The sequence below is a fragment of the Pocillopora damicornis genome, chromosome 12 (genome assembly GCF_964200805.1).
Source record: "Pocillopora damicornis chromosome 12, jaPocDami1.2, whole genome shotgun sequence".
Lineage (NCBI taxonomy): Eukaryota > Metazoa > Cnidaria > Anthozoa > Scleractinia > Pocilloporidae > Pocillopora > Pocillopora damicornis.
The window spans coordinates 6,599,199-6,721,094 of record NC_142681.1 but is presented as its reverse complement, the minus strand read 5'-3'; the positions used below and the strand labels follow the sequence as shown (position 1 = coordinate 6,721,094).

The 121,896-nt window shown below is 38.0% G+C and overlaps 13 protein-coding genes and 2 pseudogenes across 16 annotated transcripts in view; 7 read left to right on the top strand and 8 right to left on the bottom strand.

Annotated features, from left to right (window-relative positions):
- Window positions 1-318: 318 nt before the first annotated feature.
- Window positions 319-9,074, bottom strand: LOC113681272 (uncharacterized). The gene is made up of 10 exons (XM_089190731.1): window positions 8,849-9,074; window positions 6,248-6,309; window positions 5,677-5,757; window positions 5,064-5,186; window positions 4,310-4,355; window positions 3,977-4,105; window positions 3,163-3,544; window positions 2,797-3,014; window positions 2,200-2,310; window positions 319-847 (listed from the first exon to the last, which is right to left on the bottom strand). The coding sequence occupies exons 1-10, from the start codon at window positions 8,927-8,929 to the stop codon at window positions 677-679; spliced, it is 1,404 nt and encodes a 467-aa protein (XP_089046857.1). The 5' UTR covers window positions 8,930-9,074; the 3' UTR covers window positions 319-676.
- Window positions 9,075-11,263: 2,189 nt separating this feature from the next.
- LOC149036254 (E3 ubiquitin-protein ligase TRIM45-like) lies at window positions 11,264-14,009 on the bottom strand. Its single transcript, XM_089190715.1, has one exon. It carries the CDS (start codon window positions 13,794-13,796, stop codon window positions 11,607-11,609), a length of 2,190 nt encoding a protein of 729 aa, XP_089046841.1. The 5' UTR covers window positions 13,797-14,009; the 3' UTR covers window positions 11,264-11,606.
- Window positions 14,010-17,213: 3,204 nt separating this feature from the next.
- LOC113681270 (gametogenetin-binding protein 2-like) lies at window positions 17,214-26,939 on the bottom strand. The gene is made up of 17 exons (XM_089190705.1): window positions 26,661-26,939; window positions 26,479-26,553; window positions 25,922-26,031; window positions 24,538-24,614; window positions 24,200-24,266; window positions 23,478-23,528; window positions 23,227-23,274; window positions 22,540-22,588; window positions 21,925-21,986; window positions 21,595-21,675; window positions 20,954-21,076; window positions 20,348-20,393; window positions 20,014-20,142; window positions 19,193-19,593; window positions 18,609-18,813; window positions 18,186-18,296; window positions 17,214-17,735 (listed from the first exon to the last, which is right to left on the bottom strand). The coding sequence occupies exons 1-17, from the start codon at window positions 26,748-26,750 to the stop codon at window positions 17,565-17,567; spliced, it is 1,896 nt and encodes a 631-aa protein (XP_089046831.1). The 5' UTR covers window positions 26,751-26,939; the 3' UTR covers window positions 17,214-17,564.
- Window positions 26,940-27,042: 103 nt separating this feature from the next.
- Window positions 27,043-28,975, top strand: LOC113681266 (synaptosomal-associated protein 29). Its single transcript, XM_027198347.2, has one exon. The coding sequence runs from the start codon at window positions 27,488-27,490 to the stop codon at window positions 28,241-28,243; it is 756 nt and encodes a 251-aa protein (XP_027054148.2). The 5' UTR covers window positions 27,043-27,487; the 3' UTR covers window positions 28,244-28,975.
- Window positions 28,976-30,266: 1,291 nt separating this feature from the next.
- On the bottom strand, window positions 30,267-39,643 carry LOC113681263 (SH2B adapter protein 2). The gene is made up of 8 exons (XM_089190706.1): window positions 38,661-39,643; window positions 36,722-36,823; window positions 36,208-36,320; window positions 35,315-35,469; window positions 34,257-34,391; window positions 33,863-34,006; window positions 33,134-33,336; window positions 30,267-32,757 (listed from the first exon to the last, which is right to left on the bottom strand). The coding sequence occupies exons 1-8, from the start codon at window positions 39,294-39,296 to the stop codon at window positions 32,389-32,391; spliced, it is 1,857 nt and encodes a 618-aa protein (XP_089046832.1). The 5' UTR covers window positions 39,297-39,643; the 3' UTR covers window positions 30,267-32,388.
- Window positions 39,644-39,774: 131 nt separating this feature from the next.
- LOC113681273 (RPA-interacting protein A) lies at window positions 39,775-45,519 on the bottom strand. Of its 2 annotated transcripts, none has more exons than XM_027198353.2 (7): window positions 45,374-45,519; window positions 44,291-44,479; window positions 43,629-43,828; window positions 43,047-43,110; window positions 42,304-42,365; window positions 41,613-41,697; window positions 39,775-39,982 (listed from the first exon to the last, which is right to left on the bottom strand). In XM_027198353.2, exons 1-7 carry the CDS (start codon window positions 45,476-45,478, stop codon window positions 39,953-39,955), a joined length of 735 nt encoding a protein of 244 aa, XP_027054154.2. In that variant the 5' UTR covers window positions 45,479-45,519; the 3' UTR covers window positions 39,775-39,952. The 2 variants fall into 2 exon arrangements, with proteins under 2 accessions (XP_027054154.2, XP_089046836.1); XM_089190710.1 differs by lacking the exon at window positions 39,775-39,982 and adding an exon at window positions 41,040-41,514.
- A 16-nt stretch (window positions 45,520-45,535) lies between these two features.
- Window positions 45,536-58,637, top strand: LOC113681264 (protein CASP). Its single transcript, XM_089190704.1, has 28 exons — window positions 45,536-45,682; window positions 45,839-45,949; window positions 46,575-46,622; window positions 47,087-47,165; window positions 47,367-47,425; window positions 47,683-47,761; window positions 47,854-47,921; window positions 48,081-48,213; window positions 48,362-48,428; window positions 49,740-49,788; window positions 50,486-50,557; window positions 50,896-50,925; window positions 51,457-51,522; window positions 51,703-51,777; window positions 51,999-52,052; window positions 52,271-52,323; window positions 52,595-52,652; window positions 52,995-53,043; window positions 53,210-53,260; window positions 53,621-53,757; window positions 54,334-54,403; window positions 54,802-54,896; window positions 55,348-55,464; window positions 55,900-55,992; window positions 56,335-56,391; window positions 56,826-56,906; window positions 57,188-57,252; window positions 57,613-58,637. The coding sequence occupies exons 1-28, from the start codon at window positions 45,617-45,619 to the stop codon at window positions 57,647-57,649; spliced, it is 2,019 nt and encodes a 672-aa protein (XP_089046830.1). The 5' UTR covers window positions 45,536-45,616; the 3' UTR covers window positions 57,650-58,637.
- A 3,521-nt stretch (window positions 58,638-62,158) lies between these two features.
- On the top strand, window positions 62,159-64,037 carry LOC149036253 (BTB/POZ domain-containing protein 6-like). The gene has a single exon (XM_089190707.1). The coding sequence runs from the start codon at window positions 62,217-62,219 to the stop codon at window positions 63,543-63,545; it is 1,329 nt and encodes a 442-aa protein (XP_089046833.1). The 5' UTR covers window positions 62,159-62,216; the 3' UTR covers window positions 63,546-64,037.
- Window positions 64,038-67,149: 3,112 nt separating this feature from the next.
- Window positions 67,150-69,282, top strand: LOC149036252 (BTB/POZ domain-containing protein 6 pseudogene; annotated as a pseudogene). The gene has a single exon (XR_016182026.1). The product of XR_016182026.1 is annotated as a BTB/POZ domain-containing protein 6 pseudogene (transcript).
- A 1,076-nt stretch (window positions 69,283-70,358) lies between these two features.
- LOC149036251 (BTB/POZ domain-containing protein 6-B-like) lies at window positions 70,359-72,146 on the top strand. The gene has a single exon (XM_089190708.1). It carries the CDS (start codon window positions 70,391-70,393, stop codon window positions 71,651-71,653), a length of 1,263 nt encoding a protein of 420 aa, XP_089046834.1. The 5' UTR covers window positions 70,359-70,390; the 3' UTR covers window positions 71,654-72,146.
- A 6,529-nt stretch (window positions 72,147-78,675) lies between these two features.
- LOC149036250 (BTB/POZ domain-containing protein 6-B pseudogene) lies at window positions 78,676-80,860 on the top strand (annotated as a pseudogene). The gene has a single exon (XR_016181455.1). The product of XR_016181455.1 is annotated as a BTB/POZ domain-containing protein 6-B pseudogene (transcript).
- A 3,096-nt stretch (window positions 80,861-83,956) lies between these two features.
- LOC113671911 (uncharacterized) lies at window positions 83,957-89,943 on the bottom strand. The gene is made up of 7 exons (XM_027188173.2): window positions 89,514-89,943; window positions 86,548-86,670; window positions 86,060-86,167; window positions 85,140-85,256; window positions 84,693-84,734; window positions 84,479-84,601; window positions 83,957-84,225 (listed from the first exon to the last, which is right to left on the bottom strand). The coding sequence occupies exons 1-7, from the start codon at window positions 89,599-89,601 to the stop codon at window positions 84,179-84,181; spliced, it is 648 nt and encodes a 215-aa protein (XP_027043974.2). The 5' UTR covers window positions 89,602-89,943; the 3' UTR covers window positions 83,957-84,178.
- A 1,943-nt stretch (window positions 89,944-91,886) lies between these two features.
- Window positions 91,887-103,693, bottom strand: LOC113671915 (uncharacterized). The gene is made up of 10 exons (XM_089190700.1): window positions 103,618-103,693; window positions 100,101-100,336; window positions 98,096-98,338; window positions 97,541-97,654; window positions 97,101-97,184; window positions 96,181-96,303; window positions 95,495-95,596; window positions 94,973-95,086; window positions 93,425-93,559; window positions 91,887-92,995 (listed from the first exon to the last, which is right to left on the bottom strand). Exons 2-10 carry the CDS (start codon window positions 100,159-100,161, stop codon window positions 92,958-92,960), a joined length of 1,014 nt encoding a protein of 337 aa, XP_089046826.1. The 5' UTR covers window positions 100,162-100,336; window positions 103,618-103,693; the 3' UTR covers window positions 91,887-92,957.
- A 2,208-nt stretch (window positions 103,694-105,901) lies between these two features.
- LOC113671902 (uncharacterized) overlaps window positions 105,902-121,896 on the top strand; it is a 17,144-nt gene continuing 1,149 nt past the window's right edge. Inside the window, exons 1-14 of the mRNA XM_089190702.1 lie at window positions 105,902-106,111; window positions 106,752-106,869; window positions 107,471-107,625; window positions 113,390-113,508; window positions 114,285-114,376; window positions 114,661-114,771; window positions 115,050-115,142; window positions 115,934-116,047; window positions 116,407-116,808; window positions 119,257-119,385; window positions 120,070-120,189; window positions 120,699-120,815; window positions 121,415-121,522; window positions 121,846-121,896. The exon at window positions 121,846-121,896 is cut by the window's right edge and continues 177 nt beyond it. Of these exons, the coding sequence (XP_089046828.1) occupies window positions 105,902-106,111; window positions 106,752-106,869; window positions 107,471-107,625; window positions 113,390-113,508; window positions 114,285-114,376; window positions 114,661-114,771; window positions 115,050-115,142; window positions 115,934-116,047; window positions 116,407-116,808; window positions 119,257-119,385; window positions 120,070-120,189; window positions 120,699-120,815; window positions 121,415-121,522; window positions 121,846-121,896 (1,939 nt within the window). The remainder of the gene's footprint in view (window positions 106,112-106,751; window positions 106,870-107,470; window positions 107,626-113,389; window positions 113,509-114,284; window positions 114,377-114,660; window positions 114,772-115,049; window positions 115,143-115,933; window positions 116,048-116,406; window positions 116,809-119,256; window positions 119,386-120,069; window positions 120,190-120,698; window positions 120,816-121,414; window positions 121,523-121,845) is intronic.
- LOC113671907 (rhodopsin) lies at window positions 107,772-111,437 on the bottom strand. Its single transcript, XM_027188170.2, has 3 exons — window positions 111,125-111,437; window positions 109,022-109,641; window positions 107,772-108,514 (listed from the first exon to the last, which is right to left on the bottom strand). The coding sequence occupies exons 1-3, from the start codon at window positions 111,374-111,376 to the stop codon at window positions 108,250-108,252; spliced, it is 1,137 nt and encodes a 378-aa protein (XP_027043971.2). The 5' UTR covers window positions 111,377-111,437; the 3' UTR covers window positions 107,772-108,249.

Genomic DNA, 121,896 nt, shown 5'->3' with positions numbered 1-121,896 from the left:
CAAACATCTCGGCAGACACTTTCGCCTTACCATGAGTTCGAGCAAGGGGCATTTTTAAGTATAGCAATAAGTTTCAAAGAACAGGTAAGAGCAAGCAAAAGAGGAGTCCCCATGAAAAGTTAGTCTTTGAAATTCATTTTCGTTTACCCTCAAACACAAATTACTATTTGGTATTTCTACAATGACACTCGGAAGTCCATAACGGGGGAAATTCCCAAGACAAGTGAATAAACTTTGGTTCTGGTGAAAACGACTAAAAACAAAGACTTTATAAGTCGAGTAAAGATTCCAGCCTGGATGTTTAATATCTGACGGCAACTGATTCAAGAGATTTATTTCCGTTTTCACATAAACTCATCTTGATTTACAGTGTAATCAGGGAGTAAAATTAAAATAAAAATTTAAAACAAAGGAGAACCTTATTAACATTGCTACATCGCTGCACACCTTGCGGACTCCACTTGCATACAATAAACAACATCACACACACACACACACACACACACAATCTTTCCACCGTAACTACAGAAACCCGTGACTACTTTCTACCAACATGGATGGGGCAGGGAAGTTGTCTCTCTAGTACAGTCACTTTCCTACCCATCCCCACTATCTGCTGCCCATTTCCTATCGCCCATTTCCCCATCTCCTGTTGTGAGTGCATTTTTAACAAGGCCTAATGAACAATAGCGACGTTAAGACCCTCCTTGAGCGTCAAATTGTTAAATTGTTGGCGAAGTTTCTCTCGAAGCTTCCGTCGCTGCTGTGACACTGACGATTGGTTCGCTTTGAACCGTAGAATTTCCTGCTCGGATATACAGAGATCTTCCTCCGACGAAAAACACTCCTACGATGTAAAATGAAGAAAGACGACAAAGGTTAATTGATAGTATACCAATCGAGAGAAAGGCATCCTGTTGGTCACGATCCCAATATACATTTGTGTGACCTAACCGATAATTTATTAATTTATGATCGCGTGACCAGTCGCAACTGGCTCAGTGGTGCACAACGTGACGAAGAATACAAAATACTAACACGATAATAAAGACAAACGAAGATAAGTTAAAGATAAACTAGGAGGAAGCAAAGATAGCTAAGGATGGAGAAGATTTAAGCTGACTGTACATAAAAATTAAGAAAGACTATATAAACTTAAGCTCACTTTTTCAAGAAGCACAAATCGTGACGCAACAGGAAGTTTGAGGTCAGGGGATATTCTACCCTTGAGGTTATCGGATCCCAGGGAAAACCTAAATCGCCATAGAACGACGGAAGTATAGTTAAAAATAACTCACCATTGACTCTGTTCCTCCGACGACAAAGGTTAATCGATAGTATACCAATCTAGAGAAAAGCGTCCTGTTGTTCACGATCCCAATATACATTTGTGTGACGTAACCTCTCGCATTAATTGATGATCGCGTGACCAGTCGCAACTGGCTCAGTGGTGCACAACGTGACGGAGAATACAAAATACTAACACGATAATAAAGACAAACGAAGATAAGTTCAAGACAAACTAGGAGGAAGTAAAGATGGCTAAGAATGGAGAAGACTTAAGCAGATTATACATATATTGCGCAGTCATTCGTTCTGTTGTAGAACACGCGTCGCCTGTATTTTCAGATCTGCCCGCAGTTCTATGCTGCGCTCCAGAAAGAATGCAAAAGCGTGCATTGTCAATTATTTTGCCTGGAGTATCGTACCAGGAAGCGCTGTGTCAGTCCGGCCTTGCGCCGTTGGAAGTTCGTAGGGCTGAGTCGTGCGTCAATTTCGTGAAAAGCGTTAAATCTGGCAACCCACTGCTTCCCATATGTGAGGGGTTGTTGGTTAATAATGAATGAAAATACAATCTAAGGCACCAGCTTCAACACAAGGTTATTGTTAATACTAAAAGGTTTAAAGATTTTGTAACGTTTCGTTATGCACACAGTATTGTTAATTAGGGTGTTGCGCTGTACCTGTAATCCAGCCTCGTGGCTGCAATTGGTATTAATAAACAAACTACAACTACAACAGATTGTACATAAAAATTAAGAAAGACTATCTAAACTAAAGCTTTCTTTTTCAAGAGGCACAAATCGTGACGCAACAGGAAGTTTGAGATCAGGGGATATTCTACCCTTGAGGCTATCGGATCCCAGAGAAAACCTAAATCGCCAGAGAGCGACGGAAGTATAGTTAAAAATAACTCACCATTGACTCTGTTCCTCCATCCTTCCAACCCATTAGCTTCAGGAGCCGTTTTTCTTCGTCATCAATATTTTCTACAAGCTTTTCTTGCTTTTCATGTCTCAGCAAATTTTGCTAAAGAGATAGATAAAAACAATATTGAAGACTAGAATGAATGAATGAATGAATAAATGAATGAGTGAATACTTTCATTGACTTAACGGCGAGGAAGGACAAAGTAACGATTTGCAAAATTACATTTGGCATCTTTCCTTTAGTCACGCAAGCTTCACACGGCAAAAAAGCGTGACCGCCTTGGTTAGAGTGACAAGATTGCATGACGATTGAAACTACCGCACAATAACCCTTTAACTCCCAACATCTCATTAGTAATTCTCCTAACTGTCTGCCATACAGTTCTTGTGATGTTAGTTTGGAGAATTTGATATTGGATCAGCTTATAATCCCCTAAATGATATTTTTCTTTATTCTCATCACTTGTCTGATGGAGATTGTATTGATATTGTTAGGAGAAATTCTCTCTTGGTCGCTCATGGGAGTGAAAAGAGATAACTAATCAAGCATCGTCAAGGGGTGTGGATAGGAGGCTTATATGTTTACCTTCTTCTCCTTGTTTTTGCCCTTCTTCTTTCTTCCCTTTCCATTATTGCTCTGTGGAGATCCAACACTAATTGGGCTCCCACTCAAACAATCTGTACATATATCCTCTTCCTCTCCTCCTAGCGTCGAAGAATCTTCGCCATGATTACACATGTCTCCACTCTGGTGTACCATCCTGGACCATTTATTGTACTCTGCTACGTACCTACAACAGATCACTTTAAGTCAATAAATGAAAGGAAAATAGCTGGGATTACAGCACAAATGCTTGTCAACCCTTAAACCAATACTGCGTCTAGACTCTAATTTATCAGCATCATCCATGAATCAAGCATTAAGGTCATGAGAACAAAGAAAATGAGAAGCTCCCGTATTTTTTGCTCTTGCTTCGCTCAGAGTTGCTCAAGTCTTCACAACTGCACGGTGAACCGCCACTGTCTCCGTCATCTTCATCATCTTCACAGCTATCGCCATGTCCATTCATTTCCCTTGTCTCTTCCACGATCTCATTCACACATACCTCTTCCTCTTCCAATTCCTCCTCGTTTTTCGCAGTTTCCTCTGTTTGCAGTTCATTGTTCGCTGTCGAGATAGTTAAGTGAGTACCACATTTACATTTCTCTTTGCGTCTCGCTTTCTTTTTCAATCGCTTCTGCTCTCTTCTGAGTTTCTTGGCTCTCTCCGCCTCAGAAATCTCTTCGACGACTTGTTCCAGGCGTGATATGCCTTGCTTTTCTTCAACCGCTACCTGACAAAGTCGAAACGACACCCATGTAAAAAGAAACGCAAAACATCGCCAACCAACATTACTTGTTGCTGGACCTATGGTCAAGTTTCCTAAAGATAATCAACAGGTAAAATAACCTGGTTTTTCTTCGTTTGATCGTGTAGTTTGTTCCCTCGTTCTTTATTTCACTCCGTAACTACTGTGGATCGTTTGTTCCTTCGTTTGTTCATTTCTGTTTTTTGTTTGTTTGTTTTCTTTTTTGCATACCTTCGTGTGATTTTGGTTTGATTGGGTTAACAGTTAGAGCTTCCGTTGATCGTTCCGTGAAGCTAAGGAATTCGGTTTTTGTTTATTCAATCAATCGTTCTATTCAAACTCTGGTCAATCCAACCATTCCCAAGCAAATAATGAATAGAAAGTCAACAAATAAAATGAAAGCGCCTCTTATCTTGCCTCAAAACTTTTCCTTAGAGCTTCCACCCCCAGATAAAACAGCATCTGCCACGTTTGCTCCTCAGCCCTCAGTTTCTGCCACAGTCGATGAAGTCTTTCCCACAGGTGAATACCGAGACACGTTAACACCTTCAAGATGGACCGAAAAAAAAATGCTTTAAATTAGTACGGAAAGAAGCCTCACCGATACTTCCCACCAGCTGACCTTGTTGTGGAAAAGTAGTTTTAGGGAATATAACGATATTGGTAAGTGGAAAGAACATCCTCCAACATAAAGCAACCGATTGAAACCACAGAGAAGTTCTAACAAACTTAAAGCGAACATTTTCCTACCTCTTCCTGGGCAATGTCCAGTGTCTTAGCATACCTTTCTCTCCTCCTATCACAACACATACAAGACAAGCTTATGAATCGAAGCCAGTACTCTGTTTACAAAGTGTTTTGAATCTACTTTAGCGGTACGCCACACTCTTAACCCTTTAACCTCTGAGGGTGACTAGGATCCAATTTCTCACTAAGATATCACTTCTAAACCAAACATTAAGCTCAAGAAAAATCGAGGAAATGCTCATTAACTTGAAAAGCCCTTGAGTTTTAAATTAAATCTCCTTGTCAGAGCCGTAGGAAATATCTGAAGAACAGTATGGAGAATATACATGCTGATGTAAAGGGTTAAGAAAAAATTTAGGAACGAATCTAAAAGAAGTAGTGCTTTAAGCAAGGTTCTCTCTATAGAGAGGGGTTGGCCGAGCTTCTCCACTGATGCCTTACAGGCATTTTTTAAGCACCCCTAGCTTTTAATCATGATAAATTACCACTTCTTCCCCAGCACACGGGGGGAAGGGATAGCACCCTTACACTCTTCCACCCAACAGAAATATCACACTACAGGAAACAACCTATAGCGACAGAGCTCCTTAAAGCTCCCGTGGATGAAAAGCTTTCCATCTCTACTAATCACCCTCATTTCTTGTATAAAACCAAGTTAAATGAAAAGCAAAAAGTAGGCGACCAGAACCACATGAAAAATAATGATGCTTTTGAAAAGCCCTATCATGAGCTACAACAGGATACAAGTATTGCATACCCTCCAGCCAGCTCTGGTTCTGCCTGTCCAATTAAATGTGCAATGTAGTCTGTATCACACAGTACATGGACATGACGGTCTTGAGGACAGCTTTTAAGACCATCATACAAAGTAGCACAGTAACTAGATAAGTCAGGAAAGAAAAATTGCTTGTTAATCTATGAGATGTTTCAAAAAAGCACAGAACATATCAATTTGCTTATGAGGTTTTCAATAGCCTGCAGGTGTAGTTTTGGCAACTGAGTACTCTGTATTTTCTTGGTGAAAATTAAGCTGCTGTCTTTGACTTTTACAGCAGTGGAAAGGCTGGGGAGAGAAAACAAATTGTACCAAGGGGGTGAGCAACAGTCAAAAGAAAGGAGAGGCCTCCGTTCTGTCCCCTCTAGTGCTATACCAAACATGGACAGAGGAATAACTGATTGCAAACTTGTAATGTTGACCCCTATTAAGACACCTGCACCACAGGCTGGTTTGTCAAGAAAGGAAACCTGAGAATCCTGGAGAAAATCCCCTAGCAAGGCCAAAAAACCATCCAAACTTCTAACACAACAGGTCTAAGGAAATTAAGCACTCTCACAGGTATATTGTTGCCTTTACATAACTTCATACCTACCCCTTTTCACTCGGCCCATCCAAATCTCCTACCAGAATACTGTATGCCCTCAAAACTCTCGATTTACATTCAGTACAAAATCTACAACAACAACAACAACAACAACAACAACAACAACAACAAATAAGTTACACTGAGCTAAGTAATCATGATGAACTTCAAGTGAACAGCTTTCATCGGAACACTGCACATGTGTCTCCTGGTTGAGAGTGGAACAGCATTACCATACTAAACACATAAAATATGTCAGTTATAGGAGTTACATGGTAAAAAAAACATGCACATGTACATGTACTCCCTAGTGTGACCAAAAAGAAATTTCTCCTTACAATATTAACACAAATTCAAATAAAAGGGTGATGAGAAAGAAAGGAGGACATAAACTTGGGTATATTGTTTTAATTGACAAAAAATTATCAAAGCCAAACTTGTTATAAATGTTTGAAGTACAGAGCAGAGAATTGATCTTTTCATCTTGGGAGTGAAAGGGTTCAGGGCACTTAGACATTAAGAAACTCAGTAGAAAAAATCAACAGATGTTACAGAGATCATCTAATATATGTACATTTACCTATGTTTTCTGAGGTAATTTTCCAATGTGTCAAGCAGAGCATTGGAGTCAATCAGCACCACCTGTTTGAGGGAAAAGAATTTGTAAGTACATTGTGACAATTAAATGCCTTTTTATCATCTTTTAATCAGTGGGAAAATTGCAAATGATATCATATCAGTTTTATAGTCAAGCATTCCTGTGCATTTAAGGTGAGAGTGTCTCTCAAAACAAGAGAGAAGTGTCATTAGTAACTGATCTCTATTACTATTTTAAAAAAAGTCAAACCTCGGCTTCTAGTAGCTGATTTGGCCACGCTTTTTAAGATTAATTGTAGGATGATTTGGTTGTATCCCACTTCGTTGCAAGTCCTATGGGTCAATGGAGGACATTGTGATCCAAAGTCACAGTGAAATTAAGTTACAACATTTCAATAGAGCTAAGTGTCATGGTGTTACAGAACAGGCCCCAGTTGCAGAGAGGGCATACACTGTATGAGGCTATTCTACAAAATTAATAAATCCCTATCTAGCAGATCAGTGATAGCAAAACATACTGAGCTATCCACCCAATTGAAGTGTGGAATTAAAAAGAAAAATTCCAGTTACTTATTAGAGAGGAGACGTAAAAGAATAGATTGTCAAAACTTAAAACATAGGTAAATTTTTACTCTGACAAGGATGCCAAGCGTCTATGACTTTGCACAAAGGTTCATTGAACAGCATAACCACAACAACTTAATCAATCATGTAACTCTGCCCACAGGAGCCTAAACAAAACAAAAAACACACTCTGTAAGATTTAGATCACTGTCATTTCAGTGTTGGATTTGATAAATAACAACTGAGCATCACTGCAAATTCCACAGTCCTTCATTCACCATCAATCAATAGGAGAACTCAGCTGGTGATTGTTTAGGGCACTTGATGAAAATAAGAATGACAGATCCACTTAACCCTTTAAACCCTAAGACTGACCAGCTTCTTATTTCTCCCTACAATATCAGCCCTTAATCACACATTAAGGTCATGAGAATAAAGTGAATGATCACCATGAAAAGAACCCTTAGATCAGCAAACAAATTCTCCTTGTTAGTGCCTTAGGAAATGTATAAAGAACAGTGTGGAGAATACGCATACTGATGCTAAGGTGTAAAGGGTTAAAAAGGAAAAGAGCATGGGTTTCTTCTGTTATTCTGTCTCAAAGTTCATGCCGTCTCACAACTTAGCACTTGAAAGTACACATTCAAACTTTAACTAAACAAGCTATTAATCACTTTTTGAAGTTAAGGGGCATGATGCATTATGAAATTTTAGTGCTGCACTGTAAGAATTTTCAATTAGATGTTTCTAGCAAGTGTGAAGCACTACTTCAGCCTTCCAAACTGTCCATTACAGTGGCTGGTAAGAATAAAACAGAGTCACAGAACCTACAACACTCATTAAACTCAGTAGTAAGTTCCTACCTCAGTCATCCCAACTTTATTTATCAAGAGTGGCACGAAACAGTTACAATAATGATACACTTGTGGCCCTCCTATAACATTTGAGTACATTTGAGTGAAATGTTGTTTCATTTCTAAACATGATTATACTAAGAATGTATAGCTGCAGCATCTTTAATTTGTAGTTTTACGTCATTACAAACTTGATCTCAAAGAAAAATATTGAAATATGTTCCGTGATTGATCAAACTAAGATTGTAATAAAGATGAACTTAAAAACTACACTTACGTTAATGGAGATTCTCTGAAATTTGCAATGTTGTAGATTTTGTTGAAGTTTTGATAACCAGTGAGAAGATTCTTGCGGACCATATAAAACACTAGGCGATAGCAGTTACATGTATGAAAGATTTGATGAATTAGATTCAAATATGTTTGGGCAAGGTGATGTTATGTCTACTCAAATATGTGAATGCAATGGGTCAAATAGTCAGAAACAACTACTGGTATGCGACCGTCACTATAAGCACTGCAGTAGAGATAACTGTATTAAATTCCCCTTCCTTATCTCCTTTTGATCCAAATTTTGTCACAAATTTTCCACTCAGCTCAAATACCAGAACTCTGTGGTTTGAAGTCTCACAAACCATCAGGTGTCCTGCCTTGTTAACTGACAAACGACGAGGGTTATTGAACTCCCCATTCCCCTCCCCTTTATTTCCAAATTTGTGTAGAAAATTACCATTTCCAGCAAACACTTTGATGCAATGTTCGTTTGCATCTGACACTATCACATATTTGTCATATTGCACGTAGTGAGAGTGGAACGGGTGGAAAAGAACCCTCATCCCCGAATTTACATAATTTAAGTAATGACCATCAGGAGAAAAGATCTTAATTGATTTGTTATACTTCTCAGCAACAATAATATTGCCTATTGTATCTACAGATAAACCATGAGGATAATCCAGCTGGTGATCAAGATTTCCTTTACCACCAAACTGGCTCAGGTACTCACCCTGCTCGCTGAACAATTAAACAAGGCTGTTAAGAGTATCTAACCACCATAAGGTTATTATTCTTATCAAATGCTACTCCTCTGGGACAAGTGAGTTTTCCCTGTTTATCACCGTCTCTATCAAAAGATGTTAAGTATTAGTTCCATCACTACTGAATACCTGAACCCTGTGGTTACCAGTATCAGTCACTGCAATTTCATCGCGTTCATTCACTGCCACTCCCCAGGGTTTATTTAACATTCAAGCAGACGAACCTCGCTGGCCAAAAGATAACAAAGGAGAGAACTGTCTGGGTTTAACTGGAGCCGGAGAGGGACTCCCTCGAGCTTGTTCTTCGCTCACTTTGACTACTGCCTCTTATCTTTCGCTATCTTTGGGGAAATAGCTGATCTTGTAGGTGCCATCTTTATTATCCTGAACTCTCACTTCCGTCGCACAGTCATGGCCCTTGCCGATTTTTAATTTTCACTGTTATTCGGTCACGCTTATCGTGGCATTGTCCTTCAGCATTTCTTTATGTGAAAACAAAGTTCGCTTGAGTTCCAACAATCGCTTCAGTGCGTCCTTTTCCTTCAGCAGTTAATTGATCCGCTTTGTTTTGGCCGAGAAACGTATTCACGTGCACGGCTGTTCTTGTTGTCGCATGTTGTCCTTCGGTGTCATGACGTCATGGCGTTTACCAGCTAGTCATTTTCTCAGTATTCCTAAAGGTCATTTTGTTTTTTGTCTCAGCTTATGGATGATCATATCTCCTTCTTGAGAACAGTCTGTCGACTTCATGACAAAGGACTTTCAAGTAAGACAGTCTGACAAAAGCTTATTCAAAAATGAGCTTTCCGTTCAATTCAAAATGATATCGACCAGGGTTTTGAAGAAATTTATCCCAAATGGGTCCTCTCGGTAAGGAAAAGAATACTTTATCAAGTCCGAGAAAACTCAGTTCGACAAAAAATTATTTCAACTTCAAACAACCCATTATGTGGACATCTCATCGTGAACAAGACTGCCCTTGTGAGAAAAAACCTAGAGAGCGCCCTCCATATCAAGCAAGCAAACAAACAACTGGTGTCTAAAGCTGATCGAACCGCGTTCCCTGAAATTCACCCAGAACTTCCGCAATTACGAGACATTTCCGATTTATGTGGAAATTGCAGATGAGATTGAAGCAAATACGTTATTTGATCGGTCGCTACCTTCCACGAGGTGCTTTTTAGACATCTCACCGGAAAGGGCACCCTTAAAGCCGGTGTCACAGCGGATTTGGACCCCTCTTCGCAGATTTGGATCCCCCTACCAAACCTTTTCTTTTAAGCATCGATTTTATCATATTTGATGACTAATTCTATTTGCAAGCTTTTTGTCGATGTTCTTTTCAATTACAACACAACATTCCTCAATAAAGGTAAAGAAAAACAGCCATTTCGCTCCAATCCTGCCGCATTTATTAGAGCGACTCGTACAGTATACGCAATAATTAGATGCGAACAAACTTCTGCATTCGAACAATTGAAATTGTAACAATAAATCTTTGCTTCTTCTGATGCGAATCAACATTGATACGAAACGTCATAATAACAGTGGAGACTGTTGCGTCCAGTCACAAAAATAACTCAGTCCGATTTTCTAATTAAATAACATTAAACAGTTTCTGAACAAGAAGGAAGTAACAACTCCTAGAAGTCGTTCGTAAAGCCTATTATCAGAAAAAATGTTTCTATTCTGAACTATTGGAACTCTCAGCTTATTTTCAGATGCAAATCAACATGTCTACGTCTTAACAAAGTGGAGACTATTTCATCGAACTCAATCCTATTTTCTAATTTTAACGATTATTAACTGTCGAGGGATCTGAAATAACAAACTTGCAGTGTACCATGTCATCTCAACACTTGGGCAATGAACAATAACAAAATAAATTAGTGTCATAAGTTTGTCTCTTACTGAATCTAGCGGTGTTCGACTATCGCGGAAAAGGTTCAAAAACGACCTTTCTCCGAACATTGAACAAAATGCTTGCACATTTTCCCTTGGTCAAAAGAAAAATCCGATGGGTCATTTCTAGCTGCCAGTTCGTATGCATCGGCGATACGCATATTTTGAATTAAAAACATACTTTAGTACGCACTGAAACGTAAAGTATTATCCATTTCTACGAGAACGTTAAGAATGATGTTTTCAGTCAGTTCTGTTGGGGGGTTCCAAATCTGCGGAGGGGGGTTCATATCCGCTGACGGATTTGGACCGGGGGTCCAAATCCTCTAGAACACCGGAACGGTGGAATGATGGAATGGTGGAATGGCGGAGAACTTCGCAAAATCCTAAACACCGAACGGCGGAAAATTACCCTAAGTCCTTAAGGACGAAACGGCGGAAAAATTACCCGAAATCCTAAAAGACAGAACAGCGGAAACTACCCCAAATCCTAAAAAATTTTTAAGGTTTTTCTCATTTTAGCTTTCTTTCATAATAAATGAGGTGTAATTGTGGCCTTCCCAGATATATTGGACTGAAATCAGTCGGAAAGTTTAAAAACACTCCTTTTTGTTTTTGCCAAGTGATAACTATACAGCAAAGTTTGCAAATGCAATCACAAATACTTTAATGGCACATTTCTACCGTTTGATTATTTACAATTTTTGAGTTTGGAGCCTTTTTGTGAGTTAAACCAGTGGAGCAGATGATCTGTTTTATGACAATAGTAGTAAATTCTGTAATTACTTAATTAACAATATCATATAAAATAGGTGTAACAAGATATTTATCTTGGATGTAGTATTAATTGAAACTATAGTGTTGTAGTTTCATTGACCATTCAGAAGATTCTTACAGAGAATGTAAATCACGTGTTGAAAGCAGTTTCATGTTTAAAAGTTTGAAAAAATGAGCTGAAATCTGGTAAAGCATAGTGATGTGATGTCTATTCAAATATCTGAATGCGATGGTTGTAAAAGTCAGACACAACTATTCGACCATCACTGAGCACTGCAGTAGAGATAGGGACATCAAATTTTCCTTTTTTCTCTCCTTCTGATCCAAATTTTGTTACAAATTTTCCACTTAGCTCAAATACTTGTACTCTGTGATTAAATGCATCACAAACCATCAGGTGTCCTGCCTTGTTAACTGATAAACAATAAGGTGTATTGAACTCCCCGTCCCTCTTCCCCTTCTTTCCAAATTTGTATAAAAAATTACCATTTCTATCAAACACTTTGATACAATGTTCATCGCAGTCTGACACTATCAGATATTTGTCATATTGTATGCAGTGAAAGGGAAGGATAAAAGAACCCTTACCCCCGAATTTACTTAAATAATGGCCGTCAGGAGAAAAGATCTTAATTGATTTGTTACCTCTATCAGCAACAAGAATATTGCCTGTATTATCTACAGATACACCGAGAGGATTAGACAGCTGGTGATCACGATTTCCCTTACCACCAAACTGGCTCAGGTACTCACCCTGCTCACTGAACAATTGAACACGGTTGTTATCTCTGTCCACGACTATAATGTTATTAGTCTCATGTATTGTTATTCCGCGTGGGCGACTAAATTCTCCCTGTTTATTACCTTGTCTACCAAACGACCGTAAGTAAGTTCCATCACTACTGAATACCTGAACCCTGTGGTTACCATGTTCAGTCACTACAATTTCATCGCGTTCATTCACTGCCACTCCCCAGGGTTTGAGTAACATTTCAGCAGACGAACCTCTTTGTCCAAAAGATAGCACGGGTCTGAATTGTCTGGGTTTCACGCGAACCGGAAATGGACTGCCTGCAACGTGTTCTTCGTTTAGTTTAACTTCTGCCTTACATCTTCCAGTTTCTTTGGAAAAATAACCGACTTTATAGCTACCATCTTTAATATCTTGGACTCGTACTTCCGTCGCACAGTCATGGCCTTGCTGATTTTTAATTTCCACTGTTACTCGGTTACGCTCGTCGTGGCATTGTCGTCCTTCAGCATTTCTTGTCGTCAAGATAAATTTCGCTTGAATTCCAACGATCGCCTCAGTGAGTCCTTCTCCTTCAGCAGTTGCTTTATCCGCTCTGGTCTTGCTGAGAAACCCTCTAAAGGAGCCGATTCCCTCGTGGATTGCTTTTGTCTTCAAAGCTTCGTTTTCCTGGAAAATAAGTTCACTTAAATATTCAAGGTTGCAGTCGACTTCTTCTCTCTCATCATCAACTCCTTTCAAGAGTGTTTCAGATTTTCCTACAGCTGTTTCGACCATTTTTACTTTGTTTTCAATCTCGATCCTTTGTATTCGCAAGCGTTCCAGGTACGGTTGTGCCTCATGATCCGCTTCAGAAAAGATTTCCTGTTTCTTGGCTTCGATGACAGCAATCATGCTTTCGGCAAACTGTTGCGCGCTTCTTTTTACTTTTGCGACTTGGGTTTGGATTTTATCACAGCTTTCGTCAAGTTTAGATATTTTGTTTCTCATTCTTTGCACTTTTGCTTTTCTGGATTCAGTCTCAGACAGGATTTGCAATTTCTTTTCATTTGCCGCTTCTTCCAGTAGTATCTTAACATGTCCATCGTGAGTGGTTGCAACACAAGAATTGCAAATGGCTTGTTCACATTTCTTACAGAAGAATTCCAATTCTTTCTTTTCGTGGCCCGGTCGTGGGCAAAATGCTGGTCGTTTTAAGACATCCTCGATGTCTTGATCTTCAAAATCGTTCAGTGTAAGAACTCGGTGTTCTTTATTTGCTCGTATAATGTTGTGGCCAGTGATACACTCGTCACACCAGAACGCGCAGCACTGAAAACAGTAGAAACTTTCTACTCTTCGTTTGTCGCAGTTTCCGCATTTGACTCCAGTAGAACTGCAGTCCCTTATGGCCAACACATCTAGTAAGCTGTTGATGCGAAAGTTTGTGGGCAGATCTTTAAGATTTCCTCCGGGGACTTGACTCTCCCTTCGACACTCAGGACATGTTATGACATCATGGCGGCCGCTGGTTCTTTGGATTCCTGCTAAACAGTGGAGGCAAAAGCTGTGCAAACATGGAAGCTGTTTTGGTTCAGTAAATGTGACCATACACACAGAGCAGGATACTTCTTCATGAAGATTGGCGAGCAACGTTTTGATATCCATGATTAAAGGCTCGATAAGGCTTTCGCTTCATGTATCAAACAGGCGTAAAACAAATCACAAGGTAGTCATACGATAGAAATGCTATTAATATTGACCAATTACACGAGAGTTGTCTTTGGCATATTCGATATGCAAGATTTCTGAGAATCGTGTAAATTTACCTTGACCTCACACATTCAAAGGCTTATTATGCAGTTGAAGACAGACATGTTTTTAATCAGATGATAGACAGTTTTCGGAAGAGTGGCTGACCTTGAGAATGGCCTCGACCAATCGCTGACTTTTACAGAGCGTGTTTGAGAAGAGCGTGATTCTAAAGAAAATTGCCATTTCTTAACGGGTCAGATCTGTATTTCTAAAAAGTGCGCGTAGAATGCATTTATTTGAACCGGCCATGAAAATTACCCGTACTTGTTTATAGGGAGAGAAATTTGTGTTAGACTATATTTTTCTTTCATTTCCGTTAAGTTTAAATATAAGACAAAATGAGAAGGACTTATTTACCTTGATCTATTAAAATATAGATTCCAATGAAATATATCAATAATAATAAATGTCCTGTTTTGAAGGTAGCATTTTAAGTTTGAACGGAGGAAACTGAAAATCTCTTGAATACGCCAGAGAAAAGTACTCTAACTTCTGAAGGACTTTGGTCGTGTCACAATAAAATTTCCCTGATACCTCCCCTTAGGATACCTCCCCTTAGGCTGTGTATATTCTAATTTTCAATAGTCCTTGCTTTATACACCGTTAGCGATGGCTAAGAGCGTGTATAGTCTCTTGCGATGAATGATTCCCTTCTGTTCTCCCTGAAAACCATGTGATCCCCTCCCACAAAAAATTAAATAAATAAGTAAAATCATTCGACCCCTTAAGCGATAAATGATAACTGGTCATGGCTCCTGAGATCTAATTTATCTTCTACTTAATTTTCCACAACTCGCTGGACAAAACAATTTAGAATTAGTATGAGACCAATATAATCTAGGCAGGTCAAATGTTCGATGGCGTTTATAATCTCTTTCACTTTCTGACGATCCCGATGATTTTGGCAGGAGTGTTCAAGGTTTCTTGGTTAGCACTGGAACCTTGTTTGAAAAAATTCCGTAAAGTTGGAACAAAGGCCTGGAAATGCTGTACCATTAATGGAAATACTAAGAGTACGTGCGTGCTCTATACTTATTAAAATACTTCTCCTAAGGGCAATACAATTAAATTGGAAAATGACACGAAATGCCTCCGAAAAAAGAAAGATATCTTTGCCTCCTGTTGTCAATTAAATATTTTGCTGCCTCACGGCCTTTCTGCTGTACCGGACAAAACTAAGAAAGTCTGAACAAAATCAAAAGAGAAATTTGGTCATGACAATTTTTTTTCGTCTGTTGCATCCGCAGCAAAAATTTCAAAGCTGTCAAATTCCGGTAGCGCCTGCTTCTTCTGCTCAGAAGACCAGCCAGTATAGTTTGCCAAAGGATTCCAACTCCAATTTATTCATCAAGTGACGACATACCAACAGGTATTTTCTTAGCATACCCTGACGTGTACTGATCATTATACGGACCTTACACATCCTTATATTTACCTTATACAATTCTGTATACTGACTGTATACGCCTCAAGGAAGGGTCCTTATACAGAGTATTTTATGCAGAGCTAGTAAAATGTTGATGACAGAGATTTGACTAGATAAACAACTTTTCCGCCAGTGCGGAAAGGCCCTTACAATTATTCCCTGAAAGACCCCAGATCTATAAGGTTGCAGTCGATCCGGTTGATTCAAACTTATCAGTTTACAAGGTGACTCAAGGTAAACAGGTTAATCTTCGAACTTCTACAAGGCAAAATTGGTGTGTGCTTAATTCACGACTCTTTTCCTTAATGATTTTAAGTTAGAGCGGTAAATTCAACTCAAAATCTAACTAAAACGGTAAAACTTTTCCAGCTTCTACAGATCTCGTTAACCTAAGCTGGTCGCAAACTTTCCCCTCAATCATCTCGATAATAAGTTAATTTCACGAGATGGAGCCGGAGAAGCACGCCCACCGTTACGTTAGTTATAGATCTCGGTAGTGTCGACTGGTAACTTTCCATCTTCACTATAAAAAATAGACGGAACTTCCTTGTTTTGACTTATCTTAAACTGAACTGAAAAACGCCAGCCTCATGTAACAAACAAAACCGAAAATCGAGTACGCCACTACACAGTGGACCACCCCAAGCCAAAGTCTGATCCTAATCTTTCGTCACTCCTATTGGTTGTCTGGAGACACGGTATCCACTTGTGGTCACGCACACCTCAAACCTACCTTCCGGGCCCGTTTGGCCTACGTGTAGCCTTACCCTTCCCCCCAGATGAAACGGAAGGGAGGGAGGGAGAGGGGAAACCTCGCATTCGTTTCACGCTGGCGGGGAGGGTACTGCCTCACGTAGACAAGGTCCCGCTTCTCTCCACTCCCGTTTGTTTACCGTCCCGAAAAGGATTGTTTTCTTTTGTTTGGTGCGTTTACGCTCAGGATTAAGGTACGAGGGTTTTAAATTGGATTACGAACTCACATTTTCGACAAATTTTAGAACTGAGTCATTATAGAGAAAGGAAAGGCTCTCCATTTTATAAGGTGCATTTAAAGTCAGGTTACTGAGTAAACGTAGAAAAAACGCACTAGGAACGAAGTTAAAGGGGAACAATACCTTTCAAACGTAACTTTTCCGTTGAAATTGCCCATTCCTTCGGGTGAAGTCGACACCTTCCCGAGGAAGCTCTCCGTGACCAACCCACACACGTCAGATGAGGAGGTTAGAGACAGTTGATTGCTTCATAACTCATTTTGATTTGGTGATTGGTTATTAAACTCTTGGCCTCGATAAGAACTTTACTTGTTACTAAAGGTATGGGTATAAAGTAAAACCGAGCCAAGATCTACCACTTTAGGGCATCAGGCCCTATCCGTTTAACACACAGAAGCAGATTGACGAAGGGCAGATAAGCAAAAATTCAAATTGTCGTGTTAAAATCTCTAACATTCCTCACTTTTAATTGAAATTGTTCATTACACTGGCATAAAATCCTTAATTAAAGAGATGTTCACCAGGTTCTGGAAGAAATATTCCATCAAACATCTCGGCTGACACTTTCGCCCTACCATGAGTTAGAGCAAGGGGCAAAGTATAGCAATAAGTTTCAAAGGACAGGTAAGAACAAGCAAAAGAGGAGTTCCCATTAAAAGGTACAGTCTTTGAAATTCATTTTTCGTTTTGCCGCAAACGCAAATTACTATTTGGTATTTCTACAATGACACTCGGAAGTCCATAGCGGGGGAAATTCCCAAGACAAGTGAATAAACTTTAGTTCTGGTGAAAACGACTGAAAACAAAGACTTTATAAGTCGAGTAAAGATTCAGCCTGGATATCTGACAGTATCTGATTCAAGAGATTTATTTCCGTTTTCACATAAACTCATCCTGATTTACAGTGTAATCAGGGAGTAAAATTAAAATAAAGAATTAAAACAAAGGAGAACCTTATTAACATTGCTACATCGCTGCACACCTTGCGGACTTCACTTGCATACAATAAACAACATCACACACACACATACACAATCTTTCCACCGTAACTACAGAAACCCGTGACTACTTTCTACCAACATGGATCGGGCAGGGAAGTTGTCTCTCTAGTACAGTCACTTTCCTACCCATCCCCACTATCCGCTGCCCATTTCCTATCGCCCATCTCCCCATCTCCTGTTGTGAGTGCATTTTTAACAACGCCTAGTGAACAATAGCGACGTTAAGACCCTCCTTAAGCGTCAAATTGTTAAATTGTTGGCGAAGTTTTTCTCGAAGCTTCCGTCGCTGCTGTGACACTGACGATTGGTTCGCTTTGAACCGTAGAATTTCCTGCTCGGATATACAGAGATCTTCCTCCGACGAAAAACACTCCTATGATGTAAAATGAACAAAGACGACAAAGTTTAATCGATAGTATACCAATCTAGAGAAAAGCGTCCTGTTGTTCACGATCCTGATATACATTTGTGTGACGTAACCTCTCGCATTAATTTATGATCGCGTGACCAGTCGCAACTGGCTCAGTGGTGCACAACGTGACGGAGAATACAAAATAATAACACGATAATAAAGACAAACGAAGATAAGTTAAAGACAAACTAGGAGGAAGTAAAGATAGCTAAGGATGGAGAAGATTTAAGCTGACTGTACATAAAAATTAAAAAAGACTATCTAAACTTTAAGCTTTCTTTTTCAAGAAGCACAAATCGTGACGCAACAGGAAGTTTGAGATCAGGGGATATTCTACCCTTGAGGGTATCGGATCCCAGGGAAAACCTAAATCGCCGTAGAGTGACGGAAGTATAGTTAAAAATAACTCACCATTGACTCTGTTCCTCCATCCTTCCAACCCATTAGCTTCAGGAGCCGTTTTTCTTCGTCATCAATAATTTCTACAAGCTTTTCTTGCTTATCATGTCTCGGCGAATTTTGCTAAAGAGATAGAGAGTGACAAGATTGCATGACGATTGAAACTACCGCACAATAACCCTTTAACTCCCAACATCTCATTAGTAATTCTCCTAACTGTCTGCCATACAGTTCTTGCGATGTTAGTTTAGAGAATTTGATATTAGATCAACTTATAATCCCCTAAATGATACTTTTCTTTATTCTCATCACTTGTCTGATTGAGATTCTATTGATATTGTTAGGAGAAATTCTCTCTTGGTCGCTCATGGGAGTGAAAAGAGATAACTAATCAAGCATCGTGAAGGGGTGTGGATAGGAGGCTTATATGTTTACCTTCTTCTCCTTGTTTTTGCCCTTCTTCTTTCTTCCCTTTCCATTATTGCTCTGTGGAGATCCACCACTAATTGGGCTCCCACTCAAACAATCTGTACATATATCCTCTTCCTCTCCTCCTAGCGTCGAAGAATCTTCGCCATGATTACACATGTCTCCACTCTGGTGTACCATCCTGGACCATTTATTGTACTCTGCTACGTACCTACAACAGATCACTTCAAGTCAATAAATGAAAGGAAAATAGCCTTACATAGCCATACATACTTATTTTAAGGCGCAAAAGATCAACCAGGAAAGGCAACTAGCAATTTTAGCGTCGGTTTAACTCTGAAGTACTTTATCAACTTTCTCCGTAACAAGCTACACAAAAGTGTTTTCGATGCTAACAATCTGGCCCCGGTTGTTTCAAGGTTGGATAACACTTTCCACTAAATAAATATCTGTCCATTGGATAGCCCTGCACCTTTACTTCACACTTATCCGCTAGATAGCAATTTATCCTTTATATAGCGATTTATCCTTTAGATAGCGTTTGCCACCCTTTGAGCAACTGGGTCTGGTAACCTGGAAAAGATACGTACCCGCAGTCACCATTCCTAAAACCCGATTTTTTGCTCTTGCTTCGCTCAGAGTTGCTCAAGTCTTCACAACTGCACGGTGAACCGCCACTGTCTCCGTCGTCTTCATCATCTTCACAGCTATCGCCATGACCATTCATATCCCTTGTCTCTTCCACGATCTCATTCGTACATACCTCTTCCTCTTCCAATTCCTCCTCGTTTTTCGCAGTTTCCTCTTTTTGCAGTTCATTGTTCGCTGTCGAGATAGTTAAGTGAGTACCACATTTACATTTCTCTTTGCGTCTCGCTTTCTTTTTCAATCGCTTCTGCTCTCTTCTGAGTTCCTTGGCTCTCTCCGCCTCAGAAATCTCTTCGACGACTTGTTCCAGGCGTGATATGCCTTGCTTTTCTTCAACCGCTACCTGACAAAGTCGAAACGACACCCATGTAAAAAGAAACGCAAAACATCGCCAACCAACATTACTTGTTGCTGGAACTATGGTCAAGTTCTGTAAAGATAATCAACAGGTAAAATAACCTGGTTTTTCTTCGTTTGATCATGTAGTTTGTTCCCTCGTTCTTTATTTCACTCCGTAACTATTGTGGATCGTTTGTTCATTTCTGTTTTTTGCTTGTTTGTTTTCTTTTTTGCATACCTTCATGTGATTTTGGTTTGATTGGATTAACAGTTAGAGCTTCCGTTGATCGTTCCGTAAAGCTACGGAATTCGGTTCTTGTTTATTCAATCAATCGTTCTATTCAAACTCTGGTCAATCCAACTATTCCTCAGCAAATAATGAATAGAAAGTCAACAAATAAAATGAAAGCGCCTCTTATCTTGCCTCAAAACTTTTCCTTAGAGCTTCCACCCCCAGATAAAACAGCATCTGCCACGTTTGCTCCTCAGCCCTCAGTTTCTGCCACAGTCGATGAAGTCTTTCCCACAGGTGAATACCGAGACACGTTAACACCTTCAAGATGGACCGAAAATAAGATGGTTTAAATTAGTACGGAAAGAAACCTCACCGATACTAACCACCAGTTAACCTTGTTGCGGAAAAAGTAGTTTTAGGGAATATAACGATATTGGTAAGTGGAAAGAATATCCTCCAACATAAAGCAACCGATTGACACCTCATAGAAGTTCTAACAAACTTAAAGCCAAAATTTTCCTACCTCTTCCTGGGCAATGTCCAGTGTCTTAGCATGCCTTTCTCTCCTCCTATCACAACACATAAAAGAGAAGCTTATGAATCGAAGCCAGTACTCTGTTAGCGAAATGTTTGGAATCTACTTTAGCGGTACGCCACACTCTTAACCCTTTAACAGTATGGAGAATATACATGCTGATGTTAAGATGTAAAGGGTTAAGAAAAAATTCAGGAACGAATCTAAAAAAAAGAAGTGCTTAAAGCAAGGTTCTCTCTAGAGAGAGGGGTTGGCGGAGCTTCTCCACTGATGCTTTACAGGCATTTTTAAGCATCCCTAGCTTTTGATCATGATAAACTACCACTTCTTCCCCTGTACACAGGGGGAAGGGATAGCACTCTTACACTCTTCCACCCAACAGCAGTATCACACTAAAGGAAACAATCTATAGCAACAGAGCTCCTTAAAGCTCCCATGAGTGAAAAGCTTTTCGTTTCTACTAATCACCCTAATTTCTTGTATAAAACCAAGTTAAATGAAAAGCAAAAAGTAGGCGGCCAGAACCACATGAAAAATAATGATGCTTTTGAAAAGCCCTATCATGAGCTACAACAGGATACAAGTATTGCATACCCTCCAGCCAGCTCTGGTTCTGCCCGTCCAATTAAATGTGCAATGTAGTCTGTATCACACAGTACATGGACATGCCGGTCTTGAGGACAGCTTTTAAGACCATCATACAAAGTAGCACAGTAACTAGATGAGTCAGAAAGAAACATTGCTTGTTAATCTATGAGATGTTTTAAAAAAGCACAGAACATATCAATCTACTTATCAGGTTTTCAATAGCCTGCAGAGCAGGTGTAGTTTTGGCAAGCGAGTACTCTGTATTTTTTAGGTGAAAATTAAGCTGCTGTCTTTGATTTTTACAGCAGTGGAAAGGCTGGGGAGAGAAAACAAATTGTACCAAGGGGGTGAGCAACAGTCAAAAGAAAGGAGAGGCCCCCCTTCTTTCCACTCTAGTGCTATACCAAACATGGACAGAGGAATAACTGATTGCAAACTTGTAATGTTGACCCCTATTAAGACAACTGCATCACAGGCTAGTTTTTCATGAAAGGAAACTTGAGAATCCTATAGAAAATCCTCTAGCAAGGCCAAAAAATCATCCAAACTTCTGGCACAACAGGTCTAAAATCAAACTGAGCTCACAGCTAAGGGAATTAAGCACCCTCACCAGGTATATTGTTGTCTTTACATAACTTCATACCTACCCCTTTTCACTTGGTCCATCTAAATCTCCTGCCAGAATACTGTATGCCCTCAAAACTTTTGATTTACATTCAGTACAAAATCTACAACAACAACAACAACAAATAAGTTACACTGAGCTAAGTAATCATGATGAACTTCAAGTGAGCAGCTTTTGTCTGAACAGTGCACATGTGTCTCCTGGTTGAAAGCAGAAAAAAATGTATGAAGTACAGGTCAGAGCATTGATCTTTTTATCTTGAGAGTGAAAGGGTTCAGGGCAGTGGATAAAGTAACTCATGATCTGTAGAAAAAATCTACAAATGTCAGAAAGATCATCTAAGTACACTTACCTATGTTTTCTGAGGTAATTTTCCAATGTGTCAAGCAGAGCATCGGAGTCAATCAGCACCACCTGTTTGAGGGAAAAGAATTTGTTAGTACACTGTGACAATTAAATGCCTTTTTTCATCTTTTGGTCATTGGGTAAATTGTAAATGATATCATATCAGTTTTACAGTCAAGCATTCCTGCACATTAGATGAGGGTGTCTCTCAAAAAATGGGTGAAGTGTCATTAGTAACTCATGTCTTTTACTATTTCAAACAATGTCAAACCTTGGCTTCTGGTAGTTGATTTTGCCGCGCTTTTCAAGATTAATTGTAGGATGTTTTGGTTGCATCCCACTATGTTGCAAGTCCAATGGGTCAACAGAGGATATTGTGATCCAAAGTCACAGTGAAATTAAGTTACAACAGTTCAATATAGCTGCAAGTCATGGTCTTACAGAACAAGCACCAGTTGCATAGAGGGCATATGAGGCTATCAAACAGATGAGTGATAGTGAAACATACTGAGCTATCCACCAGACAGAGATCTATTCAGTGGATAAAATATCCAACCTTCAAAACACTGGGGCAAGTTTCTTCACCATTATGTGCTATAAATGTACAAGCAATGCCAAGTACCTCATCCCTACATTCCTGTGACAGTAAATCCCACACATCTATCCAGCTTCTGAAGAGATAAAGATATGAATGAATTAACAACAAAATACATTTGATAATCTCTCTAAACAATGATTATAATGCATCGGAATTTTTCAGAAACAGTCTTTATAGATATGGCAGAAAAGTTACCATGTTTCCATATTCGTAAAATTTTTTTCCAATTCTACTCTTGCTTATCACTCCTACTGGAATTGTCTTAATAAAAAACATAGATTTTATTTGTCATGCAGAGTTTTTAGGCTCAAACTTTGGAAGCTTTCTTGATGAATTAGAAGGCTGTTCTGCAATCTTTCATTTGAAGTCAAAGGAATATTTCAGTAGGAAAAAGTATTCCTGATTATTTCTGCCACATGTTACCTCTTCTTTTCTTTGATAACCCTGTTCCACGCCCCTATATTTCCCATTCAAAGACACATGCACATTTTTAAAGTTATCATGTTGGGCATGATCATCATCATAACCTGTGAAATGTTGCTCAAACTAGCAGCCAACTGTTTTTTATCACTTCTAATTAAGGGCTATAAACTCTGTATTCCAAGGCAAAACATTTACCTTTAAACTAATGTAAGAAAAAGTCTCTGAGATACACTGCTCCTGTATCTGGTGTATGTAGTCAATTATTTTAAAACATTTGCTGATATTTACCCTGATGGCCTTGATTTGTGTGTTTCCAATGAATGTAAAGGACACCTCCTACAAGACATGATATGCAGAGGCAAATTACAAAGTGTGCAGCCAATATATACATGTACCTTGACATTCAATTGATCAAATCAATAAATCAATCCATTGTTAAACAGTTAAGGCAACATAACCAGTCAAACATCTGATTCTGACTAATAAAAAATATCCATGGAACATTATTGTCTGTTATGAAAGAAGGAGATATACAAAACCTGTTTCTCCTGCTCTTAGGAATAGATTCAACCATCTCACTTAACCTGGATCTGTAGAGAAATAATAATTATATTATCATATGAGCTGTATTGCCCTAGGAGCACCTAGCACACAATGATATGAACAAGGGCACACAGAGCCAAACCACCCTGTAGCCTGGGAGTTAAAAGAGGAAAGAAAGCATAAAGAAAGAACAATGGTAGCAAAATAAAATGCTTTTTGGCTGAGTTAGATCAGGCCAGACAGAAAAATTTCTGGCTAGAGGTCATGATGCACAGACCGAACCCAGTGAGCACTCCTAACCATCTAAAAAGTTAAAAGAGTATAATGGTAAAGTCAAAATAGAACAACACAATCTAAATGAACTACTTCACTACTGGAAATTATGATCATTCCTCATGAAATTTGAAACAACTTACAACCGTAGTCCAATTTAAGTTGCTTTAATAGCTACATAACTGATGGTGAGGGCTTATTAATTAATAATTTAAAATTTAAATAAAGCACTAGTTTTTATAACCACAACAAGACTCTGTCTAAGGAATGCTTGTGCAAAGTGCCAGTAAATATAGAATTTACTTTGACACTGTGTGTGCACCAAAAATTTTAGATTTTTTTAATAAACATAATGTTCACAGTGCAACCATTTGGGCACAAACATCCCTCATACTGGAAGTCTGATACACTGGCCATCACATACCATAATCACAGATGCACTTACCCATGTCTATGAAATAGTGCATACACAAGTTTTGGGTCTTTCAGGAATGAACTATCCATTGTCAAGACTGCAATGTTAATTAAGAGAACAAAGCATGACGCTAACGAAAGACCAACGAAGAGAAATCTAAGTCAATGAAAAGAACACAGCTTCAATGCTACAAGGATTAGAGACCTTCAATTCATGAAGTTACAGAATGAGAAGTAAGTTAAAAATATTCAAGTTGTTCTAGGTGTAGCTGAGTGGAGTATTTGAATTTTCATCAATTGTACATCTGCAAATTACTTAATTTATCAGTCTGTTACCCTTACATAAAAAAAAAAAAGTAAAATGCATACCTCCACTGTTTGTGATAATCAGAGGTTCCAATGCAGGCTGTCCCGATTCCACTAACTGATTGTACAATCGCTCAATACTGTGTAAAGGTTATTGGTTGAAAAATTAGGCGAATATTGCATCATATTTCATTTGATGCCTAACAAGAGTCAATAAGCCTCAAAGAAAAGCAATTACTCAAAAAAATAATTGGTTCAACACAACACTACGATATTTAGAGAAACTGATGTCAGCACTGATTATTGTATAAGAATGTAGTTGTTTGAGAATCTAGTTCTCCAGGGCTTTCCCTATGGCTGGCCTGATGCAAGATTTGCAGAGAAATTAGCGCTAGGAAGCAATATCATCAACATCTATCACATTTCCTTCAGTAACCTCTGATTGGGTGGCAAGGTATGAAATTCTACAAGCTTACAGAGTACACAAGCCATCAAAAGATGACAACAAAATCAAATGCCAAGCTAGAATACCCGAGCAGCTTAAAGTGTATATACAATGACTGCAGAGCTCATAGCTAGTTTGATTGAGAAATCTTGGACAACAAGCTGTTACATAATCCATCAATACTTTGGCCACATTTATAGAGGTTGACTATTGATTCTTGCTGCAGAATTCTATTTGTTTGTGCCTTGACTTTGACCTTTGATACAATGTCACTTAAAATTCCTTTAACCTCACTGATTGCGTGTGAAAATAACAAAATACAAATGGATAAATTAATCAAAATGAGCTCATGATCATCTCAGGAACCTAAGGCAACAATTATTAACCTGAAATCCTTCAAGCCAGAGGACAAATCTGAATGATGAATGATAAATGAAAAATTCCTGAATCTAAATAGAAAACAGCAGAATATACCCATGATGCCTTTTGGTGACTGAAAATCAAAAAGCTTTCAATTGAGTGTGATTTCAAAATTTGTGTTTGTTCATTCTGGTTCAAATGATAGTGCTGGGCAACATTAAAAGCCAAAAATATTTGTTATGTAACACATTTTCCGGTGATGAACAGTCATATAGTTAAGAGATAAGAAAAACACTCCAGCTGACGTGAAAAAAGCCGGCTACAAAACTGAATGAAATTGGCATACCCTCTCAGGCATCATTTGAGAGTTTGACAACTTACATTGATGTATAAAAACACAATATCAGTAAGAGAACTGCCACTGCTCTTCCAATATTACTATCACACATTTATACTAAATAGAATGTCACCTTTTTCACACATCACCACATTGGGATACAACAACTTCAAGTCAAAACGAAGCTATTAAAAACTTCATTGATTAGAAAATCAATTATGAATGTTACTGAGATTTCGTTTGCGATAGTGAATAATAATTTAACAGTGATGAGGAAATAATATGAAAATAGAAACATTCGATACCTTCTCCGACAACCAACACAAGGCACCGAGTGGGACAGGAAGGATAAAACATCTTTCTGTCTTACCATCGTCGCAACCGCAAGATCATCGGCGCTAAGACATTGAAAACGCTGCAAAGAGGGAGAAACTCAATCAGGACAACTGAATTTGCTGACAAAGTAACATCAGCCACCACGATCACATGCAGTGTTTATATCAAGAACGAAGACAACTGGAGTTCTTACCACCAAGAATCACGGTGGTTGATACGAAATTTGTTTCACACTAGCCAATCACTAAATACAATTTCATAAACTGACCAATTTGTCGAAGTCGGTGCGCGGTTAAATGCTAATGCTTGATTTGTATCTCTAGAAATAATCTCGATTCAGTCTGGTTTATATAATTTTCACCTTAACTGCCAACTGATTTACTAGTGTTAATCCGAGACGTTGATAATAAAAGTAGCATCTCAACCGATTAGAACCATTTCAGCTCAAGAAAAGACTTCTCGGGAGACTTCAGAACTGTCTAAAAATACACAAGCGGGGGAAGAAAGACAGAAAAATTAAACTCACCTTTTGAAACGACTGTACTTCGTATTCGTTGACTTCTCGAGTAGAAATCACAGTTTCAGGAATTTCCATCACCATCTAGGACAACAAGGAAGACAACAACACGGCGGATGACACAAAACGCTCACAGATTTGTATTCTCCACCGAAGGTGATAAAACACAATGGACACAAATTCTTAATTACCGTTAAGGCATCCTCAATATTCAGAGGGATTTGTCGACGCTCGAATGCGAAGTCGGTTTCGTCTCTACACACCGCTACAAGTTTCGCCATAATATTTGAGAATGTGCAGCTTCAAAACGCGCCAAAATGGCTTCTTAGAAACGTTTTAAGGGATGAAAAACACTCTTAAAGTGATAAATTTTCCAGGGGAACTCGTAGACTTCCGTTTTTGAGGAAAAATTTGAAAGTAAATACTCCTCTACTCCTTACTATTCCTAACTCTGTAATCCGCGTATACCAACGATCCTAGCGCGCCTCGTGACATTACCCATAGTTCTTCACGATTCTTCATGTCAGGATGTCCCCGCCAGGGGTAGGGTCAAAATTGATATAATAGGGAAGAAGTAAAAGAAGGAGTGTCACCAGCGTTACGTTATGTTTTCAATCTTAAACTTAAAGCACTCTTGCTATTGCTTATAATGTAGTCTAAGATACACTCAATCATTTTAGTATTGTAATTGTCCGTCTTATTCTTTTAGCATTTGGAGTGACAGAAATCTACCTCCCTTAAACTAACTACTTGAGCACGAAAAAAGAGAAACAGGTAAGCAGTAATATTCCCTCTATGAGTCAGGCACGCGGGCAGATATGAAAAGCGGGGAAGCGGATAATTACCTGGAAAAGTGGTGAGTGCCTTTCCATGGAAAAGCTATAAATCACGATGCTTAAAAGTTTCAGGATGTTCTTACTGAATGACTGATCATTGAGAGCTCAATTATTTTGAGTGCGAGCTGCCCCTTATTTGCTAGCGTCACGGATCCGTCATGTGCTTAAAATAGAACTACGAAATGACGTCATCGTTTCAAACGGCACACAACATGGCCGCTAACGGTAGGAGAAGTGAGTTTGATTTTAATCGCAAGACAAACCCGTTTGACGACGGTTCCGACGATGAGTTTGAAAAGGTCGATGGAGATGAATTACGAAGTCAGATGCAGATGGCAAGAGAAAGGACAATGGAGAGTACTAAACGTTCTTTAGCCCTGATTGAAGACACACACGACATAGCTGTAAAAACAGGAGAAGAACTCCAATGTCAAGGGGAACAACTGAATCGAGTAGAACGCAACTTAGACAAGATACAGGGCGACATGAAAATTGCAAACAGACACATTAAATCGGTGAACAGCATTTGGGGAGCCATAGGGAATTATTTCAAGAAAGCACCTCAACCGAAAGAAAACACTCAACTGCCTTCGAGTAATACCAGAAGTGGCTTGTCAGGCTTAGAAGAGGACTCTTCTCTATATCATCCTAGTAGAGACCACGGAAGGGATAGCAAAGATTACGGAGCATGGACAGGAGAAAGTGGTCAATTTCAAAGAAGTAGCTTCTCATCGCGTGACCCGTACGAAAGGGAAATCGACGCAAATCTGGACCTTATGTCACGAGGCTTAGGCCGCTTGAAGGAAGATGCATTGATACTTGGTGGCGAGATCGAACGGCAAAATGAACAGCTGGACAGAATTGTAATAAAAACAGATTTAGCTCACAAAACGGTTGAGGAATCAGACAAAAAAGTTAGACGGATCTTAAGGAAGTAACTGACTTATATCAAATATTCCATTTAATCAATTTACTGAAGACCATTCCTAGCATTGATCTGTGATCGGTCACCGAAATTTCAGTGAAGGGGGATGGTTTAGATGATTAATTATTCTTACCAGGATTCAAAATATAATCACAAAATGAGCCTGAGTTGAAAAAACTTTTATTAAACTCTAAATAAGTTCCAATTATTTTTGAGATCACTACAAGTTTCTATGAACCTCACAAACTCAATAATTAAATTTTTTGGTTTTCATAGCTGAGGTCCGTAGTCTGAAGATAAATAATGTTCCTTTGTAGGAATATATATATATATATATATATATATATATATATATATATATATATATATATATATATATTTGTTGAAGGTTTGAGTAGTGTAGCATTAAATGCAAACAATTGCATTCAAGTTTCCCAGCCAGTCATGGGTAACACAAATACAGCTTGTTTCTAGTTCCATTTTATACTGGATAAAACACAGATGAAGTATTTTGTATATTCACTCTTTTATTTTGCTTTTGGGGATAAGGAGTATGACCTATCTAGGAGTTGAATGAAATATTTTCAAACTGTACTTGAAACTTGGACAAGTAACCTGGGATGAACTAGTAGGAAGCACCAATAATTCCAGGTCACTTAGTGACAAGCATTCAATTTCTTGTGAAGTATCACCTCTGAATCAAACAGTAAGTTCACGAGAATAAAGAAAATAATCAGAAACTAAACATCCTTTTGATCATATGCATAATCTCAGTATCACAGAAGGAAGAAAAAGGAGAAAATTCATACTGTTACATGGTTTGTAAGGGTCAAAATTGAATTAATACCAAGCAGAAAGTGGCTGAGCATATGGGAACTCTTAACCCTTTAACTCCCATGAATGATCAAGACAGAATTTCTCCTTGCAATGTCAATACAATATCAAGCAGACGAGTGATGAGAACAAAGAAATATATCAAGAAGAGGATTTTTAGTTGACCCACTACCAAATTCTCAGAACTAACATCATAAGAATTGTATAGCAGACAGTACGGAAAATTACCGATGAGATCTTGGGAGTGAAAGGGTTAAAAATAGCTTTTATCTTCTAAGTCCCCTACACCTTCAACTTCTAGGAGTGGCTAGCATCTTATTTTTCCCAACAATAACATCCTTGAATCAAACATTTTGGTCACAAGAATAGAGAAAATGATTATCAACCAAAGAAGCTCTTGATTGTGAACCTTCAGGGACTTCAGGAAAAGTGTTTAGAACGGCATGGGGAACATGTAAACTGATGTTAGGATGTTGTTGCCACCAAAATTATTGGGTGTTTCTTTCTTTTGACATTACTCTTTTTTTTTTCTTGCCTTCTTTCATTTTCATATTGTTATAAGTTCTTTCATTTTCATATTGTTACCTTTTTTAGAATAAGTTTTCTTTGTTTGTGTTATGCATATAAGTTCTTTACCTTAGATTTTATTAATTCAGCTTTAATCCTTTAACTTGCACTGTGCCATTGTTTTCTTCATGTTTTACATCATCTTTAACCAGCCAGGATCTCGTACAATGTTTGTAAGGGTCTTTTTGTTGTCTTTTATCTTCTTTCTCATTTGTCAGTTTTTTTTAAACTTATAATTGTAGTAACTTGTTATTTGTTAATCCCATTTTGGCAACTGCTTCAAATGTTTATTCCGCTCCAGTTGTTATCTTCACTTCAACACTTCAGTTTATTTCATTTGTTGAAGAATATCAACCCTTTAACTTCAAGGATCTCATTAGTAATTCTCTTTACTGTCTGCCATACAGTTCTTGTGATGTCAGTTTGGAGAATTTGGGATTGGATCAACTTATAATCCCCTAATTGATATTTTTCTTTAATCTCATCACCTGTCTGCTTGATATTATACTGATATTGTGAGGAGAAATTCTGTCTTAGTCACTCATGGGAGTTGAAGGGTTAAAGAGTGTGCATGGACAAGTGATTTTGGTCCCAATAGGGTGTAAAGGGTTAACACAAGAATGCATTCCCATAGCTTCATTAAAAAGACACTTTAATTCATTGCTAAAAGTTCAGCTGTATCAAAAGTTCAAAATAATACTTATCAATATGCTTTCAGTAATGTAATCAGTACTCAGGCATGAGATTTAGAGACACTTTACAGCACTCTTTTGGGTATGCCAACCTGAGCACCAGTTTTGTAAGCTAAAAAATTTGCTAAATTTGACATTTGAATCCTGTGGGGATGATGGAATGTAGCAGAATCTTTACAAGTGTGTCATACAGCCCATGATAAAATTTCCCTATAATCACCTCTAAAAATTAAAAAAAAAACCTGAATCACTGTTCTTCATAATGGGAACTTCAGGTTCACTTTCACCCAAAAACTCCTCGTGTTTCCACTTCTCAAATTTTATCATTAACAGGATGTTATTGCAATCTACTCATGAAAATATTTGGAACATAATTCCCTGTGTTTTCACCTGAAATTTTTAGGAACACTAAGTAGAGACCTGTTGAACTACATCAGCATAATCCAACCATTACTTTCAATAAAGATGCAAAGAATTATTGACTAATAACATAACAATTATTGTTCCAACATACTGTTAAAAATCATTTATCCTTTCATGTGAAATGTTTCTTTCTTACAAAATTCTTATATATTTGCAACAACAACATAGCTGGAACATATCAGGTAATGAAATATGATAAATTAAATATCAAAAAGGAAGAATTAAAAGTAAGAGACAAAAATACAATAATTTCTGGTGCAAGAGTTGAGTGTTTGGGCAATAGGCCATTTTTCAGTTGTGTAGTTAGTTGCCAAGCCTTTGATTGGGAGTGAGGCTGAAGGTGACCTTGTTGTGATAGAGACCAGTATTTAGTTAGCATGCTAACAAAGTAATTTGCATTTGAAAAGCAACAAGGTTTGTCTCATAACAAGGTCAACCTTAGCCTCACTCCTGTGGAAAGGCTTGGCAACCAAGCACACAACTGTAAAATGGACTAATTCTAATAGAATCTTAAAATAGTTCCCATACAAATTAAAGTAACTAGGTATAAAATAATATAAAATAAAAACTTCATTATTTAGACCTCATAGTGGCAATTGTATACTTAGGTAATCAAATGTTTTCATGTTCATGTTGAATTGTACAATGGTCCATTTTACAGTTGCGTGCTTGGTTGCCAAGCCTTTGAACAGGAGTGAGGCTAAGGGTGACCTTGTTACAATACACTAAAACCTTGCTGCCTTTCAAATGTCAATTACTTTGCTATCATGTTCGCTACATACTGGTTTCTATCACAACAAGGTCACCTTCAGCCTCACTCCAAATCAAAGGCTTGGCAGCTAAATACAAAACTGTAAATTGTTTTTTTCAAGTGATAATATTTGATTAATTGCTAATAATTTACACTCACTTTCGTCTTTCAGCATGCAATTTAAGCTTTATGCATTGTTTGGGGCATACTCTCAGCCAATGGGCATGCTGAAAGTTTGGCATGTATATTAAAAATCACAAACTTAAGAAAGGGAAAGCAAATCTAATTGCACTATGAGGCTTTCTGTCTTACGTATTCAAATTACAAAGCATAAATAAATACAAAAATATTATCAGATTGTTGGGCCAAGTGCTACTGATCACACTTCACTGAAGATTTATGTTACCATAGCCAAACAAAGGGAACTAATGCATGACAATTTATTAGGCTGGAAAGGATTCAAGAAAAAACCTCATATTTTTTGTTTACAGTACAAAAGACAATAACTGTTCTAGGCATGACTGCTTGGTAATTATCAGGATCTGGCGAATGAAGATAGCATTTGAAATGAGCAAAAGAGCATTCAGACCATTTACTTGGGGAACAATCTGTTCCGGTTTACCTCTGTTCCAGGCATTCTACATGTACGTACTCTGACATTGCTTCATTTTGTGGCATTGTTGTTATCATTACTCCCTTTGCCAAACAAAAGCCTGGAACAGGCTAAGTTACTTCTCCATTTTATGACCTGTAGAGGCTTTCAGAATGGTAATTACTTCTGTCTAGATCACAGTGAGACTTAAATCAGTCTCACTTTAAATACTGTAAACATTAATTTTATATAAAAATTTAACAGAAGAGAATACAACTTTTGAAATTTAGCCTTCAAATTCAAACAAAGGCATACTGATTTTCAACTGCCCTTGAATGCGGCTGGCCATTAGCCGTATTTGATGCAATTCGAACAGAGCCACCTTGGATGGTTGCTGCTCTAGTTATCCTGTTTACATGAAGGCTGTGAGAACGGCGCAGACCACCTTCACCTCCATGGCCTACATGGGTGCGCTGCAAGGAGCTTCCAGGTTGGGGTGAACCAGAACTTGTGTAAACCACAAAATTTGTGAGCATTACGTCAGAAGGTCCACCACTCTCTAATGGAATTGGATTAGCTCGAAAGTGCTCCAGCATTTCAAAAATGCTCTGAAACCAGAGATGCTGGACACGACATTGGCCCTCCACGTTCAAGGCAAGTCTGAGATGCTGAAATTTGGATAATTTCAAATTGAGCATTGACTAAATAAGCCCTTAATTACATAAAAATCAAATTTAAATTGATAACTATAAGTAAGAACACAGCTGAAAGGCTAGAGGCAAAGACAATAGTCGCTTCAATTTTTCAGCAAATTTTGGAAGTGCTCCAATATTTCTGAATTTTTCACTTAATATGAGACAGCTTTCTCTAGACAGGGTTCATACAATTTACACTTCTATGACTTTCAGGTTTCCCATGACCTGTAAAACAATGAAAGCAAAAGGCATCCACCTTCCAAGCCACAATTTTAACAAGTCTTTCTATGCATTGGAAGCTTAAAACCTTTCATTTCCCAAAGAAACAACCAAAACAATGGATATTTACCTTTGCTCTCCCTTGGTAATTAAATGTTAACACATATTCCCCTCTCCTTGTCTCACTTTGCCTTATTAGGAATATCCCATGCCACTGCTGGCCTCCCTGTGACACCAGATGAGAGGCCTCTATTCTTGGCAGGGTTCCATGGAACCATGGGTAATTTGCAAGAGGGTGATTTTCCATAGAAGCTGTAACCCACACTGTGTTTTCTGAAAGAAAAAAAAAATAATAAAGATAAAATATCTTCACCATTTCAAGAAAAAGTCTTGATGAAGGGGCCACTGAGTTTCAGAGCTTCAGCTCAAAGAATTTAAAGTAATTTAAATTTTTCAAGGGAGTAACCCACATTAAGTCATGAAATGGATCAAGCCAATTTAAATCTTTCTTTCTAATCATACTTAGTTATGCTTCCTTTAGTTATCAAGAACAACTACCATTTTGTGTAAAATCACAATTCAACTCTCTGATTTTGAACAGAAGACATTAGAACTGTTGTGGCATTCCTTAGAAAATAAAAAATTCTGTGTCTTATCTTTCAGTGTATCTACCACTTTCTTAATCATTCCATAATTATAAACAGAATTGTCTAACCTTGTCACCATAATGAGAAAGTCATTTAAATTATACGAAGTCCATGTAATCTCCCAGACTTCTAAAGTTTAAACAACCTCTGAAAACAATACTATTGCACTACTGAATGATTGATATACAAAATAATATGATAAAGAATTCTACCTTCATTAGTTGATTGTGGTGCTCCTTGAGCAGAAATCTGCCGCAACAGATCAGGCTGATTAGGGGGAAGGGAGGGTGTCGCCTCACTGCTGGTTGGAGATCTTGGAGGAAGCTCCGGAGGAGGACGGCCATGGGGTAGATCATCTGTAATGTTAACATTAAGTACAACAATTTTTTTTTGTAATGCTCACAGAAGAGCAAACACATTCACAATTATATACATCTTTCCCATAATCACTATTATCGCACATTGCCATATCCAAAAACAAAAGATCCAAATTAAAATTTTGAGCCACATTTGGAACTGAATCACAATCAAAAACAACCATATAATAATGAAATATCTTAAAAAAATAATGCTAAGTCTGACAACAACACTCTTCTATCAACAGACCTTGGTATGTGGGGGTCTGAGGACCATGAGGTGAAGAAAATGATCCTGTGGATCTGTTCTGTATTTGAAGTGATGAGGGAGTGTAAACATTCCGTCTTTTTGCTAAATTGGACATGGCCTCTGTGGATTTTTTATCTGGACAATGAAAAAAGCCAGAGTTTACAGTTATTAAACTGAATATATATTCACAGTTGTGTGCTATGTTCCCAACATGCCTTTACGCAGGGGAAAGGTAGTTTGCCTGGGGTTGATAACTAGCCTTTTCTCTGTTTCACTTCAAAATTAGCCTTAGCATTGCTTTCTCAAAAAAATAAAGGTCACAGCAGCCCCATGGTCAGTGATCATCTAACTCTTGACCACTTCCAGTTACTAGTAAATGTTTGGTCATCCTAAGGAAAAACTTCTCTAGGATCATAAAAGAAACCTGAAATATCTACACATAGGTGACTTCATTCTTATACATATATACCAACTCCCCCGGATTATCCAAGAGTCTCCCAGATACAGAGCCAATCTTCTGCTCTCCCATACAGGTGACCAAAATTCCCAGATAAAAGGAAGTTTGGATCAGTTGCCCACAAAAAACTAAGATTTAAGCTTCATATGTTCCAAAATTCCAAAAATCATCTGGCTTCTTATGCTTGTAATAAGGTTTCTGGCTTCATTTTCTTGTGTGATACATGTTGTTCGTTGCAAACAAAAATAAGAGAGTTTCTTCTTTGTTACTCCTATAAGCAAGAGTCTGATTGGATGGATATTCAGCCAATTGAAGGTAAGGGGAGGGGGGTGGTAAGGGGGGTCACATTGGCAAATTCGATCACAATGGCAATAACATTGTTCAAGTAGAAAACATGCAAAATAGAAATATTTCCCAGAAATGGTTGACTTTGGTAAAGAGCAAGGATTTCATAAGGGAATGGGGGAGTGTCTTGCAAGAGCAAAATGTTTATTTCCTTCAGTTCAGCTAGTATTCCAGTCTTGTTTTGTTCTTATTCTGCAAAAATGCTTTGAACTCAATATCCAATTTTTAATGCAAAAATGGAATAAATATCACTTGCCTGCAGGGTAACTGTCCAGTCTGACTCTTAGTGCTTGACCATCTCCAAGTTTAGCTCCTACTACTGAGTTTGATACAGCCACTGCATTTGCTGGGGTACTTGGGGGAAGGGCTGCCTCTGCACCTCTCTCATCAGAACCAGATAGCGATGGACCACTGCAGACAGCAAGAAATAACAGCATGACAAATGAGCATAGAGGGACAAACCACAGCCCTACTATTATAATTCAAGCGTTTTCATACATAAAGTTTTGATTAGTACTTCTGTGATGCCCACAGTGTTAAAAGTGGTTTCCATAAATCATTGTATGAATGGGTACAACTGTATTAACCCTTTAACTCCCAAGATCTGATTGTTAATTCTCTATTCTACCTGCCACACATTTCCTTTTTTAATTGTTTACGAGAATTTGGTGTTTAATCAAGATAGTATCTTGTACCTGATAAGTTTGAGTAATCTCACTACCTGTTTGCTGGATAATGTATGGATATTAGAGGGAGAAGTTACATCTTCATCACTTCTAGGAATTAAATGGTTAAAAACAGGGAGATCTATCTGTCAGCTGGCTGCTGTTGGAAACTGACCCCTAGCTGAAGATGTAGACCAAACGCCATTCAGAATGATTTTATGTGTTCCTGTTACAAACAGTTAAGTAACGAACTGAAGACAAAAGAAGTGTGACGTCACTTGCACTGACAAAGGGCTAACTCCTAAGACATCAGCTTAGGAACTCTTCACGCTGGCTATCAAACAGAAAAAGTGTGATGTCAGCCCATTAAAAGCTAAAGCCCAACATTGCCTAAGAAAAGTTAAAGGAAACCTTTCTCACAGAGTAATACTGCACTCTCCAAATTAATAACAACAGCAGAAAAACAATTTATTCAGCCCTTCACCTTTGACTGGTTGACCCCTGATCTTCTTCCATGCATTTTCTTATCTCAGCCAGCCACTCATCCATTTCCTCCTTGTGATTAGCTGCTAGCATGTATTCTCTCTTGTTTACAGCCTGTAGAACAAAAATTAACAGATCTACTGTAAACAAAACTAATACATCAAGGTGTCTAAGAGAAAGTTAAATGTAGATGTCCTAGGAGTTAAACTTGGTGCTATTGGATTTGTGAAGGTCTGCTAGCAAGGTTACACCTCATGGAACATTACATTTTTAACATAGAGAGATGCTTATTAGGTCTTATTACCAAAAAATGCAAGACAAAGAAAAATTCTGAGTCCCTTTTAGGAATCTGAGCAAAGAATTTGTCATCTGTCATAGACAAGATTTTCTGACCTTTGCTTAATTAAGCATATTTATTCATAAGGAAAGCTTCAAATATAGCTGATCCTTATTGTGAAGATGTGTATCCCATAATGCGTCAGTAAAGATAGTATATGTAATAATTCATTGCAAACCTTGATGACAAACACATTCTCTCCTCCTGGCAGCTCCAACTCTGTTGCAGGCCTTGCTTCATGAATGAGGAAGCAGAATATTCCTGTCTTTGGTTTGGGTGACTATAGAATGAAAAAAAAACACCTCTACAACAAAAGTCCAGTTGAATTTGCTTAATTGGTTAATCAAACAGGTTCAATTGTAGGGAAGCACTACATAAAGTCCTAGGTGATTTCTGATAGACTGTTAGATTCCCATACAAAATTATTCCTCTTTCCTCTTGAGAAAAAGAGGGTGAGGTAGATGTTGTAACACTGGATGATGTATATGAACCCATTTATTGGGGCTGGCCAAATAAACATGGTTAAACTTATACCTTGCAGGAGTGGTCAAAATGGAAATTATTTCTAGCCTGGTTATCAAGATCTTGGTTGCAAAACCAAGATTTCCATAACCAAGAAATAAAACAACCCTACTTCTCCTCTATGAATTGAATAACACTATTATTATAAGAAGATTGATAAGTGCAAAGTGAAGTCTTGAAACACTGAACCAGCCCTGAGTTTACATAGTCCATGAAAACAGGGCGGAAATGGTATACGGTATTAATGGCTAGCTTCTTGAATAAACAAGATAAATTATGTTTGATTGGCCTTTGGGTGACATATTCCTTCTTATCTTAAATAAAAATGCTTGTGTCTGACTTTTGCTATGCAATAAATCTTTAAAAGAGAAACATGAAAATTTGCAGTGTTGCCTTAAGAATTATCGGGCCAGCTCCCAGTTTGTTTGAAAGCTCAGTTGGTCAAATGGCAAGCTCTATTTTCTCCTCAGCTTTACCTAATGATCATTCTTCAATAACAAATCGTATATCCACCAGTCTTGCTCACTCAAGGTTGCAGTATATGCCTTTTCTTAGCAACATTTTCATGGACTTCAGCTTCATTTTGCTCTTAAATTTGTTAAACCCAAAAACTGAAAAAAAGCTCAGCCAATATTGAACCACCAAGACCTTAATCCCACTCAATAGGAGAAGAGACAAAACTGTATCATTTCTTTTCGCTGATTAGTTTTTCTTTTTTGAGGAAAGGGAGGAAAGAAGAATGACCAGACTCTTTCATGTCACAGTTCCCTATGACTTGACCACTGATATGGTCTGTTTGTCCTCCCTTGCAGATCCATGAATATGAGTTTGCAGCTAACTCTAATGTGTCTTGTTCTTGATGGCATTCAATTTTTTTCATTTTCTCTTTGCTCAATGCATTAGATGAATCTTGTGTGCAACCCACACTTAAAACATTAAGAAAATGAAAGGAAAACAAATTGACCTACAGGTAAATACACGATATATCTACCCAACAAGCTCATTCCAAATACACACTTATTGACTACAAATACCTATGAAAAAACCGACACTTCAATGTTTAAATATCAAACATATCGTTTAAAAACCCTCTTATTTCCCAAAGAAACAAATAAATTGAATTTCACTAACATGAAAAAAAACATAATTCCTTCCTTAATTCAATTTTAATCCGATCTGATCCAAAAATAACAAATATATCGCGTAGATCAAGGAAGTGATAATCAGACTTAAACCGTATATAGCAGAATGGAAAAAAAGGAAGAACATCATAATGGGCCGCTACATCTATGTGCTTTAAGCTAAACAGGTGATCACGGTCAACTTTCGATCGGTGAAAAATTTTGACTTAACATTCATCCTGGCGATAAGCTGTAAACAAGAAGAAAAGTTTCACACCGAGTCCATTCATGTTTTGATTAAGTATTAACACCCTTAAAAACCTCAAGAGACAATACAAATACATAGGCAACATTGTGAGTTAATGGAGCGATAAGGGAAAATGACCAACCAGGTGGTCGGTTGACTAGAAAGCAAAGAGATCAAAACATAAAACCTGTTCCTCAAATTAGAAATTTCGATCTCCGTTGAATTACCTTTGGAGGTGTATAAAACTCCAACATAAACCCTCCAGGTGCTTTGAACAGAACCACTCGACATTTCTGCCAAAAGAAGTCCTCTGTATTCATTCCACTTTCCAAGTTCATTAAATAGTTCATGACTCCTTCGCGTTTGACAGAAGTTGTCAGTTTCGTCTCCAGAAATTGAGCTCTTTGATCTTCCAGATCTCTCCTCGTTTCCGCCTGTTTGGCAGGAGGTAACTCTTCGTTCGCATTGCGTTTGAAAAATCCTTTCACGTCCTTTAATTTCTCAAGGAATTTGAAGCTGGATTCACTTGTTTTCTTCTCTGGAGCTTTAAATGTGCCCGTGAGATGAACGCTTGAACCCCAATCGTCTGGACCGAACACATCGGTCGGCGAGTCGGGGGCCTCGAGGTCCAGAAATCCGTCTTGTTTATGCACCTCTACGTCAAATGCTTGAAGGAAATGCTCGACAAAACGCTTAGAAAATGTACCAGATGCTCCCGATACATCAAAAACTGGGTTGTCTCTTACAAATTGAAGGAATTCATTGGCGAAATTGATCGCCGCTACTTCGCCCCGGTCTTTACAAAACTCTTCCCATCGCCCCGTTGGAAATTTTGTGCTGACCTCGCCATTGTAACAAGCCATGAAAGCAACGTGATGTTACCTAGCCATTCTACGATGACAGTTCGGAATGGAAGGACAACATTTCTGACACAGGCCCCATAAGATGACCATTTGCCGCAATTTCTAATGGCTCTTTACTCAAGTTCTGAATTTGCGGAAGACTTCAAAACAAGATGCGCGTTATCCTGTAGAGAGCTGCGCCGTTCTGTTGTCGCTCTAATCCTTCAGGAAATTATCGGACAGTTTCGGTCGCTATTTTCTTATCAGGTATAAGTTGGATTTTCTTTTCTTTCTTAACTGAAAATAAAGTTATCAGCACTCTTATAGATCTAATGATCGAAAGAAAAGTAAATGGTATTCCGGAAGTCACAACTACGTGTGCGTGCCTATGCAGTTTCCGGTTCTCATGAGGCCCAACATTTGATTGGTTATCAGCCAAAAAACTGAAACACCGGATACTTAAAATTTACTATAAATCATTATGAAACCACAATAACTCTTCAAGTAGAGCCAAAAACTTTATTTACACTCGACTAATAAGGATCTATTACAAATTCTGTACACGACTAAATGATAATTTTAGTACATATCTCGTTCACTGCGATAAAATTTCGCAATTGCTGAACTCTTTAACTTCCTCTTTCCTTGAGGAAAATTCTTCTTCTACATTTTTTGCGTCAAAGAACGATGAACAAGAAATCACACGCCTGAAACAGAGATAGAAAGGATTGAGGTGGTTAGAGAAAAAATTCTACCTTAAGTAATAAGAAAATGCGTTTTCCTATATAAATACCAAATTTAAAAACATCAAGAGAAAACGGATTAGTATGTTCTTTTAAGCCTTGTGACTAAGAACCACCGGTTTGCCTTGGTATGAGACACTGGCTATTTTAAGTAGTTTGCAGTTTCCCTTTGGTGGTCAAGAGGGGTGGGGGGGGGTGGGGTGGAGAGGCCTTTCCGATATTGATGTCATAGTGTCCTGTGTACAACGCTGACTGAGAATGGATTATTACTTTAATTACTTTAGACAATCATAAGCTACTATTGTGGTTCGAAAACGTGAAAGAATACGGAGACGAGCAAAAACGGGATGTCTTTAAGTATTTTTTACGTGACTTTTTGTTCAAACGCACACGATTTCTGAATGTCTGCTGAGCGGCAAGTTGACTGCAACCACGCAGAGGGCGGTGACACCGCGGATTTGAGATCCACCTTGAACTTTTTTGAGGTAAACTTACATAGCTTTTGAAACCTTCCTACGTTTTTCTTAACCCCTTAACCCCTAAGAGTGACTAGCATCTAATTTCTCCTTACGAGATCACCCCTGAATAAGACATTAAGGTCACGAGAATAAGGAAAATGATAAACAAAGAAAGAAGCTCTTGATTGATAGACAAATTCTCCTTTTCAGAACCTGAAGAAATGTACTGAAAAAGTGTGGAGAATATGCTTACTGATGTTAGGGTGTAAAGCCAAGGAATAGCCAATTTCACGTCGCAGATGGAGAATAAGGCGTGTGTTTTCAAGTAAAAAGAAGTCGCCGATGGAAAAAGAAGTCGTGAATGAAAATAAAAAGAACTCCCGGGTAGAAATAATAGGCAAGGATGCAAAGCAGAGGGTGCGAATGGAAAAAAAGGATCTCCCGGAATAAACAAGGAAGTCGCGGGAGGAAACAAAATCAGTAGCGGGAACAAGAGAAAGGCACGGAAATCGATGTTCCTTCCCAGCCACCGTGTGCAGATGAAAAACAATTACGACAATCAGTTCCAGTCTGTCAAAAGAGGCATCGTTTATTTTATGGAGTTTTTTTATTGCTGTATTTTTTAGCTCCTCCTCTCGCGCGAGTTTCGTCCGTCACACTTGCCTCCTACTTGCCTATTCTTATGTAAAAAAAGCAAGAAAACCCCTTCACGTAGACTAGTCCGTTAGACGCAGGCTAGGAAATGCATAGATAAGCACAATGGAGAATATGCCTACAGATGTTAAGGTTTTATGGGTTAATGACTGCCAAACGAAGGTAACGGTTATAATCATATGTTGTGAATAATCAGTTTAGATCCTGCGGTAAGATTGGGTCGGTCTGTTATGGTCCGGAATGTGGTCTTTTTAATACGGTGAAAAATGAAATTCCAATTCTACAGCCGTTCTCTTCAGAACAACATCACACAAAGGTTTACACAACGCCATCGTCTTTTACAACAAGGCTCGCACTATTAACCGTATTAGCATCGATTTGTCACTACATAAATTAAGAAAAAAAAGACAAACTGTGCAAAACCTGTGAAAGAAATTAAATGCTATGCTCTTTGGTTATAGAAAGTTCATCTTTCTTCTCACCTTACACAGAGCAACAAGATTGCTCACTGCTACCTCTTGTAAAACTGATACGCAAAATTCTGGTTCCATTGTGCAACCTTGTTCTCTGCCAAAAAAACAGAAAATCATAGAGAACAGGATATTAGTGAAAAATAAAATAGGCCAGGAAAAAAGTGACAAACACACTTAATTCTTACACATAACCAAAGGCATGCTCATGGGAACGCCTTAAAGTCTGTGCTAAGACCGTTCCAAAATAGTTTTGACTTTCTTTTCACTCTTTCTTCATTTTTTTTTCTTTTCATGATAATTAACTAAAACTGAATTTATCTCAATTTGTCTTCTCCAAAACCAGCAATAGTAAAGTATTATCTGCAAGGGCCATTTCCAAATTACCTTTGTCCTCCTTTTTAAAACTAGGCTTGGCACTCAACCACTCATATGAAAATGAATTTCATTTGCACGTGAATGAAAACTTATAATCATATAAAAGGATGAGCACCAGGACTCACTCTGAAAAAGAAACCAAATGTAATTCGGAAATGGCCTATTGGTGCATCCAGTTAGAGCTTATTCCAATTTCTGTAGCATGAAGCAATCAGGAGCTACGCTACTCCCCCTTGGGAGAAATGCTGGCCCACTGCAACATTTAGTTGGTAAAGTAAGGTAGCAAATTGTTTCCTACGGAAAAACTCACAAGTTGAAAACTTACCCATGGATTGTTAATGCCCCATCAATCTGGTTTCTGAGATAGGTCAGGTTTAGTGCGTCATGCTAAAGGATCACAAAGAAAAATTCCTTATGTATGATAAGCAAAATTATGTTTGGTTCTTACTGATGATATATGGAGATCAGATGCATAGATGATGTTACCATTATAAACATTTTGCTTTTCTATTATATAAACAAATAGAGTTCACCACACAGTGGATCTATACAATTATAGATCACTGAAGATGCCAGAATATGGTAAAAAAATCAGCAACGCACCTTGTGTGCCACCACTTTGTGCTAACAACAGTTTGATGTCATTTAAGTTTATCACTGAACAGAAACATGGCAGCATGAAATCTATTTTTCTTTAATATCTCACCAGGCAATTAGTTCAACAATCAAGAGCTTCTTTCATTGGTGATTATTTCCTTTGTTCTCATGACCTAGCTTAATTTGAGATTCAGGGGTGGTATCGCATTACAACTTCATGTCAATGTGTGTCATTCAGAAATGGGTGTTACTGCTGGATTTTGTGCCCAGAAGGCTCAATTTATTCCACTATTCCTTAGGGTATTCACTTCGGAAGCCATGTAGAACTGCCAAAAGCGTAATAACTAAGTTTGGATTCATTCAATCTGTAAAAGGTGAGATCTTTTGGAGGAAGGGAGAAATCAGATGCTAGTCATTCATAGGAGTGAAAGGGTTAAACTAAACAAGCTTCAAAAATCACAGTAATCCCACCTCAGTATCAATTCTGATTCCACAAGCACAGAAGACGACCTGTTTGTTCTGATGTAATGGATTTCTGTTACCAAGATAGAAAAGAAAGATAATCTAACAAAAATCATAGAAAATGAGGGCTCTCATTAACAAAGCTCCCATCATGGAAAATTGGTTCAAGAAGTACTGGGAAAGGACAGAGAAATAAAGGCACAGCAATATGGCTATTCTAAAACAAAATAAAAGAGCTTGGGTGGGTAATGGAATGGGGGTAGAGGATGGGGGGACAAAACAAGATGGAGAATACTCACTTACAAGCTTTTAACCTTTAGTTTAACCCCCATGGAGGACAACAATACTTTTGCAAGGCATCTTGTTGGTTTTAGTCCTTAAATCACACTCCATTTCCTGAATTCAAGCTTTACACCCTAACATCAGTGCTGGAGTGCTGACAAAGAGAATTTGTTCAACAATCAAGAGCTTCTTTAGTTGGTGATTATTTCCTTTATTCTTGTGATATTAATGTTTGATTCAGGATTGATATTGTCAGGAGAAATTAGATGCTAGTCACCCAACAATTAAGTATGGTAAGGGTTCACCAACCTTTTGCAGACTGGGCAAATGACAGAATCCTCTGTTCCAAGACTTTCAATAGCTGCACATAGAGAAGATTCCTCAAACTTCAGATTTTCCTCATACTGGGCAAGAATGTTTCTTTCTTCATCCATCAGTTCCTTTTGAATTTCATCCAGTAAAGACAGAACCTCATCAAGGGAAGTATCCTCTGAACAATCTAACTCAAGCTTAAAGAGAGAGAGAATGAATGATTCAAGATTTAAATAAAATTGAAAAAATGATACAAGTTAATTGATATATCTCCAGCATGTTTAAACTAATTTCTATATTGACTGAAAAGGTCTCATAAGTATTAAAAGCACATCATTTATGTATAAAACTTGTGGACTGTTCAATGCTCTAAGCCAGTATACTCCTGGGTGGAGAGAAACACTGTGAAAGTGTTTTGCCAAAGAACACAATGCAAAGCCAGGTCTTGAATGCAAACCTCTCAACACAAAATGCTCCATTGGAACAACACACCTGATTGGGCCAACATGCCTGATTAGGCCAACATGCACCATTGGGCCAAAATCTACCATTGGGCCAACATGCACCATTGGGCCAACATGTTACATTGGGCCAACTGCACTATTGGGCCATCATGTTCCACTGAGCCATTACATCTCCCTAGCACTAGTTCTACTAACCCCTTTAAATGGTGTGCATGACCTTCTGGTTGGACGCCATGGTGAAAGTTCTTGATTTTCTTCACTAAGCCTACGCCATTCTTCATCCATCACTTCATTAACAAAAGAGGAGTCATTTGTCTCACAACTGGCTTGCCTAAATCTCTCCACAAATTTCTGCCTTCCATTTTTGAGCCTGTCCAAGCACCTCTAAAGAGATTTTAAAAACAAGTAGAGATGCCAGTTCAACCAAAAGTGAAACACAAAGATCTAAAGGCTTGAACTAACAAGAGATTTTTAGTGCATTCATAATGCTGGCAAGAATCCAGATGTAACACAGACACAGGAAATATAGAGTTGTTAGTAGAATTCTTGTCATTTAATCCTGTTACTCCCATGAGTGACTAAGACAGAATTTTTCCTTACAATATCAACACAAAATCAAGAAGACAAGTGATGAGAACCAAGAAAATTAACAATTAGGGGATTATTAGTTGATCCAATACCAAATTCTCAGAAGTTACATCAGAGGAATTGTATAGCAGACAGTAAGGAGAATTACAGATGAGATCTTGGGAGTTAAAGGGTTAAATATCTATCAAAAGAAGAGGGTGACAAAAGTTGGACACTTCAGGTATATTTTCATAAGGACTGACTAAAAATTCAGCCTCACTCATTCACTTTTCAGAAGGCACCAATAAAAGTTTGCTTTTCTGCCATCTTAGGGGGAAGATTGGAATTAAAATAATTGAATCTCTCGGCTTTTTAAAGCCCTCAACGCACTCCTATTCCCCCCCCCCACCCCACCCCACCCGCTTCTTTATCGAGCTTCTGTGTTTTGCTAAATGGTCCTCTCCAAAACAGTGTGAACTCATAAAACTATGGCGACACTAATGTAACTTAAGTAACGTTGCTGAAGATTATAAAAAAAGTACTAAGTTTTCGTGCGCTACGATCACAAGAGCGAAAACCGATAAAAACTAACTCTAAAAACTAAGAGACATTTATTAAAGTCACGCACCGGGATATGAAATCGAAAAGAAGTGAAAACTGGCTTGAAAATATCACAAACATCGTCATTGGAAGACGTAAATATCATCGTACCTTTCTATACTGTTCTTTCCAGGGCGGTGTGCTGCACTTGTATCGCGAACGGTGTCGAGACATTGGATCTGGGCTTTTCGGAAAATAATCTGCTGTTGCCGCCATATTTCTTCTTCCCGCGAATGATCACCACGAATGAGAGATTCTTCCTGATTGGTTCAACTTATAAACCAATTGCAGGTCCGGTTTTATTTTTAGACGTTTTCCGCATTACGCATGACGCCAAGTTGGCGATAAACAAACATGGCGGCTTCTTCGTTCCAGTCTATGAGAAATTTTTGGAAAGAATTTTCTCTTCCAGATCTTCAGGTGAGAATGAAAGAGAATAACTATTTAAAACAATTTCTTTTTAATTGTATAAATGTCTCTCTGTTGTTGTAATCTACGCGTAAGCTATTTGTAATTCGTTACTTGTAAATAAACTTTTGAAGGTTCAATTACATGGGAATTTCCTTACGTTGTTAGAAATCCTTAGACACAACTGCAGCAGAGCTAGCAGATCGCCAAGATGAATCAGACACATCGAGAAAAAAGCTCGTTGAGCTCAGTCGTGATTTTAAAAAGAATACTCCGGAGGTAATGATTGCATGAACACATCGTTAAATGTTTGCTTTTTAATTGAAATTAAACTGCATGTACATGTCGAGTGATAATATACCTGTTTACTTTTTATTGAGCTGGTAATAGATTTTTTCGAAATCAAACAATGCATGTGTTCTCATGCGTGAAACGAGGAGATTTTGTTCGTGGTGATGTACTTTGATTTACACGCCTTATAAAATTATGATTCCAACTTTTTTACAAGGAAACCTGACAATGACCTTACCAAAAATTTATTTGACACGATGGTAAATTAAGTGATCACGAGAAATGGGGAAATAGAAAAAAAGATTTCTGTACAGCCTCATAGTTCATTTTGCATATGGTTCTTGGATAAAGAAAACAACACCAAGAAGCAAGTTGAGATTGGTTTTGAGACTAGGGCTTTATTCTAGAATACTCTAGGGTTAAGCGGGAATCTTTCCCGAATAAAATGCTAAATGTGCAACTGGAACAAGAACTCTGATTACGGTTAAGAATATAGTGCTCAGTGAAATATGAAAAAAATCATATCTTTCTTACTACCATTCATGAGATCACTGATGAGATATGGAACTATCTGTTTCAATAGATTATTGATCTGTGATTTTTATCTTTTCAGGATACCAGGAAAAAGATGGCACCACTCTTGAAGAGCTTTCAAGCTGAGGTTGTTATTTTTTACTCTGAATTTCTTTGGCTCAAATTCTTCAATAGAAGAATATTTTGATATTAGATGTAATTATTTAAAAGAAGTGAGGAAAGGTGTTGGAGAAATAAAATAATTTTGTAATGAAAAGGTTATGTTACACCCCACTTGTTGCACTGGAAATTTTGACAAAAACCTTGTTCTTGAAACAAGAAAGTTTAATTTAATTCATTTAAAGCAGGCAATACAATAGTTATCAGTTTTGGCAATGGACTGATAATGTGAAGGGGGCTGGCTTGTTATTGGTGAAGATGTAACTATTTCACAATTCAAAACTATAGATTTTTATGAGTAATAGTATTAACTCTTGACAGAAATTTGACGTCAATGGTATTGCAATGTTTAAGTCATTTGGCACACTGTCCAGATTTACTTAATAAACAATTATTAACAATTTATTTTGTACCACATAACTGTTCTTTCAGATTGATGCTCTTTCAAAAAGGAGCAAAGCATCAGAAACTGCTTTTCTCTCAATCTACAAGAAACTTGTGGATGTCCCAGGTTGGAACTATTTGTGGAAATATTTATAAGTTTGAAGTAACTGGATACTTAATTCCTGTAACCATTTTAAGTATGGATAAGAATTTTCTGCAACCATTGAAGTAAATTGATTAGAACTTTCTGTGTGCGTGTGTATGTTACAAATATCTAATAGTGTGGTTGTATTTGATGTCAGTAAAATTAAATAATTTTTCTTCGCAGATCCTTTACCAATACTTGAACAGGCTGTTATTCAGCAACAAAAAGTATCCAAACTTCAGGTAAAACTAGTTCTGATATTGGCTACCGTTAGTCACAGGTAGCTAACAAAGGAACGGATTCAAAATGTCTTGAACCATCTAATCTGGGAATTTTTTTTTTTAAGAGTTAATTAAGTCAACTTGTTTTTTGTTTTAGTGCTTTTCATAAAGAAATGGCCACTACTTAGCTTGCCTCTGAGTAACCAGAATTTTCACAATTTGATTCATGTGACTGTGTAAAACAGTTATTGATGTATACTAACTAATCTCATTTTCAGGATTATGAAATTGAAAATAAACAACTCAGGGAAACCCTAGAAGAATACAACTCAGAATTTGCAGAAGTGAAAAATCAAGGTATTTCTACTTTGCACATGTAGTCATGTCACCTTTCTGAGTGAGAACTATTTTTTTGCACATTTTGTTTGATTTTCTTGTTTGCTTTTTAGAGGTGACTATAAACAGACTGAAGGAAAAACTGAGAGAGTATGAGGACAAGATGGAAGAAAGAGTTCAGGTTTAAAAAATTAAATGATTTTCATTTGTTTTAGGACTATTGTGTCTCTATTTGACATTTTTGTTAGTTCTGTCAGTTTTGTCAGTCAATTCATACTTAACATTAACAATCACTGAGCTCCAATGTTAAATTATAATACAAATTGTTTTTGGTGTGCAGGCAAGGGCTAAGGAGAAGGAAAAAGACATGCAGAAGATGTTTTCTGACAAAGAAAGGACCTTGCAAGAAACTCAGGTTTCTGTTGCAAAGAAACTTGGTGAAGCTGAGCATAAAGCTGCAACTCTCCAGGCTGGTAAGTAATCTCTCGGTGTTGGTTCAGAAAAATGTCTCTTCTCTTGGTCTTCTACAATGTAAACCAGATGGCAAAACCCTACAAAGATAAATAGATAAAGATAAATCACACCAGTTGAAATGGTGATCTGTTAATGACTTTCTTGTAGCATTGGATAGTACTCAGTCAGAACTGTTTGATGTGAAAGCCAAGTTTGACGAAGTTGCTGCTGCAAGGTACTCTATTTTAGACCTGACATAAATTTTGGCTTTCAGTCTTTCTCAAAAAGTGACTGAAAATGTGGTTGGAAATTTTCTTTGTAAAGTACATAGGAATTGTTGATAAATGGCTTACAATTTTTGTTAAAGTGAAGAACAATTCATTGAAGTGGAGTGAATAGTGGTGGATATTTCTGAGCCGCAAAGTGGCGAGGTACATTTAGATATCAACCACTTTCATTGACACTGAGGGGAATACTTGTTTTTGTATGTACCACACAGAAACTGAAAATATATTTTTGTCAGTATACCTGAAAATGGTCAGAAATTGATTGGACGACATATGATTTTGTCTCTTCAGCTGCTCAGAGGTGAATGGTACCATAAAAACTCTTGTATAAGCTACACCTTTTTGTTTAATTTTTGGGCCAAACATGGGCTTGTACATGAGACCATAATTTGTCTCTAGTGTCCAGACTTCCTGCATGGTTACTGAGCAAATGTTTTGCATTGTCCTCCTGTGCTTTATTTTTGTTCAAATTCCATCATTTTCATTTGAGTTGTGGGCTTTAGCAATGAAGACAACTGTTGTCAGTCACTGGGAATAGAGAAATCAATTAAAGAAAAGCTTTTAAAAGGTATTTTCAAAGTTGATTAACTTCAGCAAATACACAACATTAGATTTTGTCAAGTTTATTGTGAACATCTGTGAACAAATGACCAACTTTTTTCATAAGGCTTAGAGTGCTTTTTTGGAGTTTTTTTTTTTTTTCCAAAAACATGCTTGAAAGTATGGGGTGCAGCTTATACACAAGTTTAAATATGGTACTTGCTAATCACTTTCAAACCAGCCAATCTGTGTATGTAAAAAACATCATTCACCTGTGTGGTATATAGGTATGAGTATTAAGATCCTGAACTATAGTTTTGCTCATAAAAGAGACACCCAAAATGTTACCGCATTTTTGTCTCAATTTGGTTTTTATCTTGGTATGTTTGTGAAGCTTGAGCTCTCATTGTTTTGGTCGGTCAATCAGTCAGTAAGAGTGAGTCATTCAGTTCTAAGATAATCACTGAGTTGATACAACTGTAAATTGGCCACAGTCAAGAGTTTCTATCCCGATGTTTTGACAAAATGTCAGCTTAGAAACTTTTTTCTGTGGCCAATTTACAATATCAACTCTGTTGATAAAACCAAATTATCTTGTGGCACTCCCTCACTGATGCAGCAGTTTCTTAAGAATCAGGTAGACAGTCAGTCAGATTATCAGTCACTCAGTCCGTCCAGTGAAAAAGATTTCATTAACACAGGTCTCTTTCCCCAACAAGGTCTTCAGAAATTGAAATACTAGAAGCTGATGTAGAAAGAGCAAACCAGGTACCACTTTATCCTTAATTAGACATGTACCTATTTAAGGTCTTGATGTTTTGAATTGAAAATAAAGGTTTACCACACAAATGATTACAAATTGTATTTTATCATATTGACTTTAGCATACATTTTTTCATCTCTGGACAATGAAATATTGTGTGTGTCTTATGAAATGGTATGAAGAGAGCTTGATTGATAATGTGTGCTGAACTGTACTCCTGGGTTAAGTTGCTTAAAGGCTGACAAGCATTTATCCTGTGTTGCTTAAAAAATTATAACATCTGTTACATTTTCTTATCCTTCCAAATCCTGAGTATAGTGGTACAGTCAGGTAATTGTGCTGCCAACAAATTTACTTTTATTTAAATAGCTAATACAAACCTTCCCCTTTTAAACAATTTTTTTCTTCTCCGTTTTCATTTTTTTTTTTTTTTGATGAAAGAAAAGTGTTACCCAGTAATTTAACCCTTTACACCCTAACATCAGTATCCATATTCTCCGTTCTCTTCACCATATGTTTCTTTTGGTACTGACAACGAGAATTCATTTGAAGATCAATGCTTCTTTGGTTGGCAATCATTTCCTTTATTCTCTTAATGAATGGTTTAGCAATATTACTGTAAGGAGAAATTAGATATTGGTCACTCCTCGGGTTTAAAGGATCAAAGAGTACTTTTACTCGTTTTTCTTACTTTTTTTCTAGAGAGCATTGAGTGCTGAGAGGCAAGTTGAATCTCTGCGAGAAGAGCTTATAGCAGCACAGAATGCCCTACAGGTTTGTTGGGATGTGTGACCATCTCTTATTGTAATTCCTTTTAACAGAGATTATCTAGACACAACTGTATGATTCATCCTTGGTTAAAAGGGTTTGGATAGATGGATAGATAGATGGTTTATTTAAATCACATTGCAGCCTGAAGGCTGAATTAAGTAACTTTTACAACTTTTAAAAGGACAATAATAATCTATGATAAATCTATGTTAAATATAATGGTAAAAATTTTTAAATTTGTAAAACTTGTTCATCCTCAAACTAAAATTTAAGAAATAATCTATGTATTATGAGAAGACAATTTCTAAATTACTTTTACCCTGATGATATTTGTATTTTAGAATTCAGGCAATGAACAAAGGCCAAACATGGTGAGTTATTATGTTTCTTCACTTTGATTTCTATTTTTTTTTCTGAAAAAAAAAAAAAGTATTATGTTACTGGTACATCTTTTCCTGCAAATGTGAAGTTTCAATGTAACTTGTGAATTAACAAGAAGCTACATTAAATAGAGATTATTCCAAGGAAAGTACACACGAAATGATGTATGCACATGAATGATTTATTCATGAGTTGCCATGCATAAAAAAATGAATGAGTGAGTTTATTGATGCATCTCAATGAGTGAATTAAAAATGCTATTGTTCAAGTACTTTCCTTGGTATGTTTTTATTCCATACATACTTAGATTTACTGACTGACACATTTCAAAGATTGGAAGCCATTTGTTGCCCTCCATTATGAAGTTAACTATTGTTCTTATCTCTTATTGGACAAACAATGTATTTTCAAAGTCATTTGTTCAGTATACAGTTATGTAATAAAACTGTATTTGCAACATATATGCCGGTTGTCAGCAAACCTTCTTTTCATTTCACTTCTGTTTACTTCAAAAACTGCAGTCTGAGACCATTGATGCAATTTCACGTTCAAGCTTGGAACATGAGTTAGCAGCCAAGGAGAGACAGGTACTCAATTATTTAGTAATCATCTGTAAAATTTAATATGGAACAACGGGAATGGAAAATAGCAATATATACAGACTGAGGCAAAAAAAGCCATGAAACTTCATTCCTAAAACTTAAAGCAAAATTCAGTGGATGTAAATGTAAATATGCACCTTCTAAATTGTATTATCTCCTCTGCAGATATCTCAGTTAGTGAGTGATGTACAACAATCGCAAGTGATACAGAACAGATTAAAAGAATCAACTGCAAATGAGGTAAGTTTTACCAACATCTATAGGCCTTTTCCTACTAGCCTGCAGTAATGCAAAGAGTTAAAGTGGTTTTATTGATATACCACCACTGCTTGCATTGTATTCTAATGAAAATAATTTTAGAAAGGACTGGTTCTGGTAAGTACAAGCAGTTGTATTGTGTATTGTTCTTGTTGTTTGTATCATGGCTTCATCTTTTTGTGCAATTCTTTTTTTCTCTACAGATTGCCAGACTAGAAGACCAACTTGCTAGCAAGACGAAAGCCCTCCAACAATTGGTATGAATAACGATGATTACTCTGAATGTTCTCTGACTCCTAACAGAAAAAGGGGGAAATACACTGTACTAGAAAAACTTCATCTATTAGATTTGAGTGCAAGGTACACGTTGTTTTAAGATGAATAAACAAGTGTTAAAAAAGCCACTGATTATAATTGATACTGAATGGGATTAACATGGCATTGTTCTGCTAACTTGATATTACATTGTTTCCAGGAGGAAAAACTTGATGAACAGGGTAACTATGAAGAGATCAAGAGAGAACTGAAGTAAGTTGTGAGATGTAAGATTTGCGACATGTCAATGCCTCCAATTTTTCCTCCTAGTGTTGGAGTTACCCCCAAGCTTCTCAGGCTGGAGCAGAAGATTTTACCCACCACTTTCTAAAGATGTTACATAAAGATGATTTTTCCTTTCCAGTGGAATCCCTTGAAAACAATGCTGTATAGCAATGACAGTTTATCAGTACAAAAATATTTACTGTAACTTTGTTTTGACTTTTGTGTGTGCTGATGCATTTTAATTGTTTTGTTTATTCAGCATTTTGAAATCAATTGAGTTCTCAACAAGCGAGGAGAGCAGAGATGCGGAAAAGATGGTTTGTTTGCAATCTCTTGTGTTTGTACAACCAAATATCTTCATGTTAGAACTAATTTTGCATGGATCTTGCAACATGACTTATCTGTCTCACTTTTTTTTGTTGTGATTCTGTTAAAAGTAGACTTATCCGCTCAAACACTTTCAACATGCTGCTTTGATTTCTTTACCTAGTTGCTGCGCTGTAAAATGTTGTCATAACAAGAATTCAGTTCCTTGCTATATGTGGCATTGAAAAGGTTCACATACTATTGGAGCCAAACTCTTAAAATAGGTATTAATTGTCTTGTGGATGCTATTTCTGCAAGTACTCACCACACAATTATTAATTTGTTTGTTTCAGGACTCCACTCCGAAATCTCTAGAGATGCTTCTTCTTGATAAGAATAAAAGTATGTAACTGCTTGTACAATTGAAAAAAATGTTTTTGCTCTGTCATTATACTTTTACATTTCTCTTAAAGATGAACTTTTATCCGTTAGCAGTTGATAGGCACTCACGATTAATTGAGTTGAAGTTCACACTTTGTATTAATCCTACCTTCATTGTCGTTGTCAGGACTTCAGTCTGAAAACACAAGTTTAAAGGTTGAAAACGTTGATTTGACAGGTATGTTTTAACATTACATGCATTTAATAACTGAAGCATCGCCTTTCCTGACTCAGTTCCCTTTTCTCATCTCTCTTATCAACGGTTGGTCAAAGGCTATCTGCAATACGTTAATCCAAGAGAAAGGGAAAATCAAGATTTATTTAATTATCAGATGTTTGAAAAAAGTGATTTGTACTGCTGTTTTTTTTGGGGGGGGGGGTGATGTGGGTGGTCTTTACCTCGTTCCACTCGTTGTCTGTACTGGGAGGAATAAAGCGAACGCAGATCTACTCATGGACAAGCAGTTACATACTGCTCTCAGCTTTGTAGAGTTAGGTTCAGGGCCTAATTTCTATTTTTGCATGTTTTCCCTCTCAGGTCGTTATTCTGAACTTCATGTACAATACAACGAAGCGGTGAACACAGTGAAGGAACAGAAGGAGCTCATTACTCAGCTAGAAACGGATCTCCTGAGTGTGAACGCTCTTCCATCAGCATTCCGTGGACAGGGAGAGGTAAGAGCAAACATTAAATGTGAGAAAAAAAACTTTAACTGGCTTAGCTTAAAGAACTATCAAGAAGCAAGTGTGATAGAGACGTGATGAAACTGGAAGAGATTATCATAGCAGCTGGCGTGATGGATGACTTTTTATTTCTTATTTTGGAGTGAAAACCTAGTCATATGGCAAGGTTTTGCCTTTATGCGGATTCTGTGGCGTAGGTACAAACTGTATGGTAACATTTATCTTATCAGAAGCTTGCAGAACAGGTGTATCTTTTGATGAGCGAATGCTCAGTAGTTTCTCGGTTTCATCTTGATTTTTCCAACACTGGAAGGCTAGGTAGAGGAAGAAATCAGTACCAAGGGGGTAGGCAAAAAGAAAGGGGAGGGGAGGGGTGGAGCAATAGAAATTACTTCTCGCATTTCCTGCCCCCTCCCCCCACCGTCCACTCTAACACTAAATCAAATATGGTCAGTAGAATAAACTATCGCGAGCTTGTAACGTTAAAATAAGAAGCCTGCACTGTAGGTTCTCACCCCTCATTTGTACCATACTTATATTTCGTAATTGTCGTTATGTAATTTACAGGGTGAGGCAGGGCCTCCTACTGAGACAGAACTTGTATCTAATGCAGTTCAGCAGGCTGTAGCACCGGCAGGTATCATGTTTTGCTTCACTTTGAGAATAAAGTTTTATTATGCAAACGTAGTTCTAAACGGCAATTAAGAAAGCAGGTTCGCGAAAGCTCGTGATCAGTATAGTTTTGTTCAGTTATTTTTGCACCTGAAAATGGTGAACATGAAGTGTGTTTCTTTAGGTACTTTAGAAGGATTTATAAATCTGAAAACCAGTGTTCTTATTGTTGCTTTGGTTGTTGTCAGTGTTGCTGTTGTTGAAGTATAATGAAGGCATCTCGAACCTGCTTATTAAATTATTATCAAATTAAATTATAAGTCTACATTCTAGTCTATAAGTCTACATTCAAGTACAAAGGATTGATCTAAATTTCATAGTTCGTTTATTTTTATTTTTTTTGTTTATTTGTTTCCATCGTAGGTGTAACCAGTGAGAATGTAGCAACGGAATCCCTTCTTCCTATCGTGGCCAGCCAGAGAGAAAGATTTAAAATCCGTAATATGGAATTAGAAGCGGTGAGCTATTGAGGAATTGTAAACGTCTTTGCTGTTGTTGTTGTTGTTGTTGTTGTCAATGATCATATGGCTTTTGTTAATCTTTTAGCCCCCTAAGAGTGATTAGCATCTAATTTCTCCTCACAATATTACCCACAAATCACACATTAAGGTCACGAGAATAAAGTAGATGACCAGCAGTTGAAGAAGCTCTTGATTGTTGAACAAATTCTCCTTGTCAGCACCGTAGGAAATGTATAGAATAGGGTATGGAGAATATACATACTGATGTGAGGGTGTAAAGGGTTAAGCTATCACCATCTCTTCGTTCACGATTGGCGCGACAGAGGCGTTGCTGTTTATATTTTGATAGCTAACTCCCATCTTTAATATTTTTTTGCACGAAACCTAAACCAAATCCTTGAATTAGCTGTACAAAATTATTAACAAAAGTTTCCGTCTGGTCTTTCAGCAACTACGCCATAACCAGCAACAGATCAGTGTGTTGCAAAATGAAGTGGACACCTTGAGGTCAGATAACGTGAAGTTGTACGAGAAAATCAAGTTCCTTCAAAGCTACCCAACGACGGTAACCTTGTTACTTCGATTGATACTAAACTCAAACCAAGCATTTGTCTTGTGAGCCCCATCCAAATGTGCCCTTCGAGAGCCGGTAATACTTGAGAACACTCGACACTTCTCGTTTCATTTCAAACAAGGTATGACTTGCTCCCTAATTTCTCTTTGGGTCTATAGCAAACCGGTACGCTGTTCTTGGATTTTGCTTTCCTTATGCGTGGTTTTTAAAGCATGCAGAGAACAAGAAGATTTATTTGTTGCGAGCTTTCCAAAATCTTGCTCGCAAACAAATCACTGGTTGCTTAAAGAATCTTGTCACACAAATGTGGAGTGCCCTTCTCTTTCCAGTGGGGGGCACTTTGCACCAGTTAAGTAATAAGTGCTCGGCTTGAGTACAACCCTGTTTTCAGGTGTATGATCGTTTCTTGGTTGTGCTTTTCGTTAGAGCTCAGGGGGCCGAGAAGAAGAAGCAACAGTCAGCAGATACTCGTCACAATATGAACAAAGATTGGATCCATTTTCAGCCTTTAATCAACGGGTAAGTTGCACGGCAACTGGTTGTAATAGCAGCTTTGGTTAAACGCTGTATAGCACCTTTTCTGCCACCCAGTGCTTCTTAAATGGAAACGATGTTTCTGGTGTGGAGTTGCGTGACAGAGGCCACATATCGTGTTGGCTTAGGTCATGCTATATGTAATACTTTATCATGAAACGATACTTCAACCAGAGGCCTGGTTTAAACTGATGTTGCGTATTCTGTGGATCAGTAGTTTTGTGTGAAATTATTGTTAGTTTCTTATACTTTAAACTTCTAAGCATTCCCTAAATTTGGTGTTTTATTTAAAAAACTGATTAAGAGGGCCTGTTTAATTCCATTTAGGAGAAACAACAGCGATACCTGGGGCTTAGTCCGCATGAAAAAGTTACTCTTAACCTGGTAAGTGGAAAATTATTTTCAAATTCAGCCATTTGTCTCATGTTCTCGGTCGGCACCTTTTTTCTCTGTCAATGCCTACCTTCCCCTAGGTGTCTAACTGGAGTCTAGCGTGTTGTCAACAAGAGGGTGTCTATGAAATTATTATTGTACGGTACTTTATGCAAGACACCCATGAAGTCTGATTGACGCTGAGAAGCTCCTTTGATTCTTCATTTAATGGGAAACACAGTTCCCTTGCTCCTTCCGATAAGGAGGGAATTATCAAAGCCTTCTTTAAGAACCCTTTAATCCAGCGCTGCGATCTCTCCCATGGCCATCTCCCTCGCTGTTTTTTGTTTTCTGTTTTTTAGGTTTCTCCTTCCCCACAGTTGTGTTTTCATCTCCTAGCAAAGTGCACTTAGCTTTCTAAAATACTTTTGCTGTTCATTTTCCAGGGTCGGTTTATCATGTCAAACAAATTTGCCAGAACCTTCGTATTTTTCTACACATTGCTTGTACACTTAATGATATTTCTGGTAAGTAGTGCAGCCCACAGTGAGTAAACTTTTTCAAGAGCTTTTGGTCTGTTTTTGTTTCTGTGGAAAAAATCTTTCGTCAAGTTCCTCTGTAAATCCCTCCATTCTTAATCATATTAATTCCGAACAAGTTCAATCTTACCCTTTTGGTTTCCTCCACCTTGACCTGCTATGCAGAGGTAGTTTTGATGATCGAGTGCTCAGAAATTCTTTCGTAAAAATTGTTCATAAAGCTATTAATTTAGTTGAGATACAAACTTTAATTTGTTTCTCTTAATCAGGTTCTTTACAAGCTTGCGTACACAGAATCTTGTAAGCGTGACATTGCGTCTGAGTGCGCCAAAAGGTAAGTAACATCAGTTTGCAGAACCTACAGGACAGGTTCGAGTTTAGTCAGAACAAATGTGCGTATTCGGGCGAGCTGAGGTAAGCGCGAGAGAATCACGAGTCAAACGCGAGATAATCGCGAAAAAATGCGAGGCAAACGCAAGAAGAACGCTAAGGACAAGTTATGCTCAGCGCTGCCTTAGCTCGCTGAACTTCCGAAGGAAATAAAAAGTTGTTAGAAATCACGAAAAAATTCTTAAAGATGCACTCTTGAACATCATTTACAAGAAGTCATTTACAAAACTACTACTTGAAGTCATTTACAAAACTACGCTTTACCTAAAACTTGACCTCTTTTACTTTTTCCTCTGTTGTACAGGTTCGCTGAACACATGCACGAAGTCCACGGACAATGAATTAGGAAGAGAACTCAGCCAGTAAACAGGGCTGCACGCGTTGGTACGGACTGAACAACTTCGGTGAGGAAAAACAAAGAAATAAAAAAACAAACATAGGGTTTTTAAAAGACTTGCTCTTGTAAATTGGACGATATTTCTATCGGTGATGGGGGATCGCTGTCCTGCTACACAACGAGGAAACTTCAGCGGCGTTCGTCGTAACGTATACGCATGAAGAATTGCCGGCTCTAGGATTAGTTTTGTGAAGTAGATTATTAACATTTTTGTCACTGCCCTCTTGTAAAAAGGCTAATCTAAGAGGGGAATCTTTCTCTTTGTTCGGAATGGATTAGAAGAAAGCGAGTATAGGTTCAAATGAAGAAAGTTTAAAAGAATTTAATTAAAAAACATAGGTAGAAATATTTTATCAATCCTCTTGTCTTCCATCAATATCATTGGCTCAGATAGAAACAAAAGTGGGGTATCTCATATCAAACGAGGAGAGGAGATGCCATTAACTGAGGCTCTCTGATATCTTCATGTTAAACTCCCTGATGCGATACTGGTTAAGATTGTCATTTTAAATAATGCCCTCGATTGGCTCAAACTAGAAACTTCAAATGATGAACAAAACTCTAGCTTGTTATTAAGTCAGCAAATAACGGGATGAGTAAAGTAATTACAAGAAATTTATGTACCATAAGAAATCCAGCTGTAATGACAGGAGCTCCTTAATGCAGAGGGTGGGGTGGATAGGAAATCGATTTTAGCGCATCCAATGGCATGATTTAGATATTTTCTTCAAGGAGCAGTTGAAAACTGTCAGCGAAAGAGGCAGTGACTTCTAATTCTTTTATCCTTAATTTCACCACCAAAATCCCAACAGAACGTCCACTCAAATTTTACCAGTTCACATTTTGTCAGTTGCCAATTTGCGGTTTTTTCTTGATTATAGATTGTAACTGGTGTACAGAGAGAACACTGTAAATAAAAAAAACAAAATGGTTTGTGGTGAAATAATTTTTACCCCTGAAATATCTTAATCCGGCCATACTAAGGATGTTTTGGTGTTCGAGTGATACATTTTTGGGATCAATATCGGTATCTGGGCAACTGCCCACCTACCCCTCCCCTAACCCAACAACAGTCAATTGACAACAATTTAGGGTTAATGTTGGGTTAGGGGAGGGGTTGGTGGGCAGTCGCCCAGATACTGATATTGATCCCATTTTTGTACTTTCAGGTAGCTTTTCTCCTCTTCACTTATCATGACGTTTCTAATCTCAAGCTTTACTCTTTGTTCTTCAGTTGCTTAGGCCTTTCCTCAACTATTCAGGTATTGTTGGAGACACCTCCAAAATATCTAAGTTAACAAATATTAATACTTTGAGAAAGTTGAAGAATGTCAACAGATTTTTTCTCTGAGCTTAGAGGGTTCTCGCGAAAGTCACGGTCTTAAAACATTATTCCACTTCATCGACTCCCGCAAAAATATACCTTCTCAGATAATTTTTACTTGAGTGATGTGTATTCTTTGCTTGTATCTACAGCAATTGTCGCTTCTTTGATCTTTAGTGTCGGCCTAGAATTCTCTCCGCTGCGTTTGCCAAATGATCTGTTGAGCAGCCCATGTGTCTTAGTGACTCTGCATGGTTCCAATTATTTAGGATGTTAAAATTCAAGCAAGTATGTAAACGCTAATTGACGGAGGGTTTATCTCTATGCAACGTATCTTAACATATTTCGAAAATGCGTCTTGTCTGAAATAGTCTTGTCCCAAACACCTACAGTTGCACTACCTTGCTAGAGGTCTGGTTGCGAGACTGTCTCGTACATGCCCAATGCATTCCCTCTTCTTCTCGTGACGGTCAGAGAGTTAACATGCCGGCGCGGAAATGACTTTAGACTTGGAGACCTCCTCGATCATGCAGAACCATATCTTGTTTATCATAAATGCTTGTCATAACCTGTGATCACGAAATCTCCCTCACCCTCTGTCATCTGAACAAGCGTCAGTCATTCAAAGCTCGGCAGAAGAAACCAAAACAGCACCCAATGGGAGGGTTCAATTCTTGTGATTGCCTTGTCACGCATTCTTTTCGTTGAAGTGATATATAAATTTGCAGTATATGACTTGCGCTTCTAACTCATTCCAAGCTGCGTGTTACTGACCCGCAGAAGGAATGCTGTATAGTCAAGAACCTCGATCACTTTCAGTCTTCACGTTTAATTCACGAGAACCAAGACGAAGTCTGTGATGTTGTGAAGTATTTGAATTCAGTGCTAGGCTCTCCAGTAGGATTTCCTGTCAATAAAAGGCTATGCACGTTGCAGATTTGGAAATTTGGACAATGTTGACTCAAGCTCAGCTTGAATGAATGATTCTTATTTTTCCTGATAAACAAAGTGAGTCCTAGGGATACTTTCGGAATTTCATTCGGTTAGATTTTTAAATTTTATTTTCTAATCCAATCGTTATTCCAAAGCAGCAATTACACCGTGTTGAAGCTTCTGTTTCTGGGGCTAATTCTTATTCCGCTCAAAAGGGTAGAGAGACTGTCGTTTTTCACTCGGATGTTAGTTTTATATTTGATAACAGTTCTGAGAGTAGCACTGGAACGAGAGTAGAAAGAGGATAATTTCCAGAATTTCTATTTCTATTCACTGTAAAGTGATTAATGTTAGTCTTGTGTTCAACATAGCCTCATGTTGAAACTATGTTTTACGGTGAGTTGACGGAGACAAAAGACTCTGCTGACCTGCCTGACTGTGAGTACGAGAGTCTGTTGGAGTTGTTTCGTTACACGTACAGCGATGAAGTGGACTTGATCATGAGCGGAAGTAATGTGATGGGAGTGTTGTATTTAGCGAAGAAATAGATGGTGCCCTTACTGGTTGATGGGTGCGGGCAATTTTTATGAGAAAATTTAGATGCTATTAATGTCTTCAGCATACTTACTTTCGCTCAAAAAGAGCTCGAAACATATTATCAATGTCGTGATAATCTACGAATGTAAGAGATCCTCGCAGCTATGAACACCACTTAACTCAGTAGTTGAAAAAAAATTCAGGCCCGTACGGGATTTGAACCCATGACCTCTGCGATACCGGTGCAGCGCTCTACCAACTGAGCTAACAAGCCAACTGATTTTTATATACCTTCAATCATTATTCATCACTTGGATGGTTTATTTGGACCCAAAATAATGACCAGTTCTCAGTTGGCTTGTTATATCTTTTTATTTTTCCTTCTCATTATTACCAGTGGAAATAAAAGATGTCAGTAATTACCGACTCGTTTTGTTTAATTAATCAGTTACCAGGTTGCTATTCAATGTCTCATCTTGGAAAGCACCCCAGTACTTTGAAATAAACTGTTCATTTAAAAACGACAGAATTTAGTTGACTGGGATTTTCATCAAAAGCTTTTTCTCACTTCTTGCTCATTTTATTTGTTTACTTCGGCGTAGTCACTAGCGTCTACTTCATGCTTTAACTTTCATCTCTCTTAGAAAATATGTTGTTAAATTTGGTGTTTTCAAAAAACCAGTTCCTTGAAGAACTTAGCGAAGAGTTTATGTCGAAGGAATCAATGTTCAAAATTAAAATCAATCACTCTCGCTTTTAACACGAAATATTGTAATCATGCACATGCCCCATTCCCCTTCGTGACAGTCATGGTCATAATACTGATTTTTTTTCTTTTTTTTTTTTAACAATTTTATTTACAAGACGATCACTTACACTACTTACAGTATTAATTACACTTACATTGTACTTGCTACTTACACTACTGATACTTATACTTACACTAATTATGCATACACTACATTACGATACATGTATTACAATACTATTAACATTAATTTAATTTACGGTTGGCGTGTTTACAAAGTTCTTTTCAATTAAAAGATAATCACAAGTAAACATACAGGTCTCAAAAAATGTTACATTTCTTTGGATATTTACTTTTGATATAGCTTAAACAAATATTTATGAAATTAAGTATAAGTCTAACCTAAAAACAACAGCAGCATGAAAAATTAAAGTAAAAAAGCCCACGTGCGATAAAATTTCGGAAGTTCTTTTTTTGCGCTCGCGATCTCTTTTAGGATTTCAAGTTTTCCCGTGATGAACAGTAGGAAGATTTGAAAATCTAAGATGTCTCCGCAAAGGCTTGTGCAGAAAATGTGATATTTGGCTAACAATAGGCAATAATTTAGGACTTGCCAATGCTTTGTCCTATTATGCCAGCCATAGTACTGATACTAGACTTACATACCTACTCGATCAGAACCATTTGTTATCTATACTTAATGAAATCTTTTTAGGTGGAACGTTTTCTGAAATTTTTTTTTTACAAGGTTGTAAAAAATTACTCTTAAAGCCTTAAAGGGAGACTTACCCGTAAAAGAGAAACTGGGTCACGAAACCAAAGTGGGTGAAAAGTTCAAAAATGTAATGTAATCGCACATTCAAATGTCTTATATATCTGCCGCTTATTTATCAGTAGCTTATCAGTTGCACGCCCTCGCAGTCTGAAGTTAACTGTCTCTGCTTTTAGTACCACGTACAGTCAGAATTCATGTCTCTCGTCGAAGAAGATTGGCAAACAACACGACCAACCATCAGGGAAAGAGCCAAGTTCATGTTCAACAACGACCGCTTCAGCGATGTGAAGTTCATTGTTAGGAAGATGGACGGTGAAAGCGAAAGTAAATGTGTAATTCCTGCTCACAAGTTTGTTCTGTCGATCAGCAGTCCTGTGTTTGAAGTCATGTTTTACGGTGAGTTGGCGGAGACTAAAGACTCTATTGAACTGCCTGACTGTGACTACGAGAGTCTGTTGGAGTTGTTTCGTTACATGTACAGCGATGAAGTAAATTTGAACGGAAGTAATGTGATGGGAGTGTTGTATTTGGCGAAGAAGTATATGGTGCCTTCACTCGCTGATAAATGCGCTGATTATCTACAAGATAAGCTGGATGCGTCAAATGTTTTTAGCATTTTGCCTATAGCTCATCAGTTCGATGAGAAAAAGCTGGTGAAACGATGTTGGAAAGTAATCGATGAACACTGCGAAGAGGCTTTAAAATCAGATAGATTTGCGACACTTGAAAGATCTTTAATTGAAGAAGTAATAAAACGCGACACACTGAATATTAAAGAGGTAGAGTTGTTCAAAGCTCTGGATTTGTGGGCAACAAAGAAATGCAAAGAAGAAGGCTTGACTGCAGATGGCAGTGTAAAAAGGAAAATTATTGGAGAGAATATCGTAAAAGCAATCCGTTTCCCAGCCATGAAGCAACAGGAATTCGCTGTTGTTGTTCTCGACACCAAGATACTCACACAAGACGAAGTCTGTGATGTTGTGAAGTATTTGAATTCAGAGCTAAGCTCTCCTGTAGGATTTCCTGTAAATAAAAGGCTATCTTCTTTTGCTTGCTGCAGATTTGGAAATTTGGACAATGTTGACTCAAGCTATTCTTATTTTCCTGGTAAGCAAGACTGTCTTGTTTTCACAGTTGACGAAAACATTTTGTTACTTGGAATAACGTTATGCGGAAGTGAAAACAATGAATATTTTGTGAATATCCGCATAAAGAAACTTGACGTTAGCGGTGTATATCTTAATTCTGTATCCGGGAAATTTCCATCCCTGCTCATTGTAGAAGAATTGCATTCCTTTCATGGCTTCAGAATTTTCTTTGACGATCCAATAGTTATTAAACAGGGAATAAAACATCGTATCGAAGCTTCTATTTGTGGTGCGAATTCCTGTTTTGGTCGAAATGGTCAAAAGGTTGTGGCTTGTTCTGGGATCCAATTTAGTTTTGCAGAAAGTTCTGAGGACAGAAATGGAACTGGAGTTGCACAAGGGCAATTTCCAGAACTCCTTTTTCAAACGATGTAACTGTTGCACTTTCTCGATTGAGCGCAGCCTAAAGCATCGCATCTGAGAGCAAACATTTCCAGAAGCTTCCTTCCCGAAGAAGAGCCTCATCAAGTATTATGATGCATAACTAGATGGTGCTAATATTGCACAGCTCCGTCAACGATGACAGACCACATATGATTCCTGAATTGAACTGCAAATGATCATGAAGGACCCCTTTAAAAAATATGGAATGGCATAGATTTGTTTTTCTGACTTTCTAGAAACAGCTAATTCGTTACAAACTTAAGGTAGATGATACCTATGGACTATAAACTGTTTATAAACTTTTTGTGATATTTAGATAGTGTAAATAATAAAATTAAGGAAATTGAATCAGCCCCTTTGCTTATGGTTTTACGTGAGCCTTGATCTGGATAGTCTGGCACTTAATTTATGCCAAACTGATTCTGACCTTTTTCTAGTAATCATTATTTTACAGCTTCAATAAATGGATATGAATTGCAGTGAGTTAATTGCTTAAAATTTTTAAAGAAATGGCGTGAAAAGACAGATAAATTAATTTGCATTTTTCCTGACCAATTACAGTAATAACCAGGTAACTTGTAGTTGGTAGTATTTGCGGTGAATTTTTGTAAAATCTTTGGTCAAGAAATCTTAGCCTGTAGCTCGTTGCTCGTGGCCACGTTTCCACTAGTTCCAGTTATATTGTTTATATTGTTTTCGTGACTCACATGAATCTGCAAAATACACTTATGTTATAAAAGCATCAGTTTTCGTCACCTAAGTGATCGTTTCATCTAAATCACTTGAGATCGACAAGAAGAGAGCATCCACGGACACTCCATTTATCATATGGAACTCACTAGTTTTACACTTGATACCAAAAGCTTACTGCGGGATTGCGTTACGTTCTCTTCTTTGTCTGGATTTTATTTTCTTTCCATAACATTAGTAGGTTACACTGATCTTCTTCTTTGAAAAGAAGGATTGTTTTTTTTTTTTTTTTTTTTTGCGACCAGACCAGTCTACGTAGCTTAACAGTAAATAGCTGATTTGATATTGCATAACCCTCGATAGAACGTTCACTCATAATAGTTCGCTCGTAAATTGATCTCTCATAAAGTTCGCGGACTGCGGGTCTAACCCGAACTGTGTTTACCTTTGTACGTGTTTTTAGCGTCTTAGACTCCATACTATTCGCTCTTTCTTGGTTCAGCGACAACACTTTCGATAAATCCGCCATTGCTCAACCATGTGCGCATTCTATGCTGAATACGCATGCACTTCAGCACGTACCCTCACGCTTCCGCTTTAGCGAGGGGCGATTTGTGACTGAACAACACTAAAAAGAGAGCCCAATTTATAACTCGGGCATTCTGCGAAGCCCGAGTAAAAAGTACCATACACCTAAGAACACAATCAACCTAAAAAATGAAAATTGTTCCCACAAAAAGAGAAAACTGGCTGCTAGTTAGATTAGAATAACCTACTAGGGTACAGTACTGGAAAGGGGGAGGAGGAGCTGGTGCGTTTTGAATTTGCCTGACTTTTGTTGAGTTTCGAGTTGTTTATCACCAGAACTGCTACCCCTCCCCCAATGTAATATTATTGCCTTGATTAATGCAGTTAAGGTTAGGTCCATCCATTAATTAATTGAAATGTTGTGCTTGCACGCTGATTTTATATGCTGGTAGTCTCTGCAGTATTAAATTTTTAGAAGCAATTTAAAGAACACGCTTAAGAACAATATCAGGTTGATTTTTCTGAAAAGTCTTGATATGTAAGAACAAAATCAGCCTGAGTCACCAAAACACGTGTTTTTTTACGCGGGTTTTCCCTGTATTCATTACTGCTTCTTTCGTTGCCTATCTACGACAGCAAAACTATGAGACGAAGAACAGCATTCGAGTCGCACCTAGCAGAGAGTTCCGCAAAACTGAAATGATTTTTCGAGCATGTGTTATTTCAACTATTGCAAGGTTAGGTCTAAGGTGAGCTTTGGGTATACTTTCGTAATTTCATTCCATAAGTTACGAAAACCCCTAAATAGTGATTTTTAAATTCATCGCTTTCAGCACCAGAGAGGACTGAAACACTTTCTAATCCTTACTATGGTTTTGAAGTTGGTTTTCTAATCCAATCGTTACTCCGAAGCAGAAATTACACCGTGTTGAAGCTTCTATTTCTGGGGCTAATTCTTTCTGCGGTCAAAAGGATAGAGAGGCTGTTGTTTTTCACTCGGAGGTTAGTTTTATATTTGATAACAGTTCTGAGAGTAGCAATGGGACGAAGGTAGAAAGAGGGCAATTTCCAGAATTTCTATTCACTGTTAAGTGATTAATGTTAGTCCTGTGTTCAACATAGCCTCAAGTTGAAGCTATGTTTTGCGGTGAGTTGGCGGAGACTATAGACTATATTGAACTGCCTGACTGTGAGTACGAGTTTGTTAGAGTTGTTTTGTTACATGTACAGCGATGAATTCAGCGGAATAAATGTGATGGGAGTGTTGTATCTGGCGAAGAAATACGTACTTGGTGCCTTCACTGGTTGATAGGTGCGGGCAATTTTTAGGAGAAAATTTAGATGCTACTAATGTCTTCAGCATACTTCCTTTCGCTCAAAAAAAGCTCGAAACAGATTATCAATGTCGTGATAATCTATTTTATATCATGGCGTCAAAACCTTTGCTATACAATTGGCGCTTCAAATGTATGAAGAGTGACATAATCACTGTTACGGCTGCTTGAGTTTTGAATTTGAAATTAAAATATTTTTTTTCCTTTAAGGGATGCAAGATACCGTGAATTATGTACCACGAGTCGCTATTTATGACATTGAAGGGACTATCATGGGGAAACCAGTGAGAAATAACAGTGCCTATGATGGTTTAGTTCAGTTGATCAACTACGTCATTTTTTTTAAAGCTGTGTTTGAAGAGTTTTTTCCCTCGCATTATCACCAGTGGAAATTAAAGATGTCAGTAATTAATGACTCACTTTGATTTGTTAGTTGCTATTCAATGGCTCATCTTGGAAAGCACTCCAATACTTTGAAATAAACCGCGTTAATTTAAAAACGACCCACTTTAGTTGACTGGCATCTCCATCAAAGGCTTTTTCCTCAGTCCTTTCTCGTTTAATTTTTCTATGTCATTTGCTTCGGCGTAATTACTAGCGTCTACTTCCTGTGTCTACTTCATGCTGGCTATAGCTTTCATATCTCTTAGAAAGTATATGATTGAATTTAGAGTCTTTTGAAGAGCAGTTCCTTGAAGAACTCAGTGAAGAGTGTATGTTGAAGGGATCAGTGTTCAAAATTAACCCCAATCTTTCTCAGTTTTAACTCGAAATGTTATAATCAAGGAGTCGCTAAAGGTCTGGTTGCGAGATTGTAGTACCCAAGCTCTATTCTCCTTCGTGACAGTCTAGAAGTTATCCGCGGTCATTAGTATTGACACCAGACTTAAATACCTACTCCATCAAAAACATATATTATTCATACTCAATGAAACCTTTTTAGATGAAACGTTTTTGAAAACTTTTTTCACAAGGTTCCAAAAAATTACTCTTATTGCCACAAAGGGAGACTTACCCGTAACGGAAACTGCGTCACGCAACCAAAGTGGGTGACAAGTTCAAAAATTTCAAATGTCTTAAGTTACCGCTGTCTCGAGCTGCCACCCGCTTATATATTGCACTCCCTCGCAATCTCAAGTTAACTGTCTCTGTTTTACGGTCAGGAATCATGTCTCTTGTCGAAGAAAACTGGCAAACAACGCGACGAACCATCAGGGAAAGAGCCAAGTTCATGTTCAACAACGACCGCTTCAGCGATGTGAAGTTCGTTGTTAGGAAGATGGATGGTGAAATCGAAAGTAAATATGTAATTCCTGCTCACAAGTTTGTTCTGTCGATCAGCAGCCCTGTGTTTGAAGCCATGTTTTACGGTGAGTTGGCGGAGACTAAAGACTCTATTGAACTGCCTGACTGTGAGTACGAAAGTCTGCTGGAGTTGTTTCGTTACATGTACAGCGATGAAGTAAATTTGAACGGAAGTAATGTGATGGGAGTGTTATATTTGGCGAAGAAGTATATGGTGCCTTCACTCGCTGATAAATGCACCGATTATCTACAAGATAAGCTCGATACGTCAAATGCTTTTAGTATTTTGCCTAAAGCTTATCAGTTCGATGAGAAAAAGCTGGTGAAACGATGTTGGAAGGTAATCGATGAACACTCCGAAGAGGCTATAAAATCTGATGGATTTGCGACACTTGAAAGATCTTTAATTGAAGAAGTAATCAAACGCGACACACTGAATATTGAAGAGGTAGAGTTGTTCAAAGCTGTGGACTCGTGGGCTACAAAGAAATGCAAAGATGAAGGCTTGACTGTAGACGGCAATGTAAAAAGGAAACTTCTTGGAGAGAATATCGTAAAAGCAATCCGTTTCCCAGTCATGAAGCAACAGGACTTCGCTGGTGTTGTTCTCGACACCAAGATACTCACACAAGACGAAGTCTTTGATGTCGTGAAGTATTTTAATTCAGTGCTGAGCTCTCCAATAGGATTTCCGGTAAAGAAAAGGCTACGTACTTTTGCTTGTTGCAGATTCGAAAATTTAAACAATGCTGACCTAAGCTATTCTTATTTTTCTGGGAAGCAAGACTGTCTTATTTTCACAGTTGACAAAAACCTTTTGTTACTTGGATTAACGCTATGTGGAAGTGAAAACAATGAATATTCTGTGAATATCCGCATAAAGGAACTTGACAGGCGCAATGAATATCTTAATTCTGTGTCCGGGAAATTTCCATCTGTGCTCATTGAAGAAGAATTGCATTCCTTTTATGGTTTCAGAATTCTCTATGACGATCCAATTGTCATCAAAAAGGGAATAAGGCATCGTATCGAAGCTTCTATTTTTGGTGCGAATTCCTGTTTTGGTCGAAATGGTCAAAAGATTGTGGCTTGTTCTGGGATCGAGTTTAGTTTTGCAGACAGTTCTGAGGACAGAAATGGAACTGGAGTTGCACAAGGGCAATTTCCGGAACTCCTTTTTCATACGATGTAACTGTTGTATCTTCACGATTGAGCACTGCCCCCGATTATGCGCCGTACTCGTGTCCTGAAGCACCGCATCTAAGAGCACAAATTTGCAGTAGCGTCCTATCCGAATGACCATGAATGACCCTGTAAAAAAATCTGGAATTGAATGACATAGATTTGTTTGTTTGACATTCAAGGAACAGCTAACTCGTTACAAACTTAAGGTGGATGATACCAAGAGGTTATTATCTTATAATAATCTCTTGGTGATTTTTAGGCATTGTTAATAATAAAATTAAGGAAATTGAATCAGCCCCATTTGCTTATGGTTTTACGTGAGCCTTGATCTGGATAGTCTGGCACTTAATTTATGCCAAACTGACTCTGCCTTTTTCCAGAAATCATTATTTTACAGCTTCAATAAATGGATATGAATTGTAGTGAGTTTAATGTTTGAAATTTCTAAAGAAATGGCGTGAAAAGATCGATAAATCAATTTGCATTTTTTTCTGACCAATTAGAGTAATAACCAAGTAACTTTTAGTAATAGTATTGGCTGTGAATTTTTGTAAAATCTTTGGTCAAGAAATCTTAACCTGTATCTCGTAGCTCATGGCCACGTTGCCACTAGTTCCAGTTATATTGTTTATATTGCTTTCGCGACTCACATGAATCTGCAAAATACATACACTTATGTTGTAAAAGCATCAGTTTTCCTTACCTAAGATCGTTTCATCTAGATCACTTGAGATCGACAAGAAGAGAGTATCCACGAACACTCTATTCATTATATGGAACCTCACCGGTTTTACACTTGATATCTAAAGCTTACTGCGGGATTACGTTACGTTTTCTTTTTTGTCTGGATTTTATTTTCTTTCCATAACATTAGTAGGTTAGATTAATCTTCTTCTTTGAAAAGAAGGGTTGTTTTGTTTTGTTTTTTTGCGACCAGCCCCACTTGGGTTGCAATTGGATGTACTTGTACTACTGTAAAAACCCTCATAAAAGAACAATGCAACTGGATTAAGAAGGCTGAAATTTGGTAAAAAAAAGTACCATACACTTATGAACACATTCAACCTGAAAAATAAAAACTGTTCTTATATGAAAAAAAATTGGCTGCCAGTTAGATTAGAATAACCTACAAGGGTGCAGTACTTGGGTACAGTACTGGAAAGAAGGAGGGGGGCCGGTGCATTTTGAATCTGCTTGACTTTTGCTGAGTTTCGGGAACTGATACCCCTTCCCTCGTGTAATATTATTGCCTTGATTAATGCAGTTAAGGTTAGTTCCATCCATTAATTAATTAAAATGTTGTGCTTGCACATTGATTTCATATGTTGGTAGTCTATGCAGTATTAAATTTTTTTAGAGGCAATTTTAAGAACACACTTACTGATTTTGCTGAAAGATTCCGATATATAGGAAAGGTTGATAGGTGCAGGCAATTTTTAGGAGAAAATTTAGATGATACTAATGTCTTCAGCATACTTCCTTTCGCTCAAAAAGAGCTCGAAACAGTTTATCAATGTCGTGATAATCTATTTTGTATCATGTATCATGTATCACTTTGGCTATAAATTTAGCACTTCGGCCTAATTTCTACCGTCTACTTCATGCCTCTACTTCATGCTATAGCTTTCATCTCTCTTAAAAAGTATATTATTGAATTTGGAATCTTTTAAAGAGCAGTTCCTTGAAGAACTCAGTGAAGAGTGTATGTCGAAGGAATCAGCGCTCAAAATTAATCCCAATCTTTCTCAGCTTTTACTCGAAACGTGACCAACTATCAGGGAAAGAGCCAAGTTCATGTTCAACAACGACCGCTTCAGCGATGTGAGGTTCGTTATTACGACGAGGAATAGTAATTGCAAAAGTACTGATATAATTCCTGCTCACAAGTTTGTTCTGTCGATCAGCAGTCCTGTGTTTGAAACCATGTTTTACGGTGAGTTGGTGGAGACTGAACACTCTATTGACCTGCGTGACTGTGAGTACGATAGTCTGTTGGAGTTGTTTCGTTTCATGTACAGCGATGAAGTAAATTTGAACGGAAGTAATGTGATGGGAGTGTTGTATTTGGCGAAGAAGTATATGGTGCCTTCACTCGCTGATAAATGCACCGATTATATACAAGATAAGCTCGATGCGTCAAATGCTTTTAGTATTTTACCTAAAGCTCACCCGCAGTTCGATGAGAAAAAGCTGGTGAAACGATGTTGGAAAGTAATCGATGAACACTGCGAAGAGGCTACAAAATCAGATGGATTTGCGACACTTGAAAGATCTTTAATTGAAGAAGTAGTCAAACGCGACACACTGAATATTGAAGAGGTAGAGTTGTTCAAAGCTGTGGACTCGTGGGCTACAAAGAAATGCAAAGAAGAAGGCTTGACTGCAGATGGCAATGTAAAAAGGAAACTTCTTGGAGAGAATATCGTAAAAGTAATCCGTTTCCCAGCCATGAAACAACAGGAATTCGTTGGTGTTGTTCTTGACACAAAGATACTCACACCAGACGAAGTCTTTGATGTCGTGAAGTATTTGAATTTAGTACTAAGCTCTCCAGTAGGATTTCCGGTAAAGAAAAGGCTATTTACTTTTGCTTGTTGCAGATTTGAAAATTTGGACAATGTTGACTCAAACTATTCTTATTCTTCTGGTATACAAGACTGTCTTAGTTTCTCAGTTGACAAAAACATTTCGTTACTTGGAGTAACGTTATGCGGAAGTGAAAACAATGATTATTCTGTGACTATCCGCATAAAGAAACTTGACGGTGTATGTCTTGATTCTGTATGCGGGAAATTTCTATCTGTGCTCATTGAAGAAGAATTGCATTCCTTTTATGGCTTCAGAATTCTCTTTTACCATCCAATTGTCATTAAAAGGGGAACGGGATATCGTATCGAAGCTTCTATTTCTGGTGCCAATTCCTGTTTTGGTCGAAATGGTCAAAAGATTGTGGCTTGTTCTGGGATCAACTTTAGTTTTAAAGGCAGTTCTAATAACAGCAGTGGAACTGGAGTTGAACACGGGCAATTTCCGGAACTCCTATTTCAAACAATGTAACTGTTGCATCTTCTCGATTGAGCGCTGCCCCTGATTATCGCCGCACTCGTGTCCTGAAGTACCGCATCTAAGAGCAAACATTTGCAGAAGCTTCCTTCCCGAAGAGGAGCCTCATCAAGTGTTATGATGCATAACTAGGTATTGCAAATATTGTACAGCTTTGTTAACGATGAAAGACCACAAATAATCTCTGAATTGAACTGCAAATGACCATGAATGACTCCGTTAAAAAATATGGAATGGCATAGATTTGTTTTTCTGACATTCTAGAAACAGCTAACTTGATACTTAAAGACTATAAACTGTTTATAATCTCTTGGTGATACTTAGATATTATAAGTAATGACATGAAGGAAATGTAATCAGCCCCTTTGCCTGTGGTTTTACGTAAGCCTTGATCTAAGTATTCTGGCACTTAAGTTATGCCAAATTGAGTTTTGACCTTTCACAAAAATCATTATTTTACTGCGTCAATAAATGGATATGAATTGCAGTTGGTTTAATGTTTGAAATTTCTAAAGAAGTGGCTTGAGAAGATGGATAAATTAATTTGCATTTTTTTTCTGACCAATTACAGTGATAACCAGGTAACTTGTAGTAATTGAATGAACGAGCTCGTAACTCGTGGCCACATTGTCACTAGTTCCAGTTATAATGTTTATATTGCTCTCGCGACTCAAAGGAATCTTAAAACGCGGTTTGCCTTATACAAAGGTTAGAAAGTTATGATGACTTGGTACTTTGATTTATCTCTTGTTTATCTTTTATAAAAGCGTGCATCAATGTTAACTTCTTGTGGGATTTCTTGTGGAATTTAATCGATTAGACATTCTTCGACCTGAAGACTAAAACCCTCGAGATTAAAGATAACATGAGACTGACTCTCCTAAAAACAACTCTTAAACATCTCTTGCCCACACATAATCTAGAACGTTACTATTTCGGAAAAGTCTAGGACAGAAATTATCAATTTTAAGGCATCGGTAGTAACTTAGTAATTAACGATTACGGTAACATACAGGCGAGCTCATAATGCATCTCTAATCATCTTGAAAAAAAACAGGGATTAATTCAGAAATCTAATCATGTGGGGATTAATGGTGCATTCACCATGAATACGTAAGTGGCCAAAAGAGGATCGAAATAATCAGGTGGCAAAATACACTTATGTTATAAAAGCATCAGTTTTCCTTGTCTAAGTGATCGTGTCATCTAGATCACTAGAGATCGACATGAAGAGAGCATCCACGAACAGTCCATTCATTATATGGAACCTCACCAGTTTTACACTTGATACCTAAAGCTTACTGCGGGATTGCGTTACTTTTTTTGCTTTGTCTATATTTACTTTCTTTCCATAATATAAGTAGGTCACATTAATCTTCTTCTCTGAAGGGGGCTGGTTTGTTTTGTTTTGTTTTGTTTTGTTTTTTTGCGACCAGCCCCACTTGGGTTGCAGTTGGTTCTACTTGTTCTACAGTAAAAATCTACGTGAAAGAACAACTGGAGCACAATCAACCTAAAAGTGAAAATTGTTCTCGTAACAAATAATTGACTATCAGTTAGATTAGAATAACCTACAAGGGTGCAGTACTAGGGTACATTACTGGAAAGGGGGAGGGGGAGCTGGTGCATTTTTAATTTGCTTGACTTTGCTGAGTTTCGGGTTGTTTATAACCAGAACTGCTACCCCTCCCCCGAAGTAATCTCATTATCTTGATTAATGCAGTTGAGGTTAGTTCCAACCATTAATTAATTAAAATGTTGTGCTTGCACATTGATTTTTTATGTTGGTAGTCTATGCAGTATTCAATTTTAAGAAGTAATTTTTTAAGAACACACTTAAGAATAATATCAGGCTGATTTTGCTGAAAAGTCCCGACATGTAAGAACAAAATCAGCCTGAGCCACCAAAACACGTGTTCTTTTATGCGGGTTTCACTGTATTCATTACTGCTTCTTTCGTTGCCTATCTACGACAGCAAAAATATAAGATAAAGAGCAGCATCCGAGTCGCATCTGGCAGAGAGTTCCACAAAACCGAAATGATTTTTCGAGCATGCGTTATTTCAACTATTGCAAGGTTAGGTCTAAGGTGAGTTTTGGGAATACTTTCGGAATTTCATCCAGTAAGTTTTTAGCAGCTGATACGAAACCCCCCGAATAGTGATTTTTAAAATCATCGCTTTCAAATCAGAGAAGACTGAAACACTTTCTAGTCCTTACCATGGTTTTGAAGTTGGTTTTCTAATCCAATCGTTATTCCGAAGCAGAAATTACACCGTGTTGAAGCTTCTATTTCTAGGGCTAATTCTATCTCCGGTCAAAAGGATAGAGAGGCTGTTGTTTTTCACTCGGATATTAGTTTTATATTTGATAACAGTTCTGAGAGTAGCAATGGGACGACAGTAGAAAGAGGGCAATTTCCAGAATTTCTATCCCCTGTTAAGTGATTAATGTTAGTCCTGTGTTCAACATAGCCTCAAGTTGAAGCTATGTTTTACGGTGAGTTGGCGGAGACTAAAGACTCTATTGAACTCTCTGACTGTGAGTACGAGAGTCTCTTAGAGTTGCTTTGTTACATGTACAGCGATGAAGTCAGCGGAAGAAATGTAATGGGAGTGTTGTATCTGGCGAAGAAATACGTACTTGGTGCCTTCACTGGTTGATAGGTGCGGGCAATTTTTAGGAGAAAATTTAGATGCTACTAATGTCTTCAGCATACTTCCTTTCGCTCAAAAGGCGCTCAAAACAGATTAACAATGTCGTGATAATCTATTTTATATCATGGCGTCAAAAACTTTGCTATACAGTTGGCGCTTCAAATGTATGAAGAGTGACATAATCACTGTTACGGCTGCTTGCGTTTTGAATTTGAAATTAAAAATTTTTTTTTCCTTTAAGGGATGCAAGACACCGTGAATTATGTACCACGAGTCGCTATTTATGACATTGAAGGAACTATCATGGGGAAACCAGTGAGAAATAACAGTGCTTATGATGGTTTAGTTGATCAACTACATCATTTTTTTTAAAAGTTATGTTTGGAGAGTTTTTTTATAGCTCCCTCTCGTTATCACCAGCGGAAATTAAAGATGTCAGTAATTAATGACTCATTTTGATTTGTTAGTTGCTATTCAATGGCTCATCTTGGAAAGCACTCCAATACTTTGAAATAAACCGCGTAAATTTAAAAACGACACAGTTTAGTTGACTGACATCTCCATCAAAGGCTTTTTCTCACTCCTTGCTCGTTTAATTTTTTTTATGTCATTTGCTTCGGCGTAATTACTAGCGTCTACTTCGTGTGTCTACTTCATGCTATAGCTTTCATCTCTCTTAGAAAGTATGTGATTGAATTTGGAGTCAATTAAGGAGTAGTTACTTGAAGAACTCAGTGAAGAGTTTATGTCGAAGGAACCAGTGTTCAAAATTAACCCCAGTCTTTCTCAGTTATGTTATAATCAAGGAAATCGCTGGAGATCTGGTTGCGAGATTGTAGTGCCCAAGCTCCATTCTCCTTCGTGACAGTCAGGAAGTTCATAATTATCCTTAACGTACCCATGGTCATTAGTATTGACACTAGACTTAAATATCTACTCGATCAGAACCATTTATTTTTCATAGTTAATGAAACCTTAATTTTTTTAAAAACTTTTTTTTACAAGGTTCCAAAAAAATTGCTCTTAACGCCACAACGGGAGACTTACCCGTAGAAGAAACTGAGTCACAAAACCAAAGTGGGTGACAAGTTCAAAAATTTTAAATGTAATCGCATATTCAAATGTCTTAAGTTAAAGCTATCTCCAGCTGCCACCCGCTTACTCAAGTAGTTTAAGGTCTGGGTCAGGAGAGTAAATTGACTTGGAAAAATAAACAGCTATATCTCCGCAATTATACAGCCGATTGCGTTGAAACTTTCGTAGACGATAGTTATCCGTACGAACTTTTACCTTAAGGCGACAATAACGACGACGAAGGTTACGTGTCGGGACACGTGATCAAAATGCTACTCAATCAGTTTTTGTCGGAAGTGGTAAGATTTACACACATTCGTCAATGACCAATGAATGAAACAAATACTCAGCAAAAAATTCAAGCCATCTACGTTTGGAATAAATTGAATTCAAATGCGATAGGAGGCGCTTCGCTTCATTTCCGGATACCGCAGAAATAACATCATCGACATAACGTTTCCAGAAAAAGGGTTTAACCGGTGAAGTGGCTAAGTTGATCTTGCCGTTAAGGTTGCGGAGGAGAGACTCAGAGAAGATGCCTCCCTAGGACAAAGAACTTCTTTGCCGTGGAGGACATTTTTCATCTGCTGTCTTTTTGCCTCAAAACCACGCAATTTGCATACGACGGCACCTGCTATCAACGGGTTTTTGTTACAGCTATGGGTTCGCCCGTCTCTGTTGTCATTGCCAACATGATAATGGAAGACGTAGAACAAAGGGCCTTAGCCACTTCACCGGTTAAACCCTTTTTCTGGAAACGTTATGTCGATGATGATATTTAAGGGGTTACTACGCGTTGCATGGCTTGTAGTTTCCTATGGATTCAAATAATCGATAGCTTTAACATGAAAAATCCCAAATGTTTCTCTTGCCTTGACTGATATAGTGGATTTATTTATAAACGAAAATTTTTTTCCCCAATCTGTGAAAAAATCAGGGAATTTGTTTTTGCGGTTTTGAATACCAGTCGGCTCATTGATAGTTTCCACTGATAATTTTATGGTAGTTTTTGCAGCGCATTTCAGTTAAATCTAGAGTAGGAATCATTGAAGAAGATATTTTAGTTGTGTTTAACAATTCTTACGAGGGTACTTCAATTGCGGCAGCTTTCTTTTTTAAGTCCGATGGAATAGCAGCAATTAATTGAAGGTGGTGAAGAAAGTTTTGATTTTGAACTTGGTTTGAAATTCTTTAATCATTAAAAAATTCCCATTGGCATTTAGGACATCTTGTACGTAAAGAATTTTCCGTTTGAACCAGGATCTCCAAAAAAAGGGTTAATTTTCAATGGTAATAGCCTTATTTGTCGGAAATGAGACTAAAGAATCTGCTATGTTCCGAAACTTCACGTTTTTATTTTATAAAATCAACTTAATCTCCCGCTCTCTCTCACCGTTCTCTGTCCCACCGTTCTCTTTCATTTAAATATATAATATGATCCTATTGTTCAATCATCTGTCACTTATCGCAAAAAGTCAACCGGAAATCAATTAACGCTGAATAATCTCTCACAATTGTTCCAAAGTCAATATTCGCTATATGGAAATACATTGATCTTGTTTTTAATTTCTTGGAAATATTGTAGCAGTTCTCGATAAAAATTAGGTAAACATTTTGTTTATGGATTCAGCACTATAGTTGCATTTGCGAAGAAAATGGAGGCTGACGTGCTCTGAAAGATAGGAATTCGGGATTACTTTCCATGAGTCGTCGGAATCACCCACTGTGTAACCTACTTATTCGTGCTAAGCATAACGATTTCACCATTGTGGCAAAATTAATAAAAACTAGTCCCCCTTGCTTGCAAACATTGCACTAATTTCCAGGCTGACAAGTTTTGTGAAGAACTAGTGAAGAGTCCCCTATGGAAAGTAGAGGCAGGCCCGCAGACATTTTTACTTATTTAAAGACTAGAATATTATAACCAGCTAGGTGGGTAGTTTCAGTTCCAGAATCGGTGTACTTTTGGAGAAATTCAGATAAATGTTTTCCCTGTTTTACCCGACAACAAAAATGACCGAAAGTGTACCGAGATGAATAATCTATTGGTGTGTTCACCAATTGAATGGGGAGTTACTACATCACGGGCGACGAGTGGGGAAAGAAGAAGAGACCAAAATACGAGTGGCCAATCAAAGAGTTGTAACATGGCGGCTGATTCTTAGAGCGTGCACGTTTTCGAGGAAGTTAAGATCGATTTCTAGCCTAAATTTTACAGAAGACGCTGTTTTTTCGCAGATTTCAGGTCTACAGCTGAGGTGAGTGTTGGTTTTGTGTTGATTTCAAGAAATTAGCTCTATTTTTCTGTAGCTGCGAATTCACTAACGCGTACAGCCACTAATTATACACATTCAATTGCCTCATTTCACGTGAAGAAGGTATGTGGGAAAACACTGAGCTTCGAGAAACAGCCAAGTTAAGGCTAATGAGCTTACCATGCTTAAATATTGATAATCAAGGCCACTCGTTTAGGAGACCTTTTTTCAAAAGATCCAGACGTTAACATAATTCTGTTTTCCGTTCGAAGTGCTTTTTTTGCTATTCAATTTAACAAATGAACTCGGGATGAAAACTTAACTTTCGAACCGAACGACAGGTAAAATGTTGTGTTGGTGTCTCTGTCCTCCCCACGTCTCTGTGAAAGGTATATCCAGACAACCTGCATGGAAAAACTGACCATAGCTATCGCACCAAATTTTTTTTAAAAAATCTTTAAAACTGAACTGATGAGCAACATTCTGCGAACAGTAGTTGTAAAATTTCTTTATTTAGACGCGTTTCGTCTAACTGCCGTAGACTTCTTCGGGGAGTTTTACAAGTTAACACTAACCACCTGTATTTATAAGCCATAGTTAGCGGCTATACGGGGGCCAATGACCATAAAGGCTTGGCCGGACCTACGAATAGGAACAGGTGAAGTTGCGAAAAATTTGAAAATTTTTTGGGGCAAGGTAGGAGAATTCATTTGGGGACCACGGATTTGGTTTTCTTTTTTCGTCACGCACGTCACGCAGCAAGTTACAAAACGTAAATATAATTCTTCTTGGTGCCTTTCCGGATGCCACCGATGCCTTTTCCGATGCCTCCATTGTTTATTACAGCAGTAAAAGATATACGTGCCATCAATACTTTTGAAAAATGCTAACATTTCGGCTTTACAACACTATTGTTTTTTGCAACTACAACTGATATGTCTCTATATGAAGTATTAAATTTGTTTCCCGCTGACCACTCGTATTTCAATCTCCTGAAACTCTGCTGGGGGTCTCGAATCAAGATAAAACCCAGGCCCTAAACTACTTGATCTTACATGGCACTCCCTCGCAATCTAAAGTTAACTGTTTCTACCTTTAGCGTCACGTACGGTCAGGAATCATGTCTCTCGTCGAAGAAAACTGGCAAACAACGCGACCAACCATCAGGGAAAGAGCCAAGTTCCTGTTCAACACTGACCGCTTCAGCGATGTGAAGTTCGTTGTTAGGAAGATGGATGGTGAAATCGAAAGTAAATATGTAATTCCTGCTCACAAGTTTGTTCTGTCGATCAGCAGCCCTGTGTTTGAAGCCATGTTTTACGGTGAGTTGGCGGAGACTAAAGACTCTATTGAACTGCCTGACTGTGAGTACGAAAGTCTGCTGGAGTTGTTTCGTTTCATGTACAGCGATGAAGCGAACTTGAGCGGAAGTAATGTGATGGGAGTGTTGTATTTGGCGAAGAAATACTTCGTGCCTTCACTGGCTGATAAATGCACCGATTATCTACAAGATAAGCTGGATGCGTCAAATGCTTTTAGTATTTTACCTAAAGCTCATCAGTTCGATGAGAAAAAGCTGGTGAAACGATGTTGGAAAGTAATCGATGAACACTGCGAAGAGGCTTTAAAATCTGATGGATTTGCGGCACTTGAGAGATCTTTAATTGAAGAAGTAGTCAAACGCGACACACTGAATATTGAAGAGGTAGAGTTGTTCAAAGCTGTGGACTCGTGGGCTACAAAGAAATGCAAAGAAGAAGGCTTGACTGCAGATGGCAGTGTAAAAAGGAAAATTATTGGAGAGAATATCGTAAAAGCAATCCGTTTCCCAGCCATGAAGCAACAGGACTTCGCTGGTGTTGTTCTCGACACCAAGATACTCACACCAGACGAAGTCTATGATGTTGTGAAGTATTTGAACTCAGTGCTAAGCTCCTCAGTAGGATTTCCGGTAAAGAAAAGGCAAGTTATTTTTGCTTGTTGCAGATTTGAAAATTTGGACAATGTTGACTCAAGCTATTCTTATTCTTCTGGTAAACAAGACTGTCTTTATTTCTCAGTTGACAAAAACATTTCGTTACTTGGAATAACGTTATGCGGGAGTGAAAACAGTGAATATTCTTTGACTATACACATAAAGAAACTTGACGGTGTAAGTCTTGATTCTGTATCCGGGAAATTTCTCTCTGTTCTCATTGAAGAAGAACCGCATTCCTTCTATGGCTTCAGAATTCTCTTTAACCATCCAATTGTCATTGAAAAGGGAATAAGATATCGTATCGAAGCTTCTATTTCTGGTGCGAATTCCTGTTTTGGTCGAAATGGTCAAAAGATTGTGGCTTGTCGTGGGATCAACTTTAGTTTTAAAAGCACCTCTAATAACAGCGGTGGAACTGGAGTTGAACAAGGGCAATTTCCAGAACTCCTTTTTCAAACGATGTAACTGTTACATCTTCTCGATTGAACGCTGCCCCCGATTACGCGCGGCACTCGTGTCCTGAAACACCGCATCTGAGAGCAAACATTTCCAGGAGTTTCCTTCCCGAAGAATAGCCTCATCAAGTATTATGATACATAACTAGGTATTGCAAATATTGTACAGCTCCGTTAACGACAACAGACCTCAAATAATCCCTGAGTTGAACTGCAGATGACCACGAATGACCCCTTTAAAAAATATGGAATGGCATAGATTTGTTTTTCTGACATTCTAGAAACAGCTAATTCGTTACAAACTTAAGGTAGATGAAACCTAGAGACTATAAACTGTTTATAATCTCTTGGTGATACTTAGATATTGTAAATGACGACATTAAGGAAATTTAATCAGCCCCTTTGCCTGTAGTTAAATACGTAAGCCTTGATCTGGATAGTCCGGCACTTAATTTATGCCAAATTGATTCTGACCTTTCACAGAAATCATTACTGCTTCAATGAATGGATATGAATTGCAATGAGTTTAATGATTGAAATTTCTAAAGAAATGGCGTGAAAAGATAGATAAATTAATTTGCATTTTTTCTGACCAATTAGAGTAATAACCAAGTAACTCATAGAAGTAGTAGTATTGGTTGTAAATTTTTGTAAAATCTTTGGTCAAGAAATCTTAGCCTGTAGCTCGTAGCTCGTGGCCACGTTGCCACTAGTTCCAGTTATATTGTTTATATTGTTTTCGCGACTCACATAAATCTGCAAAATACACTTATGTTGTAAAAGCATCAGTTTTCCTTACCTAGGTGATCGTGTCATCTAGATCACTTGAGATCGACAAGAAGAGAGCATCCACAAACACTCCATTCATTATATGGAACCTCACCGGTTTTGCACTTGATATCTAGAGCTTACTGCGGGATTGCGTTACGTTTTCTTCTTTGTCTGGATTTTATTTTCTTTCCATAACCTTAGTAGGTTACATTAATCTTCTTTGAAAAGAAGGATTGCTTTGTTTTGTTTTGCTTTTTTTTTTTGAGAGCCAGCCCCACTTGGGTTGCAGTTGGATCTACTTGCACTGCAGTAAAAACCCACATAAGAGAACAACTGGATTAAAAAGGCTGAAATTTGGTAAAAAATGTACCCGGTATACACTCAAGAACACATTCAACCTGAAAAATGAAAATTGTTCTTATATAAAAAAAAAATTTGGCCGCCAGTTAGATTAGAATAACCCACTAGGGTGCAGTACTAGGGTACATCACTGGAAAGGGGGAGGGGGAACTGGTGCATTTTGAATTTGCTTGACTTTTGCTGAGTTTGAAGTGATGTTTTACGGTGAGTTGGCGGAGACTAAAGACTCTATTGAACTGCCTGACTGTGAGTACGAAATTCTGCTGGAGTTGTTTCGTTTCATGTACAGCGATGAAGTAAATTTGAACGGAAGTAATGTGATGGGAGTGTTGTATTTAGCGAAGAAATACATCGTGCCTTCATTGGCTGATAAATGCACCGATTATCTACAAGATAAGCTCGTTGCGTCAAATGCTTTTAGCATTTTGCCCAATGCTCATCAGTTCGATAAGAAAAGGTTGGTGGAACGATGTTGGAAAGTAATCGATAAACACTGCGAAGAGACTATAAGATCAGATGGATTTGCGACACTTGAAAGATCTTTAATTCAGTTAAAACTTGTTGTCAGTTCCTTTGTATTTATTACCAGTGGAAATTAAAGATGTCAGTAATCGCTGACTTATTTTGGTTTCTCAATTGTTATTCAATGCCACATCTTGGAACCACCTCGATAATTTGAAAATGTTGGAAACGACAGAGGTTTTGTTAGGACTGGCATCTCGATCAAAAGCATTTTCTCACTCTTTACACATTTTTTTATACTACTCCAGCGTAATTGTCGTAATTACCAGCGTCTACTCGTCTACTACGTCATCTCTCTCAGAAAATGACTATTGCTATGACTATTGCCGTCTTGAGTCTTTCAAAGAAGAGTTCCTTGAAGAACTGAAGAAATCAGTGTGCTCAAAATTAATCTCAATCGTGCACTCTCAGTTCTGACTCGAAATGTTATAATCAAGGAGATCGAACTGTTTTTCGTGTTGTTCCGTAGTAAGCAGGAAAATTTTGCCTTCTCAGCTTTGGTATTAAGTTACATTCATGAACTAGATATGCAAAAAGACAAGATAAAAGATTGCTTTGAAATGTATTGAGAACACCTTAGCCCCCCGACCCTCAGCCCAAATGTTCCAAATCAAGGAACTGGGCCGAGAGCATGAAAACGAGGTTTCCCGCTGTTTTTAAAACATCAAACATTCAAACATGGCCGTATGAGTCGAGTAGGAGTGTTACAAGTGAAAGCTTTCTGCTTTTAATACTTGACAGAGTTCCATTCATCCAGTAGATTTGTACTTTTTCACATCATGGTTAAGTTAACTAAATGGTATTTAACAAAGGTAAACTTTCGTGAGCGAAAAATCGATCAATATTCGAGCAAAATACATTGGATTTCCGATTTGTACTTGCAGATGACAACAATTGCGCCGTGTTGTTTTACTAAGACAAATTCTGATGCTGTTGAAATGGAAAAATTCTTTGCAACGAATGCGATCACCAGTCTATGACATTTAATGGTGAGTAGGAAAAGCTTCTATTTTATTATCTTTAGGGACAAATATGAAACGATGAAAATTTAATTTGATATTATGATAATTGTAACATTTATTGTACGATCGCGAGTTTAGCAAACAGCTTTCATTCTTCTGCTGATTTCTAACGATTGCCATCACAGTTAGTGAAGCAAAACTCATTCTCTATCACTTCGAATGTGCAGAAATGATATGTAGCAAATCTACGAGTTAGTGGGCGTCGCGTGTTCTCCCATTTCAAGAGGGCAAATCCTCAAAGTTGTCATTTTGCAACTTGCGTACAAAATTCAAACATAATGCTGTGCATACCACAAGCCATTTAACCCGAACTATGTAAGGATTTCAGTTAAAGGGTCCCTATTTCAACTTTGATGTGCTGCACGTGTTTATTTCCCAAATAAACCGTTTACTATGAGTAAATGCAGCAAATCACCACTGGTTAATTAATATTCCATGGCATAAGTTGATGGGATTTAGTCGAGTTTTAAATGTGTTCGTTGGACCAAATGAGTTCAATATAATCTGTAAAGCCTTATTACCTTTGTTCCATAGTCATTCATTACCTTAATCACATTATATTGCTAGCCATTCTGTAACAACAGTCATGAGTGGAAAACAAGTGAAAAAATGGTAGTCACACCTTCTGGAAGGTGTTATTGGGGTTTTTTTCATGTTTCATTGTGCTTGGTTTTTTATGCATTTTTGCCTCTGCTTTTAAATGGCAAGATTTCTCATGCCAAGAAACTGGTCTTGTTCTCACTTATTTTCTGCTTTGGTTTGCTGCGGTGAAAGTCTGGGAATGCCTGGCTAGGTGAAGTAATAATTAAGTGCTGTGAATGAAATCTTTACATAGATTGTGACCATTATTCTCAGCAGAGGGTTGCTTTGTTAGATGATGGAGAGCAGAGAACTCTCCTGCCCAACATATTATGGCATGAGCTGTTTTTTTTATTCATACATGGAACCTTTGTGCACTTCATGTATACTCTCCTGTCATTTACACTTTTCTCCTGCTACCTAGTTTTTTTAAATTAGATTCTTGCTACTTAAGTCTATATGTGTTTTGACAAGCTTTTGACTCACAGGGTAACACTGTGTTTGACTTGTCATTTGCTTCAATATCCCGCATACATCTGAGTGACAATAAAAGGCAGGACTTAAACTCAGCAGTAGTTTTTTGCTTTGGAGTAGTAATCAATGCAATGCAGACTCATACGCAACTCCATCTGATAGTTTATTACTTCATACTTGAAAGGGTGGAAAAGTGGTTTTGAGATTGCAATCTCCTAACAGATAAATTAAGAAGATGTGACATGGTTTAGCTGTGCAGTCCTAGACAAGCTTGTTAGCAACATCTAAGACAGAAAACTTATAAAAACAGCCACAATGTTTAAGAGAAGGTTTTTAAATTGGCTGAATCTTTTTTAAATATGATGCATGTCTTCAATCAGTGTAGAGCATTCTAGCGACCATTCCTTGATTGTCCTCACCTGGAAAGAGAAAGGAAAAATAATAAGACAAGTACGAGATCACTCAAAACACTCAACGTTATTTTTCTCTAAGTGTGGGATGTGACCACACCAGCCCCTCAACACTTTACTTTTTGCTTTTTCTTTGCTTTTGCGCAGTGCTGAATTTGGCTTCTGAACCTAACCCTGATGAAATGCATCCTAGCTGCTATAAGGATGCATTGTCAGTTTTGGGAGCCATTTTGCAGAGAGGTCCATCGTTTCTTGTTCTTACCACAAAAGCCACATGTAAATGGACAGTTTTTCAGCAGGTAGTTCTTCCATTCCTCCACTGTACAGTACCCTTTGTTCTTGCGTCGTTCGCACAGCTGTTGAGGCTCAACATCGTAACAGTCATCTACAAACGAAAAGCAAATTAAGGTTCAATCATGTATAGCTTACATGCTCATAAACGAATTGAGTAAAAAAGAGAAAAACATCTCACTCACTTTCGCAAACTCCAGAATCCTCCCTGCAAGAATATGATGCCTCTGAAAATTACAATCAAAAGTTTTAAACTTCAAGTGTCGCACACATTCTTTAGCGCTTAATTAGTAATGCTTTCTTAGTATTGAATAACTGTTACCAAATGAGCTATAGCTTATACCAATGACGACTTGACCGCTCTCAGTTAGCTTTGAATTTGTGCGAAAGCGCCGTTGCAAAGGTAAAAAATTATCGAGTTGATTTTTTTGTGCTTGTGATTTGCTAGGAAAGACTATTGTCTGCAATTTATGACTCTGCCAAAACTGTAATAATACCATGCGTTACTCCGTTTAATTCGGTGTTGTTCTCTAACCATATGGCCTTTTTTCACGACTGGGGAGAGGTATGCTAAACATCAACAGTAAACACCCCATTAGGCTTTTTTTCTTGATTAAAAAAACTAAACTTACTTTTGCAGTAGCCACATGTCTCTGGGCAGTTCTCTCTGAGAAATTTATGGTTTCTTTTCGTGAAGCACAAGTCTTTCCTCATCGAACAAAATCTTCCACTCTTCTTGTTTTCGCAATCTGTAAGAAACACCAAGTAGGAATTAGTTAAAGATGTACAATTTTTTGCTGTACCTTGTGGTAGCACTGGTGAATTTTGCGCAATGCGAGCAATTAATGCATACACGCTACCGCTAAATACTAGTTGAAGGTTTTTAAAAACACATCTGTGGTATTTCATCGCGAATCATTTATGCTTAAAATTTTTTACTCGTGAGTTGCGCGCGCACATCATCGGTGGCCTATACTATGGTCGGAGCTTGCCAACGAGGTAAACTGCGTGTCATTCTCTCTGAGACGAGTGCAGCGTATCCCTTTTACACTGATATCATTAATTTATAATGAATGCACGAAAAAAATAGTTTGAGGAAAAGCAGTTCGGATCGTAAAGGTTGTGTTCTTTTTTCAAGATGAATTACATGTACAAGATCTGCGATCGCAGTCAGAGAGGAAAATGAGATGAGGGGGTAAAGCTTCGATGTCTTCCATTATTTGGAGGGTAAGGGAGCTTGAAATCACTTAACTGAAAGATTACAGCCGAGAAAAACAGATAGGATTTGTTTTTTTATGATTTTATTTCTCTAATGGTCTTTTTATAACTATTAGTTGTGCCAGTTTTGAACTAAAATGTCTCGTTGGTGTTTCCCTTTCAAAGGGGACTTGCTTTAATTCAGGGATTTCCTATGGCTGATTAAGCTGCCTGTAGTCGCAGATTTGTTTTCTTCCATCATAGTTGGTCAATTTATGATCATTTGAAGGAAAGGTTTGTAAAACGATAATATGTATGAAATGAAATTTAAAATGTAGAAAGAGTAATTCGGTACCAGGGCATCCCTGTCCGTTCGGACCAGTGGCAGCGGTAATACCGTCCCAGCAACAACCGTATTTGGATATTTGTTTTCCATCGTAACACACCTCAGGCGACGGAGGCTCTAGAACCAAAAATGTGTTTTAAAAAGACATTTTGGTTAACTTCTTATTCGAACGTCCGGTCACCCAAGTTCAATACAGAGAACAAGTAGCATTTCGGGGCTTGAAATAACTTGGAGATTACCGTGAAATTTTGGTTTCTTTTGAAATGATATGGATAATGGAAATCTTTCTTAGTAGTTAAAGCATAGAGTCTAATTTTAACTAGGGAAGAAAAATTTCTTCTTTGGATTATCATGAGAATTTGTTTTATTATCATCATCTGATTCATAATTCGTTAGATTCTCGCGATCTTTCGATGTCTCACTGGGCTAAAAGTGTAAAGGGAATCCAAGTACTGAACTCTCCCTGAAAGTTAAAGGTTTGCAAACGTGGAGCTTACCACAGAAGTTGCAAGTTTCAGGGCAAAGTTTCCTCATCATTCTCTGGGCTCTGCGAGATAATGATGTGCAAAGTCCTCTTGACTTCCACGCTTTACATTTTGTGTTCAAGTCCTGGCACCAATCTAGAGAAGAATCGTTATAAAGGATTATATTTGTCAGAAATAGCCGGATTCAATAACCTTTAAGAAAAAAGGAATACTGAGAACAATAGCTTGATTTCTCCGGCCTAAAGTTTTCTACATCTTTGCACTGCTTGCTTCTAGCTGTTTCCAATAACATCCCTTTTGAGGTTACGAACAGCACGAGAGGTAACACAAATCTTCAAACCGGTTGGACAATCCCTTTACCTGCTAACTTTTCAAGAAATCCAAGCAATTTTAGGCAGTAATAATAGGTACTACAAGTGGTAACCTTTACCGGTTACCACCTGAAAACGCAAGCCCTCTCAAAACTTTTAAGTGGGAGAAATTCTTCGTTTTCATTAATTTTTGATCTGCTGTTTGCTCGGTTTAATATAGTTCTTTACAAAATACAGAGCTTTTTGTTGATACACGGTAAAATTTAAAAGAGTCCCTTGTGAGTTCAAGTAATAATAAACCAGAATTTGATGACGCTGATTCGCAAGCTTTCCTTTTAATTGAAATAAAAGTTATGTAAACCTCCAGGAACTCGCGCCGATCGAAATCCACAGTGAATCAATTCGTACTAATTTGAAAATGGTTTCATGCTGTTAACATGGATTTTACGAAGTTTCCTAAACCGTTAATTCGCGTTACTTTTGAAAAACTGTAGCTGTTAAGTTGATCGTGTTTACTTTTCAGCCCTACGCTTTAATTTGATATTGTTTTACTCAAGCAATGTCTATGTACTAACTCAAATTGGTACATTTCCACTGAAATCTTTACAAAACTCGGCCTATTTTAAATTTTTGCTAGGGAACGATTTCACCCCAAGAGCCCCCCAAAATTGTGAGATGTGTAAGAATTTGCGTGGCAAGATCACAGTTTGATAATTTGCCTCGTCACATTTGCATGGTTTTATCCTGTATTTACGCGATAACTTATAATCGTTCCGTGCCAGCTAACTTTTTAATGATCTGTTCACGATTGTTTTCCAATTTGTTCACACTACAATTGCACTGTGTGAACGAGCCCTGCTGCTGACATGTAACGATTCACTTGTAAATTGTCATTGTCAGGGTCCTGCCGGCTGTTAATTTCAGTTGAGTGGGATATTGGGGAACGGAAAAGATCTCTTTTTTTTAAACTCAAGTTGAGTTTCAATGAGCAGCTGAATTGATGATTAAAGTTACGGCTGGAAAATGTTTTCAAGATTCAAGAGTGTGTTTTGGCATCTATCTTTCTTTAACTCCATTAATACAATGAAGAGAGCTAAACTTTGATGGTGTATACTTTCAATGTGAGCAAGTTGAAGGCCAAATATAACCACATATAGCATCTCTTTACTGCTTTGATGGTGTATGAAGGCCACTCATCCTATATATGATTGTAAATTCTCCTCTCTGATAAACTATTTGTTAGAACTTGGATGTGTAATAACATAGTTAATCCTTGAATTCTTTTGCTATGAACCTACAATGTGTAGTTCAATATTCGGCCATTTTAGTTAAAATCCCTTGTATCATTCTTCTTTTTCTTATTTTGAAAAACATCCCCCATCTATATCTGACTCTTGCTGCGTTTTTTATTACAACGCGGTAATTGTCCCTGAAGTATGGTCGGTTAGTTTATGGCCAATAATCGTCACGATAGTCAACAAACTGTTCGTGAAATTGACTTTGACCAGTTGTTCGGTAGTGCATCGCGACTATCATCTCTTTACGATGTTTTAAATATTGTGGCGCCGAACATCGTGATCAAGATGAAGACATTTATAAGGAACATTTCCCAGGGAAGCCGATCATGATAATTTCGACAAATATTTGGAATCATGGCAGATGGCGTGAAGAGTTCGAGGGAGGGGGGTCTTGTGTATTAAGAAACATTTGAAGAAATAGGATTATTCAGGTTAGAAACACTGAATATGGTGTTAAAAGCAACTTTTACGATCTCCTAAAACAATGGCTAGTTTCTGCTATGAATTCAATTGTGATTATTAAGAACTGGATTACATATTAACAGCCTTAATGTCGAGTCTTAAAAGGTGTTAAGATTGAAAAAAGTTGAGAATTCGATTGGTGTATGTCTCTCACTGGTTCCGTTTTGGCCTTATTTTCGGTCATTAAGAATTCTGTCGTATTTTGAAGACTGAAGCAGCTTATCCTGGTACAAAAAGAAATCCCCGAGGGCGCGATGTTTTCAAGTAGCTTTGAGAATAGAATTTTCGGTATTGTTTTCGACCACGTACAAAATAATTTATAATTAATCGAGCTGTTGATGAAGGTGCTTTATTGTGTCAGAGGGCTTACTGTGTCTGGTACACGCTTTTGCCATCCTTTAATGTATTTTTTTGCAGCTTTATGATGTACTCAGAAGTAGCAGCGAGCAACAAAGTGCAAACACAACATAATTCAAATAAACATTACATTTAAGAAATGGAGACAAAATTATTTTTCATGTAATTTTTCATGTTATTCTGTGAAAGCGCGGGTTTCACTACCTTCCCTATAGATCATGAAATACCTGTAACTTTGAGAAAAGGGACCTATTGCTGAACCTCCTGCGGAAAAAAAATTGAGCTAACGAGCGAGTCTTATCTCTAAATTGATGCAAATGACGGTTATGTTAAATTGCTGTTAAACTTGACCAGTGTCGGAAGTACCCAACTCCTTACTTCCTGAGCAAATTCTGCATATACCTCCAATTGAGACATCTGGTTTTGAGTAGCTTTTGGATGAACAATTCCTTTTAGTTTGCTGTAATAATTACATGACCATCATCTTCTTCAGTTTATAATCATCAGATGTGGAATTCATCTGCCCATTTAAGTAGTAAGATACACTTACCGTTATAAACTCCATTTGACACATTTGTGCACGAGAGAAAGACAATAAATACTCCGGCCAATAACTTGAAGTTCCTCTGATACTCCATGGCTAACTCTTGCACTGATACAAGTGCCAAACTGTAGGCTCTGTGAAGGACGTGGCAGGTCTTTTCTAGTATCCAGTTCGTGGGTTTTGATCGCCTGTGCGATAGTTAACCTGTTTTGTACTTGCTACAGATCAACCCAGACAAAGAGTTGGTGGTTTTCGTCCCGTAGGACCCCTGTGTCTGTGCTTTCTCATTTCCTCTTTATTTCTATGAAGTACTGAAAAACAACGTAACGATCCCTTCATTGCAGGCCACATATCTGACCTCCATGTAGTGACAGACACAAGAACGACAGGGAGACCTTCGTGTTGTCAGCGAGAGATATCAGATGAAAATAAGAAAGGATGAAGAAATCTCATTAATCTTTTATGCTTTCTTTTGAATTTGAGTTCATAATTAGAAAGACTTAAAATTCTACTAGAGCTTTGCGTGTTTGGCTTCTCTTGTAGGTCACAAAAAAATAAGTTTAGTTTTGAATTGGGTTTTTCTGCCTGTGGTGATCTTAGTGGTCGGTAAAATGATTGATTGAAAAAGTAGAATACGCAGATGTACTCAAACAGCCAAAATTTCGGTTTTGCGTTCGGTTTCTTCAATCGTATTTTGAAAAGTTTCTTTTTCTTGATCTGAGCAGCTTGCATAAATGTAATTTTCGATGGAACTTAAGCAATATGCAATCAATATCGTGCGCTTATCTCTTTCTTAGATTTTGTTTGAGTCAACATAATAGCATGATTTGAATTGAAAGAGGGGTCTCATACTCTTATAGCGGTCTCATACTCTTATAGCGTACCTTGTTTATGTCCAATAATTCCCCGACTAAAATCATCCTAAATGCATGTGTATGAGGTCTTGATAACTTCATGCCGCGTCCACGATTTTTTTCTTGTCTTGTTCTGGACGTTTGTCTATTTTATGAAATGAAAGACGATACGAGAAAATGACAATTTTTTCCACTTTGGCAAGCTCTGACGATGACGAAAACTCAGGAATTCTATTAAACCTTTTCATTCCTGATTTTGACTTGCATCTAATTTTCCGTATAGTATTATTGCCGAATCATGCAAACACTAGGCTCATGAGAATAAAGGAACATGAAATCGCCGACCAATGAAGCTCTTGATTGTTAAACAAATTCTCCTCGTCAGTACCATAGGAAATGTATGGAGTACAGTATAGAGAATTTGCATACAATAAGCAAAAGGTTAGCGCGCGTTAAATTAAGCGCCTTGAAGTAGCAACATAACATCAAAAACATTATCAACATCAAAAAGTAGTTTAAAAAATAAACGATCCAGAACTAGAGGGAATCAATGTGCTAAACCCTGCGAATTAAAGTGTTTTTAAAAAGCAATCAATCTTTGAAACACCGTGTTAATTTTCCGGTTTTAATCTGCAGAAGTCTGGTGGCCCTTTTTCCTTAATGACCCATTTAACTGATTGGCGAGAGGTCTGCTAATGAGTTGTTTCCCAAAAGGGTTGGTAAGAGTGTTACCTATTTGTGGAAGCCACCGCTAATAGTGAAGAATGATGTTAATCCTTGTCAAATGTGCGCATATTCGCTATAATGTCGTATTCTTCCTTCTTTAACTAGCAGATCGGCTCAGTTCTGCTCTCTTTGGCTTGCATACACACGAATCACCAATAGATGTTATTTTCATCGCTATTCCTCCCTCTATGATCGAGCTTAGTGTTTTTTTAATTATATACTCGATTTCTAAGTAAATGAAGAAAGTATCAAACAGGAACCAAAGAATTCTATCCGTGTGTCCTTTGGCCCTCGTGTTCCGCCTGTCTGACATGAGGTTGGGCGGGAACGACGTATCGACTACACCTGATCGGCTTTTGATAATCATGGAATTAAACAGTAATCATGTAATCTCGTGCAATCTCTCTAAGTCATCACTTGCAACTCAGATTTACTAAGTTTGTGTCAAATGCTGATTCCAGCGGTATCAAGGACGATTGTTACGCAAGTGCCTGCCGTTATTGTTTGGCCTATCTTAACAACGACTCATCTGAAATTCAGATAATAGACCATCCGGAGGATTTGGGACTCGAATTGTTGCAAAGGACTCAGATTTTATCTTTGTTACAGGTTCGTGACAAAATGGTTAATACCTTCTCTTTAATCTCCTGATTACGGAAAATTGTAATTCGCCAAGAGGGGATTGTCCTTTAATCTTCAGCTGTGGCTCCTTTGCCAAGAAAAGCTGAGTGACTTTTCTGCTTAAGATACGTAGCTGTCAATGCCAAAAGGAAAGTTTTCGAATTGAAAACACCACCAGTTTAAGTAAACGTCGTAGAAAATTTTAATCGATTATCAAAAATTGAAACTGACTATCAGAAATAACCCGGGATTGCGTCGATGTTGCGTTTTCTCCATGTAATTGGCGCTACTCTCTTAACCGATCACTATAAGAATAAACCCAATCGCCACTCCATCACGCGCATTTTTTAACTATTAACCCTTTTAACCCCTCAGAGTGACTAGCATCTTGTTCCTCCTTACAATATCGGCCCTGAATCAAACATGACGGTCACGAGAATAAAGGAAATGATCACCAACTAAAGAAGCTGTTGACTGTTAAGAGAATTCTCCTTTCATGAGAATTTAAAAAAAAGTTTGGAGAAGGTGCATACTGATGTAAGGGTGCAAAGGATTAAAATCGAAGTTATAGGCTTGGAAAGGTTGTCAAAATGGAGCCAGCAACCGGCGCATTTCACCGTCCACTCTGAAAAACGCGCCGGCTATTCCGAGTGCTTGGGGCTCAATTTTCAGCCTGGAAGCATGACATTGTACCGGATACCTGGTATCACAATCCGGTTTCTCAAAAATGGTTTTAGCAAACCTGTTACTTGATTTTTCTTTTTGTGGATCGTTATTATATTTTCTTTTGTTGTAATAAGTCGTCGCGTGAGTTTCGTTCTGGTGTTACGGAACACGATAAAGTGCGGGCAAAGGCAGTGACATAGGAAAAAAAGGAGAGCTCTTTGACTGCTCGCACCCCTAAGCGCTTTACATAAAGGTAACGCGTTTTCTCATTTGATTGCCTTTCCTACATGTGTATTATAATGTTTTTTTTTTATAGTTTTAACACAAGACAAACAACAACATTCCATAGTACCCTCAAATTCATATCTTTGGAATTGTAACGATTTGAGACGCTTTCACCGCCGGCGCCTCAGACAGTTGGCAACTACACAACAATCTATAGCAACTATCTACAAGCAAGTTTTTTACAAATCTATTACGAAGATGTTGCTTTTTAGTTTCTAAACTGAATCTTTTTTGTAGAGTTGATTACAAACAAAAGCTTTATTTCTTTGTAGCAAGTAGAGGGTCCCAATCACCCTAGTCATATCCCAAGGAGGGTCCTCACACTAACAGCACTTTCTGGAAAATGAGAAAAGGGAGCAATACGTTAGTTTAAGTTTAACATAGAACAAGAAGGCGTAGCAGGATTTCTCTTCGACGCAAGCATAGACACGGTGCAAGCATAGGCAAAGTGTTCGTGCTCGAATTTCATGAGCAATATTTCCCCAGAAACATTGCCATGCTAAAATAGTTTCCTCATTCCGTTGGGATAAGACCAAATCCCAGAAGAAAATGTTTTTATTTACATATTTTATGGAGGCTAGCACAGTGTTCTATTTGCTACAGATTGAGAAAAGTGTTTTAGATTCCTAGTTTTGATAGGGACGTACCCTTGTACCAAGAGTTTTCCAAACTCAACGCAATGCCCGCTAGCAGGCTGCTGAAAATGTTCGGGGACCATTCCTCGAACGCTCATATGAACTGCAAATTGAAGGAAAAGTGACTCACCGCTGGATTTGCAGAAACCACATGTCTTTCTACAGTTCTCTTCCATATAAGCTTTCCATCCCCTTATACCCGTACACAAGCCTCTTCCTGCCCAGTTCTCGCAATTGGAGGTCATTCTTTCATCAAAGCACTTTCCTACACGAGACATAGATTGTTAAAACGCTATTGACGCGATTTAAAAATCCATTTGGTGTTACTGACGACAGATCTCCGCGTCGCTAATTACTCCGTCCTTAGATACAAAATTTCTACTTAACAAATAGATTCCCTGTTGCAGTGCGTCTGTTCAGTGAAGAAAAAAAAAAGAAAAAAAAGAAAAGGTGGCACACGAGGCGCAGCTGAGTGCGTCACTGGTGTTCTTACCGGTGATCAGTGATCTGTTCAGTGCAGACTAACGGCGAAATAAAATCTATTGGTTTTATGTAATAAAGAGACAAAAAATCAATCATCCGTCTGTACTCCGATAGATCACAAGTAAGAGGTAATCATTGTGAGTAATTGAGCTCATTATATTGATTATTTATAACTGAACCAATTATAACCATTTCAATTTTGTCAAATGTGATTGGTGCATTGGCTGCTTTATTTTTTACTAATCACTCTGTAGAGTTGTAATCGCACAGTTGCCTGTAATCGGACAGTAAAGCAGCAAATTATGCTCTGTCCACTCTGTCAAAAATGCCAATCACAGAATTATAGTTACCATAGCAACAATTACTTACCCTACAGAACTGGGAATTTCCCTAATGGAAGAATTTTTCAGACAAATATTTTTTTTTCGGAAATTGTTATGGTAACGATTACTCGTGATTGATCGTAATTTACAAATAAGACTCCCACTTTGTGGTTGTCCGATTTTGAAATCACTCGTATGATTACCGACCGAATTTGATGCCACTCGTTCCTATTACCATTATGGATCAAAACTATAAAAATATTCTGGAAGATGACTGGTTATCACCAGACCTATTTGAGAAATGGTAGGAAAGTGTACGCGTCATGCTTGTAATTGGACACTACGCGTCATGTATGAATGCATATGCTGTCACCGCGCCTCTCGCCGAGTCAACCGATGCCTTTTGGGAAAACGTATAACCATTGGCTCGTTTGTTTCGCAAGCTTTTGTCATAGTTTTGATTAAATGGTAAGCGGATATCGTTTAGTCACTAATGAATGAGACTCCAGTCGGTCGTATTACCTTTACTTATTCTGAAGACGAGGCAGTAAAGCTGTATGCCACTTACCACACTTTACTTATTCGGAAGACGAGGCAGTAAAGCTGTAAGCCACTTACCACACTTTACTCATTCTGAAGACGAGGCAGTAAAGCTGTATGCTACTTACACCACACTTTACTTATTCTGAAGACGAGACAGTAAAGCTGTAAGCCACTTACCACACTTTACTCATTCTGAAGACGAGGCAGTAAAGCTGTATGCCACTTACCACACTTTACTTATTCTGAAGACGAGGCAGTAAAGCTGTATGCTACTTACACCACACTTTACTTATTCTGAAGACTAGGCAGTAAAGCTGTATGCTACTTACCACACTTTCCACATTTCTTCGGACAGTGAGTTTCTCCAAAGGTTCTAGCGTTGTAGAACGGAGAATTGCAGGTCTTAAACAGCCGACAAGCTCGTGGATAGGTGTCCTCACAAGCTATCACAAGCAGAAAACAACATAATTAGTTGATAAAACTTTAAAATTTATATATCGTCGCCGTAAATATGAACCTTTTACACCGTAAAATTGGTATCCATATCCTCTACAGTCATCTTTATACATTTCCTTTTAGTACCGACGAGAAGAATTCGTTTAACGATCAAAGCTTCTTGGGATGGTTATCATTTCCTTTCTTTCCTTGATCTTAATTAATGATTCAGTGGTATTACTTTAAGGGGAATTTACATTCTGATCACCCTTAGGGTTTAAAAGGGTTAACTACCCACCGTGTTTTCCGATTACTAAGAGAAAACTAGCCGCTGAAGAATCGTGTTTAAATGCGTAGATTTTTAACCTTGGGCGCCGTTATTTAAAAAATGACGAGGCGGCGAAATTAGCACTCACGTAAGCATCCTTTTTCATGCGGACCCAATGCTTCTTGTCCATTCCAACAACATCCATACCTTGAATTGCGAGCCTCACAATCTGCGGTAGGACTCGGTGCCTCTGTCGTGAAGAATTCAAACCTTTAGTTACGAAGACAACTTTTAACCACACTAGAGATTACGTGGAAGGTATAACTATTCTCTTCATGGTGCTTCACTCGGTTTATGAAAAATTTTCGGAACGATAATGTGTTTCTGGGAAAGTTGCGCTTGTTACGGATACTTTTTATTTTTCTTCTATTTTCGAGTTTGATGGTGATAGCCAGATTAATAACTTGAAATGGTAGATGAAAAAACAAAACAAAGCAAAAAGAACTCTGGCTTTATTTGGTTTCGAATTTACAGTGTAGCTAAGTATCTTCGAGAAATATTAAATAAGCGTAGAGTTTTTAAAAACTCCAAAAAGAAGAGTTTAACCTGTGTGTCGATAGTAAATCCACGGAGTTGAACTCAAATGTGAGCAAATCCTGCGAGTTGCAGGGTGGAGAGCTTGAAACCGGGACTAACAGATTTCAAGCTCAGCGCCGCTGAGCTCGAAATCTGAAACCGTGTGGTTAGGCTAACCACTCGGCTACACTGCCTCACCTTCTAACGCTCACAAGTTTAGGAAAACTCAGGTATAAAAATCAATTCATTAGTACTTACTGCATCGCCTGCAAGTGTAAGCACAGTTATTTCTGAGAAATTTCTTTCTGTAACTGGATATAGAATCGTCGTCACATTCGTCTTTATATTTGTTACAGTCCCTCAGGTCGATGCACAACTTAACTACAAAAAGCACAACAAGGAAATAAGCAAACAAATGAGTAAGTAATGAACGAAACAAGACGTTCAGGAATTGACTATACGAAGAGAAATAGTTCTCATTTTCAACTGCAAAAAAGAGTGAAGCGAACTTTTCTCCTACTCATCTTTTCCAATAAGATAACTGTTATTTGACCGTCTCTTACATCTGATCTTAACCCTTTACACCCCTACATGAGTATGCATATTTTCCATACTGTTTTCCATAGTCTTCTAAAGGTGCTGACATGGAGAATTCAGTGTTGGTCAATGTTGACCAACACTGGCATGGACATGGAGAATTCAGTATTGGTCAGTCAAGAGCTTCTTTGGTTGTTGATCATTTCGTTTATTCTCGTGACCTTGATATGTGATTCATGGGTGATATTGTAAGGAGAAATTAGATGTAAGTCACTCTTAAGGGAATAAGGGTAAACAAGAGGTATAACTGTTGATATTAATTAAATGTGTACAGCTTTGAATGTATGTATATGAACCCCACCTACCTAAAACGATGTGCATGTTGGTCTTTCCTCTACATTAGGTGGGATATATGTTTTTACAACATTGTCAGTTATGTGGTCAAATTCTGAAATGACGTTTTTACTAAGTTTCTTCCGGTGCACTTCTTCTTCTGAGTCAATTGAAGATCATCCTTACAATAGGCACAATTTTCCTGGGGAAGAAATTGCGGTGGGGGGGGGGGGGAGAGGAAGGGCTAAACTGTATAGTTCACTACATATTTAACAAAAGGACTGTCACTCGTGCTTTTATAAGTTTACCTCCACAACCGGCCTGTAAAGGCCCCTCAGCAGCAGTTTTTTGATCTGGACAACAACCATACTGAGTTTCCCAGCAGTTTTCCTCTGTTGAAGACAGGAAAGATGACAGCGTCAACTTGTCAAATCGATGAGCATTTCGTGTGAGCTAAAGACGCGTTTCCTGGCGTTGAAATGAATTTGGGCGAGCCTCAAAGTGTGCTATAAGTAGGTCAATTCTGATTTTCGATATCCACTTTTTCAAATTTAGGCTATCTGCAAAACCGCTCTAGTGCGAAAACACACATTCTAAAAAAAGAAAATCTTCCTACCAACGACTTAGCACCTGCCCCTGTTTTGAAATAGAGGCTTTGCGAAGTTCACAAATGCATGGCCATTTCTAGAATGTTTTCGTTTAAGTTGTTCGCCGCGGTTTGAATCGAATCAAAAACGAGGGAACTTACTGCAGAATTTGCAAGTTTTCCTGCACCTCCGTTGCATCCATGCTTCGTACACTTTTTCATAGCACATATAGTTGTCCGCATACTGTTGACAGTCGGGAAACTCGTCGATGCACTCTGCATGACAGTAAGTTTAGAGATAAATATAAACAGTGAACCAGTGACTGACTCTAAGGACTGCCTTAGAGACAAGTAAGAGAATTGTAAATTATGTGCGTGGGGTGGAGCTGTGGAGTAGTTCATTTGGCCATGTGGCCAGAAAAAGCAAACCAATTGTCGAAGAACTTATTCAAAACATCGGAAAATAGTGAAGGTATATAAGCAAGGACATTTTTGAAGGGAATTGCATCTGGGCAAGCTTGAGCCCTAAAATATATCCTTATCGTAATCAAAAAATTAAGCGCGATTAGGATGATGAACCGACGTACGGGAGAGAACAGGCTCGATGCATTTTTCCCACAAAAGCGTTTAGCATACCTCTGAAATCAAGTTTGGTCATTTTGCATTTAACAACGCCTACGGATTTTTCAAGTTTAAATGAATTGTTTTCCAACTTACTCCTTTCATCATGAAGTGTCTCGTCCTGCTGTGGTTTGTACCAAGCCCTTGGACCCTCAGATTCATCTGTAGACTCGTCCGATCGGACAGACATCTGCTCAACACTTTCGAACAATCGTTTTATCTCAGCCATCGATGTTTGCGCTGTTATAAGCTTTTCTGAGTTGGCAAATGGGAACACTTCGCCCTCACCAAATTCCGTCTGGGGAATGTCGTGTGCGTACCATGGAACATCTGGTAAAACTGCAGCGAAAATATATTTAAATCTCTGTGAGGGCGTCCTTAAGTGACAAGCTTCCCACCCTTCTTTCCACGATGTCGGGTAATTAATTGGTGCCACTCCAAGTATTCAGTCACTTTCCCTCCCTTTTCCTTAAGGTATCTCCCTTTATTTCTACTCATGAACGTCAAGGACTTTACTTCAGCTTCAAGAAGGGTAAGTCGTCGCTGAAACAATTTTAGTTTAAAGACAGAGGTGACAATAATGGACAGATCCTCCTTATCTGTGGGTTGCGTTACTCTGGAGTTTTGGTTTTAGTTGCGTGACTTGGCGTACACGACAAGCTTTGTCGCCTAATGATGGTCATTAAAGAACAGATGTCTTCATGACCTAACCGCAAACAAGCGTTCGTTTTACGGTCATTATTAAGCAGTGATCGAGGTCATTTTTTAAATAATCTTATTGACAGCCACGAATTAACGAAGACCCACGAAGCGTGAATGGCGCATTTAGGGTGGGTCTTAACCCATAGTTAAATAACTATGCAAGGTTGAAAAAAATGAACAATCCATCAACGTAAACCAAAGAAAATCGTGACGGCTCAAACACAAGTGATTCATCTTTACGAAACTGCGTTATGAGACAGCACTGCCATCCGAACTATTTGTTGTGGTCCTGTCGCGTTTCCGACCCACAAAAGTATGTGGGCACGACACATTCATCGAATTCAGGGTCGTTGATGTATTTCTGAAATTAAATATAGTTCTACTTTTCCCGTTAACGTTGACCGAAATTCTACCGACGAATTCAATCTTAGGAATCTAAGTACAGTCTTGGAAAACAACGCCTTCCCTGGCCACAATTTGCATTTTCAGAATTTTCTTTAAAAAGATTAGTTGTACAAGTTATTTTATCCCTGCGTGCCAAGCGGGCCGTAATATGAGGATGACTAACGAAGTAGATCTTTAGCCTCTTAGCAGGTTGTCACCCCGAGCTTAAGAGTGAAAACAATCGAATAGACTCCTTCAGCGTAAATACGTTAGAAAGCAATTATTGTTATTTAACAGTCTACCGCAACAAAAATATTTCCTTTACTGTATTTAAGGAGTTGTTTAGCCCTTCGTCTTTTTCATTTCCAGTTTGCGCGTTCATGGAAGGAAGGACTTGAAATCGTGCCTGCATCTTAGTAAGGTATTGTAAGAACTTTATGTCTTTGATTTCGGTGGTTTCTGTTTGCTTTTTCAAGGTATAAGCCGTTTACGCGCAATTTCCGGAGAGTCTTTAAATAGACAAATTTGATTAATGAAAGATTCCAACCATTATCACCCAATACTCTTTAACGAATAAAAAGATGTCATAAAGCTAAAATAATGATAACAATTAAAAATCTAACGCCTTGGCAGTTGTAAACGAGTGTAAAATATAACCTTTCCATGACGTTCTCTTCTGTTTCATGAATGATAATTTTCGCCACAGCATGTTTAATACGAGATCAATGATGTTTTGCGCGCGCGCTCAACGGAAAATTTTTGAAGTACTGTAATCTCAAAATCAACTGCGGATGGAATTGATCGCTTCAGAATTGACAAATTTGGTGCTCTCTTCGTTAAGAAATTATAAATTAGTATTGAAAAGAGAACATTTCAGTCAGTGATGAAGAGGAACTTCGAACTTTTGTACGACCACAGAACCGTTATAATTCATTAGTAAGGCGGCAAGAGCGCGTAATACGGTGCACAGAAACCCAATCTTACATCAATTAGGAAAGACCATCGCTCTACCTACCGTATTTTGCGGCTATACATTCCAAGACAAAGAGAAAAACTATAACTGGTAAGTGGGCCATTGTAGAGAACTTCTGTAGAGATCTGGGTGGCTGTATTACGCTTTCGCAGTGATGTACTCTATGGAGCCGATCGCCGATGTGAACGGAACTAGTCGCGGAGCACGCTCCTATATACGCTGGGGAACAATGGTCACTTTTGAACAGTTTTGAATTTGGCGCTCCGCAGTGTTGAAATCTGAAACGAGAATTTGGCATCATAATAAGTTCAGTGAGGTTATTAGATTAAAATGTCACCCGCACTCTCAAGCTGAAATGACAAAAAGCTTGGTTTTCACCATTTAAGTGGTTTCCGCTTGAGATTGGAACGTTCAGGAAGTCACCGTCATCTCAAGGTTATCTCGTGAATACGTTTGGAACATTTCTGTCATGATTGCATTAGTGTCACCACGTAGTTTGCGCCAATTGTTTTTTGACCGTTGTAAAATTTCCTTTTTACGATTAAAAGCAATCTTGGTGTAACCAACCTTGCACTGTCTACTGTGGTGGGACACAAATGTCACTATGGTGCTCTTTGGATGAATTTTAAAACACAAGGCAGGAACTGGGCGCGCCTATATCATTTGAAACATTGAATAAGTACTTAATCATATTTTAACGAGTAATATTCCTTTGGCACTTTTCCTCAGTTAAAAGCTGTTTATGACTTAAAGAGTGTCGATTTGACTCGTGTTTATCACGCGCACCAGACATAAGGACTAGTGGAAAGTTTTTATTGCTAAAGGCACGAATATGGGCGTTATACGTTAAAAAATAAAGAGTCTGGGATTGAAACACAAACCACATTTAATTCGAATTTGCTGAAAAAATCCAGACAGTCGTGCTGTGTGTATTTTAAAACAAACACGCTGCATGCCGAGCATATATTACAAATCGTTAACCTTTTTTCTCAGTCCGTGGTTACGCCCGCGGAAATGAACAAAAAAAATTGCAGCGTTTTGCCGCCGATATCTCTCCGCCCACAAGTTTGAATAAACTGACCACTTGACCCTAAATAGGGTTTTATTGAAATATGCTGAGCAGCATTTCTTTCTTCAATTGTTCTCTGCGATGATGGATCTCCTCCTGGCTAAAACAGCGGCTAGAATTTGTAGATATCACGTTGTTGGTGACAGTTCAATGTCGTTGTTATCGTAGCAACTATTTACTCTTTCAACAATTGTATTGTCTTCAGGAAATGGAAGAGAGTAAAATAACTTAGACTAGTAACGGAAGAGTGTGATTTTGAGAAACAGACGCTGTCTACCTAGTATCAACGACGAGAGATATGTGAATTAGATGAGCGGCTGCTTTTATTAAAAAAAATTTGTATTCAGCGTAATAACTAAAGCTATCATCGGTAAAATGAACAAAGGGAGTAAGATTCTAAAGAAACTGCAGTGCTGCGTCGGTAGGAGAGTATAACTGGGTAATTTAGTATTATCAACTGAGTTCATAATACTTAATTACTCTGTTATCAGTATAGTAAAAGTACGTTTAGAAGTCAAACGTGAAAATCTGAACCATCACTGTGACTACTGCTAGGGGATATATTACATCAAGAACATGCATGTAACAATGAGAGCCCAGTTAGAATACGTGTGCGGTTTGTTTCCTTGTGTTTTTGTTTTTCCAGATAACTTGCTCGCAGTTTGGCAAGGGTCAATTCCGGTTTTCAATTTTGCGCATCATGTAAGAGAGTGCTGGACAAGAGATGACATCAGATGTAAAACAGATCCTTTCTTCAGTTGCCATAAATTCTTGACGAAAATTCGTTATTTCATTTTTGGCATAACTTGTTGTAGATCTCATCTCGTGACGCTATAGCTTCGGTATCGAGAATCTAGCGAACAATCGTAGACGCGCCAACAGGCCAGCCGTAACTCTCGAAACGTCTTCTTTGGAAACTCTTTACGGTGACCAATTTACATTATCAACTCAGTTCATAAAACCAAACTGTCTTCTTGTATTCCTCCGAAGCAGCACCACGGTTTCTTTAAAACTTACCACCTTTATTCATTTGCAGGCTATTGTCATTCGTTGAATTTTGGTAGCGTTGTAGTCTAAACAATGTCCTTTTTATTGGATAGCCTGTACTAGTCTCCTTTCTAAATATCGAAGGGTTTTCAACCGAAAAATCTGAACTTTACAAGGTATTCTTTCTTTTCCCTGTCTGGAGCCCTGAAAATCGATTAGCCTCAGGCAAGTTTATTTTTGAAGCAGTAGATGCAAACAAACAAGACGACATAACATAGACTCTCTTATCGACTATAAACATGGAGGCTTTTTTTACGTGCATTATCTCGTTTCCGTTCGGTTTGTGTTTTCTCTGAAAGGTTTTTCGATTAATGCTTGTGATATCCTGTTGTTTTAAAATTTATTATCGCTTTGTGCTTGATATAACTTAAGCTACTTTTATGACTCAAGGGTGAAGCTTCCTAAAGTATAAGAAGTATGATCATTCCATTTTATTCTGGCGTTAATTTTTACCTGCCTTGGCCGTGTAGTGAATTCGTTATTCGGACCGAATCTGCCCGAATTTTTTACAGCGTACACAAGACAGAAGTGGCTCATAAAGTTCAAAAGCAGCGAACAATAATTATTGACAGACCTAGAAATAGAGCTTGACAATCCGCGAAATTTGCAAGAACTTCTTTTGAAACGGAAAGTTGTACTTGGCGAACATTTTCAAGGTCCCGCCTCAATGTACAGAAAACTAATCTGTGCGAGAAAATGGAGTTTTATCTTTGTTCTTGCTCTTTCAGTTCATACAGTTCCCGTTTATGAGTAACTACACTGTATATTATCCAGCTACCCATTTTTCATCTCTGCCTCTGAGAACCATCCATTAAAGGTTTGTTTGATTATCCCACCCGGAGGGATGTTTAAAAAAATTCAAAGAAACACCTCCCAAGGGGTCCTCCAGAATTCTTTATCGTGAAATCTTTAGCATGGTTGACTGCATCGAACAATGGCATTCGTATATTCTACTGATAAGTCTACCATTCACTGTTCTTTAGCCAAGTTAATTCACATTAATTATAGCTGTATAAATTTAACAGCCAGTCAGTTATTTTGTTGCACAATGTTAGTTGTTTTGACTCGTACTCTCCTCGTTCGCTTTCCTCTGTAAGTAACTTCTTTACCCGTGTGTTCTGACTTTTGCATGTTGTGATACTGCTCATGGTTATTCTTGTTATCTTAAAAACTTTGTATACTCGTCTACAGTAGAGATAAATATAGTTGTGCTGGATTGTATGGGATTTTACGCTGGCACATACTGTAATGACAAAACGAGTGTGAGATTGAAAACCATTGAAGCTTATAAACTATTATAAGTTACGCGCCAAGTTATGCGCTTAAAGATCGCCCTTACATAGCATTAAATGAAGCTGATGGCATTTAGAAGAATCTACACCCATATAATTTGTTGTAATGATGCTAATATAAGAAGCTTAGAGTTAAACCAGCGCTACTTACCTTTTTTAATGTCCTTCACATCTGATTGTTCAACCACTCATCTGTGATTGTGCATTCTAACACAAACACGAAACCTAACTCATTAGCATAGATAATCAAATGTATCGAGTTAATTACTTTAAATAATTTCAATAGTTTGTCTAGAAAAAAATCGAAAGTTTGTAAACAGCATCAAATCAAAACCGAACTCATTAGCATAGAAAAAAAAACAATTGATTAAACCGAATCTAATAATTGTTTTATTATACATTAGACAAAAAAAAATATGGTTACCACAGTAAGTGGAACTGATTATTTAATTCAAGACGTGTAAAAATACACAAATCAGCGGCACATAATTCGATTAACAAAAAAGTCTTAGCATTTGACAATATTTTAAAAATTGAAAAAGAGCTGCATGACTGAGAAAGTAAATAGAAAATAAGTTTAACCGAAGAAGACATAACGATTGTAAAAAGCCAAATTAAACTTTTATCCGATATCCTACTTAGTCAACGAAGCAAATCTAGAAGTCCTGTTTTTTCTTCTTCATTGACGGCAAGCAACACAAAGCGCGAACTTGACATTATTACCCTTCGATGTCATGCACCGTGGTCATACGTTTACGTAACATGGTTACGCGTGACCATAAATGACCTTGACATGATTATTGTATAATTTGCAGTTAGATGACATCCCAGACGCTGATTTCGAAATACTGTAAGCTTTTGGCCAATCCGAGAAGAGATAGTAAGTTAAATGCATAATAATCAAATATATCGAGTTAACTACTTTGAATAGTTTCAATCTTTTGTCAAGAAATAAGATCGAAACTTTGTAAATGGTGTCAAATCAAGCTTAAGTCTTCCACAGGCTTTGAGTCGAACAAATTTGTTTTTTTTCCGGTACGTCAAACCACACAGCGAAGATTATTCAAGGTTGTGGGTTCCGTCGGGGAATTGCTTTTAATTATATAAGCTATCTCTGAGTCACTGCACCCTTACACTTGATATCGAGTGTCTTTATTGACTAGACGAGCGAATCCACTTAGGTCTAAAAAAGGACGCAGTAAAAAAAAATGGCAAATTTCTATGAAATTCCGTCAAACCGAGTGAATGTTCATGGATTTGACGATTTTGGCGAGTTTTAGTCCAATTCGCCAAAGTGAAATCAACTTGGCAAAATTGACGATTCTGACGAATTTTAGTCCAATTCGTCAAAGCGAACTCTGGACATATAGAATCAGAGCATGAGACATATAGAATCAGAGCATGAGGGAAATTATGTGAGGTGTCGGATACCATCCAATGGCAGTGTAAACGAAGTATCCATAAGTTACTCGTTAACTATGGCAAAAACAATCAAGAATGGCAAAGTAAGCAGAGGATAAACACGTATGCGAACGACTAAGTTGAAGAAATTCTCAAATTTGCGTAAAACGCGAAATACTTTTTAAACTTGATGTTTTTTTGTGCCTATGGTGTTTGCTTACGGCAATTTTTATTATGTCGCAAGCGTCGACGAACATTCAGAGACTTCACTTACAAAAATTAAAAAAAACTTCTTGTATTCGTACAGTTTAGTTTTCAGTATATTGTGGCAGGACCTTGAAAATGTCCGCTTTGAACAAGTTTCCCTTTGCAAATTTCGCAGTATTGTCAAGCTTCATTTTAAGGTCTGTTGTTATTTATTGTTCGCTGCTTTACAACTTTTTGAGCCACATCGTTCTCTACTTCTGTCTTGTGTAGGCTCTTTGATGGCGGATCCCTCAAAAGAAATTTGAGTGCTAATGCTAATAAATACATTTGTGGTTCACCTCTTGCGTTTCGTTGTTCCAACTGTATCATCTACATTTATATAAATATATATATATATAGACATATACATATATATAAAACATAGTGAAATTTTGAAGTATTCGCTTACGCAGCTTTTTGGTCGCAAAATTACTCAAGTTTAGTGTCCCAGTCCGCATAATAACAGTTTCCTTGAAAAACAGATTTACCTGTATTTTAACAATAGCTTAATATAGGAATTAGTACACGTAGACTGGATAACCATATCTGCCTTAAAAGTCATCTTGGGGACGCGAAACCCTTAGCATGTCAATGGTGTTTGTTTGACGTTCAAATCGAAGTTGGTGGCGTGTCACTAAAGGCCGTGCGAAGTATTTGCTAATACTGTCATAAGTTTCTGGTTATCATTTTGATTTAATGCTTTTTACCCGAAGATTATGGAACCCGCTTAACTAATCAGCGTTAAACTAGCAATTTTACCTTCTTCTGTGGCAGCTTTTCGCGCCCCAATGGATAAACAACTACTAAAATGTAGCGCGCAAACGCTCTTTTTCTTTTTAGTCATGGTAGCCACAGTTGCCTCTCTGGGTCCTCTAAAACCGATGCCAATCGAGTTCGCCATCTCCCGGCTTAGTAAAATTCAGCAAGAGCAGTTTGTTGATGAACACAACAAGTTTCGGAGTCTTGTGAATCCGCCCGCCGCTAATATGGAGTATATGGTAAGAGGAGGCCTTGTTCTTTCCCGTTTCTGTGATAACTTACGCCATGCATCGCAAATGGATACACAGAGTACGCCTGTATATGATTTCAGATAGCCTCCATTTCGTGCTAATCGCGTAAACTACTAATACTTGTATATATCTCCCACCGAGAGATTTTAAATTGCAGTTTATAAGATCCTGCTCCAACTAACGTGGGGTGTGTCGCGTTTATAGGAAAGAAACGAGGACTGAGTTCATTTCTGGCAATTCCGTAGGATATTAAGATGAAATATAAAACTGGACATCGCAGTCTTTCTGAATTCAAAAGTCGAGTTCGCGTATCTGGTCGCAGGTGTTTTGGAAATGAAGTGTTGGTGCACTTACCTGAACGATACATTTGAAAAATCTCTTATGTAGTCCTTCGTCTCCTCTTATTTTACAGTAAAGTTGGTGCAATATTTGCCCGGGGGTGGGGGGAAGGGAAGGTCTCGAGAGCCATTACACCAACAGAGTTAATGTCAGAATACAAAAAAAAAAATTAAGAAAAGTTCATGCCTTAAGTCTACTTTTCTGTTAACTGACGGGGTAAGCATGCCCTGTGTTATTATTGTTGTTGTTTTTTTTTTTCAAATTCTCATTATTGTTTCTTTTCTCGCAGTTTTGGAATGAGGATTTAGGAAATCTTGCCCAAATGTGGGCAAACAAATGTACGTGGGATCACGGTTTTCTGGAATTTGGAGGGCTGTATCCTAATCCACCTTTTCGAGGCCAAGTTGGTATGTGCGAGCAAATACGTAGTCGTTTGGTCGTGTATAAATGAAGTATAAGAGTGAACAAATACGTAGTCGTGTTTGTCGTGTATTGGTGAAGTATATTGCAAACGCAATTGCTCACTAAGTCGGAATAATTTTGTCACATGGTTTTCTTTTCCATTCGAATGAAACATTCTCATTCCTACGATCGCCATCTTACAACAGGTCTTCTAGTTGGAGAGAGTTTTAGAAATGATTCTCTCATATTCTTCTTTACATTTCTGTTCCTTCTGCGCAGCTGGACGCATTTATTTTTCCAATCAATGTCCACAACTTTATGTTACAGTTTTGAGATAGTTGCATCGCTTATTCCGTTTCGTTTTTGTTCGGGCATATCGCATCCGCTATCTAACTACACTAGAATAGGATTGTCGTTCTATCGCAGAATTTGGAGCAAAAGTTCGAAGGAGGTTAGGTTCTTCTTTTCATACTTAAAGCAATAGTTGTGGTAACGCGGCCAGTAGTTTGTACATTGTTTCATGGGGGTAGCCTAACAATAGCGTAACAAGAATGCGAACATGAAACATTGCGAGATGTTAAACCGTCTTTTTGCACTTTTTTTCAGGGCAGAATCTTGCACGAGAGTGGAGAAAGCTTCAAAATCCGGCTGATCGAGTAAAGCTTTGGTATAAAGAGAGCAGTAACTACGCCTTCAGCAAGTTTTTTTCCCCAATGGTACCTCGTCAGTGCTCCAACCCTCCATGCAAGCTATATACACAGGTATGCCCAATTTCCATACACACAAACGGCAGAGCTAGTATCTGCAGTTATACCATTGCAATCGGTATACTGTACTTTGAAGAACTATTGCGTCTTAAGGAAAGGATAAGTTTAAAGTTAAGATGAAGTATAAGGTTGACATTTCATACACTGCCACGCCTTTGATTTTAATCTCGTGGGGTCGCCAACAAACTATGAAGCATCTTAAATTTTACATGGTTGTACTTTACGAGGTATAGTCTTTCCGTTCGATCTTTCATTTTGATAGACCTTTAAAACTTTGGTGATTATGACTACGAGTTTGAAATTTTCAAAAGTAAAGCCTAAAAAACATAAATAAAAAAAGGAAAGAAACTGAGAAAATAAAATACGGAGCTGTAGAAGCCATCTTCGTTTCGTGACAGGTAGTTTCTAAGTTTTCAAGTTTTTTCGTCCCGATGAGTTAAATCTGTCCTTGATTTTTATACTAGCTTCATCTAAGTCGCTTGCAAAGAGCAAAATGAGGCGTTTCGAGATGCATGTTTATTTGAAGTATTTTGCCAAAAATACTTGAATTCCCATCTGTCGTACACTTATGTAAATCTAGGTCACCTGTCGAACAGTCTTCTGTGTCAAAAAGACTACCTAAACTGACGTTTCCAGATTTTCTGCTGGGATATCTACTGAGATATAAGGCCCGTTTATTCGTAGGCGCCGCGCTTCTGCCCAAGTCTGCTGATAGCGGCGCATGCGTCGTATACGGCTCAGTTCCTCTTGCAGGCTACGCTGCATCAGAGCGGAGGGACGCAACTGTCTTCCTTGTGACAAATCATCAATCTCCTCTTCGTCTTCCTCATCTTCTTCTATCTTACGACACATACAGATAAGCTTTAGAGCGACGTTTCGAAATCTGCGAGAAAGGGAAAAATAAGAGTTTGCAAAGTGGACATGGTGATCTACCATAAACTCCTTCCGGAGTCACCAAACGCCGGATCACAGACAAAAAAAGACGTCTTTACAGTTACGATCAATTGAAACTGTTACATTTATTAGAAAGTGTATCATAATTGAACCATGACGTTCAATAATAGGAAATAAGCCAAGATTAATAACCGAGAAGAGAAGAGGGTTGGTGAGAGATAAGTGGTTTTTTTTAGATAATGAGATACAGAAAAAGAGAGAGTTTTGATCACGAGGATTCATTCGATTCAGAGCAATTCGTGATATTATCGCGAATAGACACTTTAATTAATAGCAAATAGAATCATCTTAAATTTGCTGGTGAGTAATGAAGTTAGCAACAAGTAACTAAAGATGTAAAGTTAAAGGCAGACGGAGCAAAAAAATTGTGTAATGATACAAAAAGAATATTTATCGATATTAATTTTGCAAGTTCCACGATTCTTACCCTTCTTACCGTGTGCTTGCTAGCAAGCAGAATAAGGGGTTGAACACAGCACTGGCTTTAGCGACAACGCCAGGAATAAACGAAATCTCCGGATTAAACGTCTTCGAGCCTCCAAACAAAGCCATCATGGCACATACACAGTAGGGCATCCAGCTGACCATGAAGATTGCCACGCCAATCCAAATTATAACGACCGCTTTCCTCGCCTTCTCCCTTGCTCTCAATGATATTCCGTCATCCCCTCTATCTTGCAATAACTTGTTGTATATTTTGCCAAAGTAGGCCGCGGAAAAACCAAGAGGAATTACGAATACTAAAAGGATTAATAGAACCATATAGATGCGTCCGGCCGAGGATTCTTCCTGCCAATTCGGAGCACACACTGTATCGCCTGATTCAAAATTGAATGATCCCCATGTCACCATCGGAGGAAACATCACTGCGATACCGTACAACCAGGTTCCTGTCAGGGTCTTAATGATATTGTGACGTTCCCACGCATAGCGCTCGGCAAATGCTATCTCAAATTCCATGGCGTCGTCTCTTAACTTACGATGAGTTTTGAGGAGAGTCAATACGAATGTAGCTATGGTTGAGATACATCCGACCCACGACAGGAAACCTACGATCTGCAATTGAAAAAAACAGTCATGCTGAATGAAGTATTAAAAGGGACAGTTGACTAATACCTCAAACCCCCCCCCCCCCCCCAACCCCCTCTCCATGCTACTCTGACGATGAATTCCGCTAAGCTTGTCGAAATGTCAGTCACCCTAAATCCGGACGATCAGACAACACAATCAACTCAACCGTCCAGACATGAAGCAACTGACAAGAACCCTCTTCGTTCTTACTCCTTGGAATAAAAATCGTCATTTTGGTGTAATACTTGCTTACTTATTTTTTCCAGCTGGCCATGAAATTACTTCCGATATCCAGTCACTTCTCCAATTTGCGAGCGGTAACTTTTAAGTAACAACCCCTTCCCCATTCCCACTTCACCGGAACTGTCCAACCACAGCCAGCTTTTAACCAGGCGGTCTCATTGACGTGAACTCCTTCGTAAAAAAAGTCTTAAGCATCAACTAGGTGGACATTTGCTCCGTGTAAAGATTTCAAGTTATTTTTACATGTGGCAGCGTACGGTTTACCATTACATAAATGACTGTAAATCTATGAAAATTATATATGTGAACTACAGATAAAGAAATGAATATGGAAGCGATTTTCGCAGTCGGCTTCCAGTTGGCTTGTTACCTCAGCTGGTAGAGTGTTGCACTGGTATCGTAAGGGTCATGAGTTCAAATCCCGTAACGGCCTGAATTTTTTTATATTTTTCATATTTTAGTAGTTATTCGAAAATTATTTTCCATTTTTCTAACTTGGACGTTTTTTGTGGAGAAGACTTCATTTTATATCAGGATTGAGTAGTTAAAATCATATGAAGTCTCTCGATATTTCGACTTACTTCATACCAAGGCCACATGTACGGCAGAAACAAATGTGTCGCTCAAATGAGCGATTCTTTGCTGTGGATTAAGTTTAGTGTAATTTATAGTTACAATGTTGTATTGACCAGGAAATCCTGACGATTAGTCAACCGCTTGCCTCATAAACTTCCATGGCGGTCATCCTACAACAGGTCCCTTTTTCGGTATCTAGTTGACAAAACAGTCTACTGAATTTTTTGCTTTCACCACTTTCAGGCTCGTAATCACACAAACGTTTCTGAATTCGATGTTTCCTATTATAAGACTTAGAGAAGGAAATTTCAAACCCACGCAAAAGCGCAGTTTCTTGAGCCTTCCTTCAACAACTATTCCATGAACATCAACACCAAAGAATGAAAAAAGAAAGGATTTAAGGGCAAGGAAAATGAGTGAATTGCAAAATATCAACTTATCAATTTTAATCAGTGGAAAATGAGCGTGCATTATATGGGCAAAAAATTTCCAAATGGTTCTAGGTTTTAAGGACATAGACAAAACTTAGATTTTTTTTTCCTTGTATAATTATTTCTTAGTTTAGTATGCTTTTCAATATATTTCATATACTAAATATTTTTCGGTCGTTTTTCCTTTAGCAAGAAGTGAACTTACGCGTAGCTCTCACCTGACAATATATCTCTCCAAGCATGTTTCTCTGTGCCCAAGCAGACGCGATGATCGGTGGAAAATCAACCAATATCACAACACTGTTCGCGATGATGATGTTGAGAAAATATGGCGACAGATCGAATTGCTTAAAAGCCGGCCGCGTCAAAACGAACAGCGTGAAGGCTTGAAACACGCAACCAACGATCAAAAGCACGACCATACTCGCGCCCAAACCAAAGTATTCGGCGTCATCTAGCCGCGAAGACATCTTCGCCTTGCGATTACGAGAATTTTTTACTGGCCCTCCCTCTCTTACACCCGAGGGGAAATGAACTGTGTTGCGAAATAACAAAATACTTTTGAGGAAATACGTCGCTCCTTCTTAGTTGTTTGAAAAATCAAGGAGGCCGACTCTCCTTAATGACGTCATTCTTTTTTGTTAGCGTCGGGTCGTTTTGTCGCTGCCGGTATTATTTTTTACATTAGTCATGAAAATAAACGGATGATGGTTTTTTTTTTCTAAGACGGAATAATTTCGTTGCATGGTTTTCTTTTCCATTCGAATGAAAGATTCCCACTCCAACCATCGCCATCTTACAACACGTCCTTTGGAATATGAAGAGCTGTGTCCTAATCCACCTTTTCTAGGCCAATTTTGGTATGTGCGAAAAAATACGTTGTCGTTTGGTCGTACATAGTTGAAGTATAAGTGCGAACAAAAAGGCAGTCGTGTTTGACGTGTATGGCCATCGCCATCTTAAAACACGTCTCCTAGTTGGAGACAGTTTTAGAAATGATCCTCTCATCTTCTTCTTTATATTTCTGTAGCTTGTGCTCAACTGGACGCATTTATTTTTCCGTTACAATGTTGAGACAGTTGCATTGCTTATACCGCTTCGTTTTTGTTCGAGAATATCGCATCCACTATTTAACCACCTTAAAATAGGATTGTCATCGGGTCGTTTTGTCACTGCCGGTTTTATTTTTCACATTAGCCATGAAAATATGGAAATCAATCTTAATGATTAAATACGCCTGGGTGATGGTATTTTTTATTCTCATCACCCGCCAATTAATGCACGTGTTGCGAAAAAAGGCGAAATTCCCAAATTCGTTTTTTAGTCCTAACTAATTCTTATTATTTTGTATACGCTTTTCCAATTCGTGTGTCAATTATAAGAATTTTTTGCATCTGTCAAAAGCTTTTCACAGAGAAGTTTTTCTTCAAGAATCTCTTCTTAATAAACTAAAATTTATAATTAAATACAAATTTTACATGGGAACCATCAGAATTTTATTATAGTTTCAAATTCAGAAGTCTTTCTACCAGAGAATTTCGCCTGAATTTTTTAAAATATAATTTGCATGTACCTTTTACCGAGCACCTGCATTATTTTATTCTGTTTTCTAAAAATGGACTGCTATTCAATCATAGCAAAATTAAGTCTAGTATTCTTGGGCTAGTTTGTTTTCAACAGGGCCTTGTTTTCGCAGGTGAACCGCTGCAGACACGTTGTCTCCACTATAGGATTGATTTTATACTAAGCTCTCTTTTGAAAGTCATTAATCAGTGTAAATGATCACTTCGAGAAAAGGCAAAGTTGTTTTTTAATGATACGTATGGTTAATGTTAAACATACACTTAATTCCAATAACTTTGTCATAGAAAAAAGAAAAAAAGAAACAGGCAAATTGGAATTAATCAGCCTATAGTGTAAGCATGCAGCAATATCACGTAGATTTTTCTTTTTAGCTTTTAGAACCGCTTGAAATATCTAAACAACATCTGATACTCTCTAGAAGTTTGAAATAATTTTTCAGTGGAAAATTCTCATAAATTGCTTGCCTAATTGTTATTATTATTATTATTATTATTATGATTCTTATAGTTGTTATTATCACTATTTTCGTTTTTGTACTGGTAAATTAGCCCTCCTGGCCGCGTCAACGTGTCAAAAAAAAATTGAATATCACTTAAAAGCGAGCTTGAGAAGGCTTATTTACATACGCATGAAAAAATAATGATCATGCCTGCCATTTATAAAAGGGGTCAAGAAGGCGGGGTAGACTATTACTTCTGGTACCTTCTTATACCGTAGTATATGTGCGTTATCTATCAGGCGGGAGGTCTGTTTAAGAAAAAATGTGCCCGAAGAAGACTAAGGAGAAAATTAAGTTGTGTTATTATACGCATCAAAAGGACTATTCAAACACAACGTGTCAAATATTTTTCGTCTTGGATTGTGGCTTTTAAATTTTTCTTTAATGTCTTTTTTTACAGCTTGTTTGGGCAACGACCAAATTCTTGGGATGTGGTGTCTCATTTTGTAAGAAATCAGCGGGAGTACCCCACCCTTGGGTCAGAGGCGGCACTGAAGTTGTATGTGACTATGCGCCCGGGTAAGGATTTTTGGAAAACTGAAGAAGAATCTTTTTCAAATAAATTGTATCGCTGTTATTTTGTGAAAGTGTTTCCCTACTTTTGATGAAAACCGTGACTCCATGTGATGACTTGTTAATCATAAGAACTGATTTTTTTAAAAATCTTTACACCCTAACATCGTTATGTATATTCTCCATACTGTCCTCCACTTATTTCTTAATAAGGAAAATTTTTTTAACAATCAAGAGCTTATTTAGGTGGTGATCATTTCATTCGTTCTTGTGATCTTAATGTTTGTTTAAGGGGTGATATTGAGAGTAGAAATTGGATGTTAGTCACTCTAAGGTGTGAAAGGATTGAATGAAATTCGATCTGAGGGCTGCAAAAAGTTTAAGTGCCTCCCATACTTCTCTCCTTGATGCTGCACTTCAACTCCTAAAACTTGCGCCGTACTGTTTTCCTTTACCTTATTCTTCCTACAAATATTCCTCTGGCACAGTTATTCTCTTGTTTCACCACCTTTTTTCTGATTGTATTATTCCATCTTTCCACGATTACCTCTCTTAATCTCTTAATAAAATGTGGGTTTTACATCAATATTTAAAGCTGCTATGGGGTATCCACCATCGTCACGTAACCCGTGTTCGAACAGGTACTTGATTTCTTAAATACACTGCGGTATTTTGTGGCATTTTTTAACAATGCCCTCTGCTTCTCCTCAATTTTTAAATAAAGCATATCTCTGTTAAACATGTAATGAGTTTAAACTAGTTGATTCTCATTGCACTTGCAGAGGCAACCTTATCAATGAATTTCCGTACGAAATTGGAAAGCCTTGTTCCAAATGTGCCTCTGGGAAAGGATTTTGCTACAAAAATCTGTGCAGTAAGTATATTTTAACCAGTTCACTAAGTTAGCATGAACTTCGTCTCCTTGTGTAAACAACTCTCTCACCTTATAATTTTCCTTCCTCACACAATCACTGGTGCGATAATATTTATCATCATTTGATTATCTCGGTCGTACAAACGAAAGATTTGGATCAAACTTGGTTCGAGAAATTCCGCCCTTTCTTCCGACAGAGCACGTTTGCTAACTTCCCCAGTTAAATGCAAAGACTAAGTAGAAATTGAACGTGCTATTTCCAAAATATACTTCATTATTTGCAGGGGATTGCGATGATTTTGACGAGGAATGTGGCAGATCTCTCACTTTGGCGATGTGTACAGGTTTTAAGGATATCATGGCCAAGAAATGTCCAAAAATGTGCAATTTATGTGGTACGCAGGGAAACATTGTTGCTTGATTCTTTTATACTTTTAAATTAATTGACATGTCCCTTGGATCAACTTTACGATTCAATAAGCTAATTCTGAACTAAGAAACATAAGATCATGTATGCCTTAAAAAACAGACCTCTTTTGACAAGTTGTCATGATAGAGATGGTAAGAGGTAAATGTTCAATCTGTTTATGAGTAAATCTCTGAATTTTTTTTTGCAGTCCCCACATGGGAGTGCATATTAACAGTTTCATGTCGCTTCCTTTTATCCACTTAGAATGTCCTTTGGAATGTCAAAATGGCGGGAAACTAGATGCTGTTATGTGCACATGCGCGTGCCTTCCCGGTTACGTGGGCTTGGACTGTTCAGGTTAGCCAGCTTCTCCTGTGTTCATGGTTTCAGATAACGATTTCTGAAAGTCATATCTACTTGCCTTCAATATTTCTCATGACATAGGTATTTAGTGTTTAAAACCGTTACTCTTGGATTAGTGCTTTGTTGTATAGCTTTGTGGACAGTTCTTCCTTTCCTTCTCTTTGCCCCATATTTAGATGATGTTTAAATTTTGATACTAAAAGTGCTAACTGCCCATCGAAATTATCGGCCCCAGGAGGACCAATTTGGGACCTTTTTTTCTGTACGGGGCCTCTACTGTTTTTACTATTGGTTTCAACCTCACACTCACTGACAACGCCACCACACCTGTATGTTTTACTTGTGATGATAACCCTTACTCTGATCTTTAAAGATGGTTATAAAGCATTTGGCCCCGAGAAGCCCTATAGAAGTAGTGGTCGATTAAGTAAACATATACAGATGCATTAATTTTCTTTCCAAGAAGAAATCAAGAGCTGTCCTCCTGAAGTCAGTGGTGAAAACTGCCAATGTTAGTGAGATTCAACTATTTTTCTAGGCAGAACCATCTTTACAACGGTGGAGTTTTCGTGATTAAAATAGCACTCAAGGGTTTAATAGACTCAGCAGATTGAAGCATTACTTTACAACATCATAACATCAACGATGATTGTTTTCTCTAACATAACGACTTCATTCCCGGGCCTACTGGTCGACTGTATTCGTCATTTGATCAATATAGCTATCCAAGGTTGTAATCTCAAATTATGGCTTTCAACAAACTGAAACATCGTTTTCGTACACAGTTCATTGTCTCGACAAGGCCGGTCCAGAGGTCTGTCACTGGAGAATAAGCAATGGGCATCAGTGTAGTGCACCATACATGCAGCAGGACTGCGCAGCCTCCTGCGGAATTCGTGGTATGTTTGTTTGAACCTCCTCTTAGGCGCTTCTTGATCTCGGGAGTAGCATATACAACAGTCGGTGCTTAAGTGTAGCACGGTTCCCATAGATGTTCGCTCACGTGGTAAAAGCCGCACCCTCCATTGCTTAGGCTTACTCGAAAAAGATGAGAGCGGCTGATCGTTAGTGTTTTGTCACGATGAATGTTGCTCCCATTTATCCGTTTTGAATGGATAAATAACTCTATGTACTTTGCTTAGTTTCTTTTTTTTTTCACGCTGGTTTTAGTGATGTACAAAAAACTTTCTATTAGTTTTGGTGATTGTTTTATGATCAATCAGAGAAAACGTAACTTCCCCATCTCCTCTTGATCCAGGCTTTTGCATGACTCCTTCCTTGAAGCCTTCTAAGCTACTTACAACACCAAAACCTCTCGTGACTGGAACTTCAAATGCATCCACTATAACGCATCCCGCCTATCTTCCTGTCACGACATCAGATGCGAAACCACTTGGGAAAACTTCTACTGTGACACGATCATCCAATGCTACTGCGAGAAAACCGGCTTTTGCGGCGTCAGTTGTGACATCCAACAATAGCACCAACGTAACTTTGAGTATTGGCCACGTTGATTCTCCTAACGTGAACAATGTTCGGCCAGTCGCGCCATCTCGGAAATTCACAAACGTGACCGTTGGCAGAGCAGAACAATTGAAAGGAGTCATTGATAAACTCGTCACGTTACTGGATGAACAGACCAGACATAGGTCGAAAACCAGTAAGTATTATCTTTTTGGTAATGGAAATGTTTTTGTGTAATTAAATCATGGAAAACACGCTTTAAAAATAGAGCTTAAACGGACTTGAGGGTATTAAAAAAACTGAAAGGAAAATGCTACCTTTGCTACGACATCTGCAAATTGTTCGACGTTCTAGTCTTTGTCAGACGAGAAAGAACAACTTTTGGCCCTGTCTCCCTTATTTTCTCTGTACTGGTTAGCAGGGGACGTTAATGAACTCGTGAACTTCTCGCAGGGTAGGGAAAGAAGCTCACAGTGTTGTGCTGTAGCCTTGTTTTCAAAAATTCGCTAACTGGGGGCACCTGCAAAATTCCCATTCGTAAGTTTTAAAGTGCTGAGTGCAGTCAGAGCATATTCATGCATAATTTATAGATAATGCTCTATATAACTACCTCGTTATCATTATCATAACTCATGTAAATGTTCAGGTGCCTTGGATTGGCTGGGTTTTTTCTCAATATTTGTTTTTGGTAGAGTCAGATTAGTCTTTGAGAAAATTTACAAGTGCTTATTTATTCCAAATAGAACAAGAGAAATCATGTGATTACGTATTAATACTATAAATGAAAAAATACGAGATAGTTTATCTTGATTAAGTAGAAGCAAAGCGCTTGCATCAAGGGCAAAAATAATTTACTCAAACCTTGCAAGTGACATCGTGTGTTCGGTCAAAACAACCGCGTACGATCAAAACAATAATAAACAAGGATATTTTCACATCTTAAAGGCGCAAAAAAAGTTGCAAAAAAATTATGTCTTCAGGATTAACCCTCTTCTGCATTGAATTACCTGAAAACTGCCTTTATCTTGACCAGTCAGAACTGAGTAATTTTTTCTTGTATCTTACTATGTGTTTAAAACTTTTGAGATTTTAAACTTTCCGTTAAATTGAACTTAAGGTGTGAATTTATGTCAGTTTTACTGAAGCCTATAACTGGATATTGAGCTTGTGATGTCGCAAAACGCTTTTGCCAGTACCATCATCGGGGGGTTTACGATACTCAGTTCTAACTTTTAAAACACAAAGTTGCACTATTTTGTTAGAGTGTTGGCTTCACAGATCCCTCTAACGGTTCTGTCGTAATGTTTTTCTTTCATGCCACTCTTGCAAAACTATTGCCGTGTCAAGGTACCTAATCGACACAGATGATCACGAGACCCTCTTATCCAAGTTAAGCCACTATGGCATAGTATGTGGAAATGCGTCTAAATGGTTTAAGTCATACTTGGAGAATCGCACACAAATGTGCTCCATTAATGGGTCGTTATCTAATAACCTTTCATTAACTTGTGGAGTCCCCGAGGAGACGATTCACGGGTCACTGCTATTCTTGTTATATATCAATGATCTTCCGAATTGTTTATCCAATTGTGAACCGAGGATGTACGCCGATGACACCCACCTTACATATGCGGGTGATTGTGTTGATAATCTTCACTTATATTTAAAGCGGGTGATTGTGTCACAATCTTCAGTTATATTTAAATCAAGACTTAGAAAATGTTCTCAATTGGTTGAGAGCGAACAAACTTACTCTGAATATGACTAAAACCGAGTTTATGCTCATCGGTTCAAGGCAGAGATTAAGTACTCTAGCATTTTCTCCGACGATTACAATTTATAACAATCACAAAAAACAATTGCGGTCACCACCGCAAAATCACTTGGAGTGACCATCCATAACAAACTCGATTGGAGCAGTCACATCGATAAACTAACAAAGAAAGTCGCTTCTGGCATAGGGGCTATAAAACGAATAGAGCACCTTGTCCCTCAAGCGGCTTTACTTGTAATATATCAGGCTCTGATTCAGTCACATTTTGACTATTATAATATTGTTTGGGGAAACTGCGGGATGACTTTGCAGAACGAGGTACAGAAACTACAAAACAGAACAGCCCGTGTTTTGACTTATTCAAATTACGACGCCGATGCTAGTCACTTGTTTGAGCTCCTGAAATGGAAAAACCTAGCTTCCCAGCAGGAAATACAAAGAGCCATAATGGTCTATAAGTCTCTGCACGGTTTAGCCACAGATTATTTATGTTCTAAATTTGAAAGGCGAGAAACTGCGTATAACCTAGGAGACTGATCGTGAGAATACGCTTAACGTTCGTTTGCCGCGCATAAACTATTACAAAAATAACAGTTTAGCTATAATGGCGCCACTCTTTGGAACATACTTCCTCGTGACATGAGACAAACAGAGTCCCTTGGGTTATTCAAACGTTTAATTAAAGAAGCACGTTCAGGCACGGCATTCGTGGAAAGCAGCCTTAGTTAGGTTTATGCTTTAAGTATAGTTTTTATAGTATCTTATCCATTTAATGCATGTTTATATATTTGAATGTTTTTATGGCTGATGAATTGTCCGTGGGTAAATAAAGATTATCTATCTATCCTAAAGCACTTTTTCTTGTCCAAGATTGCAAGAATGAGAACCCCATATGCACTCTATGGTCAACTATGGGAAAATGTAAAGATATGACCAGGCTGATGAGTAAGCACTGTTGTGCAACTGGTAAGAAAGTTATGGATATCTCAGCACCCAAAGGTACAATTGCCACCACAGGTTATGTTCAGAATTACTTCTGTCTAGATCTACTTTCAATGATATTCATAGTATATTGTTATTTGATGAAGCCAACGCGTGGATTGTGCAGGCCACGTTATTCAAGTTTACAGATATTTGTAACTCGAATTAATCTTCCTCATCCATAACAGTCTTCATTCCACTTTTACCTCAATGATATTTTCAGTTTTGTTTTCCCAGTGTATATTATAATATGTTGCGGTTTTCATCAAACTGACAATAGTTTTGGCACTAAAAATGTCCATAATTTCTGGTTAAATGCTCTAAGAGAATAGAGAAAATTATCCCAAAAGGCTTTTGAACAAAGAAATAAAGAAACTCGGATTAAAATTTAACCTTGGGCTAGCACTAATCGGCCTTCGAGCTACTGAGCCCTTTATTTTTATGGGGCTTTAGGCCTTGTTGCAGCCTTAGTTGAGAGTAAAAGTTATGTATAACAGCCTTTAAGCAAGCGCCCATTATTAGCGATGCAGGACGTGAGTTTCTCATCTCGCGGGTAGATTGGAGACGAGTCAGGGAAAGGCTTGCCCCAAGACCTCTTGCAGACATCTCGCCAACTTGAGTTGGATGAAGAAATGCTCGTGCCGAAGCGCTAATAACGAGGGTTTCCTCGCACATTAGTTATGTGTCCATTTTTCCCATTAGTGTCATTAGCATGCAAAGATAACAACATCAAATGTCCTTTCTGGGCTTTGGCTGGCGAGTGCTCAAGAGACCGAATATGGATGCAAGGAAATTGTAGGAAAAGCTGTAATGAGTGTGGAGGTGAAAATTAAACCTTTACAGCCTAACACCCGTATTCATATTTTCCATACTGTTCTCTGTACATTTACCAAGGTGCTTGCGAGGAGAATTGATTTAACGATCCACAGCTTGTTTAGTTGGTGATCATTTCCTTAATTCTTGTGACGTTAATGTTTTTTTCAAGGGGGGAAATAAATTCTAGTCACTCTCAGTGGTTAAAGGGTTAAGGCTACAGTTAGAATGGATGAAATTTTACTGCTCCTCCCAGATGAGATTTTCAGCATTTTGTTGGATTCGCCAGGATTGTCGGTACTCATCATTACCTTTTTGAAATTACAGAGAGGAAACGAGTGACGAGGAAGCCGCCGGAAGATTAACAGAAAAATTCCTAGCAATGTAGATGGAAAATTAAGATTTCTAAGTCTTCAGTTTGCGTCGAAGAGGGTTTCATTTGTTCACGCTGGCTGCTCAATTTCAGAAGACATTGCCCATTCTCATTACAAGTTTTCTTGACTTTTTTTCCTCCACAGTTTGCCAGGATAAGGAGCAGAAATGTGCCGATTTAGCATTACTGAGAAAGTGCACAGAAGGTGACAAACGTCTTGTGATGCTGAGAGATTGTCCTCAAAGCTGCGGTCTTTGTCAAGGTAGTACCGATTAAAGTTGGGTGTTTTTAATTCCTAGTGGTATATGTACTTTTATTTGGTAGAATGAGAGTAGTCCGAACCTAAACTTAAATATGTCATGATTAAAAATGACAGAAAGTGGAAACTCTGGTCTAAGACGTGATTCGTAACACCAATTTGCATTAAATCTTATGATATTGACCGCACCAATCACGAAAAAAGCATTTTATTAGGAAATTTAGTGTTAACAACTGAGTTGAAAACGTAAATTGGCCACCGTAGAGGGTAAAAAAGCTGACGTTTCGAGCGTTAGCCCTTCGTCAGAGCGATTGAAGCATTTTATTTGTTGGGTTTCTACATGACCTACATCTCCTTTTGTCCATGGGATGCACTGTCTGTGCAAATCACAGAAAAAAACGTCTTGATTCCAATAGTTAAATGCTTTTCTCTTGTAACGGATTGCACGTAAGTTCCATTGGATACTACATATGCCTGCGTTGGTTTCTTATACACGCAGCCTAAGGCAAATAAGCCAGAAAGTAAGAATCAAAGGAAGCCAATCGCTGCTTCTCCTCCAATAAAACGTCACAACAGGAGTTGATTCTTTTTCTCTGTTACAGTGTATGACAGATACGACTATTGCCCTGCTTGGGCAGCGCAAGGCGAGTGCAAGAAATCGAACTGGACGTGGATGAGAGACAATTGTCCCCTTAGTTGTAGCATACCACGTGAGTGTCTCGTGACCTCGCTATTTTGATCAAACGATTAAGCACTGCCTCTCAATTTTGATCTCTGAGAAAATCGTACATTAGGTTTACTCGCAGCCAGCGTCAGTATCTTGTTTTGTCAAGGAAGACTTATTTTTCTTGCGTGTCCTGGCTAAATATTTTTCAAAGTTTCGCCAACTTCCTAAGGCCTGGGGCTAGTGGCGTTTTATAACACTTTTGTGTGGCCACGTGATACTACGAACTGAAAGATGGGTTAATGGGAGCTGCCATCATTACATTTGTGATGACGTTTCTCTTACGTAATAACTCTTTTTCACCCGCAGTTTCAGAAGTGCAATTTTGTGGAAGTGTGAAAGATGGCAACTATCCCATCC

Bases quoted from the DNA above. Each gene is read 5' to 3' on its own strand.
- LOC113681272 (XM_089190731.1), bottom strand. From the start codon at position 8,929: ATGTTAAATAAACCCTGGGGAGTGGCAGTGAATGAACGCGATGAAATT. The intron at 5,187-5,676 runs GTAGGTATGAAG...TGACTTATCTAG, and splicing joins GATGGGCCGAGTGAAAAGGG to TTACTGTGCTACTTTGTATG. The intron at 2,311-2,796 runs GTAAACATATAA...CTATCTCTTTAG, and splicing joins GCAAAAACAAGGAGAAGAAG to CAAAATTTGCTGAGACATGA.
- LOC149036254 (XM_089190715.1), bottom strand. From the start codon at position 13,796: ATGGATATCAAAACGTTGCTCGCCAATCTTCATGAAGAAGTATCCTGC.
- LOC113681270 (XM_089190705.1), bottom strand. From the start codon at position 26,750: ATGGCGAAACTTGTAGCGGTGTGTAGAGACGAAACCGACTTCGCATTC. The intron at 21,077-21,594 runs GTAGGTATGAAG...TGACTCATCTAG, and splicing joins GATGGACCAAGTGAAAAGGG to TTACTGTGCTACTTTGTATG. The intron at 19,594-20,013 runs GCAAGATAAGAG...CGACTTTGTCAG, and splicing joins CTCTAAGGAAAAGTTTTGAG to GTAGCGGTTGAAGAAAAGCA.
- LOC113681266 (XM_027198347.2), top strand. From the start codon at position 27,488: ATGACGTCATCGTTTCAAACGGCACACAACATGGCCGCTAACGGTAGG.
- LOC113681263 (XM_089190706.1), bottom strand. From the start codon at position 39,296: ATGGCTTGTTACAATGGCGAGGTCAGCACAAAATTTCCAACGGGGCGA. The intron at 36,321-36,721 runs GTTTGCAATGAA...TTTGTTCTACAG, and splicing joins AGAATGTGTTTGTCATCAAG to GCTGTAAACAAGAGAGAATA. The intron at 35,470-36,207 runs GTGAAGGGCTGA...TGCTGTCTGCAG, and splicing joins CAGGGGTCAACCAGTCAAAG to TGGTCCATCGCTATCTGGTT.
- LOC113681273 (XM_027198353.2), bottom strand. From the start codon at position 45,478: ATGGCGGCAACAGCAGATTATTTTCCGAAAAGCCCAGATCCAATGTCT. The intron at 44,480-45,373 runs GTACGATGATAT...AAATCTCTTTAG, and splicing joins GGAAAGAACAGTATAGAAAG to AGGTGCTTGGACAGGCTCAA. The intron at 41,698-42,303 runs GTAAGTTTTCAA...TTTTTTTGGCAG, and splicing joins GGGGCATTAACAATCCATGG to AGAACAAGGTTGCACAATGG.
- LOC113681264 (XM_089190704.1), top strand. From the start codon at position 45,617: ATGGCGGCTTCTTCGTTCCAGTCTATGAGAAATTTTTGGAAAGAATTT. The intron at 47,166-47,366 runs GTTGGAACTATT...TTTTCTTCGCAG, and splicing joins GAAACTTGTGGATGTCCCAG to ATCCTTTACCAATACTTGAA. The intron at 50,558-50,895 runs GTTTGTTGGGAT...TTTGTATTTTAG, and splicing joins CAGCACAGAATGCCCTACAG to AATTCAGGCAATGAACAAAG.
- LOC149036253 (XM_089190707.1), top strand. From the start codon at position 62,217: ATGTCTCTCGTCGAAGAAGATTGGCAAACAACACGACCAACCATCAGG.
- LOC149036251 (XM_089190708.1), top strand. From the start codon at position 70,391: ATGTTCAACAACGACCGCTTCAGCGATGTGAGGTTCGTTATTACGACG.
- LOC113671911 (XM_027188173.2), bottom strand. From the start codon at position 89,601: ATGGAGTATCAGAGGAACTTCAAGTTATTGGCCGGAGTATTTATTGTC. The intron at 84,735-85,139 runs GTAAGTTTAGTT...TGTAATTTTCAG, and splicing joins GACATGTGGCTACTGCAAAA to AGGCATCATATTCTTGCAGG. The intron at 84,602-84,692 runs GTGAGTGAGATG...TTTCGTTTGTAG, and splicing joins GGATTCTGGAGTTTGCGAAA to ATGACTGTTACGATGTTGAG.
- LOC113671915 (XM_089190700.1), bottom strand. From the start codon at position 100,161: ATGGCCCACTTACCAGTTATAGTTTTTCTCTTTGTCTTGGAATGTATA. The intron at 95,597-96,180 runs GTAAGTACTAAT...TCTTCACGACAG, and splicing joins TTACACTTGCAGGCGATGCA to AGGCACCGAGTCCTACCGCA. The intron at 92,996-93,424 runs GTGAGTCACTTT...CTCATTTTCCAG, and splicing joins TGGTTTCTGCAAATCCAGCG to AAAGTGCTGTTAGTGTGAGG.
- LOC113671907 (XM_027188170.2), bottom strand. From the start codon at position 111,376: ATGTCTTCGCGGCTAGATGACGCCGAATACTTTGGTTTGGGCGCGAGT. The intron at 109,642-111,124 runs GTGAGAGCTACG...TTTCAATTGCAG, and splicing joins TTGGAGAGATATATTGTCAG to ATCGTAGGTTTCCTGTCGTG. The intron at 108,515-109,021 runs GTAAGAAGGGTA...CCTTTCTCGCAG, and splicing joins TGCTTGCTAGCAAGCACACG to ATTTCGAAACGTCGCTCTAA.